Source organism: Schistocerca cancellata, chromosome 11 (assembly GCF_023864275.1).
Source record: "Schistocerca cancellata isolate TAMUIC-IGC-003103 chromosome 11, iqSchCanc2.1, whole genome shotgun sequence".
Lineage (NCBI taxonomy): Eukaryota > Metazoa > Arthropoda > Insecta > Orthoptera > Acrididae > Schistocerca > Schistocerca cancellata.
In genome coordinates this window covers 28,095,498-28,239,676 of record NC_064636.1, presented here as the reverse complement: position 1 = coordinate 28,239,676, position 144,179 = coordinate 28,095,498, and the positions used below count along the sequence as shown (strand labels likewise).

Genomic DNA, 144,179 nt, shown 5'->3' with positions numbered 1-144,179 from the left:
AATGGCTATCCAACCGACACCCCCGGGATAACAAGGCCGCACAGCAGTGTTAGTGACGTCACACTAAGCGGCCCATAGCCGACGCAGCAGTCCACGGACACCTCCGTACAGCCGCGCCTGGTGCTAACCACCTCCTGTCCGCCATACAGAAAGGAGCGAACTGTAATTCGAACCAAAGACCAAATTATATATATTCTTGTAAACAGCATAAAGGTTCATAACGAAATACCGATTACGTATAAGGGCGGGAATAAGTTTAATCGATTGAGGAACTTTGCCACCATTTTATAATTGTCAGAACACTATTTAGCTTTAAAACTCGCATACAGGTGGTGACAAATGCCAACTGACAGCAGGACTTAACATTTTCAAGCTATTACACTGAAAGTAAATTACACTGTCATACATAGCAAAACCCCCACAACTTTCGTTTACAATAAGCTAACAAGAGTTCGCTTTATCTCATAAAACACATGACTATTGTGAATTTACTCATATGTTCATGGTGACAGCTCTTTTCAAGAATTTTTACAAGTGTATCCCCAGTAATAAAGAATGGAAACAAAAGATAGGTATCAAATATTCTCCTTTTAACATAGACATCACTGAACACAAGATTCAGTCTTGCACTGTGATACTAAGGGACTGCTCTTTCCTTTAAGAAAAGCCTGACAATTTGAAGTTCACTCTGCTATTGAAGATACTCTTCTTTAAACAATATTAAAAATGTTATGAAAGGTAAGGAAATGAAAAACAACCAAGCGCATTACAGGTAAGAATGTGAGCAAAAGGCTGAGGCTCTCTTTACTTACCATTTTCAATCTCTCTACAGCTTATTTCCTTTTCCACGTAGAAATCACCAACTGCAAGTCTCATTATTGCTGTATGTTACTAACAAAGTGCTTTTCTATTTAGAAAACCTGACAATTTGATGTTCATTCTGGAACTGAAGATAAACACTTTTCAGAAGAGTTCTAGAACCTATTCCTGCCCGTATATGTAATCGGTATTTCGTTATGAACCTTTATGCTGTTTACAAGAATATATATAATTTGGTCTTTGGTTCGAATTATAGTTGGCTCCTTTCTGTATGACGGACAGAAGATCGTTAGCGTGAGGCGCGGCTGTACGGAGGTGTCCGTGGACTGCTGCGTCGGCTATGGGCCGCTTAGTGTGACGTCACTAACACTGCTGGGAGGCCCTGTTATCCCGGGGGTGTCGATCCAACTCGCCTCACTACTTGGTAATATTTACAGAATTTGAAGCGGTTTTAGCGACAGCCGCTAGAGGGCAGCACCAACTAGGCTGCTGAATGGTGTCCCCCAAATATAGCCACTGCCCTTTTGCCACAAAATGAGAAAATTGTAGGTGGTTTCAAACGGAACCACTTCCCCTGAAAGGGTTAAACTTGGGAAAGCCGCTACGAACTTATGCACCAACTCGACTGATGTGACAAATGTCTGCTCTGGGTCTCTGATGAGCTATGTTTCCGCAGTACTAGCCGGCCGGCTCGCTGCAGGTCCTGTGCGTGGGAGTGAGTACCTGCACGGACTGCTCGCCAAGACGGAGAGGCAGGCACCGCTGTCGGCTCCGCTGTCAAGCGCTGCTCGGCTGCAGCGAGCAGAGGGCAAGCACGGGTGAGAGTCCGTGTAGAGAGCAGGTGCCCGCAAGCAGGGCTATCTGCCCGATACGGCGGTTCATTACGCGCCCGCTATCATCGCGGGAGAGTTATTTACGACGGGCCTTCGAAAACTGCGTTACACATCATTATGGCGGGCCGAGTACCTTTTATTGAATGCTGCTCCACGCTACAAAGTGAGTCAGGTAGGTGAACCGTGTTTACCTCGGTCGTTGCCTCAGAGCTGTGAATGAAGGCGTGGCTCGCGTTGCTTAATAGTGTCAACTTTGTCACAGCGTGATGCGGTTATCTGTGTCCCGGCAAGTGACGGTTCAGTCCACGCAGTATTTGCACACCCTTCTCCTTTCCTGATGTCTCTGTAATGAGACGTTTTACCTCGTCCTCAACATCTCGTTAGGCCCTGTGTCCGGTTGCTCTCGTCGCTTTTCTTCGACGCGTTTTATCCGGCTTTGTAGCCTTGATAACATGACCTTTACCTACTTTTGCCGTGCTTTGCGTGGGGTCCCGAGTTTCTCTCACTATTTTCCTTGCACCTTTTGCAATTAATTTGGCTTCGTTCCATGTAGGCTTTCAGGGCCGGCGTCTTGATCAGTAAACACTTCCGGGCTAAGTTGCCGTGGTCGATCTATAGAACTTCTTCTCCCTGACGTTTCGTTCTCAACTACGGAGAACATCTTCCGAGGTGAGTCGACGACTGGCTGCTAGGATTTTTTTTTTTTTTTTTTAAGGACTTGTAGTCCGGGGTGATATGTTACAATACAGCATCACCGGTCTATTGCTGTCTAACTGTGTTGGTGAGGTAGTAAATTTCCACAGGGCAGTGACTGCGTCACTGCAATTCACTTTGGAGGTGTGGCGGTGGGACTTGTGGTCCCATACCACCCTCTCACGGTGATAGTACTACATGAGTCAGGCAGAGAATTTTGCCTAACATGGGCAGGTGAAGGTATGGCGGTGGGAGGCGAGGTTCTGGGCTGCTAGGAGCTGGGGCCGCCGCTTATATAGAGATCGTAGGGGGCGCCACCGCACGTCACGTGGCGTCGATGTGCAGCTATCTCTGGCTGTCGTCTGTTCTCTCGGTTGCAGGCAATCGATTGTCACGTGATTGATGCAACGTCGACCGCCATATATTATCCAATTTTAATCCTTCTTCTTTACGATTAAAATTGTATTGATGATGTTTGTGGATTTCAATTGCCTCTCTATACATACGTGTATAATAGTGCGACGTCCTCGCTAGCACGCTTGTTTCACCAAATTTTATTTCGTGACCTCCATCCTTAAAAACATGTTCCGCTGCTACTGCCGATTTGTCGATATGTCCCGAGCGACAGTTTCTTTCGTGCTCCGTCAACCGTGTATTGATGCTTCTTTTTGTGGTTGCTATGTAAACCCTGCCACAACTACACGGAATTTTATATACCCCTGGGGTGGCTAGGGGGTGACTAGCATCTTTTGTTGATCTTAGGCATCCACTAATTTTCTTAGTAGGTCTAAAAATGGTCTCTACCTGAAACTTGGCTAGTACTTTCCCAATGCGATCCGTGATATTATGGATGAACGGAAGAAATACTTTTCCAGCTGATGGTTGTCGCTGTCTCCTATTTTTAGGCATTTTTCTATTTGGGTGAAGTGCTCGTTTAATCTCGTTTTTCGTATAACCATTTTTCGCAAAGGCCATTCGTAAATGATTTAGTTATTCTTGTAAGTAGCCTGGTTCACAAATATTATTGGCCTTATCCACTAGTGTTTTTATGACACCCCCCCCCCCCTCTTTTGCCTAGGGTGGTGGTTTGAGTTCTTATGGAGGTAGAGATCAGTATGTGTACCTTTCCTGTAGACCTTATGGCCTAAGGTCCCATCCGCCCGTTTGATAACTGATACATCCAAGAAGTTAAGTTGTCCGTTCTTCTCCTTCTCCATAGTAAATTTAATCTTTGGGTTGATGCTATTTAAGTGTACCAGGAAATCAAATGGTTCAAATGGCTCTGAGCACTATGGGACTTAACATCTATGGTCATCAGTCCCCTAGAACTTAGAACTACTAAAACCTAACTAACCTAAGGACATCACACAACACCCAGCCATCACGAGGCAGAGAAAATCCCTGACCCCGCCGGGAATCGAACCCGGGAACCCGGGCGTGGAAAGCGAGAACGCTACCGCACGACCACGAGATGCGGGCTACCAGGAAATCATTCATGTCTTCTTCCTCATGGTTCCACATTACAAAGGTATCGTCCATATACCGATACCGCTTCGAGGGGCTTTTTTTGGCCGACTGCAGTACCTGATGTTCAAAATATTCCACGAATAAATTCGCAATTGCGGGACTTAGGGGGCTTCCCATGGCTACCCCATCGATCTGTTCATAAAATTCACCATTGTACTGAAAATAGGTATCAGTAGGGAACATATCGGCTATATGGGAGAGAGCTTCATCAACTGGAACCATCGTGAACAAAGACACTATATCAAAACTGACAAGGATGTCATTAGGACCGACAGTAATTTCCCTCAATTTCTCAATGAAGTGTAGAGAGTTTTTAATATGGCTCTCAGTTTTGCCTATGTAAGGTTGTAACAAAGAGGCGAGGTGTCTGGCTAGTTCTTGGGTAGGAGCTCCAATTGCGCTGACTATTGGTCTCAAAGGAACATCAGGTTTATGTATCTTTGGTAATCCATATAATCTCGGAGGATAAGCCTCCGTTTTACAAAGATACTTTTTCACTTCTGTAGGAAGTTCGTTTGCCGTTCGTTTGATGATGGCAATCTCTTTCTCTATTTTCACGCCGAGGTTCTTTACCTCTTCTTTTACTTCCCTATCAACTTCTGTGAGCCTGTAGTTCAGTTCCGCATTCGCAGTTTTAATTTCGGCATTAAGGTTGGCGCTCTGTTCTTTCAGCTCCGAATTCGCCTCTTTAATTTCGGCATTAAGGGCTGCGCTCTGCCCTGAGTCCACCGTTTGCATCTGTTGCAACAGGTCCATAGTGTCCAGAATGAGATTTTCACTCTGCAGCGGAGTGTGCGCTGATATGAAACTTCCTGGCAGATTAAAACTGTGTGCCCGACCGAGACTCGAACTCGGGACCTTTGCCTTTCGCGGGCAAGTGCTCTACCAACTGAGCTACCCAAGCACGACTCACGCCCGGTACTCACAGCTTTACTGGCAGAAGTAAAGCTGTGAGTACCGGGCGTGAGTCGTGCTTCGGTAGCTCAGTTGGTAGAGCACTTGCCCGCGAAAGGCAAAGGTCCCGAGTTCGAGTCTCGGTCGGGCACACAGTTTTAATCTGCCAGGAAGTTTCATATCAGCGCACACTCCGCTGCAGAGTGAAAATCTCATTCTGGAAACATCCCCCAGGCTGTGGCTAAGCCATGTCTCCGCAATATCCTTTCTTTCAGGAGTGCTAGTTCTGCAAGGTTCGCAGGAGAGCTTCTGTAAAGTTTGGAAGGTAGGAGACGAGGTACTGGCAGAAGTAAAGCTGTGAGGACCGGGCGTGAGTCGTGCTTCGGTAGCTCAGTTGGTAGAGCACTTGCCCGCGAAAGGCAAAGGTCCCGAGTTCGAGTCTCGGTCGGGCACACAGTTTTAATCTGCCAGGAAGTTTCAGGTCCATAGTGTTTTTGAGAGTAGCCGCATTTTGATCCTCGTCCTTTTGTGGTTGAAAATGCGACTCTTCTCCTCTGTTCTGAGGAAGCCTTCGATATCTAGACAAGTACCGTCTCCGCGCCGCCGTCGGATCACTTGTGAATGAATCGTTTGGTAACGGTCGGACACCGTTTTGTCAAAATGGTTCAAATGCCTCTGAGCACTACGGGACTTAACATCTACGGTCATCAGTCCCCTAGAACTTAGAACTACTTAAACCTAACTAACCTGAGGACAGCACACAACACCCAGTCATCACGAGGCAGAGAAAATCCCTGACCCCGCCGGGAATCGAACCCGGGAACCCGGGCGTGGGAAGCGAGAACGCTACCGCACGACCACGAGCTGCGGACCCCCGTTTTGTCCCAACACACTCTGGCTTCTTAGGCTGGATCTTCCACACTTGTGGATTAATCCTGTACTCCCTGCGTCCTTCGAGCCTTCAGTGTCACTGCCTGAATCAACGTCCTTGCTATTCAGCGGACTAAACCAGCCCTGAGCCGCAGTTTCAGGGAGTTGCAACTCGCGTTCGTCACACTCATCGGTAGAGCTTTCCCTGCTATCACCCATGTTCTCCCGACTAACAGTCTGATTATATTCTGCCGTTGTCTTGGCTTTTCCCCTCGTTATCATTTGCACTTTTATGTTACACGGAAACTCAAAATCCAGGTACCCCTTACACTCAATAATTAGATAACGCAAAACATACGAGGTGCATTCAAGTTATAAGGCCTCCGATTTCTTTCTAATTAACTACTCACCCGAAATCGTTGAAACTGGCGTTACTTCTCGACGTAATCGCCCTGCAGACGTACACATTTTTCACAGCGCTGACGCCATGATTCCATGGCAGCGGCGAAGGCTTCTTTAGGGGTCTGTTTTGACCACTGGAAAATCGCTGAGGCAATAGCAGCACGGCTGGTGAATGTGCGGCCACGGAGAGTGTCTTTCACTGTTGGAAAAAGCCAAAAGTCACTAGGAGCCAGGTCAGGTGAGTAGGGAGCATGACGAATCTCTTCAGAGTTGTTATCACGAAGAAACTGTTGCGTAACATTAGCTCGATGTGTGGGTGCGTTGTCTCGGTGAAACAGCACACGCGCAGCCCTTCCCAGACGTTTTTGTTGCAGTGCAGGAAGGAATTTGTTCTTCAAAACATTTTCGTAGGATGCACCTGTTACCGTAGTGCCCTTTGGAACGCAATGGGTAACGATTACGCCCTCGCTGTCCCAGAACATGGACACCATCATTTTTTCAGCACTGGCGGTTACCCGAAATTTTTTTGGTGGCGGTGAATCTGTGTGCTTCCATTGAGCTGACTGGCGCTTTGTTTCTGGATTGAAAAATGGCATCCACGTCTCATCCATTGTCACAACCGACGAAAAGAAAGTCCCACTCATGCTGTGGTTCCGCGTCAAAAAAACATGCCACACGGGCAGCCGTGTGGTCGTCCGTCAGCATTCATGGCACCCACCTGGATGACACTTTTCGCATTTTCAGGTCGTCATGCAGGGTTGTGTGCTCAGAACCCACAGAAATGCGAACTCTGGAGGCGATCTGTTCAACAGTCGTTCGGCGATCCCCCAAAACAATTCTCTCCACTTTCTCGATCGTGTCGTCAGACCGGCTCGTGCGAGCCTGAGGTTGTTTCAGTTTGTTGTCACACGATGTTCTGCCTTCATTAAACAGTCGCACCCACGATCGCACTTTCGACACATCCGTAACTCCATCACCACATGTCTCCTTCAACTGTCGATGAAGTTAAATTGGTTTCACACCAAGCAAATTCAGAAAATGAACGATTGCACGCTGTTCAAGTAAGGAAAACGTCGCCATTTTAAGTATTTAAAACAGTTTTCATTCTCGCCGCTGGCGGTAAAATTCCATCTGCCGTATGGTGCTGCCATCTCTGGGACGTATTGACAATGAACGCGGTCTCATTTTAAAACAATGCGCATGTTTCTATCTCTTTCCAGTCCGGAGAAAAAAAATCGGAGGCCTTAGAACTTGAATGCGCCTCGTATATCAGGACACAAATTGATATACTGGGTGTGAGCAGTGACCCGACAGTTCATGAAGCATTCCCCCAAAAGGGCTAGTACCAATGATAGTGTTCTGTGTGCTCAGCATCGGCTGATTATGGCACTACACATCATAAATAAAGTATTCCAACAAATCACAAACATCTCCGGCGGTACACCGAAAGGTTACCGCCCTTCGATAGTGCAATTTTCGCGCTAATCGAAGTGTTAGGGGTTACAGGTGCCAGCCAGCCAGCAGCCAGCAGCAGCAGCAGTAGCAGCAGCCGCCGCCGCCGCCGCCCCGGCCCCGTCCGCGGCAGCAGCGTCCCTGCCTCTCGCCGTCGCCGTCGCCGTCGCCGTCGCCGTCGCCGTCGCCGTCGCCGTCGCCGTCCGTCGTCTCCCAGTGTGTGTCCTGTCCTTTTAGTGCTGTGTTTTTTCTTTCTTCTTCTTGTCGTCATGTCCGCCCCCACCACCACCGTCACTACTACCACCACCGCCATCGTGTATACGTCCCCTTCCGCCGCCTCCACCACTATCACTTGGTGTGCCCAGTCCCACCCCCCTCCTTCCATCCCTCCCCTCCTCTCTATCCCTTCGCCCTCGCTCTTTGTCGCCCCCTCTCCCGCTTCTTCCTCTCGTTCTGATCCTTTCCCCCCACTCCCCCAGCCTGTCACTGCAGCCTCGGCTAGGGTGGTGGCCCGTCGGGCCACTGCCCACGCCCAGCTCTCCCCGTCGCCGTCGCCCTCACCGCCGCCTCCGCCACCGCCACCGCCGTCATCATCGTCGCCATCACCATCCCTGCCACATTCGCCTGCACCGTCACAGTCACTTTCTCCGGCGTCGACTGCTGCGTCCGTGCCGGGACCTGTCCCTTCCCACCACCTCCCCATCGTTCCCGTCCCTCTTGTCACCACCCGCCCATCTGCCGCTGTCAAACGCCCTAGTGGCGCCTCCACTTCGTCTACTCCTAAAAAGGCTCCACCCCGCCCCCCATCCCCACCCCAAAATGCCATGGACGTCTCCCCACCAGGCCCCGCTCCCTCCTCCTCCTCCTCCTCCCCACCCGGTCTCTACAAATATCTCCTGTCCCGTCCCGATCCTTCCTTCCTCGAGGCCCGGAATCTCTCCCTCCTCCTCCGCCAACATTTCCCAGGCGCCCCCATCTCTCTCCTTACTCCCAGACGGGATTCTGTTCTTATCTCCTCCCCCAGCCCGACCCTCCATACTGACATCCTCTCCCGCCTCCCCATCACCCGTTTTGGTCCTCACGCCTCCCTCACCCCTGCTCCCTCCCCATCTCCTACCCGCCAACCCCAACCCCCGCGTCGCCCGCCGACCCTCACCGCCGTGATCACTCGGCTTAGCCCGTCGATCACGGAGGAGGAGGTGCTGGCGGAGCTGAAGGCCCATCCCACCCTGGAGGTGCGGGCGGTCCGCCGCATCTTCAACGCAACCGGCCCCACCCGCCTTATGCGGGTTTTTTCTGAGGACGCCCCCTCCATTGACCGTCTCCTGAAGGAGGGTGCCCTCCTCTTCAATCAGCGGTACAAGGTCGACCCCTCCCGTTCCCCCCCTCAATCCCTGCGCTGCCAGAGATGTCTGCGCTACAATGCACATCCGACAGCAGAGTGCCGCGAGGCCCCAACCTGCCCGCATTGTCGGCAAGCGCACTTCCTCCGGCAGTGCCCCAACCTCCAATCCCCTCCCTCCTGTAATACCTGCAGCCTCCCCCACCCCACCTACTCCCAAAAGTGTAAAGCCCGACCCCCTCCCGCCACTCCTGAACTCACCGTACCTGTCCGTCCCCTGGACGCCCCCACCCCTCCTGGCAATTCCCTTCGTCCCCCCCCCACTGCTGAGGACATCATCAGGTTCCTCACCATTGTCCTCCAAAACGTCCATCCCTTTCAGCGCCCCCACACCTTACAACAGATCTCCCTCGCCGCCCGTTCCATATTCCACCTTAAAATGTACGCCACCTTTTCCAATAACCAGGCCCATTTCACCTTCTCCCGCCTTGACACCCTCGTATAAGTCCTTATCATGGCGCGACAGCATCGTATCCTTTTCAACAATATCCGCTCCCTTCCCGCCAACAAGAACCTCTTCCTGCACACCCTGGCTACCCACCGTGTGGATGCCTTCCTCCTCAATGAAACCTTCCTCCAACCCCACCACTCCATCCACACCTCCCCCTATCTCCTCCACCACTCCGATAATCCCCTCCCAGTTGCGCATGGCGGAGTTGCCATTGGCCACCACCGCCAGATCCCCGTTCGGCTCCAACCTCTCCTTCCCGACCCCACCGAACACCTGATCCTTAGTCTCTTCTTCCCCGGCCTTACCATTACCTGTGCCACCATCTATGTCCGCCCCAACGCCCCTCTTCCTTTCGACTTCCTCTCCCACATCGACCGTACCTTCTCCTCCTATGTGATCGCCGCCGACCTCAACATCCATAGTCGCTCCGCTGCCCAGTTACGGCGGTGGCATCGGTTCCTCTCCTCCCTTCAAGGCGACCTCATCCCCATCCCCCAGCACACCCGTCCCGAATCCAACTCCACTCCCGATGTTATTCTCTCCTCCCCCAACCTCCTTGGTCGCATTACGGTGGATGTCCTGGAGCCTATTGGTAGCGACCATCTCCCTGTCCTCCTCACCGTTTCAGACGGCCGTCACCCCCGCCCCGACCCTCGTCATGACCCTCCCCCTAAGTACATCCATGACTATTCCCGTGCCAACTGGAATGCCTACCGGGATACCCTCTCCACTCAGGTCGATAGCCACCCTCTCGCCTACCGCCGTCCCGATGATGTCACCCATGCCGCCTCCTTTCTCCAGCAGACCTTGTCTGAGGCCGTGGAGGCCTACGTCCCTACTGTTGCCATCCACCCCCACCGTCCTACCTTACCACCACAGGCCGTCCTCCTCCTCCGTGAATCCCGTCGTCTCTACCGTGCCTTCCTCCGCAGGCGTGACCCGGACACCCTACGACGCCACCGGCAACTACAGCGACACATTCGAAATTTGCTCGCGGCTAAGAAACGCCGGGACTGGCGACAGACATGCACCCGTTTAAATGCTACCCTCCCTATAAACTCGTCCAAGTTCTGGACCGCCTTCCATCGCCTTACTGGAACTAAACCCTCCCCCTACTATCCTCTTCTCCACGATGATCACCCCTTCCCTGACGCCCTTAGTAAGGCCAATCACTTTGCCTCCTACCTGTCCGATGTGTTTTCCATCCCTGATGATCCCCAGTTCGATTACTCCCTCTTCCCAGATATCCGCGATCGAACTGACACCTCTGTCCCTCCCCTCGCTCCTGGTTTCCAGTACTTGGACAACATTCCACACACGGACCTTAATGCCCCCATCACCACACAGGATCTCATCACTACACTCCGCACCAAACGCAACACCGCTCCTGGTCACGATCGTGTCACCTACCGTCACCTTCGTGAAGCTCCTGTCTCTTTTCTCTCCACCCTGGCCAGGCTCTACAATGTAGTCCTGTCCACCGGTTACTACCCCGACCTGTAGAAAACCTCCCGTATCCTCATGTTCCTCAAACCTGGCAAACCGCCGTCCGCCGTCTCCTCCTACCGTCCCATCAGCCTTACCTCGGTCTTCAGCAAGGTCCTGGAATCTATCCTCACCTGCCGCATCCACCAGCATCTCCGCCAGCACCGCCTCCTCTCCGTTACCCAGTGTGGCTTTCGGCCGTCCTTCTCTTCCGACGATCTTCTCCTTCACCTCACTCATCTCCTTTCCGAACAGCTCAATTCCCGTCGCTCCGCAATCTTCCTCTCTCTTGACCTCGAACGCGCATATGACCGCGTATGGCATTCCGGTCTCCTCTTCAAGCTCCAAACCTTCGCCCTTCCCATTAACTACGTTCGTCTGATTGGTTCCTTTCTCTCCCGCCGTCCTTCCCATGTCACCATCCATAACACCGATTCCTACACCTTTTTCCCCTCCGCCGGTGTGCCCCAAGGCTCCGTCCTCTCCCACTTCTGTACTTGTTGTACACGGCGGACATGCCGCCGCCGTCACCCCCCGTCCACCTTCTCCAGTTTGCCGATGACACCGCCTTCCTTGCCCTTGCCCCCACCCTGCGACGCTCCCAACACCTTCTCCAATCCCATCTTGACCGGTTCACCGCTTGGTGCAACCAGTGGTTGCTCAAGGTCAATCCTTCCAAAACCCAGGCGATCATTGTAGGCAAAACCACTCCCTCCTTCCGCCTCCTTGATTTCTATCTCACCGTTTATGGCCGTCCCATCGCTCTCACCCCCACCCTTAAGTACCTTGGCGTCACCCTCGACCGTCGCCTCTCCTGGACTCCCCATCTCCAGACAATCCAAGCCAAGGCACGTTCCCGACTCCGTCTCCTCAAGCTCCTTTCCGGCCGAACGTGGGGTCTGGACCCCTCCACCATCCTCCACACCTATAAGTCCCTCATCCGCCCTATCCTCTGTTACGCCCATCCCGCCTGGATCTCCGCCCCCCCTTCCTTTTATAAATCCCTCCAAATCCTTGAACGCCATGCTCTCCGCCTTGCCTATCGCATCCGTCTCCCTTCCCCCACGCGGATCCTGTATGACCTTATCCCCTTCCCCCACCTCCTCCTCTTCCTCGAAAGGATACGAATCCTATACACCTCCCGTAAACTCGATCCTCCTCACCCGCTCGTCTCCCCGATCCTCTCCCACCCCCGCCCGCTGCTGCGCCTGTATTCCCACATCCCACCTGGTCTCCATCTCTCCACCCTCCTTACCCTCTCCCAAGGTGGCTTCCACCAGCTCCCCCTCCCTGATGATGTCCTCCTCCCCTGCATCTACCCCTCCTATCAACTTTGATCCTTCCCCCCCACCTCCTGTGTCCTTTCCTTTAGGCACCCTCCCTCCCCCCTTTCCCTTCCCTTCTCTTTCCTTTCCCCCTCCCTCCTACCCTCTCCTCCGGGCTTCCCCTCCCCCTTCCTCCCTCCCCCTCTCTCCTTTGCCCGTGGCATCTCTGCTCTCCCCTCTCCCATCTCCCCTTCCTCCTCCTCCACCCCCCTCTTGGCAGGTCCCCGGACTCGTACACGCTCAGTGAACATTCGCGCGCCGGAGACCATCGCCACCAGTGTTCAGTGTGTGTGCATCGTTTTGTGTTTCGTGCAGTTCCGACTCAACTGTTCCCATGTGCCGTTGCCGTTCTCCGTGCTTTGTGCGCCATGTTTCCAAGTGTTCGTGTTTATTTTCGTCCAACGTGAACGGCTTCTTGTTTTCTTGTATTTTTTGTATCTCCATTTTTTTTTGCCCGCCGTTTTTTTTGTATTGTATATCTCACCTCTTTATCATGTTGTTTGTTCCACTTAAGGCTGCAGAGCGGCGAACCATGCTGCTGCCAGCCCACCTGTATAGGTGTTTAAAATTACAATAAAGGAAAAAAAAAAAAACAAATCACAAATACAATGCATAGGCAACTATAAATGTCAATTTGAAAGGACAGCACATGAAGGAGATAATGTAACTTATTGTAACTAATGCTACCCGTTTATCAATTAAAACTGGCTAAACAATGGATCACGTGGAAAAATTTCCTTTTTTACGACTACTTCCTAGCAAATCCCGAAGTATCGTATCCTGGCATGGGTCAGCCATATGTACTACCAGGTGTGTCCACAAAGTAAATGGTTCCGAAAACACACTTGATCTCTTAGCCACAAACAATCGAGAGCTAATAGAGAGCATCATGACTGCTACAGGGATTATTGATCACAAGGTCGTTGTGGCTAGACTCAATACCGTTTCTTCCAAATCCACCAGAAACAAACGCAAAATAATTTTATTTAAAAAAAAGCGGAAAAAGTGTCACTAGAAGCCTTCCTAAGAGACAATCTCCACTCCTTCCGAACTGACTATGCAAATGTGGACGAGATGTGGCTCAAATTCAAAGATATAGTAGCAACAGCAATTGAGAGATTCATACCTCATAAATTGGTAAGAGATGGAAGTGATCCCCCGTGGTACACAAGACAGGTCCTAAGGCTGTTGCAGAGGCAACGGAAAAAGCGTGCAGAAGTTCAGAAGAACGCGAAATCCCGAAGATTGGCTAAAATTTACAGACGCGCGATATTTGACACGGACTTCAATGCGAGATGCCTTTAATAGGTTTCACAACGAAACACTGTCTCGAAATTTGGTAGAAAATCCGAAGAAATTCTGGTCGTATGTAAAGTACACAAGGGGCAAGACGCAGTCAATACCTTCGCTGCGCAGTGCCGATGTAACTGTTACCGACGACTGTGCCGCTAAAGCGGAGTTATTGAACGCAGTTTTCCGAAATTCCTTCACCAGGGAAGACGAATGGAATGTTCCAGAATTTGAAACACGAACAGCTGCTAGCATGAGTTTCTCAGAAGTAGATACGTTAGGGGTTGCGAAGCAACTCAAATCGCTTGACACGGGCAAGTCTTCAGGTCCAGATTGTATACCGATTAGGTTCCTTTCAGATTACGTTGATACAATAGCTCCCTACTTAGCAATCATATACAACCGCTCGCTCACCGATAGATCTGTACCTACAGATTGGAAAATTGCGCAGGTCGCACCAGTGTTTAAGAAGGGTAGTAGGAGTAATCCATCGAACTACAGACCTATATCATTGACGTCGGTTTGCAGTAGGGTTTTGGAGCATATACTGTATTCAAACATTATGAATCACCTCGAAAGAAACGATCTATTGATACGAAATCAGCACGGTTTCAGGAAACATCGTTCTTGTGCAACGCAGCTAGCTCTTTATTCGCACGAGGTAATGGCCGCTATCGACTGGGGATCTCAAGTTGATTCCGTATTTTTAGATTTCCGGAAAGCTTTCAACACCGTTCCTCACAAGCGACTTCTAATCAAGCTGCGGGCCTATGGGGTATCGTCTCAGTTGTGCGACTGGATTCGTGATTTCCTGTCAGGAAGGTCGCAGTTCGTAGTAATAGAGGGGGATATCATCGAGTAAAACTGAAGTGATATCAGGTACTCCCCAGGGAAGCGTCCTGGGACCTCTGCTGTTCCTGATCTATATAAATGACCTGGGTGACAATCTGAGCAGTTCTCTTAGGTTGTTCGCAGACGATGCTGTAATTTACCGTCTAGTAAGGTCATCCGAAGACCAGTATCAGTTGCAAAGTGATTTAGAAAAGATTGCTGTATGGTGTGGCAGGTGGCAGTTGACGCTAAATAATGAAAAGTGTGAGGTGATCCACACGAGTTCCAAAAGCACTGGCAGGACACTTGGAAGATGCAGCAAGTCCACTAAAGAGACAGCTTACACTACACTCTTTCGTCCTCTGTTAGAATATTGCTGCGCGGTGTGGGATCCTTACCAGGTGGGATTGACGGAGGACATCGAAAGGGTGCAAAAAAGGGCAGCTCGTTTTTTATTATCGCGTAATAGGAGAGAGAGTGTGGCAGATATGATACGCGAGTTGGGATGGAAGTCATTAAAGCAAAGACGTTTTTCGTCGGGGCGGGATCTATTTACGAAATTTCAGTGACGAACTTTCTTTTCCGAATGCGAAAATATTTTGTTGAGCCCAACCTACATAGGTAGGTATGATCATCAAAATAAAATAAGAGAAATCAGAGCTCGAACAGAAAGGCTTAGGTGTTCGTTTTTCCCGCGCGAAGTTAGGGAGTGGAATGGTATAGAGATAGTATGATTGTGGTTCGATGAACCCTCTGCCAAGCACTTAAATGTGAATTGCAGAGTAATCATGTAGATGTAGGTGTAAGTTCCGCTTGGTTATACAGGGTGAAAAGTATTTAAACTGACAAACTCTGGCAGGTTGTAGGGGACACCAAAACAAATATTTTTCCCTAATGTCACTTTTTCGTATGAGGAGTATTTAAATCGGTAGAGGAAGATTTCTCTGGCGCCAAATTAATTAAACCGACAAACACTTTTCCATTTTTATGACCAAGAAACAACACATTAACACAACCTGTGAGCGTGTGGGATTGCTATTCTGTCTTTCTGCGCAACAGGTTGATCTGAGATTTACCCTTTAGCCTGTGGCTCCTGCAAGATACAATTTCCACCCCCACACTACTACAGAAGTCAGACAGACGCTCCTAACGTTCTATAGAGAAATACCTGAAAAACTTTCAGCAATAAATTTCTCCTGGAGTCATCCGCTGTAAGGAAATGACACAAAAATTCACAACATTACTTTCGTAACTAATGGGATACTTGGGTACTGGTGTAGTGCTAGTTAGTATAAAAAAAAAACATGAAACTAATAAAAGATATTATTTATTTTGCAAAAATTCTGGAATTCACAATGGCACTTTTAGTTATGAATTGAACAAGTTATATCCTGGTTCTTTTCGGAATGTGAAGGATAGGATTCGCTAATGAAATTTCTATACAAAGTTTAAGATTGTTATTGACTTGGCAGAATGTCTGTGAGGCTTGCCTACTCAACTTGAATAATTATCCGTTAGAATGTCGCTAGCTACGGTCGAGGCTGTCGCTTGTGAAATTCAGTGAAGTGTACTGTCGTGGAGGAAATATGGGGCTCGCAAGAGCTGCAGCGCACAATACCGTAAGCTGCGATGACTGCTGTCTGCGCCGCTCGCTGCTGACAAATAAGATAACTCTCGTGTATCTGGATTGACCTTCGCCAATCAAACTCTCCCTACGCCTTGATGAAGTCGAGGATTCCTATTCGCCTCTAGTCTAACTATTGGCGTGGTACACTGGTCAGATAACCAGTCCACCGCGATGGCACTCAAAAATACGCTCGCAGGCGTTTAACTATAACTCTGTCCGTTCACACTGCACAATAAGTGTGGCTGCCAACACAGTGAACAACGCTTAATCGCAAGGACTCAATGTAGAGTCGCACTTCGATTCGCTCTCGACAGAGGTGCTCTCCCAGTGAAGTACTGAGGAGAGACTTGTTCCTCGCTCTTTGAGTACACGTACGAGCGCGCACGCTCTCGTTATGTGTTCTCGCTCCGAGAGCGACAACGGAATGGCCCCTCTCCACGCCGGACGTGAAGGGGTATATCTTTCGGTCTCTTCCATTACTCCTTCAGCTCAAGGCGTCAGGAATATCGTCTGCCAATCAGCACTGCTCTTCTAAAATGGAAGAATGACGTTTCGTTTAAGGCGACCAATTCGGAAATCCGTAGCATTGGCGTTCGGCGTTTGCTGTCTCCCTGTTGAAAACCTCTGAAACTGTGTGCTATGTGTAAAGAATGCGTAGGCTGGCCGCTCCCATACAATGTAGCGGAATTTGCTTTGAAGCCGAACACGGGGTCGTTCTCCCTTTCACTCAGGCTGAAAGGGTACAGTACCGCCCGACATTGAAAATAAGTACAACATACTTCATTATTTTTGTCAGAACAACACATTTTTTTGTAAAATAACTCAATTTCAATTAATACAACGAAGCCGCATACCAGTGTGGGAAAGAATGACAATTTATTTATTTAATTGATCACATGTGCACTCCCACAAAATAAATACCTACATCCAGTTTGGTGAGATCTGTGAAATGAATGAATGTATGGTCGTCTGCTAACCGCAGATAGTGTATGTGAATATATGATCATCTTTGAGACGATCCTTTGGCCACCTTTGGTGGGACCAAAGAGATGAAACTTACCTGAGCTTTGAGCGCCTGAAATGTGGCTGACCAATACGGTAGCAAGGTGCTCCCCCACTTCAGCAGAGGTGCGAGAGAACCTGAAGAATGGCCATGTTTCAGCACTCTGCCGCTGGATCTTGTGCTGTTAAGACCTGTCTTAGTTGTGCTCCGTAAAGACAAAAGAGTGGAGACATGGTATGCATGTGGAATATTTAAGAGTAGTTTGAAATAATAATTTCTCTATTTCAGGAACTTTTGTGGGGAGAATTAAATGTCAGGCAGATAATATTAATGGGATCGTAGTAATCTTCGGAAGTGACCAATGGTCACAATGAAACCACGTGTAGCAATAAGTTGAAATACTTCCGTGTGCTTAAGTTAAGCTGAATTACTAACGCATGTACTATAAGTAGAAATATTTAAGGAATGGCGTGTGCAGGTCTTGAAATTAGAGACGAGTATTTCCACGTGGTGAGTACTGTGTGAGTCTCAATCTGTGTATGAGACAAAGGATAAAGAGAAGTACTCGTCCATGGTATAAGTTGAGGACTCGCGTGTGTGATGAATATGCTCTTAATATTACTTTGCGTGTTATGTTTCCGTGTGACGCTTGATTCAAACTATAATACTCTGAGAGAGAAACAAGGTGAGTCAGCCGTCTATCCAGCAACGCCACTTGGCTTGCATTGCACAGGAAGACGTGCATATATCTCCAGAGTTCATAGTAGGAAAGTAGAATTATGAAGTGGGGCAGTGTCGTGTGAAACTGGGATAAATACTAATTGAAGTGGGAAAGCTGAAAGTGATAGTGTTGTGACTATTTATTGTGTTGTATTCCATGTTGTAGTGTGGTGTATGTCATGTAATTTGGGTATGTGTGGTTTGCATGGGAGAGTAGCAAGGTAGTTTCAGAGGTAGTGGGTATGCATGTTCCTTTTGTACCGCTCGGTCTGGAGGAAATTTTCGTAATGATGGGTGTGAGAGCCGGAGTGTGAGATATAGCAAAAGATCCACCATCCTATCCAGAAAGTGCACTGTAGCGTTAATTAATTACGAGACCATAAGATAGAGATTCACCAATGTAAAGCCATGCCCACTGGGCGGAATTTCTCATGTGTCATTGTTGTAGGTTATAGAATTTGTGTGTTTAGGTTAGAGAATTTATCGGAATAAATAAGATAGTGAAAAGAAAAAGATTGGTGGCATTTTCCTTCGAATAGTATGTTGTCATGATATCCAGAATCTATAATGTGTGCGCCATTCATATTCAGTGCGATGGCCACGTGTTGATCAAAGCCGTTGGGTAAGAAAGAAAATGTATTGCCAGTGCGTAGTGAACAGTCAGAGTTGTGTAAATTACTAATAGTCAGATGTGCGTTTCCGTTGCGTAATATTCATCCTGGAGGATAATTTGTAACTTTATTGTGAGTACCAGAGTTCATGTTACTCGATAAATAAGGATGAATCCACTCGCTTGGCAGACCACTCATCTTGCAGGCCTGACTGCTTGATGCCACAGTATGAGCAAGGCATGTGGGTGCCTCTCAAGGCAAACGCTGTCTGCCCTACGGGCGGTCGCTGTCCGAAGTAGATAGATTGACTCGTCCTCTGAAGAGACTGGCCCCCCAATGTGCGGTCTGCCTCTCCCAAACTAAAAGCCCCTGCGACCGTCGTGTCTTGAACGTGTGTGTGTACGCCAGCCTCAAGCATCTCAATGTCGATGCGCACTTATGATTTACTAGTTATTTGCATATCGTTTACATGAATTCATACAACATTGGCTTCATCTTATCGAGTCTGGGTTCGAATGAAGTGTCTTGATGTGTGGAATATGATTGTGAGGGTGGAATATATAAGCAATGAAGGTCAGGAGACCATGACGTCTAACAAGGGTTCTTTTTGAGTCATCAGTCTTTGATTTGAACAGCTCACTACGGATTCCTCCCCTGTGCCAACCTCTTCATCTCAGAGTAGCACTCGCAACCTGCTTCTTCAATTATCTGCCGGACGTATTCCAATCTTTGCCCTCTACAGCTGCCTCCAGTATGATGGAGGATACTCTCTGATGTCTTAACAAATGTCCTACAAACCTGTCCCCTCTTCTTGTTACGTTCTTCTGTAGCACTTCATCTCGAAGTCTTCTATTCTCTTCTGTTCTAGATTTTGCATAGTCTATATTTCAATTCTATATAATGCTGTGGTTCGAACGTACATTTTCAGAAATTTCATCCTCAAATTAAAGCCAACGTTTGACACTAGTAGACTTCTCTTGTCCAAGGAAAGCCCTCTTTCCCAGTGCTAGTCTCCTTTTTACGTCCACGGGTCCTTCTTGGGTTATTGTGCTGCCTACGTACTAGCATTCCTTATCTTTGCCCACTTTGTGATTCCAATTCTGATGGTAAGTTTCTCGCTGTTCTCAGTTCTGCTGCTTCTCATTACTCTCGTTTTTTGTTTGTTTTTTTTTTTTTTTCGATTTACGCTCAGTCCACATTCTTTACTCCTTAGACTGTGTGTTCCATTCAACAGACTCTGTACTTCTTCATCACTTTCACTGAGGATAGCAATGTCATCAGCGAATCTTATCGTCGATATCCTTTACCCCTGAATTTTAATTCCGAACTTTTTTTATTTTTTGTTTTTGTACAGTTTAAACAGTAGGGGAGAAAGACTACTACCCTGCCTTACACACGTTTTAATCCGAGCACTACCTTCTTTGTCTTCCGGTCTTAATGTTACCATTTGGTTCTTGTACATACACTCCTGGAAATGGAAAAAAGAACACGTTGACACCGGTGTGTCAGACCCACCATACTTGCTCCGGACACTGCGAGAGGGCTGTACAAGCAATGATCACACGCACGGCACAGCGGACACACCAGGAACCGCGGTGTTGGCCGTCGAATGGCGCTAGCTGCGCAGCATTTGTGCACCGCCGCCGTCAGTGTCAGCCAGTTTGCCGTGGCATACGGAGCTCCATCGCAGTCTTTAACACTGGTAGCATGCCGCGACAGCGTGGACGTGAACCGTATGTGCAGTTGACGGACTTTGAGCGAGGGCGTATAGTGGGCATGCGGGAGGCCGGGTGGACGTACCGCCGAATTGCTCAACACGTGGGGCGTGAGGTCTCCACAGTACATCGATATTGTCGCCAGTGGTCGGCGGAAGGTGCACGTGCCCGTCGACCTGGGACCGGACCGCAGCGACGCACGGATGCACGCCAAGACCGTAGGATCCTACGCAGTGCCGTAGGGGACCGCACCGCCACTTCCCAGCAAATTAGGGACACTGTTGCTCCTGGGGTATCGGCGAGGACCATTCGCAACCGTCTCCATGAAGCTGGGCTACGGTCCCGCACACCGTTAGGCCGTCTTCCGCTCACGCCCCAACATCGTGCAGCCCGCCTCCAGTGGTGTCGCGACAGGCGTGAATGGAGGGACGAATGGAGACGTGTCGTCTTCAGCGATGAGAGTCGCTTCTGCCTTGGTGCCAATGATGGTCGTATGCGTGTTTGGCGCCGTGCAGGTGAGCGCCACAATCAGGACTGCATACGACCGAGGCACACAGGGCCAACACCCGGCATCATGGTGTGGGGAGCGATCTCCTACACTGGCCGTACACCACTGGTGATCGTCGAGGGGACACTGAATAGTGCACGGTACATCCAAACCGTCATCGAACCCATCGTTCTACCATTCCTAGACCGGCAAGGGAACTTGCTGTTCCAACAGGACAATGCACGTCCGCATGTATCCCGTGCCACCCAACGTGCTCTAGAAGGTGTAAGTCAACTACCCTGGCCAGCAAGATCTCCGGATCTGTCCCCCATTGAGCATGTTTGGGACTGGATGAAGCGTCGTCTCACGCGGTCTGCACGTCCAGCACGAACGCTGGTCCAACTGATGTGCCAGGTGGAAATGGCATGGCAAGCCGTTCCACAGGACTACATCCAGCATCTCTACGATCGTCTCAATGGGAGAATAGCAGCCTGCATTGCTGCGAAAGGTGGATATACACTGTACTAGTGCCGACATTGTGCATGCTCTGTTGCCTGTGTCTATGTGCCTGTGGTTCTGTCAGAGTGATCATATGATGTATCTGACCCCAGGAATGTGTCAATAAAGTTTCCCCTTCCTGGGACAATGAATTCACGGTGTTCTTAATTCAATTTCCAGGAGTGTATTATTCACTACTGGCCATTAAAATTGCTACACCACGAAGATGACGTGCTACAGACGCGAAATTTAACCGACAGGAAGAAGATGCTGTGATATGCAAATGATTAGCTTTTCAGAGCATTCACACAAGGTTGGCGCCGGTGGCGACACCTACAACGTGCTGACATGAGGAAAGTTACCAACCGATTTCTCATACACAAACAGCAGTTGACCGGCGTTGCCTGGTGAAACGTTGTTGTGATGCCTCGTGTAAGGAGGAGAAATGCGTACCACCACGTTTCCGACTTTGGTAAAGGTCGGATTGTAGCCTATCGCCATTGCGGTTTATCGTATCGCGACACTGCTGCTCGCATTGGTCGAGATCCGATGACTGTTAGCAGAATATGGAATCGGTGGGTTCAGGAGGGTAATACGGAACGCCATGCTGTATCCCAACGGCATCGTATCAGTGGCAGTCGAGATGACAGGCATCTTATCCGCACGGCTGTAACGGATCGTGCAACCACGTCTCGATCCCTGAGTCAACAGATGGGGACGTTCGCAAGACAACAACTATCTGCACGAACAGTTAGACGACGTTTACAGTAGCGTGGACCATCAGCTCGGACACCGTGGCTACGGTTACCCTTGATGCTGCGCCACAGACAGGAGCGCCTGCGATAGTGTACTCAACGACGAACCTGTGTGCACGAATGGCAAAACGTCATTATTTCGCATGAATCCAGGTTCTGTTTACAGCATCATGATGGTCGCATTCGTGTTTGCCAACACCGCGGTGAACGCAAACCCATCATTTGAACCCTGCGAAGCCCTACATTTCAGCAGGATAATGGACGACCGCATGTTGCAGGTCCTGTACGGGCCTTTCTGGATACAGAAAATGTTCGACTGCTTCCCTGGCCAGCACATTCTCCAGATCTCTCACCAACTGAAAACGTCTGGTCAATGGAGGCCGAGCAACTGGTTCGTCACAATACGCCAGTCACTACTCTCGATGAACTGTGGTATCGTGTTGAAGCTGCACGGGCAGCTGTACCTGTACAGGCCATCCAAGCTCTGTTTGACTCAATGCCCAGGCGTACCAAGACCGTTATTACGGCCAGAGGTGGTTGGTCTGGGTACTTATTTCTCAGGATCTTTGCTTCCAAATTGCGCGAAAATATAATCAGATGTCAGTTCTAGTACAATATATTTGTCCGATGAATACCGGTTCATCATCTGCATTTCTTCTTGGTGTAGCAGTTTTAATGCCAGTAGTGTATTTTTCAGAAAGTCACATAGTATGTCGCGAGACTCATACATGCTGCATACCGACTTGAAAAGTCGTCCTGTTGCCACTTGCCGCAATTACCAACTTGAATAGTCGTCCTGCCCCAATGGTTTTAGGCATTCACTAGTTTCCTTGAGAAAGGTATTCAGGTGGAAAGGGTTAGAGGATTGTGGTTAAAAAAGTTGGGAGGATCTAAATATCGGAATAAAATGTTTAAAAACCATCGGGTACGGAGAGTGACGCGAATAGTGAACTTGGCCGTGGCATAGCAGCACGGAGTAGTGGTGGGCAGGAAATCGCGTATCTGTTAGAAATCACAGTGACTGAGAAGTCACAGATATCACAGTAGCAACTTTACAGAATCTAACTGCGATTTCAGTCACAGTTAGCAGTCGCAAGTAGTATTTCATATTCAAAGACGTGAGCCATCTATTGGTCGAATTTAGCACTGCTTTCTGCGATTTCAGTGACAAGTCGCAACTAAGAGTCGCAAGTAGCAACTAAAAAGAGCGATTAACAGTGGCATCTGTTGGCCAAAGTTCGTACTACGTCCATCTCTGCGGTACGCTATGGAGTCCAACTGCGATTTCCGTGACAAGTCGCAACTAAGAGTCGCAAGTAGCAACTAGAAAGCGCGGTTAACAGTGCCATCTGTTGGCCAAAGTTCGTAATACGTCCATCTCTGCGATACGGTATCGAGTCTAACTGCGATTTCCGTGACAAGTCGCGAACTAAGAGTCGCAAGTAGCAACTAGAAAGCGCAGTTAGCACTGCCATCTGTTGAGCAAAGTTCATACTACGCTATTCGCTACCGAGTCAAACTGCAATTTCTGTGACAAATCGCAACTAAGAGTCGCAAGTAGCAACTAAAAAGCGCAGTTAACATACTTTTCCTAGTGTCATCTGTTGACCGACGTACGTACTTCGTTATGAGAGCCTTGTGCCTCACGAGATCAATGTGCTGTGTGTGCATATGAAGGGCTTATTTTAATAGTTCATTTTGAGATACAGAGTCGTAAAGTTAAATGAGCGCTGACAAATCTGCATTCGAGATACCAGAAATATTCAAGCATATGGCTTCTTGCTAGAGATGAACCTTTATTTATGTTTGTTTGGATCACTAATTTCAGAAGCATTATAGACAGAAAAGTGGAGGTAATGGACTTGTACCACTATTGAAATAAGCCCTTCATATTATATGACGACATGCACATTCAGCATCAGTTATGGTTGGTCAAATACTGCTGTGACTCTGAATGTATTATATTAATAAGAAGCAACATTGCCTTTTTCTCCTGAAAATATCAAGTAACGTAACAAATGTGTTTGATTCTGCTTCCAATATGACAGTTTTGGTTAATACTCCACATGCCTACAGGACTTTGCAATGTTAACACAGCAGAACTCAGACATCTGTATAAGTGTAGTGAAATGAAAACAGTCATATGAATGCCTCACTTTTGTTCCGACACAGTTCAAGACTCGGGAGAAAAGTTTTACACCTGGTGTTCTACATGGCGACTTCACACACAAGAACTTTTTGCCGACACTACTACCACCTACATAAGTAAGCTTTTCCTGTGTTACTTTCAAGTAATGCACTTAAGCTATTCCTGATTTAACTGGAAGATCTGTACTTCCCACTTTCATATCAACAGCCTCAAAATGCATATTGTAGACTTCGGGATATGTTACAGGTCAGTGTCACACCAAGATTGTGGAGAAAGGGGGGGGGGGCGGCATGTCACTCTCCAACAAGTGTTTACCAATAAGCAAGTGGCGGAAAATTACGGGTATTGGACGGCTTAAACATGTGGAAAATGAGATTTTTATAATTCACTCACTGTATTTGACATTTATTATTCCTTTAAAATCGCACAACAACTTCAATAAAACACAGTTTAATCATTCACACACTTATTTCACTTTTAAACTGCAAATCCTCTAAGAGCTGTCTTGAATCTTCACGAGTCTCTCTCAAAAACAGCCTTGATGTGGATAGATACGCACAGCAACCAGTAATCAGAGTCAGAACTGTGTCTGCAAAAACACAAGGATTATTAAACAATTTTTGCTGTCATTAATTACTAGCAATATAATTGACAGAGTAGATTGCTAATATTTGCTATAATGAATATCACATTTGCAAGAACGATCTCACTGAAGTAATTAAGTCCATCGAAACGCTTAGAAACTAACCTCTCGTCTGACGAAAACGGTCTAAAGACGCAGTGGCAATTTCTTCAGATCTGTTGACAATGATATTTTGAGTTATCACTTTACTGACTGACTGAAATGTAGTTCAGGTACCTGTGAACATAACAATATGTTAGAATTCATTTTCTAAATACGAACTATTACGGTACTGTACGGCTACTTACATATTAATTACACTATTAATATTTTCACAGTTGTTTCTTTAATACAAAATTAAAGCCAACGGAAGAAAAAACGTAAAACATACTTGCCAATGACAGGTTTGTTGAGATGCAATTTTCTGTGTTGACAGATGTAACTTTTTCATACGGTGGTAAGTCGCAGAAATCGCAGGAATCACAGAAATCGCAGAAGTCACAGAAATCGCAGAAGTAGCAGAAATCGCGGAAGTAGCAGAAGTCACAGAAATCGCAGAAGTAGCAGAAATTGCGGAAGTAGCAGAAATCGCAGAAATAGCAGTGGTGGAGGGATACGCGACTTAGGTTTCTTAACTGCGACTCTTAACTGCGACAAATCACAGTTAGGAATAACAGATACTGAAAAGTAGCATTCACAGAAATCACTGATATCGGAAAATCGCAGTTTAGCCCATCACTAGCACGGAGCGACGAGTCGTGTCAGCAGTGAGGTTGGAGAGGAGTGAGTTTGGTTGGGAGGGGGGGGGGGAGGGGAGGGAGGAGGGTACCGTGGGAACGCGGGCCGGCGTCGCAACGTGGGGTTCCCCGCGAGCCGCGGTCGATACTCGGCGACTGTCGACCAGCGACCACCGACTACCGCCCCGAAAACACAGGGAGACGATTCTCCGATGTGCACCACGTACCAGGGCCGCTCATCAGGTTATTAACCATCGGCACGCTAAGAAATATCAAGCTTCCAAACGTGAAGCGTGGTGACGCTGGTGCTTCCTTGTGTACGTGTGGGCGTACGCAGAAAACTATTAAGGAAAGTACACACTTTTATACAAAATCGAGCGATTTTCTATCGATATTGAAGAGGGTGTGTCCACAGACATGTAGCTATAGAGACTGTACAGGGTGTATCCCTAAGAGCGGGCGAAAAGGTAGACAGAGCATAGAGAATCCTCCTCTGAACAATTTAAGGTAGGGAAGCTGCGCTCAGAGAACCTAGCTTAAGGAGGTATGGACGTAAACTGGTCTACCGCTTTGCCCAGCATTACTGCTTTCCAGCTCATTTACAACAAACAGGCGTACAATTTTACACGCATTGTGCTCTTTATTTCCATATACATTCTTTATTTCTGCAAGGAAACACGGAGGAAGAGCCTGATTACAAGCAAGTCATAATGCAGGTTTTGTTTACTTTACTTGTTCGTAAGGTGGCTCTGTTGTATCATACACTGCTGGCCATTAAAATTGCTACACCAAGAAGAAATGCAGATGATAAACGCGTATTCATTGGACAACTATATTATACTAGAACCGAGATGTCATTAAATATTCACGCAATTTGGGTGCATAGATCCTGAGAAATCAGTACCCAGAACAACCGCCTCTGGCCGTAATAACGGCCTTGATAGACCTGGGCATTGAGTCAAACAGAGCTTGGATGGCGTGTACTGGTACAGCTGCCCCTGCAGCTTCAACACGGTACCACAGTTCATCAAGAGTAGTGACTGACGTATTGTGATGAGCCAGTTGCTCAACCACCATTGACCAGACGTTTTCAGTTGGTGAGAGATCTGGAGGATGTGCTGGCCAGGGCAGCAGCCGAACATTTTCTGTATCCAGAAAGGCGCGTACAGGACCTGCAGCATGCGGTCGTGCATTATCCTGCCGAAATGTAGGGTTTCGCAGGGATCGAATGAAGGGTAGAGCCATGAAACGTAACACATCTCAAATGTAACGTCCACTGTTCAAAGTGCAGTCAATGCGAACAAGAGGTGACCGAGACGTCTAACCAATGGCACCCCATATCCTCACGCCGGGTGATACGCCAGTATGGCAAAGACGAAAACACGCTTCCAATGTGCGTTCACCACGATGTCGCCAAACACGGATGCGACCATCATGATGCTGTAAACAGAACCTGGATTCATCCGATAAAATGACATTTTGCCATTCGTGCACGCAGGTTCGTCGTTGAGTACACCATCGCAGGCGCTCCTGTCTTTGAAGCAGCGTCAAGGGTAACCGCAGCCACGGTCTCCGAGCTGATAGTCCGTGGTGTTGCAGACGTCATCGAACTGTTCGTACAGATGGTTGTTGTCTTGCAAACGTCCCCATCTGTTGACTCAGGGATCAAGACGTGGCTGCACGATCCGTTACAGCCGTGCGGATAAGATGCCTGTGATCTCGACTGCTAGTGATACGAGGCCGTTGGGATCCAGCACGGCGTTCCGTATTACCCTGCTGAACCCACCGATTCCATATTCTGCTAACAGTCTTTGCATCTCGACCAACGCGAGCAGCAATGCCGCAATACGATAAATCGCAATCGCGATAGGCTACAATCCGACCTTTATCAAAGTCGGATACGTGATTGTACGCATTTCTGCTCCTTACACGAGGCATCACAAGAACGTTTCACCAGGCAACGCAGGTTAACTTCTGTTTGTGTATGAGAAATCGGTTGGAAACGTTCCTCATGTCAGCACGTTGTAGGTGTCGCCACCGGCGCCAACCTTGTGTGAATGCTCTGAAAGGCTAATCATTTGCATATCACAGCATCTTCTTCCTGTCGGTTAAATTTCGCGTCTGTAGCACGTCATCTTCGTGGTGTAGCAATTTTAATGGCCAGTAGTGTATTATCCTGTATTACGTTATAAATAAATATTCCCATCCTATCCTACTGCCCGTTAACTATCATAGCACTATTTAGAAAGCTGTATGATGTCGACAGATGAAAAGACTTCACGATATAGAGCGTATAAGTTGTATTCTTGGTGTGCGTTATCATCTCCGGCGGTACACCGAAAGGTTACCGCCCTTCGATAGTGCAATTTTCGCGCTAATCGAAGTGTTAGGGGTTACAGGTGCCAGCCAGCCAGCCAGCCAGCCAGCCAGCCCGCAGCAGCAGCAGCAGCAGCAGCAGCCGCCGCCCCGGCCCCGTCCGCGGCAGCAGCGTCCCTGCCTCTCGCCGTCGCCGTCGCCGTCGCCGTCGCCATCGCCGTCGCCGCCGCCGCCGTCCGTCCGCCATCCGTCCGCCGTCCGTCCGCCGTCCGTCCGCCGTCTCCCAGTGTGTGTGTCCTGTCCTTTTAGTGCTGTGTTTTTTCTTTCTTCTTCTTGTCGTCATGTCCGCCCCCACCACCACCGTCACTACTACCACCACCGCCATCGTGTATACGTCCCCTTCCGCCGCCTCCACCACAATCACTTGGTGTGCCCAGTCCCACCCCCCTCCTTCCATCCCTCCCCTCCTCTCTATCCCTTCGCCCTCGCTCTTTGTCGCCCCCTCTCCCGCTTCCTCCTCTCGTTCTGATCCCTTCCCCCCACTCCCCCAGCCTGTCACTGCAGCTCCGGCTAGGGTGGTGGCCCGTCGGGCCACTGCCCACGCCCAGCTCTCCCCGTCGCCATCGCCGTCACCGCCGCCTCCACCACCACCGCCATCTTCATCGACTTCACCGTCGCCGTCACTGCCACCTTCGCCTGCGCCGTCACAGTCATTATCTCCGGCGCCGACTGCTGCGTCCGTGCCGGGACCTGCCCCTTCCCACCACCTCCCCATTGTTCCCGTCCCTCTTATCACCACCCGCCCATCTGCCGCTGTCAAACGCCCTAGTGCCGCCCCCACTCCCTCTGCTCCTAAAAAGGCTCCACCCCGCCCCCCATCCCCACCCCAAAATGCCATGGACGTCTCCCCACCAGGCCCCGCTCCCTCCTCCTCCTCCTCCTCCTCCTCCCCACCCGGTCTCTACAAATATCTCCTGTCCCGTCCCGATCCTTCATTCCTCGAGGCCCGGAATCTCTCCCTCCTCCTCCGCCAACATTTCCCTGGCGCCCCCATCTCTCTCCTTACTCCCAGACGGGATTCCGTTCTTATCTCCTCCCCCAGCCCAACCCTCCATACTGACATCCTCTCCCGCCTCCCCATCACCCGTTTTGGCCCTAACGCCTCCCTCACCCCTGCTCCCTCCCCATCCCCTACCCGCCAACCCCAACCCCCGCGTCGCCCGCCGACCCTCACCGCCGTGATCACTCGGCTTAGCCCGTCGATCACGGAGGAGGAGGTGTTGGCGGAGCTGAAGGCCCATCCCACCCTGGAGGTGCGGGCAGTCCGCCACATTTTTAACGCGACCGGCCCCACCCGCCTTATGCGGGTGTTCTCTGAGGACGCCCCCTCCATTGACCGTCTCCTGAAGGAGGGTGCCCTCCTCTTCAATCAGCGGTACAAAGTCGACCCCTCCCGTTCCCCCCCTCAATCCCTGCGCTGCCAGAGATGTCTGCGCTACAATGCACACACGACAGCCGAGTGCCGCGAGGCCCCCACATGCCCGCATTGTCGCCAAGCGCACTTCCTCCGGCAGTGCCCCAACCTCCAATCCCCTCCCTCCTGTAATACCTGCAGCCTCCCCCACCCTACCTACTCCCAAAAGTGTAAAGCCCGGCCCCCTCCCACCACCCCTCAACTCACCGTCCCTGTCCGTCCCCTGGACGCCCCCACCCCTCCTGGCAATTCCCTTCGTCCCCCCCCCACTGCTGAGGACATCATCAGGTTCCTCACCATTGTCCTCCAAAACGTCCATCCCTTTCAGCGCCCCCACACCCTCCAACAGATCTCCCTCGCCGCCCGTTCCATATTCCACCTTAAAATGTACGCCACCTATTCCAATAACCAGGCCCATTTCACCTTCTCCCGCCTTGACACCCTCGTCTAAATCCTTATCATGGCGCGACAGCATCGTATCCTTTTCAACAATATCCGCTCCCTTCCCGCCAACAAGAACCTCTTCCTGCACACCCTTGCTACCCACCGTGTGGATGCCTTCCTCCTCAATGAAACCTTCCTCCAACCCCACCACTCCATCCACACCTCCCCCTATCTCCTCCACCGCTCCGATAATCCCCTCCCAGTTGCGCGTGGCGGAGTTGCCATTGGCCACCACCGCCAGATCCCCGTTCGGCTCCAACCTCTCCTTCCCGACCCCACCGAACACCTGATCCTTAGTCTCTTCTTCCCCAGCCTTACCGTTACCTGTGCCACCATCTATGTCCGCCCCAACGCCCCTCTTCCTTTCGACTTCCTCTCCCACATCGACCGTACCTTCTCCTCCTATGTGATCGCCGCCGACCTCAACATCCATAGTCGCTCCGCTGCCCAGTTGCGGCGGTGGCATCGGTTCCTCTCCTCCCTTCAAGGCGACCTCGTCCCCATCCCCCAGCACACCCGCCCCGAATCCAATTCCACTCCCGATGTTATTCTTTCCTCCCCCAACCTCCTTGGTCGCATTACGGTGGATGTCCTGGAGCCTATTGGTAGTGACCATCTCCCTGTCCTCCTCACCGTTTCAGACGGTCGTCGCCCCCGCCCCGACCCTCGTCATGACCCTCCCCCCAAGTACATCCATGACTATTCCCGTGCCAACTGGGATGCCTACCGGGATACCCTCTCCACTCAGGTCGACAGCCACCCTCTCGCCTACCGCCATCCCGATGATGTCTCCCATGCCGCCTCCTTTCTCCAGCAGACCTTGTCTGAGGCCGTGGAGGCCCACGTCCCTACTGTTGCCATCCACCCCCACCGTCCTACCTTACCACCACAGGCCGTCCTCCTCCTCCGTGAATCCCGTCGTCTCTACCGTGCCTTCCTCCGCACGCGTGACCCGGACACCCTACGACGCCACCGGCAACTACAGCGACACATTCGAAATTTGCTCGCGGCTAAGAAACGCCGGGACTGGCGACAGACATGCACCCGCTTAAATGCTACCCTCCCCATCAACTCGTCCAAGTTCTGGACCGCCTTCCGTCGCCTTACCGGAACTAAGCCCTCCCCCTACTATCCTCTTCTCCACGATGACCACCCCTTCCCTGACGCCCTTAGTAAGGCCAACCACTTTGCCTCCTACCTGTCCGATGTGTTTTCCATCCCTGATGATCCCCGGTTCGATTACTCCCTCTTCCCAGATATCCGCGATCGAACTGACACCTCTGTCCCTCCCCTCGCTCCTGGTTTCCAGTACTTGGACAACATTCCACACACGGAACTTAACGCCCCCATCACTACACAGGATCTCATTACTACACTCCGCACCAAACGCAACACCGCTCCTGGTCACGATCGTGTCACCTACCGTCACCTTCGTGAAGCTCCTGTCTCTTTCCTCTCCACCCTGGCCAGGCTCTACAATGTAGTCCTGTCCACTGGTTACTACCCCGCCCTGTGGAAAACCTCTCGTATCCTCATGTTCCTCAAACCTGGCAAACCGCCGTCCGCCGTCTCCTCCTACCGTCCCATCAGCCTTACCTCGGTCTTCAGCAAGGTCCTGGAATCTATCCTCACCCGCCGCGTCCACCAGCATCTCCGCCAACACCGCCTCCTCCCCGTTACCCAGTGTGGCTTTCGGCCGTCCTTCTCTTCCGACGATCTTCTCCTTCACCTCACTCATCTCCTTTCCGAACAGCTCAATTCCCGTCGCTCCGCCATCTTCCTCTCTCTTGACCTCGAACGCGCCTATGACCGCGTATGGCACTCCGGTCTCCTCTTCAAGCTCCAAACCTTCGCCCTTCCCATTAACTACGTTCGTCTGATCGGTTCCTTTCTCTCCCGCCGTCCTTCCTATGTCACCATCCATAACTCCGATTCCTACACCTTTTTCCCCTCCGCCGGTGTGCCCCAAGGCTCCGTCCTCTCCCCCCTTCTGTACTTGTTGTACACGGCGGACATGCCGCCGCCGCCACCCCCCGTCCACCTTCTCCAGTTTGCCGATGACACCGCCTTCCTTGCCCTTGCCCCCACCCTGCAACGCTCCCAACACCTTCTCCAATCCCATCTTGACCGGTTCACCGCTTGGTGCAACCAGTGGTTGCTCACGGTCAATCCTTCCAAAACCCAGGCGATCATTGTAGGCAAAACCACCCCTTCCTTCCGCCTCCTTGATTTCTATCTCACCGTTTATGGCCGTCCCATCGCTCTCACCCCCACCCTTAAGTACCTTGGCGTCACCCTCGACCGTCGCCTCTCCTGGACTCCCCATCTCCAGACAATCCAAGCCCAGGCACGTTCCCGACTCCGTCTCCTCAAGCTCCTTTCCGGCCGTACGTGGGGTCTGGACCCCTCCACCATCCTACACACCTATAAGTCCCTCATCCGCCCTATCCTCTGTTACGCCCATCCCGCCTGGATCTCCGCCCCCCCTTCATTTTATAAATCCCTCCAAATCCTTGAACGCCATGCTCTCCGCCTTGCCTATCGCATCCGTCTCCCCTCCCCCACGCGGATCCTGTATGATCTTATCCCCTTCCCTCACCTCCTCCTCTTCCTCGAAAGGATACGAATCCTCTACACCTCCCGTAAACTCGATCCTCCCCACCCGCTCGTCTCCCCGATCCTCTCCCACCCCCGCCCGCTGCCGCGCCTGTACTCTCATGTCCCACCCGGTCTCCATCTCTCCACCCTCCTTACCCTCTCCCAAGGTGGCTTCCGCCAGCTCCCCCTCCCTGATGATGCCCTCCTCCCCTCCATCTACCCCTCCTACCAACTTTGATCCTCCCGCCCTCCTCCCGTGCTTGCTCCTCCGGGCACCCTCCCTCCCTTCTCTCCCTTTTTCCCTCCCTCCTCCTTTTCTCTCCCCTTCTCCCCCGGGCCCCCCCTCCCCTGTCCCTCTCCCTCTTGCCCCCGTCTCCCCCGCCGTTGGCATCCTATTCTCCCCTCTCCCCCCACCTCCCCCCTGTTCCACTCTTGGCAGGTCCCCGGACTCGCACACGCTACGTGGACTTTCGCGCGCCGGAGATCGCCGCCATCAGTGTCTTGTGTGTGCCGTCGTGTTTCGTGTTCAGTGTTTCCCGTCACGCTCCGTTGTTCACCAGTGCCATCGTCTTCTTCAGTGTCTGTGCGTCGTCTCAACAGTTTGCAGTGTGGTTTATCGTCAAGTGTGAACGGCTCCGTGTTTGTCTCTCTGTGTCTCCTATTTTATCGCCCACCATTTTGTGACTTTTCTGTTTTTTCTCCTGTTTTTTGTGCTTCTGTCTCATTTGGCTGAAGAGCAGCGTAGTGTGCTGCTGCCAGCCTGCTTATTGTATAGGCATTAAAATGACAATAAAGTAAAAAAAAAAAAAAAAAAAAGTGCGTTATCTTTGCTACGTGCACAGGCAGTAACTTTAGTAAATGTATTGTATTTTCGGGCTACCGGACTTAGCTCCACATGTTGTCAGTGCACTTGAGCTTGTATATGTGGTAGATTATTAGAACCATGGTAACATCGATAGTTCAGTACATATTTAACAACATATTACGATGTAATAATTGTGGTACTCATCGGATGTTGTGGGACTCTCACAGTCAAAAGGCTGCGTTCTGCCTACGTGATTTGCTGCTGCCGGCCTACCTTGTATAAGGTGTCAAAATGTCAATAAAGAAAAACAAAAAGGAATGTAAGTAATGTACATTTCTCACTAATTTTTATAATTGCGCTACTATCTCAATGATATATTTGTTTCGTTGTGTATATAGACCCTGTGCTTCACTTTTGTATTTTTTGTCTTTAGGTATATTTTGCAGTGTTCATTCGAAAATGGCCATGAGGCCGAAATTGCAATCGTAATAATAAATATTTTATACAGTCAACGGCGACTATGATGTCTTTTAAGAAAAAGTTATTAAGCAGTTTATCACAATGTTTTTACTCCTCATGTTCATTTACACTCCTTCACTGCTCTGAATGATCTCATTTCTACTCCTCATATTTGTTTTTCTCATCTTCTATTCATTACCGTGACGCAATTCCATTTAAAAAGGTTGGCAATCCGAGTGTTTGATAAAATTTTACTCTCGTTTCTTACCGTGTTTTATGCTTTAAGGTTCTATTAATTGTTCCACAGATACTTCCAAATCTGTTCAGCGAAATCTGCATATCTTCTTTGTATTCTTACAATGGTTTACACGCAAGATAGTTGAAATATTTCACCTCTTCTACCGTGCCCTCATCAGCCGCTACGTTAGTTGTTGCTAAACATTTTCCACGAAAAGCCACTGATTTAGATTTACTACAAGATATCGCACCTTCATATTACTTTCTTAACATCTTTTATTGTATTCATAAATTTCATTTCGTAAATCATTTTCGCTTAAAAAAAACGTGAGGTCATCAGCATATACACTCCTGGAAATGGAAAAAAGACCACATTGACACCGGTGTGTCAGACCCACCATACTTGCTCCGGACACTGCGAGAGGGCTGTACAAGCAATGATCACACGCACGGCACAGCGGACACACCAGGAACCGCGGTGTTGGCCGTCGAATGGCGCTAGCTGCGCAGCATTTGTGCACCGCCGCCGTCAGTGTCAGCCAGTTTGCCGTGGCATACGGAGCTCCATCGCAGTCTAACACTGGTAGCATGCCGCGACAGCGTGGACGTGAACCGTATGTGCAGTTGACGGACTTTGAGCGAGGGCGTATAGTGGGCATGCGGGAGGCCGGGTGGACGTACCGCCGAATTGCTCAACACGTGGGGCGTGAGGTCTCCACAGTACATCGATGTTGTCGCCAGTGGTCGGCGGAAGGTGCACGTGCCCGTCTACCTGGGACCGGACCGCAGCGACGCACGGATGCACGCCAAGACCGTAGGATCCTACGCAGTGCCGTAGGGGACTGCACCGCCACTTCCCAGCAAATTAGGGACACTGTTGCTCCTGAGGTATCGGCGAGGACCATTCGCAACCGTCTCCGTGAAGCTGGGCTACGGTCTCGCACACCGTTAGGCCGTCTTCCGCTCACGCCCCAACATCGTGCAGCCCGCCTCCAGTGGTGTCGCGACAGGCGTGAATGGAGGGACGAATGGAGACGTGTCGTCTTCAGCGATGAGAGTCGCTTCTGCCTCGGTGCCAATGATGGTCGTATGCGTGTTTGGCGCCGTGCAGGTGAGCGCCACAATCAGGACTGCATACGACCGAGGCACACAGGGCCAACACCCGGCATCATGGTGTGGGGAGCGATCTCCTACACTGGCCGTACACCACTGGTGATCGTCGAGGGGACACTGAATAGTGCACGGTACATCCAAACCGTCATCGAACCCATCGTTCTACCATTCCTAGACCGGCAAGGGAACTTGCTGTTCCAACAGGACAATGCACGTTCGCATGTATCCCGTGCCACCCAACGTGCTCTAGAAGGTGTAAGTCAACTACCCTGGCCAGCAAGATCTCCGGATCTGTCCCCCATTGAGCATGTTTGGGACTGGATGAAGCGTCGTCTCACGCGGTCTGCACGTCCAGCACGAACGCTGGTCCAACTGAGGCGCCAGGTGGAAATGGCATGGCAAGCCGTTCCACAGGACTACATCCAGCATCTCTACGATCGTCTCCATGGGAGAATAGCAGCCTGCATTGCTGCGAAAGGTGGATATACACTGTACTAGTGCCGACATTGTGCATGCTCTGTTGCCTGTGTCTATGTGCCTGTGGTTCTGTCAGTGTGATGATGTGATGTATCTGACACCAGGAATGTGTCAATAAAGTTTCCCCTTCCTGGGACAATGAATTCACGGTGTTCTTATTTCAATTTCCAGGAGTGTAGGTGTGATTTTGTCTTCGAGAGATTGTTTAGTTGCAACCAAGTGTTTATCCATAAATTAATTCAGGAAATTCCATCCTCAATGTAAATATTAAACCGGGTACAGGACAAACTACAGTATTGGCTCACACCTTTATTCACCTATATTTGTCTTCTATAGCTAATGTTACTGATGTTTCTTGATGTACATTTTGACTGTCGGTATAAGCTGTAAACAGTAACGGCCATGTATCACTTTGGAACAACCGAAATAAAATGTTCAAACGTACCTACTTTCTGTATTTTAATTTAAAAAAACCTACCTGTTACCAACTGTTCGTCTAAAATTGTGAGCTATATGTTTGACATTATTACAGAGCCATCTATCACAAAGCGAAAAACCGTGGTCCAACTAAAACATTCATATTTCTTTACGTACTACACGAATACTATTTAAAAAAAAAAGGCAGTTGATATCCATTTGACCTGTGGCAGCGCCATCTAGCGGGCCAACCATAGCGCCATCTGGTTTCCCCCTTCAAGCTAGACGAGTTTCGTTCTTTGTAGTTTTTTCGTTTGACGCTTATTTCGTGAGATATTTGGCCCTGTCACGATCAATGGACCACCCTGTATAATAACACTGTTGTATATCAATTCACAATCTTCATAATCTTTATATAAATGAAGTTGACTTGACTTACTGAAGAATTTTCACGTCGATTGCATTTAAAGAACCGGCTAGAATTTTTAGAACGGAACCGACAGTAGAATGTGACCACTGAACTACTTCTTTCAGACACTTTGTATTCATTGTTGTTTACACTACAGTCTTGAAACTTGGTACAAATGTATTATTTAATGAATGTAATCAAGTTCTGTAATTAGAAATTTGTATCATTAATACAAATGATACCTAATCTATTATAAACAAGGACGTTTTTGTTCCAAATTTAGTTTTTAGTAAGTAAACTGAATATTATTAGAGGTCGGTTAACGGAGTCACGTAGTCATTGTTTTTACTTACAACTGAGGTCACATACGAATTTTGATCTTTCTGAGTCTAATATTTAGGGCCTTCAATTTTTCGTAAAAACATCGATTTTGACCAAAATATTGCACCGAACGAGTTGAGACTTTTTAACAGTTGATTGTGACATACATTTGCACACTCTGCCCAACTGTTAGCTTTCTAGCTGCATTATTTAGCGCCACTTATTTCTTTCTTAAGGCAGAGTATTTGGCGAAACATACTCATCTGATCATTCTGAGATTTAAAGGTTTAAACATTAATACAGTGAAGCACGTAATGACAAAGTCTGCAAAAGCTATTTCAGTTTTTAATTTCATCCTCAGATTATGGCGGAATCGTGGTACGCACAGGCGCGTTAGAGGCTAGACGCAAATTGAGACGCGTATGGCACGTGTGACGTCACACGACAATACAGCGCGCGCAACCTGTTATCTTCCTCAAACGATTCTTCAGAAACTATTCACTGAAAATATTTGATTTTTGCCTTAGTTGTGCCGTTATATGTCAGCTTCGTGGCGAAGTGCCCATCATCTCGCTAGTGACCATCCCTATTGCGATGTACACATTTTAGTAAGACTGTAACCTCCCCCTCACTTACCGACCTTAATGACAGTGAAAAATTAAACCGCGTGCACGTAATGGAAATTTGGGAAAAGCAAGCGTCACCGAAGTTAATTTGTCGGTAAAGACGGAGGAAAGGGTTACATCTAAATGAAAGGAAAAATGCTAATGAAACTGGTGGAAATTAATTCTGAAAATGGGTAAAGTTAATAAAGAAAGTAAATGTGCGGCCGTTACGTTAACAATTAACTAGCGGTAATTAGATATTTGAGATTTTGGGGGAAATTACGGTCGCCAGTCCTAAGGACAATTACTATAGTAACTGAAAAAGAAAGGTTATTACACATATAATTAGCACTAGAAGCGTGGCAACTGAAGGTTGACACGTGTAGTGTGAAAACTGAAAGTTTGTCAGAAGTAATAAATTTCGCTACACTCTGACTTAATTTAGCAAAAGAAATAATAAAAGCGGAAAATCGAAAGTTAATTTAGTGACTGAAGTTAACAGTGAGCTTTCTTTCAGAAGCACATCGAAATTCAGTAAAGTACGGTTAGTGTTGGACTACCTCAACAATCATTTCGAAAGCTACTTGAATCTACTCAATTTAGAAATAAGAGATTTAACTTTGAACTTGAATTAAATGATTCTGAACAATTAACAATAGTAAAATTTAGTACGTACCAAGCTGAGCTGCAGTCACAGGTAAGCTAAAATACAGTAACAAAACTGGCACTCTTAATTTGTGCTTGTGTAATTTGAATATTGTAGCCAGCTATGAATACCTTAACTGAACTTTGAAATTAAAGCAGTGAAATCGAATGATGCTGGCGTTTGAATTTCAACGACACTCGGGTTCATTCCGGAAAAGGAAGGGACCCTGCTTGGTGATGCAATCGGGACAATGAGCAACAAAGGTTCATGCTAAGTTGCTGTAATTTTGTGATTTGAACAGTTTGAAAAGCTGAGGTCTGCCATACAGTTCTAAAACTTTACGTGCTTCCAGTCTTCCTTGTTGGTTGATTGAAGGTTTGAAGCCGTCGATCGAGGAGGTGGCGACAGTCACTCATTGTCGGCCGTCGCTGTTGCAGAAGCTGGATGTTGGCGCGCCTTCTTCTCGACACGGTCACCAGGCGAAACGGGCTCTTGATGTGTGCCAGCTAATGCTTCCCGTCCGCGACACCGTGTCAGAAACTATCATCGCAAGTCGAGCGCAATTACATGCTGCCAAACCCCGAAAGCGCGGCAACTCGCGGGAGCGTCACACAACACACCTGCTCCACTGCACCACCCCAGCCAGACTCCCCCTCTGCCCCCGCTCCACGCGACAGAGTTAACTCTACCAAAGATCCTAAACACTTTGGTTCTCCACACGACCTATCGATGTATTCGTTCGATAGCATAGTTTTCCCTAGGCCAGACCCAGCGTAAAAATACAAATAATATTCACAAAACAAACCAATTATAAATCGACATAAATGCGTATATATACAAATAGTAAAACAATTACAATATACAAAGACACAGAAATGTTATATCTTCAGGTAACAAAATAAGGAAAAATCTATAGTACAATAGATGGAAATGGAGGATATGCATTTCCGGCGTTACAAGACACTACGCAAAACTCAAAAAGTTTCCAACGACAATTAGGGGTCGCTATGATTTTGCGTTTGGTGCGAGTTACACCATATGGTGCTGCGAATGAAATTTAGGTAACATGTTGAATTTTTGTTTAGCCTTGGGAGGCCATCTCTATCTGCCTCCGACCTCGAGAAAATCGATCCCATGTAGCGCGCTCACTTCCGATATCACGACCGCGAGAATGAAATACTCGCAACATCTCTCGTATCCCCAAACAGCTCGAGACATCGAAACGGAAGTTTGGCGAATGATAGAACACAAGGAGGAGAGTGTGTTGCCAATTCTTAAACACACGGAACTTTCTTCAAAAATGGTTCAAATGGCTCTGACCACTATGGGACTTAACATATTAGGTCATCAGTCCCCTAGAACTTAGAACTACATAAACCTAACTAACCTAAGGACATCACACACATCCATGCCCGAGGCAGGATTCGAACCTGCGACCGTAGCGGTCGCGCGGTTCCAGACTGTAGCGCCTTTAACCGCTTGGCCACCACGCCCGGCGGAACTTTCTTATCTATGGCAATATATCAGTACTTATACTTCTCTTTTTATTTATTTCACTCCAGCGACTGTAATTTTTTAAGAGTTATCGACAGCTAGCGAAACAAGAGCTTCCTAGTATGAAAGTAAACATGACGTTTCTTCTTTTATGTTGCTGCAAACCGAGACTGTGAGGTTTTTAGTAAGCTATTGAGCTCTGTGATTGCCAGTTACTTGTTTAATGAGGCCCTCCGTTCCGGAATTCCGTCGCAATAGCTGCTGTGAGATGAGTTTGGCAAATTACACTGTGACAAAGGAAGTACAATTAAACCTGTCACCGAGAGAACTGTGGCCTTTACTCATAAATGGTGATGCTTCTTCGAATGAGAAAAGGTTAACAACTTACACAAAAATAGATTGCCAATTGTGTTGGAATTTTGGTGGAATCCCCGTAATCCATCGTATTTTTAACAATGGGCGAATGGAATGGAACCTTACCGAAGGATTTTACTACTTCTCTTGATCTGAGCAGTATTAAAATAATGACGCGCGTTTCTTCAGGTGGAATGATAGGCACATGCCAGATACTGGTTACTCACCTACGGCTTGCCAAACTGACAATGTGAGATCGCGAATGAAATAATTGTTATTGAGGAAAAATAAGCAATTGATCTGTCGCACAACACAATGGTCAGTGTATTGTCAGCAGCGGAGTATAATACGCACGACAGGAATGCACAAGCTAACCATGTGGGCCCTGTGTGTTAGAGTTCGAAAAACATTGTCACGAAAGTAGATCTGCCTTTGTCAGCAGTGCATTTCAACAAATTAAATATATCAATTCAGACACTCTTTTAGGATATTCCTATTTTTCGTAATAATACCGACCGTTTTTACATTTGTGTTACGTGTTCTAAAATTAGCTTATTAATGCTGATAATGAGCATACAACAATTGAAATGCTTTTACTCATGATGGTGAGCCAATTAAAACATTGTTATTTGTGACTGCTTTTCGACTGTTACTAGCTTGCAGTGGAAATGTGATGTTCACATGCATGTAGTACAGTGTGTCATATTTCACTAGTGCCCATTAAAATTGCTACACCACGAAGATGACGTGCTACAGACGCGAAATTTAACCGACAGGAAGATGATGCTGTGATATGCAAATGATCAGCTTTTCAGAGCATTCACACAAGGTTGAGCGCCGGTGACGTCACCTACAACGTGCTGACATGAGGAAAGTTTCCAACCGATTTCTCATACACAAACAGCAGTCGACCGGCGCTGCCTGGTGAAACGTTCTTGTGATGCCTCGTGTAAGGAGGAGAAATGCGTACCACCACGTTTCCGACTTTGATAAAGCTAGGATTGCAGCCTATCGCGATTGCGGTTTACCGTATCGTGACATTGCTGCTCGCGTAGGTCGAGATCCAATGACTGTTAGCAGAATATGGAATCGGCGGGTTCAGCAGGGTAATACGGAACGCCGTGCTGGATGCCAACGGCCTCGTATCACTAGCAGTCGAGATGACAGGCGTCTTATCCGCACGGCTGTAACGGATCGTGCAGCCACGTCTCGATCCCTGAGTCAACAGATGGGGACGTTTGCAAGACGACAACCATCTGCACGAACAGTTCGACGACGTCTACAGCAGCACGGACTATCAGATCGGAGACCGTGGTTGCTGTTACCCTTGACGCTGCATCACAGACAGGAGCGCCTGCGATGGTGTACTCGACGACGAACCTGGGAGCACGAATGGCAAAACGTCATTTTTTCGGATGACTGCAGGTTCTGTTTACAGCATCACGATGGTCACATCCGTGTTTGGCGTCATCGCGGTGAACGCACATTGTAAGCGTCTATTCGTCATCGGCATACTGGCGTATCACCCGGTGTGATGGTATGGTTACACGTCTCGGTCACCTCTTGTTCGCATTGATGGGACTTTGAACAGTGGACGTTACATTTCAGATGTGTTACGACCCGAGGCTCTACTCTTCATTCGATCCCTGCAAAACCCTACATTTCAGCAGGATAATGCACGACCGCATGTTGAGGGTCCTGAACGGGCCTTTCCGGATACAGAAAATGTTCGACTGCTGCCCTGGTCAGCACATTCTCCAGATCTCTCACCAATTGAAAACGTCTGGTCAATGGTAACCGAGCAACTGGCTCGTCACAATACGCCAGTCACTACTCTTGATGAACTGTGGTATCGTGTTGAAGCTGCATGGGCAGCTGTACCTGTACACGCCATCCGAGCTCTGTACGCCCAGGCGTACCAAGGCCGTCATTACGGCCAGAGGCGGTTGTTCTGGGTACTGATTTCCCAGGATCTATGCACCCAAGTTGCGTGAAAATGTAATCAGAAGTCAGTTCTAGTATAATATATTTGTCCAATGAATACCCGTTTATCATCTGCATTTCTTCTTGGTGTAGCAATTTTAATGGCCAGTAGTGTAAATTTTTACATCGATATGCAAGTAATCACAGTGAGACTTCTATACTTCAGATCTTGGACGCTTTTCACTACAAGAACAAAGGGATAACACCTGTGGAGATTATCCCTTTCTAAATTTTAGTAACAGATCGTACAGATACGCTAGCTTTCTCGGCAGCGAGAATATAACCTTGCTTTACTTTCCTGCCTTGATTCTTAATCACATGATTTTTTAATATTCCTGGCTTCCTTATTCACTACCCCCTGTCCTTTCTTGTGATCTGAAAACATCGTGGTCCTTTCTTGCGATACGAAAACATCGCGGAGGCATATGATACAATTCCAGCGGCCAATACCTCACCAGTTACTGAAGTATGCATTTTTCTTGATAGAAGAAAAACAAAACAAAACAAAACTATACAGATATAAATAACATGACAAAAGTATAATGGACTAACGAAGAAAGCTGGAGCGTTTGAATGGCGAAAAACGAAACACTACCCAAAGGCAATAAAATTTAGTGGAGACTAAGGCAAAATTTATCGTATGGGCAATACTACCACTGCTCATATGCGCCGTGCGATGTGAGCATACGGCCGGGCTACTTTTCCGCTCCCCTCCTCAAATTTCCCACGGTGTTAGCGAGGAATGCGCGACGCGCGGCGCGAGAAACTGTGACGCAACCACAACGCCGCGCGCGTCGCGTCCCAGTCGCGTCGCGTCGCAATTTCCGCGGTTCCATTTGATCCTGTGCAGTTACAAAAATGCGCGCTGCGCTGCGTCGCCCCACACGCGCTATACGCGTCTCAATTTTTAGGCTAGGCCTTCGACCATAAATATAATAGACTGGCGCTGACGTCATTTTCGTGGCTCCAACATCTCTGGGCTAAAGTCACGTGAATGTTGGTTGTTTCGTGTTGCGCTTATGGCTGTACTCAGCGTTTTGTCGGGGGAAATGGCATTACATTTCACGTATGTTTCTATGATAATGCAGATGCGTTTATTGAAATCTGCTGAAGTGACTTTTATATGTTTTTTACACTTGAAATAGAGTATCACGTAAATTAAAGCGTTGAAAGTGATGCCTGTAAAGTCTGACTCATATTACATTTTGGAAAGTATCTGTGATAATTCGGTTACAGAAGTAAGTATAAGTGTTTCTCGTTCCTACTCATAGGTTCCCTAAGGATGAAAACCGAAGGCAGCTTTGGATACAGGTCCTGAAACGGAAAAACTTTAAGCCATCTGCACATAGGCGCCTTTTTGTATATACAAGTGAGATTATAATAAGGTAAGAGCACCTATAGTCGACACATGAAGAGCATTTTTTTCTACCTTCTAATACTATTAAATAAATGTAGGTTCCAAAATTATTTTCTGAAACTTCAGAGTCTCACCTTTCATCTAAAATATCATTTTTTTAAAAACGATAGTTTAAACTTTTGTAAAAATAGTAGGAACTGAACCTTTGAAGTGCACCTAAAATTGATACTCTAAAATGGACCTGCTCCTAAAGTCGACAATTTTGGGACCTATAGTTGACGTAATTCCCATATCCCATTTTCTTTTATAAGTGACTAGACCTCAAAACGCGGCGAATCCAATATTTAAAGTTTTCACACGAGCCCACTCTTATTGTTTAAAAGAATTTTAACGACGTTTTACTTTAACTGATAGTTTATAGTAATTTAGTCCCGCTGCCCACCAGAGGGGCCTTCGATACATTTTTTAGATTTTATAAATGGTACTGTGAACAAATCCAGGTCAAATGTAGTTCTGACATAATTTTTCGCAAATAAAAAGGTAATTTTTGTTGGAAGCGTTGGGCAGTCAATTGAGAAATGTGGGTAAAATACAATACAAACACAGGATGGCAGACCGCTCGTTTGAAATCCCGCCACGTTTTGCCAACAGTCACGTGGTTTATGTTGGAGCCACACCAGCCCTATAGCTTCTGCACAGCAAGGCCAGTCTACTAGTATCTATGGTCGAAGGGCTAGGCGTGTTTTTGTAACATCACAGGTTCAAATGGGACCGCGCAAATGGCGACGCAACGCAACTGGGACGCGACACGCATCTGCGCCAGGTCGCGCGGCGTTGCGGTTGAGGCACAGTTTCTCCTAGCACCGCGGGAAATTTGAGGCGGGGAGCAGAAAGCTAGTCCGGCCGTATACTCACATTGGAACGGCGCATATGAGCAGTGGCAGTATTGCCCATACGATAAATTTTGCGTTACTGTGTACTAAATTTTATTGCCTTTGGGTAGCGTTTCGTTTTTCGCCAATTAAACGCTCCAGCTTTTTTCGTTCTTACATTATACTTTTCTGTTATTTATATCTATTTAGGTTTGTTTTGTTTTTCTTCTGTCAAGAAAAATGCATACTTCAGTAACTGATGAGGTATTGGCCGCTGGAATTGTATCTTATGCCTCCGCGATGTTTTCAGATCGCAAGAAGGGACAGACGGTAGTGAATAAGGAAGCAAGGAATATTATAAAATCATGTGATTAGGAAACAAGGCAGGAAACTAAAACAAAGTTATTTTCTCGTTGCCGAGCATGGTGGCGTATCTGTACGATCTGTTACAAAAATTTAGAAATGGAAAATCTTCACAGGTGTGACCCTTTTGTGCTCCTGGTATAAAGCGTCCAAGATCTGAAGTATAGAAGTCTCACTGTGATTACTTGGAAATGGATGTAATAATGTAATGCGACACACACTGTACTAGATGCATGTGAACATGATATTACCACTGCAAGCTAGAAACAGTCGAAAAGCAGTCACAAATAACAATGTTTTAATTGGTTCGCCGTGATGAGAAAAAGCATTTCAATTGTTGCAGCACATTATCAGCATTAATAAACTAATTATACAACAGGCTACACAAATGAAAATGGTCGGTATTATTACGAAAAATAGGAATATCCTAAAAGAGTGTCATGATTTAGATATATTTAATTTGTTGAAATGTGCTGCTGACAAAGGCAGATCTACTTTCATGACAATATTTTTCGAACTCCATCGCACAAGGCACACACGGCTAGCTTGTGCATTCCTGTCGCGCGCATTATCCTTCGCTGCTGACATTACACTCACCATTGTGTTGTACGACAGATCAATTGTTTATTTTTCTCAATAACAACTATTTTATTCGTGATCACACATTGTCAGTTTGGCAAGCCGTAGGTGAGTAACCAGTATCTGGCATGTGCCTATCACTCCACCTGAAGGAACGCTCGTCATTATTTTAATACTGCTCAGATCAAGGGAAGGAATAAAATGCTTTGGTAAGTTTCCATTCCAGTTGTCCAGTGTTAAAAATACGATGGGTTACGGGGATTCCACCAAAATTCCAACAGAATTCCCAGTCTGTTTTTGTGTGAGTTGTTAACCTGTTCTCATTCGAAGAAGCATCACCATTTATTAGTAAAGGCCACATTTCTCTTGGTGACAGGTTTAATTGTACTTCTTCTGTCACAATGTAATTTGCCAAACTCATCTCACAGCAGCTATTGCGACGGAATTCCGAAACGGAGTGCCTCATTAAACAAATAACTGGCAATCACAGAGCTCAATAGCTTACTAAAAACCTCACAGTCTCGGTTTGCAGCACACATAAAAGAAGAAATTTCATGTTTACTTTCATACTAGCAAGCTCTTGTTTCGCTAGCTGTCGATAACTCTTAAAATATTACAGTCACTGGAGTGAAATAAATAAAAAGAGAAGTACTGATACATCGCCATAGATAAGAAAGTGCCGTGTGTTTAAGAATTGGCAAAACACTCTCCTCCTTGTGTGCTATCATTCCCCAAACTTTCGTTTCGATGTCTCGAGCGGTTTAGGAGATACGAGAGATGTCGCGAGTATTTCATTCTCGCGGGCGTGAGATCGGAAGTGAGCGCGCTACACGGGATCCATTTTCTCGAGATCGGAGGCAAATAGAGATGGCCTCCCAAGGCTAAACAAAAATTCAGCATGTTAGCTAAATTTCATACGCAGCAACGTATGGTATAATACGCACCGAACGAAAAATCGTAGCGACCTCTAATTTTCGTTGGAAACTTTTTGGGTTTTGCGTAGTGTCTTATTAAAATGTGTACATCACAATAGGAACGGTCATTAGCGAGGTGATGAGCATTTCGCCACGAAGTTGACATATAACGCTACAGGTAAGGCGAAAATCAAATATTTTCAGTGAATAGTTTGTGTAAAATCGTTTGAGAAAGATAGGAGGTTGCGCCCGTGCGGCACAAGCGTGTCGCGCTGTATTGTCGTGTCACGTCACACGTACTGTACGCGTCTATATATATATATATATATATATATATATATATATATATATATATATATATATATATTCTGAATTCCTCTCGTAGATAAACGAAAAAGATTACAAAAATCAGATAATGTTAAATGTAGGCTACTGTAATAACGAGCAAATATAACAAGAGAACTACCGTATCCCTTCTACCCCACAGTAAGTAGGCCTATTAAAAACTGTCTTCAAGAGTACCTACAATTATTTACTACGAATAATGTTTCAGCAACCACGACAACAACTGTGGAAAACGTGCTTACAAAAAAATGTTTCAAATGGCTCTGAGCACTATGGGACTTCTGTGATCATCAGTCCCCTAGAACTTAGAACTACTTAAACCTAAGTAACCTAAGGACATCACACACATCCATGCCCGAGGCATCCATGCCCGTAGCAGTCCCACGGTTCCGGACTGCAGCGCCTAGAACCGCACGGCCACCGCGGCCGGCACGTGCTTACAAATTGCCTGCGTCAACAGTCAGGCAATAATACCGAAACCAAATTAATGCCTAGTGTTCTGATTCGGAACGAAATAAAGTTTGACGCTATAAAGTCGAATGAGCATGGCACAACAATTACAGGAACTTTCCGTTTCCAGCAAGGACTGTCGGATATTGGTTTCAGAAAAGCTTGTGATGGTACCAGTATGCACGAACTGTCAAAGAAATAAGAGCTTAAAAATGCAGTAAGTTGTAATAGGCCTACCTGTTTTGCGTGACTAAAAATATTTTTAAAAAAACTGCTCACTGCTTTCGTCTTTCTTCATTGCGTGGAAATGCTAACATGCGAAATCCACCTTCGCCTCTATTAGAACAACCAAATGCGGCACAACCTGGCATCGTTTACGAACGTCTGCAGAACGAATTACATATGTCAAAAACAATACTGTACAATTACCAACGTGTTTACTTCAAACACGTAGGCCTACCGACTTCAAAACGCTTCATTATTTCAACTCGTATTTAAGATCCCAAACGCTAATTACGTACTAAAAACGATATACAACTTAATCGTTTCCAAAAGTCCTCTGAACTTCAATTCAACTCAAAAGCACGGTGAACATAGGAAGACGTTTGGCACAAAAATGGCGCCAAAGCTAATCAACTAATCACGGGCAACTTCACCTATGGGCACTCTCTCTGTATACAGGGTGTTACAAAAAGGTACGGCCAAACTTCCAGGAAACATTCCTCACACGCAAATAAAGAAAAGATGTTATTTGGACATATGTCCGGAAACGCTTAATTTCCATGTTAGAGCTCTTTTTAGTTTCGTCAGTGTGTACTGTACTTCCTCGATTCACCGCCAGTTGGCCCAATTGAAGGAAGGTAATGTTGACTTCGGTCTTTGTGTTGACACGCGACTCATTGCTCTACAGTACTAGCATCGAGCACATCAGTACGTAGCATCAACAGGTTAGTGTTCATCACGAACGTGGTTTTGCAGTCAGTGCAATGTTTACAAATGCGGAGTTGGCAGACGCTTATTTGATGTACGCATTAGCACGGGGTAATAGCCGTGGCGCGGTACGTTTGTATCGAGACAGATCTCCAGAACGAAGGTGTCCCGACAGGAAGACGTTCGAAGCAATTGATCGGCGTCTTAGGGAGCACGGAACATTCCAGCCTATGACTCGCGACTGGGGAGGACCTAGAACGACGAGGACACCTGCAGTGGACGAGGCAATTCTTCGTGCAGTTGACGATAACCCTAATGTCAGCGTCAGAGAAGTTGCTGCTGTACAAGGTAACGTCGACCACGTCACTGTATGGAGAGTGCTACGGCAGAACCAGATGTTTCCGTACCGTGTACAGCGTGTGCAGGCACTATCAGCAGCTGATTGGCCTCCACGGGTACACTTCTGCGAATGGTTCATACGACAATCTGTCGATCCTCATTTCAGTGCAAATGTTCTCTTTACGGATGAGGCTTTATTCCGACGTGATCAAATTGTAAATTTTCACAATCAACATGTGTGGGCTGACGAGAATCCACATGCAATTGTGCAATCACGCCATCAACACAGATTTTCTGTGAACGTTTGGGCAGGCACTGTTAGTGATGTCTCGATTGGGCCCCATGTTCTTCCACCTACGCTCAATAGAGCATGTTATCACGATTTCATACGGGATACTCTACCTGTGCTGCTAGAAGATGTGCCTTTACAAGTACGACACAACATGTGGTTCGTGCACGATGGAGCTCCTGCACATTTCAGTCGAAGTGTTGGTACGCTTCTCAACAACAGATTCGGTGACCGACGGATTGGTAGAGGCGGACCAATTCCATGGCCTCCACGCTCCCCTGATCTCAACCCTCTCGAGTTTCATTTGCGGGGGCATTTGAAAGCTCTTGTCTACGCAACCCCGGTACCAAATGTAGAGACTCTTCGTGCTCGTATTGTGGACGGCTGTGATACAATACGCCAGTTCTCCAGGGCTGCATCAGCGCATCAGGGATTCCGTGCGACGGAGGGTGGATGCACGTATCCTCGCTAACGGAGGACATTTTGAACATTCCCTGTAACAAAGTGTTTGAAGTCACGCTGGTACGTTCTGTTGCTGTGTGTTTCCATTCCACGATTAATGTGGTTTCAAGAGAAGCAATAAAATGAGCTGTAACATGGAAAGTAAGCGTTTCCGGACACGTGTCCACATAACATATTTTCTTTCTTTGCGTGTGAGGAATGTTTCCCGAAAGTTTGGCCGTACCTTTTTTGTAACACCCTGTATAGGCTCTCTACTGCAGGCTGGAGCTTCACAAACGTTCGCTCCCGAGTGCTGTGAAGTCCGCTCGGCCGTGTGGGACCCTGCCAGTGTTTACCGCAGATTCTCACCGACAGGGGTTCACGGGACGACGGCTTAATGAAGTGCCGCGTGGTAATCGCGAAGCGTTTGAAGTGCGTAGCAGTCGCGGCTCATCGCTCCCCCCCCACCCCCACCCTCTGCCACTGTATCCTACTGCAGAACTCGCACCCTCTTCCCCACACCCTCACGGCCGTCAAAGCGCGGAACTAATGTTCGGACACGCGCTGTGGCCGCCAACACTGCAGCATATGTCGTGCGCCGCACGCAACGCCTCACATGAGACGATCGGTACAGCGGGCCGCTATCCATCAATCAGACACGGCCATTATGTCGCAGGGAGGCCGTGCCCAATCAGACGATGCGGTTGTTGTGTCAGAACAGGAGGCGGCGGCCCTAGCGGCGAATGTTCCCAACGACTAGTGCAAAGGCCGACCTCACAGGCATAAGACGTACACAGTAGAGGTGGGCAAAACTGTTCTTTTCAGAGATCGGATCAGAACTGTTCACTCCCTGAAATCAATTAGCTCTTTTTCACGACTCACCACTCATTCACAATAGAAAATAAATGGAAGGCACATTGCCCTTTAAACTTGGTTTATTCCAGTACTATACCTGTATTTTGAACATATTTGATCCTATTTTGAAGTAACACAGATAATGAGTAAGAATTTTGTATCGTTTATTGAAATTTCCACGATATGACAAAGTTTTTGATTATTTTTGGGTGATCGGAAAATGTTGTAACTTGAGATTTACATTAACAATATATTTGGCTACAATGTATTAAAATCTCATTAACCTCGTACAAATACATCGGAAGCCATGTATTTTTAAAGCGAACGTTTCCTTCCGAAGACGCCTAAAATCGCAAAATCCGTGCCAGAATAAGAAAAAAAGATATATAAATTTGACTGTAAGACTAAAGTGCAGCATATAGCCTTACGCAGAATAAAACAAGGAAAATATTGGTGTATCACATTTTGCGATACGTTTATCGGTTCGCTCGTAATTAAAGCGTAAATTCGAGTGTCCATAATAAAAATCCTATAGTAACAGGAGTCGTCAGGGACCTAATCTGATCAGTTTAAACAAATAAAAACAAATGACGTATACATAACATAATAATGTAATATACATAGCGGTATTACTACGAAGAACAATATCCAGTAGGGACGATCTCCGATGCAGAGGCGCTGAGTGGAGCAGGTCGAGCCGCGAGCTGTATTACTGCGTGAGCTGAGACCGCAGAGTCCAGAGTGACACCTGAGTTGCTTTGCTCGACGCTCTGGCTAGAGTCGAGAACGGTGGGGTGAGCGTCGAGCGGGCGAGTTCCGAGGGTGGGGGGAGCGGTGAACGGCCACCAGTCACCCGCTCCGAGACAAATCGTCCCGTTCCCTTGCGAGCAGGTTGTTGCAAGTAGTTCTTATGTTCTCCGCTAGGAGGCTCTCTGTCCTGTTGCTCGCATCAACTGCCCAGAGGGCAGGATGTGCGACTGAAACGATCGCCGACAGAGTGCGTTGCTAAGTTAAGCTGCGCCAGACACTGCACGTGGCAGAGGAAGCACAGGGACGGCACGGCATATGTGAAACACAAAATCCAATGCTCCGTCTCTCTCTCTCTCTCTCTCTGCTGTGGGAAACGTTTGGAGCTACCGTTATTTTTTTATGAATCACTGATTGTTCACTCCTTTGAAAGATTCAACTCTATGAATCAGTTCATGAGCGGATCCCCCATCTCTAGTACACAGTAGAGTTGGGCAACACGATTCTTTTTCCCGATTCCATTCCTACGATTCGGTCTCACATTGCGAATCGATTCCATAGAGTAGAAATATCTCTGGAGTGAGCATTCAGAAGTGCAGAATTGATTTTGTGTTGTCAACATACCTTGCCACAATGGTCACGTGATCTCGGGATGCCGTAGTTTTGTCCGACATTTGTCCTATAAATTTTGAATGTTGTCATATCGCTAGTAAAGACAGATTCCCTTCGTAAGTGCTGTGGATTTAGTATAGACGTTTTGTAGGCACCACAGCAGTTTACGCCAGATATTTGAAATAAATTGGGCTCTTAGCTTTGAAGAGCAAAATGAACGAGCATGACATCACAGAAGCTTCACGTCACCATGTATTTACAATGTCTTTCATGTCACATCTCGTCAAGTCGCTTAACACAGTACCGAACGGCGAAATTGGGGTTTTGAGTCACCGTCCCTAATATGCATAAAATGTTATAGTATCAGAACTGAGGAGCTAACAACGACAAAATTTGTCAGTCGCCGAAGCAAACTCTATAACCTGTGTTCTTGATCAGTTATGTTTGGTAAATTACTGAGAAGTGAGACAACGTTTCAAAACATCGACGATTATTTACTAGGGAAAATATGTACGTTCATACACTTCAAAGAAAGCTTCAAACGAATTAATGAAGCCTGTTAAACTTATCCATTATGTTTTTTTTTGCGCAATTAATAACGTCATAAACAACTGTATTTTACTCCTTCATTAAAGCTGACTTTTTTTGTTTAAAATGTCATATGGTGGAATTTGCTTCGTCTACTTATGTTCTTATACATATACATTGTGGGCGTCAGCACCGTTGTGTTATCGTAAAACCTAAACAACTTTTCGTCTTCAGATATACGACCTCGGTTGTGTGAGAAAGCGGAAAAAATATCCCAGCCGTCATGGAACATCTCCAGCTTGTCACTAAAACAAAGCGCTATTATAAAATAAAGATTATGAAGATACAACAGTACAAAATCCACTATTATAAGGAGAATGAGCGCGGCGAAAACAGGTTAACTTAAGATGTGAACAGATTGGTACCGTCAAAATTTTCTTCCCGAGAAACCTTCACGTACCGTGCAACGCCGTGACCTTCCGTTGACGACCTGCGCGAATGCCTCCATTCGAAAGGTATTGTAGAATGTTTTGGTGTTATGTGACGAGACGTGACGTCACCTGATGGCGGACGCGAATTGGCGCTAAACAATCGACATAGTCCCTAGATCACGTGACAATTCCAGTTTAATGTTGACAACATGCGCAGGACGCAATACTCACTCCAGAGATATTTCCACTCTATGATCGATTCCTACGATTGGTTCGCCATTCTTTCACGATTCATTCTAGTCACTGAGTAAATATCTCTGGAGCGAGCATTGCGTTCTGCGCATGTTGTCAACATTAAACCAGGATTGCCACGTGTTTTCAGACTTCGCTGCGCGCGTGTGCTTTCCGCAGCGTTTGAAGTTTATAATATCAAGAGTTTTTTTTTTTTTTTGTATTTCTCCATTTGTTGATTGTGTAATACCGATGATGAATTACTGTTGTTGCTACGGATTCAAAGAAAAATATGTGAAAGGAGGGATAGTAACTTTTCATGGGTACATACCATGTAGCTCTAGTTGTTGTTGTTGTGGTCTTCAGTCCTGAGACTGGTTTGATGCAGCTCTCCATGCTATTCTATCCTGTGCAAGCTTCTTCATCTCCCAGTATCTACTGCAACCTACATCCTTCTGAATCTGCTTAGTGTATTCATCTCTTGGTCTCCCTCTACGATTTTTATCCTCCACGCTGCCCTCCAATACTAAATTGGTGATCCCTTGATGCCTCAGAACATGTCCTACCAACCGATCCCTTCTTCTAGTTAAGTTGTGCCACAAAGTTCTCTTCTCCCCAATCCTATTCAATACCTCCTCATTAGTTATGTGATCTACCCATCTAATCTTCAGCATTCTCCTGTAGCACCACATTTCGAAATCTTCTATTCTCTTCTTGTCCAAACTATTTATCGTCCATGTTTCACTTCCATACATGGCTACGCTCCATACAAATACTTTCAGAAACGACTTCCTGACACTTAAATCTATACTCGATGTTAACAAATTTCTCTTCTTCAGAAACGCTTTCCTTCCCATTGCCAATCTACATTTTATATCCTCTCTACTTCGAACATCATCAGTTATTTTGCTCCCCAAATAGCAAAACTCCTTTACTATTTTAAGTGTCTCATTTCCTAATCTAATACCCTCAGCATCACCCGAGTTAACTCGACTACATTCCATTATCCTCGTTTTGCTTTTGTTGATGTTCATCTTATATCCTCCTTTCATGACACTGTCCATTCCGTTCAACTGCTCTTCCAAGTCCTTTGCTGTCTCTGACAGAATTACAATGTCATCGGCGAACCTCAAAGTTTTTATTTCTTCTCCATGGACTTTAATACCTACTCCGAATTTTTCTTTTGTTTCCTTTACTGCTTGCTCAATATACAGACTGAATAACATCGTGAATAGGCTACAACCCTGTCTCACTCCCTTCCCAACCACTGCTTCCCTTTCGTGTCCCTCGACTCTTATAACTGCCATCTGCTTTCTGTACAAATTGTAAATAGCCTTTCTCTCCCTGTATTTTACCCCTGCCACCTTCAGAATTTGAGAGAGAGTATTCCACTCAACACTGTCAAAAGCTTTAAGTCTACAAATGCTAGAAATGTAGGTTTGCCTTTCCTTAATCCTTCTTCTAAGATAAGTCGTAGGGTCAGTATTTCTACGGAATCCAAACTGATCTTCCCCGAGGTCAGCTTCTACCAGTTTTTCCATTCGTCTGTAGAGAATACGCGTGACTTATTAAACTGATTGTTCGGTAATTCTCACATGTGTCAGCACCTGCTTTCCTTGGGATTGCAATTATTATATTCTTCTTGAAGTCTGAGGGTATTTCGCCTGTCTCATACATCTTGCTGACCAGATGGTAGAGTTTTGTCAGGACTGGCTCTCCCAAGGCCGTCAGTAGTTCTAATGAAATGTTGTCTCCTCCCGGGGCCTTGTTTCGACTCAGGTCTTTCAGTGCTCTGTCAAACTCTTCACGCAGTATCGTATCTCCCATTTCATCTACATCCTCTTCCATTTCCATAGTATTGTCCTCAAGTACATTGCCCTTGTATAGGTCCTCTATATACTCCCTTCACCTTTCTGCTTTCCCTTCTTTGCTTAGAACTGGGTTTCCATCTGAGCTCTTGATATTCATGCAAGTGGTTCTCTTTTCTCCAAACGTCTCTTTAATTTTCCTGTAGGCAGTATCTATCTTACCCCTCGTGAGATAAGCCTCTACATCCTTACATTTCTCCTCTAGCCATCCCTGCTTAGCCATTTTGCACTTCCTGTCGATCTCGTTTTTGAGACGTTTGTATTCCTTTTTGCCTGCTTCATTTAGTGCATTTTTATATTTTCTCCGTAGCTCTAATTATAGTAATGCCCCGTCACCCCTCTATTGAACCCAAACAGAAGAGTATGTTGGAAATGATCCCATTTCTCCACATGACGATCCATTTTCTAGCGGCCACAGCCCCACTCACTGTCCCCAAATGACAAAAGGAGAATATGAAAACTCAAATAGCAACAGTGAACTGCAAATAAGAGATAACAACCGATAAATAAACCCACTACAACGGGGATACCAACTTGCAAAAGAAAAACGCTACAAACTTATTGAGCCGTGGCTGGCTCATGTTATGCATTGGATTAAACCTTGTGATACGTGTTACAAACCGGACACAATGGGAGGGACCACGCCCCTTTGCTTTTTTTAAATCTCTCGTTTATTACATCAGAGAAATACACATTTTAAGAGAAAATTTAACTACATGAAATATTGCTCCCAGTAAAGGTTAACATAAGCAGTGACAAAACTTAGTTGTCTTAAGGGTTTCCTCTGGCTACAAATTTTAAGGAGGCAATGTAAGGTTTATATCATTTTAGCTCAAACACGTAGCTAGTGACTGAATCACGACACAGACACTTCAACAATTTCGGTAACAGATAAATAGCGTGAATTTGTAGTCACAGTAACCAACTAATCAACAGTCTTGCCATTGAATAAGTAGCAGGCCATTTGGAACGAATTAGCAACACCCCCTGCAACTAGAGTGTTAATACCAACAGTCTTTAAATGTCTTGCTCCCCATTAAATAAACAGACTAACAGTAATTAAATGAATAACAAATCAAACACACTACGCTCCACTCAAACTCTTCAGTGAAAGCCAAGCCAAAATGAAGATTCCATTAACTGACCAGCACTGAAGTCGCACTAAAGCACATCTCTGTGTTCCCAGATACACACGGGGCAAACTTATACAAGACAAGATTTTGAAGGGGGCACATCAGTAAAACCGGTAGTGGAGCTAACTCGTGCCACTGAAAAGTAAGGTACTAGACCGGGGCACAAGGTGGTATACACTGAGGTTGCCTTACTGCTATACTGCGCTCCAAAGTATTAATTCAAATGGCCAATTCAAAATGGTTGTTGTTGTTGCGGTCTTCAGTCCTGAGACTGGTTTGATGCAGCTCTCCATGCTACTCTATCCTGTGCAAGCTTCTTCATCTTCCAGTACCTACTGCAACCTACATCCTTCTGAATCTGCTTAGTGTACTCATCTCTTGGTCTCCCTCTACTATTTTTACCTTCTACGCTGCCCTCCAATACTAAATTGGTGATCCCTTGATGCCTCAGAACATGTCCTACCAACCGATCCCTTCTTCTAGTCAAGTTGTACCAGAAACTTCTCTTCTCCCCAATTCTATTCAATACCTCCTCATTAGCTATGTGATCTACCCATCTAATCTTCAGCATTCTTCTGTAGCACCACATTTCGAAAGCTTCTCTTCTCTTCTTGTCTAAACTATTTATCGTCCATGTTTCACTTCCATGCACACAAATACTTTCAGAAACGACTTCCTGACACTTAAATCTATACTCGATATTAACAAATTTCTCTTCTTCAGAAATGCTTTTCTTCCCATTGCCAGTGTACATTTTATATCCTCTCTACTTCGACCATCATCAGTTATTTTGCTCCCCAAATAGCAAAACTCCTTTACTACTTTAAGTCTCTCATTACCTAATCTAATTCCCTCAGCACCACCCGACTTAATTCGACAACATTCCATAACCCTCGTTTTGCTTTTGTTGATGTTTATCTTATATCCTCCCTTCAACACACTGTCCATCCCGTTCAACTGCTCTTCCAAGTCCCTTGCTGTCTCTGACAGAATTACAATGTCATCGCCGAATCTCAACGTTTTTATTTGTTCTCCATGGACTTTAATACCTACTCCGAATTTTTCTTTTGTTTCCTTTACTGCTTGCTCAATATACAGATTGAATAACATCGGGGAGAGGCTACAACCCTGTCTCAGTCCCCTCCCAACCGCTGCTTCCCTTTCATGCCCCTCGACTCTTATAACTACCATCTGGTTTCTGTACAAATTATAAATAGCCTTTCGCTCCCTGTATTTTACCCCCGCCACCTTAATTCAAAATTAAGTACCCATAAACCAGCATTAATTAACGAGGAGTGACACCAGGTCGCTCGAAGGGATGACAACACTTCATTGAAAAGACGAATGCCGGAGGCGGCAGTAACATGAAACACCTTCTCCGAGTTTTAACCAGGAGTCACTTCCCGCTATACAAGTGAAGATTTAACCAAGCACAAGGAAGGAACCCCAAAGAGAAAATTCAAATAAAACCCCCAGAAGATTATAAAGGACAGGGATCACCAACTATATAAATTTAAAAGAATTAGTTCTGCCCAAAGGCAGTGTAAACACGAAGGCCACACTTAAGAGGCCACCAAAATTGGTTACAAAAAGGTCTTATACATTTGCTCCTTTTCTTTAAAGACCAATTGTGTGATTGGATTGAAGAGTTCCTAGATAACAGAACGCAGCATGTCATTGTCAATGGAGAGAAGTCTTCAGAAGTAAGAGTGATTTCAGGTGTGCCGCAGGGGAGTGTCGTAGGACCGTTGCCATTCACAATATACATAAATGACCTTGTGGATGACATCGGAAGTTCACTGAGGCTTTTTGCGGATGGTGCTGTGGTGTATCGAGAGGTCGTAACAATGGAAAATTGTACTGAAATGCAGGAGGATCTGCAGCGAATTGACGCATGGTGCAGGGAATGGCAGTTGAATTCAATGTAGACAAGTGTAATGTGCTGCGAATACATAGAAAGAAAGATCCCTTATCATTTAGCTACAATATAGCAGGTCAGCAACTAGAAGCAGTTAATTCCATAAATTATCTGGGAGTACACATTAGGAGTGATTTAAAATGGAATGATCATATAAATTTGATCGTCGGTAAAGCAGATGCCAGACTTTTTTGATAAACCCTGATGCAAAAGGTACAATAAATAAAATCTACTTTAAAAATTTTAAAATAATATTTCATAAAACATTTACATTACCAATACACTATAATTTAAAAAATGAATTCTGTAAAATATACTAAGACAAAATCTAACAATATTATTTATATTAAATAATTAAATAAACAAAAAATAAATATAATAAAATAAATAATCAAAGACTTATATTATGTATTCGTGCGAATGCTATATCTGGTGCACCAATTATTAATGGTACAAGTCAATTACGAAATCCACCAATTATAATAAGAGTTTCTTCGCAAGAATCCTAAGGAAATGCAATCCGAAAACAAAGGAAGTAGGTTACAGTACGCTTGTTCGCCCACTGCTCGAATACTGCTCAGCAGTGTGGGATCCGTACCAGATAGGGTTGATAGAAGAGATAGAGAAGATCCAACGGAGAGCAGCGCGCTTCGTTACAGGATCGTTTAGTAATCGCGAAAGCGTTAAGGAGATGGTAGATAAACTCCAGTGGAAGATTCTGCAGGAGAGACGCTCGGTACGGGATTTTGTTGAAGTTTCGAGAACATACCTTCACCGAGGAGTCAAGCAGTATATTGCTCCCTCCTACGTATATCTCGCGAAGAGACCGTGAGGATAAAATCGGAGAGATTAGAGCCCACACAGAGGCATACAGACAATCCTTCTTTCCACGAACAATACGAGACTGGAACAGAAGGGAGAACCGATAGAGGTACTCAAGGTACCCTCCGCCACACACCGTCAGGTGGCTTGCGGAGTATGGACGTAGATGTAGATGTAGAATACACGGCAGCTTAACTTCTGCTGGACGTCGGGTACGGCTCGTGTGGGATACACCGGGCAGCAACCCGAGCTAGGCGGTCGCAAGGCACGGCGTGCAAAATCAGGAGAGCAGACAGGCAGGCAGCCAACACACATCCTCCATGCTGAACTGGCAGACCGCGTACAACCAACTCCACATGTACGCGGTTGCTTCCGACCTCGTACCTCGCAGCGCCTCAGCAGGTGGTGGTGGTGGTTAGTGTTTAACGTCCCGTCGACAACGAGGTCATTAGCGACGGAGCGCAAGCTCGGGTTAGGGAAGGATTGGGAAGGAAATTCGGCCGCGCCCTTTCAAAGGAACCATCCCAGCATTTGCCTGAAACGATTTAGGGAAATCACGGAAAACCTAAATCAGGATGGCCGGAGACGGGATTGAACCGTCGTCCTCCCGAATCTCAGCAGGTAGCCCGAGCAAACGTCAAGTGCCACTCGCCCCGCGAATGCGGAAAACAACAAGGCGAGCAAAGACAAGAAACATGGAAGGATCGATAATGGACATCCAAGAGACTGGCGCGCCAGTAACGAGCGCCACAGCTCACCTTGGTTGCTATTCTGCTGGTTCAAATGGCTCTGAGCACTATGGGACTCAACTGCTGAGGTCATTAGTCCCCTAGAACTTAGAACTAGTTAAACCTAACTAACCTAAGGACATCACAAATATCCATGCCCGAGGCAGGATTCGAACCTGCGACCGTAGCGGTCTTGCGGTTCCAGACTGCAGCACCTTTGTAAGTAGGCTGTTTATGTTTTACTCGGTCTTGTGTAGCTTGAGACCAATACGCTGAGAGGAAGGCATGATAAAATTCTCCTTCACTGTGACAATCGTGAATGACCGATCGCATTCTTACAGCTGGTTCATTCTCCAAGTAGCCACACATAAAATCTAATCTGTGCTCCAATGACCAGTTGGGAGGAAAACAATGAGAGAATTGATGGAGCCATGCTTGTGGATGAAAGTCGTTGCCAGAATTCTTAAACGTTTTGAATTTACGTGTAGTAATGAACAGCTTATAGTCAAAATCATCATGTCGGCGAGTCACATATCGGTCATTGTTACGTCGTGTCGGCGGTTCCATCTCAAAATTCGGCGCACCTTGCCAATTCCTTTCATAATTACCGAAATGCTCTGTGTTATTATATTGTGGCTTTTCCGTATTTCTATGTCCCTCTTCCAGTATTGGGGCGCGAGTGTCCTCTGAAATACGTAATTCTTGTATTACCTGTGTCAACTGATCTTGTACTTCCCGGATTTCTCTTTTGTACTGTGTATTGATTTGATTTTGATTTTGTTTGAATTTTCTTATTTGTTCATACTCTTCTGTGTCAGTGAAGGCTACGGGTCTTGTGTCATTCAGATCATCATCTACCTTTGTAGATAAGTTAGTGACCTGATCCGAAAGTTCGGCTACTTTCTCCGATAGTGAACACATTTCCTCAGTGTGTTTTTCTGAACCAAGTTTCAGAGTGTCCATTTGTGTTGAAATCGAATCTACTGTGTTCTTTAAGTTGTCCTGAGTTTTTGCCAGTTGCGTAACCGAATCGGTAGATGCAACTGAGTCAATTTTAGCCCACAAGGTCTCATGATTTTCATGAACAATGGTTTGCAGCTCTTTTATGGCTACTTCGTGACTCTGTAATGCATTTTCATGCCGCGAAAAAATAGGCTGAAAATGCTCACAAATTAGTGTTTTTACGTCATTACAGACCTTTTAACAATTCGATTCAATGTTATGTAACTCAGTAGTTAAATCTTCACGTGTTTGTTCAAGTGTGGTGTCTAACTTCCGAAGATTTTGTTCCATTGTGTCTAACTTTTGCAGCTTTTGCTGTGTTTGTCTCTGATTCTGTTCCATTGTGTCTAACTTTTGAAGATTTTGTCCCATTTGTTGCATTAATTGTAATAACAATGCATTAGTGTCTGGAAAAGTCATAATATATATATATATCAGTTCATGACAAATTACAAAACTCCGCCATCTCTCTCCCCACATCCACCACTGCTGGCTAGAGTTGTGGCGATTCGTGAATGAGTCGTTCATTTGAACGACTCTAAATAAAGAATCGTAAGAATCGAATCGTGATACGGACGAATCGTCGTTCAAAAGAATCGTAAGAACGATTGCGTGTTTCCGAGTCGTGACGATTCCAAGTTCCAACGATTCATCGATTCTTAGTACGCTATGCTTCGAAGGCATCTTCCGGAATCATGCCGAGTCGTGCCTAATGATTACGACCGCCAGATGGCAGTCAAGTGGAGGATGCGTGTGAACAAAGGAAGCTCGGAAGGAACAAACGAAGTTCGTGGGCCGTAATATTACTCGACATGAAAACCAAGCCGACACTTGGCGGTGGCTGATGGGAACGAGCGTAAAGGCATTTCCCATTTACTGTCCCTATATAGTGCACATACGCGGATTCGTATCATCCTACGTTTTTCTGTGCTCTTTCCAATTCCACAGCACCTTATATTTCACAATAAAGCAACTGTCAGCCCTCACACACTGCAAATATAGCTTAACTTTCATTTCTTCTAAATACAAAGCATAGGTATTTTGCTTTTAATTTGTCTGAGAACTTGCTTCTGCCACTACTATTTACGTGAGAAGACGACATACTTCTAAAGTGTAGGACACAATCGTATACAGCGACATTACTTCACTGCTAATTTGCTAATTCTGTTAGTTCCACCAGTCCCGCCACTAAATGGCTGTCGCACAAGACCAATATTACAGAGCCTACATACCGTCTTTAAACTAAAGCTTTTTAAGTAATAATTTCCAGTTCGAGTTTTAAAATGTTATCCTGTTCACATTCATATTAAATTTTAGTGAAGTAATGTCGACGTATACGACTGAATCCTATTGTGTAGATGTATGTCGTCTTCTCACGTAAACAGTAGTGACGGCGGCAAGTTCTCAGACAAATTAAAAGCCAAATACCTATGCTTTGAATTTAGAAGAAATGAAAGGTAAGCTAAATTTCCTGTGTGGGAGGGCTGTCAGCTGCGTTATGAATTAGAAGGGTGGTGTGGACTTGGAAAGACATCTTAGCACAGGAAAACTTAGAATGATATGAGCCAAACCACGTCTGCCTCACTGCTAGATTTTGTTATTATAAATCAGACGTCTGCAGTTAGGCGCGTTCAAGCCACACAACCAAACTGGCATACCACGTAATTTTGCACCACCTTCCGCACAAATCGACTCCTCTCTCCTGGCATACTGAAATAAAACAATAGATGCAATCAAATCAAACGTGACCTTTCAACAATTAAGGCATTACACGTATAAATCGAGAATCGCACTTGTAACGTCATATGCATGTTTACTCATAAATAAACTATTTCTGGCATATCTTATCAATTCGATTCTAACCCCTTTGACAATTTTAGACCTGTCCTGCCATCTGTGAGTAAGATGTAGAACTTTTTGCATTCCGTAAGAATCGTGCCATCGCAGACTAGAATGAATCGTGAAAGAATCGTGAACGAATCATAGGAATCGATTCGCAATGTGAGATTGAATCGTAGGAATCGAATCAGGAAAAAGAATCGTGTTGCCCAACTCTACTGCTGGCGGCTCACCTCCAACTGCGCAACGCTACGCGCTGTTCACATTCAGCTATAGCAGTTCATGACAACAATGGCAGGCAACAATGCAAACTAGCCACATACTGCACACAGCACAGCCAGTGATTTTCATACAGAGAGCTACGTAACGTTGCCAATAAGAAAACATAAACAGCCTACTTACACCTTTAACCGCACGGCCACTTCGGCCGGCTATGCTATTCTGTATTCAGTCTCCCACGGTTATGGCGATTATGCTGTTATCGTCTCTCTCTCCCTGAGTGGCAGCAGCGGTGAGTATCGACATTCACCCCTTGTACTACCTTTCCACTGGCTGTGCTGTGTGCGACCAGTTGCTCAGTTGGCGTGGAACAGGGAGGAAATCTTGGCCGGGACTGCTGGCGGTGCCGGAGTGTGTGGTGCTGTTCCCATTGCTACGACGTCCGCGGCTCACCGATCCTGGACACGAAAGTTGAGTTTCGACGTAATCTACCGGCAAGTCACGACTGTTCACATTGTGTCGTTCGGAATCCGTTGTCGGATGTTGGCACATTCCCGCGAGCAACAATGTGGTTTTCAAGTTGGCAAATTTAGGCACCCTTTGGTGGAGTTTAACTGTACTTGGTAATATCTAAATCTACATCTACAGGGTTATTACAAATGATTGAAGCGATTTCACAGCTCTACAATAACTTTATTATTTGAGATATTTTCACAATGCTTTGCACACAGATACAAAAACTCAAAAAGTTTTTTTAGGCATTCACAAATGTTCGATATGTGCCCCTTTAGTGATTCGGCGGACATCAAGCCGATAATCAAGTTCCTCCCACACTCGGCGCAGCATGTCCCCATCAATGAGTTCGAAAGCATCGTCGATGCGAGCTCGCAGTTCTGGCCCGTTTCTTGGTAGAGGAGGTTTAAACACTGAATCTTTCACATAACCCCACAGAAAGAAATCGCATGGGGTTAAGTCGGGAGAGCGTGGAGGCCGTGACATGAATTGCTGATCGTGATCTCTACCACGACCGATCCATCCGTTTTCCAATCTCCTGTTTAAGAAATGCCGAACATCGTGATGGAAGTGCGGTGGAACACCATCCTGTTGAAAGATGAAGTCGGCGCTGTCGGTCTCCAGTTATGGCACGAGCCAATTTTCCAGCATGTCCAGATACACGTGTCATGTAACGTTTTTTTCGCAGAAGAAAAAGGGGCCGTAAACTTTAAACCGTGAGATTGCACAAAACATGTTACTTTTGGTGAATTGCGAATTTGCTGCACGAATGCGTGAGGATTCTCTACCGCCCAGGTTCGCACATTGTGTATGTTCACTTCACCGTTAAGAAAACATGTTGCTTCATCACTGAAAACAAGTTTCGCACTGAACGCATCCTCTTCCACGAGCTGTTGCAACCGCACCGAAAATTCAAAGCGTTTGACTTTGTCATCGGGTGTCAGGGCTTGTAGCAATTGTAAACGGTAAGGCTTCTGCTTTAGCCTTTTCTGTAAGATTTTCCAAACCGTCGGCTGTGGTACGTTTAGCTCCCTGCTCGCTTTATTCGTCGACTTCCGCGGGCTACGCGTGAAACTTGCCCGCACGCGTTCAACCGTTTCTTCGCTCACTGCAGGCCGACCCGTTGATTTCCCCTTACAGAGGCATCCAGAAGCTTTAAACTGCGCATACCATCGCCGAATGGAGTTAGCAGTTGGTGGATCTTTGTTGAACTTCGTCCTGAAGTGTCGTCGCACTGTTATGACTGACTGATGTGACTGCATTTCAAGCACGACATACGCTTTCTCGGCTCCCGTCGCCATTTTGTCTCACTGCGCTCTGGCGGCAGAAACCTGAAGTGCGGCTTCAGCCGAACAAAACTTTATGAGTTTTTCTACGTATCTGTAGTGTGTGGGGACCATATGTCAATCAATGGAGCTACAGTAAATTTATGAAATCGCTTCAGTCATTTGTAATAGCCCTGTACATGACTACTCTGCAATTCACATTTATTTGCCGCCAACGCCGAGCCATACGGGTTGCGTAACCACCCGGCTAGGCAACAGGCGGGCAGTGCGGAACTATGGTTTATAATTTTTTTCCAAACTGTTGCATCCTTGAGCCCCCGGTTCGACATGTACCCTTGTCCGGTTAATGGCTGACGCTACAGATCTTTATTTATGAAAATATACAGTACAATCGGGTACAAATTTTACATATTCACATACACCTTTACCTTTAATCCAAATAAATACAGATTCATTAGGATTGAGTTTTCTATTGTTACGTGTATACAATACAAGTGGAGTCGTATAGTCATAAGCAGATTTACCAAAGTCTTTATTAGCAATTTCAAACATATGGTACGTACGATAGGCAATTACATCTCTATCATTAAAACTTTCAAGTCCAGGTACACTAGACACTCCACTACCACCTCTCACTATGGCGACGGTGAACCATCCATTTCCACGTGAGAATGTGTCGTTTATGTGGTGTCACCGCCAGACACCACACTTGCTAGGTGGTAGCCTTTAAATCGGCCGCGGTCCGTTAGTATACGTCGGACCCGCGTGTCGCCACTGTCGGTGATTGCAGACCGAGCGCCGCCACACGGCAGGTCTAGAGAGACTTCCTAGCACTCGTCCCCAGTTGTACAGCCGACTTTGCTAGCGATGGTTCACTGACAAAATACGCTCTCATTTGCCGATACGATACTTAGCATAGCCTTCAGCTACGTCATTTGCTACGACCTAGCAAGGCGCCATTACCAGTTACTATTGATACTGTGAATCATGTACCGTCAAGAGCGACATTCACCATTTGTGGATTAAAGTTAAGTATTCCACCTGCTACGTCAGTTTTTTCTGCCGACTAATTTCCTTGTCCTGTTCCAGACCTCACGCCAGCCTGCGTGAGCTAAAACGCGTCCCTTTCGGCTTCCTCTCATACCGGTGTTGGCTCTCCTGCCAACCCACAACAGTTTATATCCAAGCTAAAATTAAGTGAACATCCAAGAAATACACGGGGTCCATCGAGGAGGGCGTGGGCTGCAACACTCTTAACTGGACTGCGGTTTTTCTTGTCTCCTGATGTTGTAGTAAGGTCAATGTTTTCTATATTTTTGTAAACCGCATTCCAGTTAAGAGTGTTGCAGCCCACGCCCTCCTCGATGGACCCTGTGTATTTCTTGGATGTTCGCTTAATTTTAGCTTGGATATAAACGACACATTCTCACGTGGAAATGGATGGTTCACCGTCGCCATAGTGAGAGGTGGTAGTGCAGTGTCTAGTGTATCTGAACTTGAAAGTTTTAATAATAGAGATATAATTGCCTATCATACATACCATATGTTTGAAATTGCTAATAAAGACTTTGGTAAATCTGCTTATGACCCTACCTCTCCACTTGTATTGTACACTCCTGGAAATTGAAATAAGAACACCGTGAATTCATTGTCCCAGGAAGGGGAAACTTTATTGACACATTCCTGGGGTCAGATACATCACATGATCACACTGACAGAACCACAGGCACATAGACACAGGCAACAGAGCATGCACAATGTCGGCACTAGTACAGTGTATATCCACCTTTCGCAGCAATGCAGGCTGCTATTCTCCCATGGAGACGATCGTAGAGATGCTGGATGTAGTCCTGTGGAACGGCTTGCCATGCCATTTCCACCTGGCGCCTCAGTTGGACCAGCGTTCGTGCTGGATGTGCAGACCGCGTGAGACGACGCTTCATCCAGTCCCAAACATGCTCAATGGGGGACAGATCCGGAGATCTTGCTGGCCAGGGTAGTTGACTTACACCTTCTAGAGCACGTTGGGTGGCACGGGATACATGCAGACGTGCATTGTCCTGTTGGAACAGCAAGTTCCCTTGCCGGTCTAGGAATGGTAGAACGATGGGTTCGATGACGGTTTGGATGTACCGTGCACTATTCAGTGTCCCCTCGACGATCACCAGTGGTGTACGGCCAATGTAGGAGATCGCTCCCCACACCATGATGCCGGGTGTTGGCCCTGTGTGCCTCGGTCGTATGCAGTCCTGATTGTGGCGCTCACCTGCATGGCGCCAAACACGCATACGACCATCATTGGCACCAAGGCAGAAGCGACTCTCATCGCTGAAGACGACACGTCTCCATTCGTCCCTCCATTCACGCCTGTCGCGACACCACTGGAGGCGGGCTGCACGATGTTGGGGCGTGAGCGGAAGACGGCCTAACGGTGTGCGGGACCGTAGCCCAGCTTCACGGAGACGGTTGCGAATGGTCCTCGCCGATACCCCAGGAGCAACAGTGTCCCTAATTTGCTGGGAAGTGGCGGTGCGGTCCCCTACGGCACTGCGTAGGATCCTACGGTCTTGGCGTGCATCCGTGCGTCGCTGCGGTCCGGTCCCAGGTCGACGGGCACGTGCACCTTCCGCCGACCACTGGCGACAACATCGATTTACTGTGGAGACCTCACGCCCCACGTGTTGAGCAATTCGGCGGTACGTCCACCCGGCCTCCCGCATGCCTACTATACGCCCTCGCTCAAAGTCCGTCAACTGCACATACGGTTCACGTCCACGCTGTCGCGGCATGCTACCAGTGTTAAAGACTGCGATGGAGCTCCGTATGCCACGGCAAACTGGCTGACACTGAAGGCGGCGGTGCACAAATGCTGCGCAGCTAGCGCCATTCGACGGCCAACACCGCGGTTCCTGGTGTGTCCGCTGTGCCGTGCGTGTGATCATTGCTTGTACAGCCCTCTCGCAGTGTCCGGAGCAAGTGTGGTGGGTCTGACACACCGGTGTCAATGTGTTCTTTTTTCCATTTCCAGGAGTGTATTTTCCTCATCATGTTGTCGCCGTCCCGCACAGCTCAAAGTGTAATTGGTTGTGGGCGCCAGTACCTTCTACGTTGTTCCATTGAACTCCCTGTTGTGTGCCGGTCGGGTGGAGCGGAAGCTATCCTGTCGCTTGGTCCGTTGACTGTCTGTCGGTTGGGTTGTCGTAGGATGGAAAATGGTTGTGCCGACTGCCTGTCTCACCTAAGCGAGCGTTAGTGTTTGAATTCCAGTCCGACACTTGGAAACTACTGAGTGTCGTTGGGCGTACTGCCTTTTCTTATCTGTTCTTGTTGTTTGCATTTGTATGCATTCTAGGCGATTTTAAAATTAAGGTTATTTTGCTCTTAAGGCATAAGATTGTTTGGGCCTTCAGCCTAATTTAAAGATCTGTGTTAAGATAAGGCCTGTTGCATTTTTAAAGTCCGCAGCTCGTGGTCGTGCGGTAGCGTTCTCGCTTCCCACGCCCGGGTTCCCGGGTTCGAAACCCGGCGGGGTCAGGTATTTTCTGTGCCTCGTGATGACCGGCTGTTGTGTGATGTCCTTAAGTTAGCTAGGTTTAACTAGTTCTAAGTTCTAGGGGATTGATGGCCATAGATGTTAAGTCCCATAGTGCTCAGAGCCATTTGAACCATTTTTTTTTGCCTTTTAAAAATTCTGATTTTGTTTTCAGTCTTAAAGTGCCGATTCTATTGTAGTCTCACCCTTAAGGCAGTCGGTTGTTAAGTTCAAAAAATTGATGCTGTTCTATTTTTTAACTTTCTTGGCTCTTCTAATGTTTGACCAAATAAATAAAGTTGTATGTCCGAGTGTAACTGACAGCCGCTTATTTTGGCCCCTTTCCACAACTTGAACTACACTACTGGCCATTAAAATAGCTACACCACGAAGACGACGTGCTACAGACGCGAAAATTAACCGGCAGGAAGAAGATGCTGTGATATGCAAATGATTAGCTTTTCAGAGCATTCACACGAGGTTGACGCCGGTGGCGACACCTACAACGTACTGACACTAGCAAAGTTTGCCCGCAGCTCGTGGTCGTGCGGTAGCGTTCTCGCTTCCCACGCCCGGGTTCCCGGGTTCGAAACCCGGCGGGGTCAGGTATTTTCTGTGCCTCGTGATGACCGGCTGTTGTGTGATGTCCTTAAGTTAGCTAGGTTTAACTAGTTCTAAGTTCTAGGGGATTGATGGCCATAGATGTTAAGTCCCATAGTGCTCAGAGCCATTTGAACCATTTTTTTTTGCCTTTTAAAAATTCTGATTTTGTTTTCAGTCTTAAAGTGCCGATTCTATTGTAGTCTCACCCTTAAGGCAGTCGGTTGTTAAGTTCAAAAAATTGATGCTGTTCTATTTTTTAACTTTCTTGGCTCTTTTAATGTTTCACCAAATAAATAAAGTTGTATGTCCGAGTGTAACTGACAGCCGCTTATTTTGGCCCCTTTCCACAACTTGAACTACACTACTGGCCATTAAAATAGCTACACCACGAAGACGACGTGCTACAGACGCGAAAATTAACCGGCAGGAAGAAGATGCTGTGATATGCAAATGATTAGCTTTTCAGAGCATTCACACGAGGTTGACGCCGGTGGCGACACCTACAACGTACTGACACTAGCAAAGTTTGCCCGCAGCTCGTGGTCGTGCGGTAGCGTTCTCGCTTCCCACGCCCGGGTTCCCGGGTTCGAAACCCGGCGGGGTCAGGTATTTTCTGTGCCTCGTGATGACCGGCTGTTGTGTGATGTCCTTAAGTTAGCTAGGTTTAACTAGTTCTAAGTTCTAGGGGATTGATGGCCATAGATGTTAAGTCCCATAGTGCTCAGAGCCATTTGAACCATTTTTTTTTGCCTTTTAAAAATTCTGATTTTGTTTTCAGTCTTAAAGTGCCGATTCTATTGTAGTCTCACCCTTAAGGCAGTCGGTTGTTAAGTTCAAAAAATTGATGCTGTTCTATTTTTTAACTTTCTTGGCTCTTCTAATGTTTGACCAAATAAATAAAGTTGTATGTCCGAGTGTAACTGACAGCCGCTTATTTTGGCCCCTTTCCACAACTTGAACTACACTACTGGCCATTAAAATAGCTACACCACGAAGACGACGTGCTACAGACGCGAAAATTAACCGGCAGGAAGAAGATGCTGTGATATGCAAATGATTAGCTTTTCAGAGCATTCACACGAGGTTGACGCCGGTGGCGACACCTACAACGTACTGACACTAGCAAAGTTTGCCCGCATCTCGTGGTCGTGCGGTAGCGTTCTCGCTTCCCACGCCCGGGTTCCCGGGTTCGATTCCCGGCGGGGTCAGGGATTTTCTCTGCCTCGTGATGGCTGGGTGTTGTGTGCTGTCCTTAGGTTAGTTAGGTTTAAGTAGTTCTAAGTTCTAGGGGACTTATGACCACAGCAGTTGAGTCCCATAGTGCTCAGAGCCATTTGAACCATTTAGCAAAGTTTCCAAACGATTTCTCATACGCAAACAGTAGTTGACCGGCGTTGCCTGGTGAAACGTTGCTGTGATGCCTCGTGTAACGAGGAGAAATGCGTACCATCACGTTTCCGACTTTGATAAGGGTCGGGTTGTAGCCTATCGCGATTGCGGATTATCGTATCGCGACATTGCTGCTCGTGTTGGTCGAGATCCAATGAGTGTTAGCAGAATATGGAATCGGTGGGTTCAGGAGGGTAATACGGAACGCCGTGCTGGGTCCCAACGGCCTCGTATCACTAGCAGTCGAGATGACAGGCATCTTATCCGCACGACTGTAACGGATCGTGCAGCCACGTCTCGATCCCTGAGTCAACAGATGGGGACAACAACCATCAGCACGAACAGTTCGACGACGTCTAGAGCAGCACGGACTATCAGCTCGGAGACCGTGGCTGCGGTTACCCTTGACGCTGCATCACAGACAGGAGCGCCTGCGATAGTGTACTCCACGACGAACCTGGGTGCACGAATGGCAAAACGTCATTTTTTCGGACGAATCGAGGTTCTGTTTACAGCATCACGATGGTGCCATCCGTGTTTGGTGACATCGCGTTGAACTCACATTTGAAGCGTGTATTCGTCATACCTGGCGTGATGGTATGGGCTGCCATTGGTTACACGTTTCCGTCACCTCTTGTTCGCACTGGCGGCAATTTGAACAGTGGACGTTTCATTTCAGATGTGTTACGACCCGTGGCTCTACCCTTTATTCGATCCCTGCGAAACCCTACATTTCAGCAGGATAATGCAAGATCGCATGTTGCAGGTCCTGTGCGGGCCTTTCAGGATACAGAAAATGTTCGACTACTGCCCTGGCCAGCACATTCTCCAGATCTCTCACCAACTGAAAACGTCTGGTCACTGGTGGCCGAGCAACTGTCTCGTGACAATACGCCAGTCACTACTCTTGACGAAGTGTGTTATCGTGTTGACGCTGCATGGGCAGCTGTACCTGTACACGCCATCCAAGCTCTGACTCAATGCCCAGGCGTATGAAGGCCGTTATTACGGCCAAAGGTGGTTGTTCTGGGTACTGATTTCTCAGGATGTATGCAACCAAATTGCTTGAAGATGTAATCACATGTCAGTTCTAGTATAATGTAATTGTCCACTGAATACCCGTCTATCATCTGCATTTCTTCTTCGTGTGGCAACTTTAATGGGCAGTAGTGTACCTGTCCTGACCTTCGGGTTTAGTAGGGCGTGTCACTTATATGCACCAACCCAATAGGTTTCCGTTTACATTTGCTGAAGTAGCTTAGGTTTAATTGTAACCACCCTGTACGTTCGGCCTTGAGGTTTCACTGGTTTATTCTTCTTCTTTTTTCTCGCCCAAAAACTGGCGTTTCTGCGTACGTCTCACATTTCAGTCCACCCGCTGTGACGTAGCAGCAGGTGGATCAGTCTCTGTGGCAGTATTGAGCCAGCGCAGGCGCCGTGTATGAAGGCACGCAGGTGGTTCTGTTCCCACGGTACGCAGTGCGTGACGTGGCGTGCCACAGCCCGCTAGAAGGCTAGCACGCAGCGAGCCGCTAAATCATACGGCGAGAGCTGTGATTGCCGACTCCATCCGTTCCTCTGAACCAGTGTTAGGGTGTCCATTCGTCCCGTTTTTCCCAGGACAGTCCCGTTTTTTAACAAAATGTCCCGCTGTCCCGAAAGTTTTTTTGGCGACGCTCAATTGTCGTACTGAAACAAAGGATGACAGACTAAAGGCCGAAATACTAAATGTCTTTTTCCAGAGCTGTTTCACAGAGGAAGGCTGCATTGTAGTTCTAGATTGTCGCAGAGATCACAAAGTGGTAGATATCGAAATAGACGACAGAGGGATACAGAAACAATTAAAATCGATCAAAAGAGGAAAGGCCGCTGGACCTGATGGGATACCAGTTCGATTTTTCGCAGAGTACGCGAAGGAACTTGCCCCCCCTTCTTGCAGCGGTGTACCGTAGGTCTCTAGAGGATCGTAGCGTTCCAAAGGATTGGAAAAGGGCACAGGTCATCTCCGTTTTCAAGAAGGGATGTCGAACAGATGTGCAGAACTATAGACCTATATCTCTAACGTCGATCAGTTGTAGAATTTTGGAACACGTATTATGTTCGAGTGTAATGACTTTTCTGGAGATTAGAAATCTACTCTGTAGGAGTCAGCACGGGTTTCGAAAAAGACGATCGTGTGAAACCCAGCTCGCGCTATTCGTCCACGAGACTCAGAGGGCCGTAGACACGGGTTCACAGGTAGATGCCGTGTTTCTTGACTTCGGCAAGGCGTCCGATACAGTTCCCCACAGTCGTTTAATGAACAAAGTAAGACCATATGGACTATCAGACCAATTGTGTGATTGGATTGTCATTCTCAATGGAGAGAAGTCTTCCGAAGTAAGAGTGATTTCAGGTGTGCCGCAGGGGAGTGTCGTAGGACCGTTGCTATTCACAATATACATAAATGACCTTCTGGATGACATCGGAAGTTCACTGAGGCTTTTTGTAGATGATGCTGTGGTGTATCGAGAGGTTGTAACAATGGAGAATTGTACTGAAATGCAGGAGGATCTGCAGCGAATTGACGCATGGTGCAGGGAATGGCAATTGAATCTCAATGTAGACAAGTGTAATGTGCTGCGAATACATAGAAATATAGATCCCTTATCATTTGGCTACAAAATAGAAGGTCAGCAACTGGAAGCAGTTAATACCATAAATTATCTGGGAGTACGCATTAGGAGTGATTTAAAATGGAATGATCATATAAATTTGATCGTCGGTAAAGCAGATGCCAGACTGAGATTCATTGGAAGAATCCTAAGGAAATGCAATCCGAAAACAAAGGAAGTAGGATACAATACGCTTGTTCGCCCACTGCTTGAATACTGCTCAGCAGTGTGGGATCCGTACCAGATAGGGTTGACAGAAGAGATAGAGAAGATCCAACGGAGGGCAGCTCGCTTCGTTACAGGATCATTTAGTAATCGCGAAAGCGTTACGGAGATGATAGATAAACTGCAGTGGAAGACTCTGCAGGAGAGACGCTCAGCAGCTCGATACGGGCTTTTGTTAAAGTTTCGAGAACTTACCTTCACCGAAGAGTCAAGCAGTATATTGCTCCCTCCTACGTATATCTCGCGAAGAGACCGTGAGGATAAAATCAGAGAGATTAGAGCCCACACAGAAGCATACCGACAATCCTTCTTTCCACGAACAATACGAGACTGGAATAGAAGGGAGAACCGTTAGAGGTACTCAAGGTAACCTCCGCCACACACCGCCAGGTGGCTTGCGGAGTATGGATGCAGATGTAGAAATGTCCCGTTTTTTATGATTCCTCTTGGAGACAGTATTTTATGCTACTGGTTGTTTGACTTGCTATTAACTGCGCAATTATTTACGCTAGGAAGGGTGTGATGACTTTCAGCATACCGCAAACAAGTACCGAACTGTCAAAAAACGCAAGTAATTTTACACGCACTATAGGTTACGAATAACAACGAAGTTTCTTCTTTTCTAAATCTATCTACTGAATCCGTCCTTTCGGTCCAGAGATACTCTACACCACTAACACTTGCTATCTGGCTTTCGTCACCACACTGTTAATGTTTAGCACTGTGCGATCACTGTTTCATTATGCCAAAACGAAAGTGTAATTTTAACAGCAATATAAAAAGCGAGTTTCCTTTTATGACTGGTAGTGGAGAAACTGTAAAATGTACGTTGTGCAGATCAAAATTTGCTATTGGTCGTGGTGGAAGGTCTGACATTGCGAATCACATTAAGAGGAAGAAACATCGCATGAGTGAAAACGAAAAGAGCAATTAAATGCATGAGTGTCTACTATGTAAACTTAAAATCAGTAACAGAAATGGATAGGCAGTTGGCAGCAGAAGAAGCTACGTTTGCATACCGCAGTGCAATGCATAACCGTAGCTTTAAGTCAGTGGACTGTACTACAGCAGTTGTTAAAATAATTTTCAATCGTAAATTCATATGCGGACACACAAAACGTAATGCAATCATTTCAAATGTTATTGCACCGTATGCAGCTCAGCAGGTTTTAAATAAACTGAAAAGTGCTCGATTCATTTCTGTAATGATTGATACATCGAATCATCTGGATTTGAAGTTGGTTCCTCTCCTTGTCGGGTATTTTCACCCTGAAAATGGCATCACGGTGAAAGTGCTCGAATTGGTTAATTTAGCTGGGTAAACTTCAGATTTACTTCAGAAATATGTGCTGGAGGTTTTAAAGAAATATGATCTTGAGGGAAAGGTGATTGCAGTTTCTGCAGACAACACTAACACCAATTTTGTTGGGAAGCAGAGGAAAGGAAAAAACAATTTGTTCTATAAACTGCAACAGAACACAGTGAATAATATAGTAGGTGTTGGCTGTCCAGCACATGTGGTGCACAATTCCTTACAAACTGGCTGTAAAATATTTGCTTATTTCAAAAGTAAAAACATTAACAAGAAAAACATGATTCATTTGGTGGAGTTTTGTCTGGCAATTCCTGGGTCAAACGCTGCTGCGGAACTTGTGTTTTAGTTAGCGAACTCTTTGTGGTCATATGAAAAAAAAAACAACCAGAATGAAAGTTGAAACAGTGAGGGCCTTGCTCATTGTCAAAACACACTTTAATGGTGTATCGTGTACTGACTTTTATTACACAATTTCAAACGAAAATGCACCTCTTGATAAAGCACATAAAAGTGAAAAGTACGGTGATAGTGTGGCAGAATAATTGTAAAAAGTGATTTGAGATCTTCTGAGTGCACGTTGTACGGGTAAACTTGTATGTGTTTTAAATTTACTCAATAGAATATTTAAGTCCCGTTTTTTTTCTTCATTGTCCCAGGTTTTTCTCTAATCTATTTTAAATGTCCCCTTTTTCAATGAAAATGAAATGGACATCCTAACCAGTGTTAATGAAGTGTTGCGCTACACAGTCAATAAAGTCGCCATGACACAACACTCGATAATTCGGCAGACCCAGTAGTCCGGAACGCATTTGAAATTTTTTTTTCCGTTACTTTCAGCTCGGCGCATTTCGAAGCGCAGTCGGACATCTCGGAGAAACATCGGGATCGACACTGACAAATATTTAGCTACCGAAGAATCGCTCACTCACAGCGTGATAATACAAGGTGTTTTCAACCCATAGCGAAACGCTCCCTTTGAAAACTTAATGAATTACTGTGCTGGTAAACCCCTTACATTATTTGATGTTCAAACAGCTGAGTAAAACTGAACGTACTCAGACATTTCTCTCTTTACCTATTCTGATCAACACTAAACTGACACACAATATTTTTTAGCGCAACGCAATCTGACTTTCAGCAATCCCTACAAAACAATGGCCCTGACTAACAATAACCTATACCTTTCATGAATCACTTACCTCACAAAAATCTTCATTACTCGAACTACTGCAATACAGCGAGCGCCAATACTGCCAGCTAAATAAAAGATTCTAACTATTGAAGGCACTAACTACTGATAGCCATAGTTAGCAAAAAAAAAAAAAAGGCTCAAATGGCTCTAAGCACTATGGGACTTAACATCTGAGGTCATCAGTCCCCTAGAACTTAGAACTAGTTAAACCTAAATAACCTAAGGACATCACACACATCCATGCTCGAGGCAGGATTCGAACCTGCGACCATAGCGTTCGCGCGGTTCCAGGCTGTAGCGACTAGAAACGCTCGGCCACTCCGGCCGGCCATAGTTAGCAAATGAAAGATTTTGATAGAGAACATACAATGTATTTACCTTAATAGTGTTCAAAAGTCATAATACATATATCAGTGCATCACATCCAGTCTTACAAATTTACTGTCTCTGATGGAGACACGTCCAGATCATCCGCTCTCAAAACTCCGCCATCTCTCTCCCCACATCTACCACTGCTGGCGGCTCACCTCCAACTCCGCAACGCTGCGCGCTGTTCACACCCAACTGCCCAACACTACAATGGCGAATATTCCAACAATGAGTCCAACCAGCCACAGACTGCCCACAGCAAAGTCGGTGATTTTCATACAGTGCACTACGTGGCGTTACCAACATAAAAACTTAAACAGCCTACTTACAATAGGACGCTCCATACCTCGGACCAAAAGAAACGCCTGCACCTCACGTGTCATGGGCTGAGGTTTCAGAAGCTTTACACACTTTCGTGAAAATCGCCACGAGTACTCAGCAATACATCTGAAGTTGTCTTCTGGTAAACCTTCCGGGATGTAAGGTCATGGTCCATGAAACTCTTCAGCTCCTAACGTTTCGTCCAGAGCTGCGCTGGACATCTTCAGAGGGGTGTTTCTTCTCCGGTGAGTCTTGCCGACAGACGGGTCGGACGTCTGAGAGCGACTTATATATCGTAGAAAGTGGGCGTGGCCAGAGTTACACGTGATATTGCGAGGTGCTGGGGCTAGCAGTGTATTTAACACTAAATTCTTCTAGGATCTACATATGTAAATGATCCTCTAAGCCCCCCCTATTCTAACTCCGACTTTTGCTGTTGCACAAGGATAAAAAAAATACGCGAACTAACTCTAATCAACCCCGCCAGTGGAGTAGAAGAGAGTTTGGCACCTGCAATAATTTAATTTGATAAATAAGTTAAATAAACGAAGGTTTCATTAACATAGTGGGGAATGATAGGGTTGCTCTACCGATTAACAGAACGAAAGTTCTGTCCAAAATAACAATATGATTTATTAAGACTAAACACAAAATAATAAACAAAAACACATGAAACATTTACAATACATCAAATTGGCTCAAATTGGATACTCAAACAAACGCTGTGAATGTGAAATTGTCCCTAAACTAGATTGTGAGGATTATGACGAAGTGGTATGTGCAGCCAATTCCTTGTAACTCAAATCTTAGAGAAAACACATAGCCAACCCAACATTAATTGCTGCTACCCAAGACAGAACAAAGTTAGAAAAAGACGAACAGGCGCGCTCTGCTGAGCTGTGATTATCACCTAGGAAAATCCCTATCTGCCGGTGCTGCGGACATACATTACCAAACTGTCTTCTTAACTGCCAGAACACGGTCTGGCGTACCGGAGGCGATGGCTGGTTGCTTCGACGTCCTCGACCGAAAGGCGAGAGCCGACTACCCCGAGCACCCGTACAGGCCGAACACACAACATTCCCGCCCCCACGACAGTGGCCGTGGTTAAACTTTCCAATCAGCAACTCGAAAACCGGCGGAAAATTCCACTCTATTGCTGGAGCACTACCATTCCACCAATGGAGATTCTTGGCGCCAATTTCTGCGCCGATTTTGCTGCGTCACGGAGCTATGCCCTGAGCAAGCCAATCACAGTTACAATTTTGCAGAAAGCGCGGGAATTTTCCCGCCACAACTGCCTGGGTACACAAGTCATTCCCACACCTCGCTGGTAGCCCGCCAGAAAGTGTTTTCGCTAAGTTTCTGCGAAGTAACGGAACCTCTAGCCCAGCCGCTACTTCAGACCCCTCCGGGCGTGTCTTTTGACAATGTCGGCGTCTCCAAATCATTCACTCGACTTCCTCACACCCGTCGGCTTAACGCTTTCCAGATCAGCCGAGCCCGCCTGTCACCGGACCACCCGGGTGACGAGAGATGCTGCGTGGGAAGTCCGCGTGTGAAGGAATAGCAACTTTCCACCGCATGCAATTACAGAGGAAAATCGTAAGATAGAAATATGAGAGGGGGCTCATGCCACCTCTCAATATGCAGAGATAATCTTTGTCAGAGATAAAACTTGACTATCGATCGTAATCTCGTCACGGATAAAACTGTCTAGCAATTCTGTAGTGCTACTGTCCAAATATCACTAAGTTTCATGGTCCCTTCTTCTCACCTCTCTGAAGATGTCCAGCGCAGCTCTGGACGAAACGTTAGGAGCTGAAGAGTTTCATGGACCACGACCTCACATCCCGGAAGGTTTACCAGAAGATATGTCATCCGATCGTGAAAGCCTTCATACTACCATCTGAAGTTGTGACTCAGCACATCATAGAAAGCAATTTTTATCAAAAAACAGCTCAATCCAAGAAACACTTAACATTTCCACAGTGTTGCAGAGGGGCTATGTGTTCTTTTCGTAACGACAGTGATTCCAGTTAAGTGTACCAAATTCTTGGTAACATTTTTTTATTAATCAGTTTGTTATCGATCTTTTCAAATCAGTGGTAATTATTTTGTATCTTAACTGGCGAAAAAAAGTATTTGTATGTATTGAACTTTTCTAAAACTTGGAGCCTTAAAATTATTTAATAGAGCATTATAGTATTCGACTTTTAATTTAATTTTTTTGTTACATGGAAGTAATACGTACTTTTAATTTTTTGATACTGGATGCTGCAATCTCTCCTGTTGTATTTAATAAATAACAGTCGCTCGTTTTTGTGCGTTAAAACTACAGGATTTCCTTACATTCCATTTTTAAATCGACATTTTTAAAAATAACCTTCATAAAATGGCATATTCGATAGCGTGGAACTGAGAGATCCCCGATTATATCTGATTAGCAAGATACCACTGTATATAAAAGTGTGAATTTGCTGTACAAATTTCAAGTAAATAACTTGTATAGACATGGCCAAACAGTTAAAAAATTTGGAGAAGGAAAAAAGAAGAATAACTCGAAAAACGTTGGGTCCGAAGTATGGTATTTGGAAATTTAGAAGCAAGAAGGGAGTGTATCAAAACATTGAGTATATAGTGCACACACCTAAAAAAGTTTTGCATCACCTTGGTTTCGAGAGTTCCGGAACCTGTACAGAAAATTGGAATAGAGATCAAAATAAACATCATTTACACCCTTTTTATTGCTCATGAAAACCACACATTGCAGGTTGCACCACCATACAGAGAGAGCTTCAGAGGTGGTGGTTTAGATTGCTGTACGCACCGGTAACTGTAATACCCAATAGCGCATCCTCCTGCACTGACGCATGCCTGTATTCGCCGTGGTATACAATCCACAAGTTCATCAAGTTACTGTTGGTCCAGATTGTCCCACTCCTGAATGGCGATTTGGCGTAGATCCCTCAGAGTGGTTGGTGGGTCACGTAGTCCATAAACAGCCCCTTTCAATCTATCCCAGACATACAAAATTGTTAACGCTTTACCGCTACGGTCCCAGGTTCGAATCCTGCCTCAGTCATGAATGTGTGTGATGTCCTTAGGTTAGTTAGGTTTAAGTAGTTCTAAGTTCTAGGGGACTGATGACCACATATGTTACGTCCTGTAGTGCTCAGAGCCATTTTTTTGTTAACGCTTTCGTGGCCACTTGTCAACAAAGTGCCTATTGGGTTCTGTCTCGGGTTCTTCGGCCGAAATTCATCTAATGATTTCCCTAACGTTTCCCCAGCTCCACCGGCTATGGAGGGTGAAGCTTTGACAATGCCAGCCACTCGTGCTGGGGAAACGTTAGTGAGATCATTAGAGATGAATGTCGACCGAAGAACCCGAGACAGAAGCCATAGGCAGATTAAAACTGTGTGGTGGGCGAGACTCGAACTCGGGACCTTTGCCTTTCGCGGGCAAGTGCTCTACCAACTGAGCCACCCAAGCACGACTCACGCCCCGTCCTCACAGCTTCACTTCTGCCAGTACCTCGTCTCCTACCTTCCAAACTTTACAGAAGCTCTCCTGCCAACCTTGCATAACTAGCATTCCTGAAAGAAAGGATATTGCGGAGACATGGCTTAGCCACAGCCTGGGGGATGTTTCCAGAATGAGATTTTCACTCTGCAGCGGAGTGTGCGCTGGTATGAAACTTCCTGGCAGATTAAAACTGTGTGCCGGACCGAGACTCGAACTCGGGACCTTTGCCTTTGCCTTTGCAAAGGTCCCGAGTTCGAGTCTCGGCCCGGCACACAGTTTTAATCTGCCAGGAAGTCTCACACCAGCGCGCACTCCACTGCAGAGTGAAAATCTCATTCTGGAAGCCATAGGCAGTTTGTTATCCCAGACATGTTCGATAGGGTTCATGTCTGGAGAGCATGCTGGCCAATGTAGTAGAGCGATATCGTTATCCTGATGGAAATAATTCACAAATGTGCACGACGGGAGCACGAATTGTCGTGCATGAAGACGAATACCTCGCCAATATGCTACCGATATGGTACCTATCGGTCTGAGGATGGCATTCACGTATCGTACAGCAGTTACGGCGCCTTCGATGACCACCAGCGGCGTACGTCGGCCGCACATAATGCCACCCCAAAACAGCAGGGAACCTCCACCTTGCTGCACTCGCTGGACAGTGTGTCTGAGGCGTTGAGCCTGACCGGGTTGCCTCCAAACACGTCTCTGACGATTGTCTGGTTGAAGGCATATGCGACACTCATCGGTGAAGAGAACGTGATGCCAATCCTGAGCGGTCCATTGGGCATGTTGTTGGGCCCATCTGTACTGCGCTGCATGGTGTCGCGGTTGCAAAGATGGACATCGCCACGGACGTCGGGAGTGAAGTTGCGCATCGTGCATCCTACTGCGCACAGTTCGAGTCGTAACACGACGTCCTGTGGCTGCGCGAAAAACATTATTCATCATGTTGGCGTTGCTGTCAGGGTTCCTCCGAACCATAATCCGTAGGTAGCGGTCATCCACTGCAGTAGTAGCCCTTTGGCGGCCTGAGCGAGGCATGTCATCCACAGTTCCCGTGTCTCTGTATCTGCTCCATGTCCGACGAACAACATCGCTTTGGTTCACTCCGAGACGCCTGGACACTTCCCTTGTTGAGAGCCCTTCCTGGCGCAGAGTAACAATGCGGACGCGATCGAACCGCGGTACTGACCGTCTAGGCACGGTTGAACTACAGACAACACGAGCCGTGTACCTCCTTCATGGTGGAATGACTGGAACTGATCGGCTGTTGGACCCCCTCCGTCTAATAGGCGCTGCTCATGCATGGTTGTTTACATCTTTGGGCGGGTTTACTGACATCTAATGGCTCTGAGCACTATGGGACTTAACATCTGTGGTCATCAGTCCCCTAGAACTTAGAACTACTTAAACCTAACTAAGCTAAGGACGTCACACACATCCATACCCGAGACAGGGTTCAAACCTGCGACCGGAGCGGTCACGCGGTTCCAGACTGAAGCGCCTAGAACCGCTCGGCCACACCGGCCGGATTTAGTGACATCTCTCAACAGTCAAAGGGACTGCGTCTGTGATACAATATCCACAGTCAACGTCTACCTTCAGGAGTTGTGGGAACCGGGGAGTTGCAAAATATTAATTCTAGCTGGAACAAACATAAGCTGCCTTTACCAATATCCCCGATCACTCTAATGTTAGAATAAAAATAAGTCAACAGTTAAAGAATCTTTTGTTCATGATTTTTAAAATATTAAATGTGCAGCCATTCAAACAGCTTTAATCCATTACAAACACTTTAACTCTTATACATATACCTTTAGCTAAAATAAACAAAATCTGCTCTTGATAATACTCCAGATCACGTTAACGTAACAACAGAAATAAGCCAACATTTCATCTGAAGATTTGTTATTAATTTAAGTATACAGGTCCTAGTCATACAGACAACTGCACCTCACTGCAGAACCAATAACTCTGTCTTATTGTTTCCTAGGGATTCATGTAAAAAAAAAAAACTGCCTGTAACATACAAATAGAAATAACATAACAGATCACCTGAAATTTATTCTTGTAGTAGTTTACTATTATTTTCTCTAGTGCTCTCATGTTATCAACATTCTAATGAAAAAACTTGCCCTTTATCGACTTTAACACATGTAAAGAACAACAAATTACATCTCTGTACAAAGTAGGCTTATGCCATATCTCTCTGTCAAGATCTTTGTTATAAGAAACAGTTGTAAAGCGCATGCTGGATGCTGGTAAAGTATCACTATTAAAGTGTGAACTAATATAGTTCGTGTAAAAGTGTTCTGGACATCAAAATGGAGCCAGACAGATACGAAAAAAGCCGCCTATACTGTCGCAGTAAGTAAAAACTAAATTTACATCTATATCGAAAGATAAGATATAGTCATGGCGATACATTGAAGTGTGACCATCTTTCTGCCATAGAACCAGCACCCAGCATTATGCTACTACCAGTAATGATGTAACTTGCCGGATTCTGCCGAAATCATCTGAAGATGAACCTGAAAGGGTTCAAAAACCGGTTAATGTAATAAAGCATTATTAATGAAAAAGTGACTGGTTGCAGTTGTGTATAATTTATTTACATTAATATACAGTCACGGTTCTAATATATCCGTAATGGATAAGCATAATCTGATAGCTTTTATCCCAGAAAACATGGCAGTTCAGTTTGCTTTAAACATGGCGGACGAATAGCCACTCTATGAAATTTAAACTCTATGGTAGAAGCATATATACGATGTTTCTAACTTTAGTGCTTGAACTATTGCGTTTAACCTTCAAAGTGTCCGCCTCCTTAGCTGACTGCCACGCCGCGGTCGCGGGTTCGATTCCCGGCCGCTGTAGTGTCCCTTTCGCAATATTCACCATTACCGAGGTGAAACATAAATAAAAATGACTGTATGTGACTCAAAATGAACTGCAAACATCGATTTATCTGCGAAAGGTAATAACACCAACTGTAACAATATACAATATAGATCGATAGATGCAGAAAAGACATTATTTTTATTGTATGAGATTATAATGTGTAAGTAATTAAAGGAAGTATTATTATCTTTGTAAGAGTATAAAACACAATGCAATGCTCATTCTTCTGTCTAATCTGTTTTGTTCTGTTCGTTCCGGTGTTAGCTGCAATAAGGTACACAGGCTATTGTGCTGCGCTAGCATTTGTTTCTGTCGTAACGTAATTGCAAATATTTAATGGTGTAAACTGTGTCCTAGTAAGAATATATTAGTATAAAGTGATCTCCGTGTGTTATTTCAAGAACCTACGCCACATTTATCTAATGGAAAGAATATTTAATGAAAATTATTTACCATGTTTTCAGCTGCTGCGGAGCGAGTAACAGTGATCTCTGACTGTTAACAATTAGCCGCCATTACGCGGTACATTTAAAAATATTTTTTCACAGCATAATGTCTGATAGCCGGAGCGGAAAAAATTATGTAAAAATATTCAGTGAGATTAATTGAAGGAATCCAGTGAAATAATTTTATTAAAACTTGTCTATTTTCTGTGATATTAATAATTTCAGATCAGTGAACTGTAATACTACGCTATTGCATTTACAGTAATTTGTAGGGAGCCTCCATAAAACCAGATATAATACGTAATTGGCAACCTACGAAATTCATTATTTTGCTTATTATATCTCTTTCGTAATTTTTTGAAAGCTAAACGTAAAAACTAACTTCACTAAAAATCAGTAACAGATCACGATAAATCAAAGGACAAACAAATTTACCAGCAGAGTGTTTCCTCTAAATAAATACACTCCTGGAAATGGAAAAAAGAACACATTGACACCGGTGTGTCAGACCCACCATACTTGCTCCGGACACTGCGAGAGGGCTGTACAAGCAATGATCACACGCACGGCACAGCGGACACACCAGGAACCGCGGTGTTGGCCGTCGAATGGCGCTAGCTGCACAGCATTTGTGCACCGCCGCCGTCAGTGTCAGCCAGTTTGCCGTGGCATACGGAGCTCCATCGCAGTCTTTAACACTGGTAGCATGCCGCGACAGCGTGGACGTGAACCGTATGTGCAGTTGACGGACTTTCAGCGAGGGCGTATAGTGGGCATGCGGGAGGCTGGGTGGACGTACCGCCGAATTGCTCAACACGTGGGGCGTGAGGTCTCCACAGTACATCGATGTTGTCGCCAGTGGTCGGCGGAAGGTGCACGTGCCCGTCGACCTGGGACCGGAACGCAGCGACGCACGGATGCACGCCAAGACCGTAGGATCCTACGCAGTGCCGTAGGGGACCGCACCGCCACTTCCCAGCAAATTAGGGACACTGTTGCCCCTGGGGTATCGGCGAGGACCATTCGCAACCGTCTCCATGAAGCTGGGCTACGGTCCCGCACACCGTTAGGCCGTCTTCCGCTCACGCCCCAACATCGTGCAGCCCGCCTCCAGTGGTGTCGCGACAGGCGTGAATGGAGGGACGAATGGAGACGTGTCGTCTTCAGCGATGAGAGTCGCTTCTGCCTTGGTGCCAATGATGGTCGTATGCGTGTTTGGCGCCGTGCAGGTGAGCGCCACAATCAGGACTGCATACAACCGAGGCACACAGGGCCAACACCCGGCATCATGGTGTGGGGAGCGATCTCCTACACTGGCCGTACACCACTGGTGATCGTCGAGGGGACACTGAATAGTGCACGGTACATCCAAACCGTCATCGAACCCATCGTTCTACCATTCCTAGACCGGCAAGGGAACTTGCTGTTCCAACAGGACGATGCACGTCCGCATGTATCCCGTGCCACCCAACATGCTCTAGAAGGTGTAAGTCAACTACCCTGGCCAGCAAGATCTCCGGATCTGTCCCCCATTGAGCATGTTTGGGACTGGATGAAGCGTCGTCTCACGCGGTCTGCACGTCCAGCACGAACGCTGGTCCAACTGAGGCGCCAGGTGGAAATGGCATGGCAAGCCGTTCCACAGGACTACATCCAGCATCTCTACGATCGTCTCCATGGGAGAATAGCAGCCTGCATTGCTGCGAAAGGTGGATATACACTGTACTAGTGCCGACATTGTGCATGCTCTGTTGCCTGTGTCTATGTGCCTGTGGTTCTGTCAGTGTGATCATGTGATGTATCTGACCCCAGGAATGTGTCAATAAAGTTTCCCCTTCCTGGGACAATGAATTCACGGTGTTCTTATTTCAGTTTCCAGGAGTGTAGTTACATTATTTTTTTTAAGAGATATAATACCGCGTCGGAAATATTTTCCTCTCCGGGTCTCGGGGTCGAGTTGTCCTCATCATGACTGCATCATCACCGACATGCAAGTCGCCCAATGTGGCGTCGACTGAAAAGACCTGCAAGTCGGCGGCCGAACTTCCCCAGGTGGGCACTCCCGACTATCATTGCCATTTCGCCTTCAAACTAAGATTATACCAATTAATCAGTAGATGAGTTTTAGTAGAATTTATTCGAACTGGCCATGAAGAATATAAAATCACGAATTCCCCTTTTAAGGGGCTCCGGAACGCCCTATACTTGCAATGTTAAAATAACGCTTATAAATTACATCTTTCCTCACAAAGTATTTGAGGTAGGAAGTTGAACTTTTTACAGATTATTTATTGGAATATGCGCTACAACTTAACACAGGGATTTTACAAAATTTTAGTTCAGTTATTAAAGATGATTTTTTTTCAATTGTAATGAAAATTCACAACATTTTTTTGCAATTTTTTATTTATATATTCAGAAATATACAGTTTTTTGGAAAAAGGCTGTGTTAAATTATGCAGAAGGTACTGTGTAACATTTACTGAAAGTTTGAAACAAATATGTTTGGAAGATCCTTAGAAAACATGTAATTAGTATGAGAAAATAAAAGTTTTGGGAATCGAGCGACAAAGATTGGATTAACTTTTTAGTGCATTCCAGGTCCATACGATGGATTATCTTCATCCTCTGCAAACTCCTCCTCCAGCTTCCTCTTGTTCCTCCTCCTGTTTACTCTTGCTTGTATTTCTGGACTCTTTACAGCCGTGTCTGCAGCCCGAAGGCGTTCCTTGTCTAAAGCAAGCATCGCTCGTACCATGTTAGAACCTATCTTCATTCCCATATTTCTAAATACCTTGCACCTTACAATGTTGCCATCATTGAAAGTCGCAACAGCATCATACACACCAAAGTGAAGTGTTTCTATTCCAACAAATACAGTCTTGGGGATTCTCGACCATATAACACTATTTACACTTTCATTGGGGTTTTGAGTTTTTCCGTGAATACACTTTTTCAACAGTTCAGGTGCTGCTAAGTCTCTGAAAATAGGTTTAGCCACAACACATACTTTATCTCACATCACTAAAATGTACCTGATGAACACGGACGTTAATAATAACACCATTTGACAGCAGTTTAACAGCACCACAGTGGGTCACGCCCATGTAGAACACATTAAAAAAAAAATTTAAAAATAGTTGTAGTCTTCGGAATTGAATAAATTATATATCTATTAAGAGGTAATAGTCTGCAGATTCAGAAAACGCAAAAAAATAAAAATTGAACTTTCATGATTTTGAGCCTTTCCAGAGCCCCTTAAAATAGAGAAAATTAAGTAAACGAATAATAAAAGCTAATTACACTGAAGAGCCAAAGAAACGAGCACACTTGGCTAATATTACATAGCGCACCCGTTAGCACGCAGAAGTGTCGCAACATGACGTGGCACGGACTCGACTCATACAATGAAGGCTTTCACGACCGGATGGGACTGTTGTTGATAATTCTTCCGGGTTATATGGCCGTGGTCCATGGAATTCTTCTATTCCTAACGTTTCGTCCAATACTACGTTGGACATCCTCAGAGGTATGGCTGGTCCTGTTGAGTCCTGCCCACTGACGAGTTGGGGGTCGGAGAGCGACCTAAATACCGACGAAAGTGGGCGGTTGATTCCCCTACTTGTCAAATATCTAGGTAGCTAGCTAATCTTCTACAACCATACATTGGTAAGACTGACTCTTATGTGAGGGATTCACGTCATTTTATTGAGAAAATTGAAGGTCTAGCCTTGGCGCCTGAAGACATTCTGGTCAGTTTTGATATATTGTATCTCTGTTTACTATGATTCTAGTCAATGAAGTTATAGTTTACATAACGGAAGTTTTCCCTGAAGATTTGACCGCTCTGTTTAGACACTGTCTCACATCTAGCCAGTTTCAGTGGGATGAGGAGTTTTATGACCAAGTGGATGGTGTTGCCATGGGTAACCCGTTGAGCCCAGCGATTGCCAATTTTTACATTTGAACAACTAGCATTGAATAAAGCAAATAAGAATCCATGTTGTTGGTATCGTTATGTAGACGACACGTTCGTGGTTTGGACACACGCTAAAAAAGCCTCAGACGAATGTTTTGACTATCTTAATAGTATAAACCCTAAAATTCAGTTCACTATTGAAGTGGAAAAAGACCAGGCTATTTCGTTTCTCGATGTGTTGGTCGTGAGACAGACCGATGGCAGTCTAAAACATAAAGTGTTTCGGGAGAGCATACATACTGGTAGATACTTACATAAGAACTCCACTCATCACCCACAACAAAAAGAGGTGTAATCAAAAGTTTAGTGGACAGGGGTAAACGGATTTGAACGCCGGAACATCTGGATACGGAACTGAATTATCTGAAACAGGCCTTCGAAAAGAATGGGTACTCAAACAAAGAAATTAATAGAGTTTTAAGACCTAATTACAGCAGGCCAAAGGACATGGATGATACACAGCAGTGGAAGACCGCGTTGTCTTTACCTTTCATTAGTAAGGTTACAGATCGAATCGGCAAAATCTTGCTGAAACACAAAGTGAAACCGGTATTCAAATCTACCAGAAAAATAGGGCAAGTGCTTCGTTCTGTTAAAGATAAAAGACCAGCATTATCATCTAGCGGTGTGTATAAAATTCCGTGTACTTGTGGCAAGGTCTATATTGGTACTACGAAAAGAAGTGTGAATACGAGGGTAAAGGAGCATAAAAGTCTTTGCCGACTGGGAAAAGTAGGTAAGTCGGCCGTTGCGGAACATGCACTTCAGTCAGGTGACCGTGTAGTTACGTTTTCTGAAACTACAGTTTTAAGTGCGACCACGAACTATTCTCCACGACTGTATAGGGAGGATATTGAAATTTATAAACATGAAGATAATTTGAATAGAAAAGAAGAGGCCTTGAAATTAAGAGAGATGTGGACAGTGGCGTTACAGAATCGATAAGTGATTTTTATCTATGACGGACTATTATCGATATTTACATTTTATCTTTGACTAGTTTTCTCTCTGATACTATGTGCAAGCTAGACAACGCCCACTTTCCTCGGCTTTTCGACTCTCTAAGCGCAGAACAGGGAATCAGTGATCACAAGGCCGTTGCAGCATCCCTGAATATGGAAGTAAATAGGAATATAACAAAAAGGGAGGAAGGTTTGTCTGTTTAGCAAGAGTAATAGAAGGCAGATTTCTGACTACATAACAGATCAAAGCAAAAATTTCTGTTCTGACTCTGACAATGTTCAGTGTTTATGGAAAAAGTTCAAGGCAATCGTAAAATGCGTTTTAGACAGGTACGTGCCGAGTAAAACTGTGAGGGACGGGAAAAACTCACCGTGGTTCAACAACCAAGTTAGGAAACAGTTGCGAAAGCAAAGTGAGCTTCACTGCAAGTTTAAACGCAACCAAAACCTCTCAGACAAACAAATGCTAAACGATGTCAAAGTTAGCGTAAGGAGGGCTATGCGTGAAGCGTTCAGTGAATTCGAAAGTAAAATTCTATGCACCGACTTGACAGAACATCCTAGCAAGTTCTGGTCTTACGTTAAATCAGTAAGTGGCTCGAAACAGCATATCCAGACACTCCGGTATGATGATGGCATTGAAACAGAGGATGACACGCGTAAAGCTGAAATACTAAACACCTTTTTCCAAAGCTGTTTCACAGAGGAAGACCGCACTGCAGTTCCTTCTCTAAATCCTCGCACAAACGAAAAAATGGCTGACATCGAAATAAGTGTCCAAGGAATAGAAAAGCAACTGGAATCACTCAACAGAGGAAAGTCCACTGGACCTGACGGGATACCAATACACAGAGTACGCGAAAGAACTTGCCCCCCTTCTAACAGCCGTGTACCGCAAGTCTCTAGAGGAACGGAAGGTTCCAAATGATTGGAAAAGAGCACAGGTAGTCCCAGTCTTCAAGAAGGGTCGTCGACCAGATGCGCAAAACTATAGACCTATATCTCTGACGTCGATCTGTTGTAGAATTTTAGATCATGTTTTTTGCTCGAGTATCATGTCGTTTTTGGAAACCGAGAATCTACTATGTAGGAATCAACATGGATTCCGGAAACAGCGATCGTGTGGGACCCAACTCGCTTTATTTGTTCATGAGACCCAGAAAATATTAGATACACGCTCCCAGGTAGATGCTATTTTTCTTGACTTCCGGAAGGCGTTCGATACAGTTCCGCTGATAAACAAAGTAAGAGAAAATGTGATATCAGACCAACTGTGTGGCTGGATTGAACAGTTTTTAGCAAACAGAACACAGCATGTTGTTCTCAATGGAGAGACGTGTACAGAAGTTAAAGTAACCTCTGGCGTACCACAGGGGAGTGTTATGGGACCATTGCTTTTCACAATATATATAAATGACCTAGTAGATAGTGTCGGAAGTTCCATGCGGCTTTTCGCGGATGATGCTGTAGTACACAGAGAAGTTGCAGCATTAGAAAATTGCAGCGAAATGCAGGAAGATCTGCAGCGGATAGGCACTTGGTGCAGGGAGTGACAACTGACCCTTAACATAGGCAAATGTAATGTACTGCGAATACATTGAAAGAAGGATCCTTTACTGTACGATTATATGATAGCGGAACAAACACTGGTAGCAGTTACTTCTGTAAAATATCTTGGAGTATGCGTGCGGAACGATTTGAAGTGGAATGATCATATAAAATCAATTGTCGGTAAGGCGGGTGCCAGGTTGAGATTCATTGGGAGACTCCTTAGAAAATGTAGTCCATCAACAAAGGAGGTGGCTTACAAAACACTCGTTCGACCTATACTTGAGTATTGCTCATCAGTGTGGGATCCGTACCAGATCGGGTTGACGGAGGAGATAGAGAAGATCCAAAGAAGAGCGGCGCGTTTCGTCACAGGGTTATTTGGTAAGCGTGATAGCGTTACGGAGATGTTTAACAAACTCAAGTGGCAGACTCTGCAAGAGAGGCGCTCTGCATCGCGGTGTAGCTTGCTCGCCAGGTTTCGAGAGGGTGCGCTTCTGGATGAGGTATCGAATATATTGCTTCCCCCTACTTATACCTCCCGAGGAGATCACGAATGTAAAATTAGAGAGATTCGAGCGCGCACGGAGGCTTTCCGGCAGTCTTTCTTCCCGCGAACCGTACGCGACTGGAACAGGAAAGGGAGGTAATGACAGTGGCACGTAAAGTGCCCTCCGCCACAAACCGTTGGGTGGCTTCCGGAGTATAAATGTAGATGTAGATGTAGATGTACTCTTACAGGATCTTGTTTAGGCCGCAGCGATGTCGGAAATTTGATGTTTTACGAGATTCCTGAAATTAGCGATGCACTCGTGAAATGGTCGTACGGAAAAATCCCCACTTCATCGCTACCTCGGAGACTGTGTGTCCCATCGCTCGTGCGGCGACTGTAACACCGCGTTCAAACTGACTTAAATATTGAGTACCTGCCGTTGTAGCAGCTGCAACAGATGTAACAACTGCACCAGACACTTGTCTTATATAGGCGTTGCCGACTGCATCGCCTTATTCTGCCTGCTTAGATATCTCTCTATTGGAATACGCATGCCTGTACCAGTTTCTTTGGTGCTTCAGTCTATGCGCAAAGTAGAAAGCTGCTTTATTCAAAGAGTTTCTGACGAACGTCCCTTTTGTTTGACAACTACTCTACACAACCGATACACGTATTGTTGACATCTCTATCGTCTGTGAGTCTTTAGCGTGTGGCAGTCTTTGTGCTCGTGATTATAGTGTCCGAGCTTTTAGCGTTTGGGTCGTGAGCATTCGCGTCTCCTAAGTTCACGCGTCGCTCTGTAAAATAGTTAACTTTATTGTAAGCCAGGCTGAAACGTCCCCTTAGAACAAATTATACACGACTGTGCTTAACCTGACACACAATATTATTTAGCGCAACGCAATCTGACTTTCAAAAATCCCTACAAAAGAATGGCCCTGACTAACATTAACCTATACCTTTCACAAATCACTTACCTCACAAAAATCTTCGTTACTCGAACTACTGCAATACAGCGAGCGCCACTACTGCCAGATAAATAAAAGATTCAAACTACGGAAGGCACTAACTACTGATAGGGATAGTTAGCAAATGAAAGATTTTAATAGAGAACAAACACTGTATTTACCTTAATAGTCATAATATATATATCAGTTCATGACAAATTACAAAACTCCGCCATCTCTCTCCCCACATCCACCACTGCTGGCGGCTCACCTCCAACTGCGCAACGCTACGCGCTGTTCACATCCAGCTGCCGCTGCCCAACACTACAATGGCAGACAACAATTCAAACTGACCACAGATTGCACACAGCACAGCCAGTGATTTTCATACAGAGCGCTACGTAACGTTGCCAATAAGAAAACATAAACAGCCTACTTACATAAAGAAAACATAAACAGCCTACTTACATAGCCCCCATGCTCCCCACAAAAAATTTTACAAAATATTTTTGGGCAGTAGCCAATAATGATTTGAAAAAATTTTTCATAATTACAATAACAAAGATATCAAATGCACACAGTTATTTATACAATGTTGGTCAAAAGCTAAAATTTTCTCACAGTCCATAAAGACAGTCCTGATCATTCATCACAGTAAAACTGCCGTTTCTTTTATCAAAGTCTGAGCAGTAAAAGACAATGCACACCGAAGTAGTGGATGTCCATGCAGTCTTGAAGAAGTAGTGTTGTTCTTCCAACAGAAAGACATTGCTGACTCTTGACATGCTGACAGGTAATGGGCCACAACAGAGCAAACCCACAGCAGAGTCAGTCGAAGTTGATGAATATTGGTAGGTAGGTCATCACAGAGTAGACCCACTGTAGTCCTGGTAGAGATTGTGGTTTTGGTGGGCCACCAGAGGTGCAGACCCACTGCAGTCCTTGTAGAAATAATGGTATTGGTGAGTCAGCAAAGGTGTAGACCCACTGTAGTCCTTGTAGAGATAATGGTATTGGTGAGTCATCAAAGATGCAGACCCACTGTAGTCCTTGTAGAGACGGCCAGCAGCCATATGTTGCAACTGTGCAGGTGCACAATCACCATCGAAGAGTCTTGCGGAGAATATAGCAAGTCCAAAAACCACCACTTGTGCACTCACAAAGTTTTTGGAATTGTCCTTAGAACCAGCAATGCTGTTAACCAGTCCCTTGCTGAATTATTAACACATGTGCAAACACTAACAGTCCCTACTTCTGACATATTGTCCATATACTATGACCAACAGAAACGTGTGCAGTGAAATGTAACGTACAAGTTACTTAATTAGATGAACTGGTGTCAATTACAATATTATAACATAAGAATACAATTACAAAGGTACAAAATACATCATCCGCAACGCTACGCACTGTTCACATCCAGCTGCCGCTGCCCAACACTACAATGGCAGACAACAATGCAAACTAGCCACAGACTGCACACAGCACAGCCAGTGATTTTCATACAGAGCGCTACGTAGCGTTGCCAATAAGAAAACATAAACAGCCTACTTACATAAAGAAAACATAAACAGCCTACTTACAAGGCTAATTAAAAGTAAATTTCTGTTCGTTTAATTTATTGTCAAAAGTACTGACAGAACTCAGATAAAGCTAACATCCGGAGAACATCTCCATCGATAAAAGAATGATATCATTAATTTCAGTTACAGAACTTCAGTTATTGCTGGACTTACTACTAATACATCACGTCGCAACTTGATTTTTCGATCATAAACCCTGTCTGAAGATTTATTATGGCGGTAAGGTGTGACCACTCACAGTAGTGAATCATATCAAAGACACTGTGTTAACAAAGACCGAGTTAACGTAACACGACAGCATCCTACGATTCCGAAGAGAGTATTACGAGAAGTGAAGAACGTATTGGATTATCTCTGGACAATACTAATAATTACAATCGTTGTGACTTGGAAAGACAGCCAAGCCACTATGATTGGTAGCCGAAAGGCACGCGTTAAGCTCACGCAGGCTGGCGTGAAGTCTGGAACAGTTAAGGAAGTTAGGCTTTAGCAAAAAGGGTCTTAGCTGTTGGAATAGTTAACTTTAAATCACAATTGGTGAACATCGGTCCGACGGCACATGCATCACAAGATAAATAGCAAATGATACTGGCGCCTTGCTAGGTCGTAGCAAATGACGTAGCTGAAGGCTATGCTAACTATCGTCTCGGCAAATGAGAGCGTAATTCGTCAGTGAACCATCTCTAGCAAAGTCGGCTGTACAACTGGGGACGAGTGCTAGGAAGTCTCTCTAGACCTGCCGTGTGGCGGCGCTCGGTCTGCAATCACTGACAGTGGCGACACGCGGGTCCGACGTATACTAACGGACCGCGGCCGATTTAAAGGCTACCACCTAGCAAGTGTGGTGTCTGGCGGTGACACCACAATAATAATAACACAACCACACATCGATCAAGACGCATCCAACACATGGCTAAGAAAAGGCAATATATACAGTGAGACGGAAGGATTCATGATTGCTATACAGGATCAAACAATGAACACCAGATATTACAGCAAGCATATTATTAAAGATCCCAATACCACAACAGATAAATGCAGACTTTGCAAACAACAAATAGAAACAGTAGATCACATCACAAGCGGATGTACAATACTACCAAATACAGAATACACCAGAAGACATGACAATGTAGCAAAAATAATACATCAACAACTTGCCATACAACATAAACTAATAAAACAACACGTTCCCACATACAAGTATGCACCACAAAATGTACTGGAGAATGATGAATACAAATTATACTGGAACAGAACCATTATAACAGATAAAACAACACCACATAACAAACCTGACATCATACTCACCAATAAAAAGAAGAAATTAACACAACTAATCGAAATATCCGTACCCAATACAACAAATATACGGAAGAAAACAGGAGAAAAAATTGAAAAATACATCCGACTGGCTGAGGAAGTCAAGGACCTGTGGCATCAGGATAAATTTGACATTATACCAATTATACTATCAACTACAGGAGTCATACCACACAATATCCACCAGTACATCAACGCAACACAGCTACATCCAAACGTATATATATAACTACAGAAATCTGTAATTATTGATACATGTTCAATCACCCGAAAGTTCCTAAATACAATGTAACATGTACCGTACAGTTAAAAGGAAGTCACGCTTGATCAAGGTCCGCGTCACTTTCCATTTTTAACCAGACTTAACGTCTGAGAAAGGAAAGATAATGATAATAATACGATCTGGCACTACTCACAGATATCGAAACCACAGCAGTAAGACAGCTAGAAGTATTCAAAGACTGCACGGAAAAAGTAGGGCTACCAATCTCCTCTGAAAAAACTGAAGTCTTCTGCACGAAACTAACCATACCAAATTTGAACACAAAGTATGGCAAGATGAACAGGGTCACACACTTTAAGTACCTAGGTGAAGTGCTCGAACCGACAGGAATGGAGAAAATTGCCCAGAACCCTAGGTTGGCCGGCCACAGTGACCGAGCGGTTCTAGGCGCGTCAGTCTGGAATCGCGTGACCGCTACGGTCGCAGGTTCGAGTCCTGCCTCCGGCATGCATGTGTGTGATGTCCTTAGATTAGTTAGGTTTAAGTAGTTCTAAGTTCTAGGGGACTGATGACCTCACATGTTAAGTCCCATAGTACTCAGAGCCATTTTAACTACACTCCTGGAAATTGAAATAAGAACACCGTGAATTCATTGTCCCAGGAAGGGGAAACTTTATTGACACATTCCTGGAGTCAGATACATCACATGATCACACTGACAGAACCACAGGCACATAGACACAGGCAACAGAGCATGCACAATGTCGGCGCTAGTACAGTGTATATCCACCTTTCGCAGCAATGCAGGCTGCTATTCTCCCATGGAGACGATCGTAGAGATGCTGGATGTAGTCCTGTGGAACGGCTTGCCATGCCATTTCCACCTGGCGCCTCAGTTGGACCAGCGTTCGTGCTGGACGTGCAGACCGCGTGAGACGACGCTTCATCCAGTCCCAAACATGCTCAATGGGGGACAGATCCGGAGATCTTGCTGGCCAGGGTAGTTGACTTACACCTTCTAGAGCACGTTGGGTGGCACGGGATACATGCGGACGTGCATTGTCCTGTTGGAACAGCAAGTTCCCTTGCCGGTCTAGGAATGGTAGAACGATGGGTTCGATGACGGTTTGGATGTACCGTGCACTATTCAGTGTCCCCTCGACGATCACCAGTGGTGTACGGCCACTGTAGGAGATCGCTCCCCACACCATGATGCCGGGTGTTGGCCCTGTGTGCCTCGGTCGTATGCAGTCCTGATTGTGGCGCTCACCTGCACGGCGCCAAACACGCATACGACCATCATTGGCACCAAGGCAGAAGCGACTCTCATCGCTGAAGACGACACGTCTCCATTCGGCCCTCCATTCACGCCTGTCGCGACACCACTGGAGGCGGGCTGCACGATGTTGGGGCGTGAGCGGAAGACGGCCTAACGGTGTGCGGGATCGTAGCCCAGCTTCACGGAGACGGTTGCGAATGGTCCTCGCCGATACCCCAGGAGCAACAGTGTCCCTAATTTGCTGGGAAGTGGCGGTGCGGTCCCCTACGGCACTGCGTAGGATCCTACGGTCTTGGCGTGCATCCGTGCGTCGCTGCGGTCCGGTCCCAGGTCGACGGGCGCGTGCACCTTCCGCCGACCACTGGCGACAACATCGATGTACTGTGGAGACCTCACGCCCCACGTGTTGAGCAATTCGGCGGTACGTCCACCCGGCCTCCCGCATGCCCACTATACGCCCTCGCTCAAAGTCCGTCAACTGCACATACGGTTCACGTCCACGCTGTCGCGGCATGCTACCAGTGTTAAAGACTGCGATGGAGCTCCGTATGCCACGGCAAACTGGCTGACACTGACGGCGGCGGTGCACAAATGCTGCGCAGCTAGCGCCATTCGACGGCCAACACCGCGGTTCCTGGTGTGTCCGCTGTGCCGTGCGTGTGATCATTGCTTGTACAGCCCTCTCGCAGTGTCCGGAGCAAGTATGGTGGGTCTGACACACTGGTGTCAATGTGTTCTTTTTTCCATTTCCAGGAGTGTATTTTTTGAACACTAGGTCATTGAAAATGAAGAGAGCCCTATACAAAACACAGGGTATTTGCAACAAGAAATGTCTGTCCACCTGCACCAAAATTCGTCACTGCAACACTGTAGTCAAACCTGAGGTGTTATGCGCCAGTGAGACACTAATGTTACACACAGGAAAGAAAAATTACTAGTAAAATTATTGGACCAAAACTCACGGAGGAAGGATATAGGCTTCACTCCACGGACACCGCAGAGGTTCTCCAACATCGCAGCGGACATTAGAAAGAGGCGACTAGAATTTTGTGGGCACGTCATCAGACTGCCAGAGACCAGACTCACGAACAGAATCCTCAGATACATCCAGGGAGTCAAGACCACTACATCTTGGATGACGCAAGTCAAAATTGTGCTGGGACGAGCTCAGATAGATCCAGCGAACGTCATAGACAGAGGCGTCTATATACACAAGGTGTACAAGAGGGAAGTGATGTCGGAGAAAAAGCACCTAAAACACAAAGGCGAAAGTGGAGTGAAGAAAGGAAGGAGCCTTTAGAGAACGAATGTAGGAGTACTGGAGGAACAGGAAAAACAAGTAGTCATGAATGTTTCGCGTGGTTTGATAAAAGGCATGTAACGTGTGTAATAATAATAATAATACACTACTGGCCATTAAAACTGCTACACCACGAAGATGACGTGCTACAGACGCGAAATTTAACCGACAGGAAAAAGATGCTGTGATGTGCAAATGATTAGCTTTTCAGAGCGTTCACACAAGGTTGGCACCGGTGGCGACACCTACAACGTGCTGACATGAGCAAAGTTTCCAGCCGATTTCTCTTACACAAATAGCAGTTGACCGCCGTTGCCTGGTGAAACGTTGTTGTGATGCCTCGTGTAAGGAGGAGAAATGCCTACCATCACGTTTCAGACTTTGAAAAAGGTCGGATTGCAGCCTATCGCGATTGCGGTTTATCGTATCGCGACATTGCTGCTCGCGTTGGTCGAGATCCAATGACTGTTAGCAGAATATATGGAATCGGAGGGTTCAGGAGGGTAATACGGAACGCCGTGCTGGATCCCAACGGCCTCGTATCACTAGCAGTCGAGATGACAGGCATCTTATCCGCACGGCTGTAACGGATCGTGCAGCCACGTCTCGATCCCTGCGTCAACAGATGGGGACGTTTGCAAGACAACAACCATCTGCACGAACAGTTCGACGACGTCTACAGCAGCACGGACTATCAGCTCGGAGACCGTGGCTGCGGTTACCCTTGACGCTGCATCACAGACAGGAGCGCCTGCGATGGTGTACTCGACGACGAACCTGGTTGCACCAATGGCAAAACGTCATTTTTTTATCAAATAAATCCAGGTTATGTTTACAGCATCGTGATCGTCGCATCCGTGTTTGGCGACATCGCGGTGAACGCACATTGGAAGCGTGTATTCGTCACCGCCATACAGGCGTATCACCCGGCGTGATGGTATGGGGTGCCATAGGTTACACGTCTCGGTCACCTCTTGTTCGCATTGACGGCACTTTGAACAGTGGACGTTACATTTCAGATGTGTTACGACCCGTGGCTGTACCCTTCATTCGATCCTTGCGAAACCCTACATTTCAGCAGGATAATGCATGACCGCATGTTGCAGGTCCTGTACGGGCCTTTTTGTATACTGAAAATGTTCCGACTGCTGCCCTGGCCAGCACATTCTCCAGATCTCTCACCAGTTCTCCAGATCTCTCACCAGTTCTCCAGATCTCTCACCAATTGAACACGTCTGATCAATGGTGACCGAGCAACAGGCTCGTCACAATACGCCAGTCACTTCTCTTGATGAACTGTGGTATCGTGTTGAAGCTGCATGGGCAGCTGTACCTGAGCTCAGTTTGACTCAATGCCCAGGCGTATCGAGGCCGTTATTACGGCCAGAGGAGGTTGTTCTGAGTACTGATTTCTCAGGATCTATGCACCCAAATAGCGTGGAAATGTGATCACACGTCAGCTCTCGTATAATATATTTGTCCAATGAATACCCGTTTATCATCTGCATTTCTTCTTGGTGTAGCATTTTTAATGGCCAGTAGTGGATTAATAGTAGTAGTAGTAATAGATTACTCGACATTAACATTAAAGAGAATAATGTTCAACGGAAAAACAATAGTGCCGTGTTAAGTGAACTCTGTGACTTTTGAAGGAATTATTTCGGTGTACATGACCTACGCAAGGCAAAGATATCAATTTATTTTGAAACGCGACTCGGCCGCCTAGTAACTGTGTCACCAGCTTATTTGGCGCAACCGCTAAAGAATGCAGGTAACCCATAATAATAATTTGAGTCTAAACTTATTAACACGAGAGTCTGACTCATATTAGTACAAAAAGCAGATATTATAAATGAATATTGACTGTAATAACAGACAGTGCGATGTCGCTTGGCTTTCACGTATCTGTACCGGTTGAATACTGGCTGGGCATAGAATAAGGACATTGAACTTTCGCTGATGATGAATGTTCCAGTAGAGAGCAATAGGAAACCTCACATTGGGTACACTACTGGCCATTAAAATTGCTACACAAAGAAGAAATGCAGATGATAAATGGGTATTCATTGGACAAATATATTATACTAGAACTGACATGTGATTACATTTCCACGCAGTTTGGGGGCATAGATCCTGAGAAACCAGTACCCAGAACAACCACCTCTGGTCGTAATAACGGCCTGGATACGCCTGGGCATTGAGTCAAACAGAGCTTGGATGGCGTGTACAGGTACAGCTGCCCGTGCAGCTTCAACACGATACCACAGTTCATGGAGAGTAGTGACTGGCGTATTGTGACGAGCCAGCTGCTCGGCCACCATTGACCAGACTTTTTAATTACCGAGAAATCTGGAGAATGTGCTGTCCAGGGCAGCAGTCGAACATTTTCTGTATCCAGAAAGGCCCGTACAGGACCTGCAACACGCGGTCGTGCATTATCCTGCTGAAATGTAGGGTTTCGCAGGGATCGAATGAAGGGTAGAGCCACGGGTCGTAACACATCTGAAATGTAATGTCCACTGTTGAAAGTGCCGTCAATGCGAACAAGAAGTGACCGAGACGTGTAACCAATGGCACCCCGTACCATCAAATGGTTCAAATGGCTCTGAGCACTATGGGACTCAACATCTTAGGTCATAAGTCCCCTAGAACTTAGAACTACTTAAACCTAACTAACCTAAGGACATCACACACACCCATGCCCGAGGCAGGATTCGAACCTGCGACCGTAGCAGTCCCGCCGTTCCGGACTGCAGCGCCAGAACCGCACGGCCACCGCGGCCGGCCCCATACCATCACGCCGGGTGATACGCCTGTATGGCGATGAGGTATACTCGTTTCCAATGTACATTCACCGTGATGTCGGCAAAGACGGATGCGACCATCATGATAATGTAAACAGAAACTGGATTCATTCGAAAAAATGACGTTTTGCCATTTGTGCACCAGGTTCGTCGTCGAGTACACCATCGCAGGCGCTCCTGTCTGTGATGCAGCGTCAAGGGTAACAGCAACCACGGTTTCCGAGCTGATAGTCCGTGCTGCTGCAAACGTCGTCTAACTGTTCGTGCAGATGGTTGTTGCCTTGCAAACGTCCCCATCTGTTGACTCAGGGATCGAGACGTGGATGCACGAACCGTTACAGCCACACGGATAAGATGCCTGTCATCTCGACTGCTAGTGATACGAGGCCGTTGGGATCCAGCACGGCGTTCCGTATTACCCTCCTGAACCCACCGATTCCATATTCTGCTGACAGTCATTGGATCTCGACCAACGCGAGCACCAATGTCGCGATACGATAAACCGCCATCGCGATAGGCTACAATCCGACGTTTATCAAAGTCAGAAACGTGATGGTGCGCATTTCTCCTCCTTACACGAGGCATCACAACAACGTTTCACAAGGCAACGCCGGTCAACTGCCGTTTGTGTATGAGAAATCTGTTGGAAACTTTCCTCGTGTCAGCACGTTGTAGGTGTCGCCACCGGCGCCAACCTTGTGTGAATGCTCTGAAAAGCTAATCATTTGCATATCACAGCATCTTCTTCCTGTCGGCTAAATTTCGTGTCTGTAGCACGTCATCTTCGTGGCGTAGCAATTTTAATGGCCAGTAGATATGTTCACTGCAGCCAACCACACGTAGCTGTCCGAGAAACGACAGGGCGGTATGACCCTGCGACTTCCGGAACTGTCATTTGCAATCGGTCTTCCTTGGTCGCTTTGTGATTTACGTGCGCTAGACTGCAGATGTAGGTGACGATTACATCGGGACCCCGACCTAGAGGGGCGATTACGTGTCTGTGTGTGTGTGTGTGTGTGTAGGTGAGGGCAGCGGAGCGGCGCCGGAAGTGGAGCGTGGCGGAGGGTGGTTTGTGCGGTGCAGGTGTGTTCCGTGTTGCGGTGGGGTCGGCAGGCCATCTGCCGTTATCTGCGAGGCGTGACCCCTGACCCCCGGCCGCACGCGACACACGCCAGGGGGAGCGCCGGCGGGATACACGTGGGCCTATATCCACTGTCACTATCCACTGGCAGTTGTAAGAGTCGAGGGACATGAAAGGAAAGCAGTGGTTGGGAAGGGAGTGAGACAGGGTTGTAGCTTGTCCCCGATGTTATTCAATCTGTATATTGAGCAAGCAGTGAAGGAAACAAAATAAAAATTCGGAGTAGGTATTAAAATCGATGGAGAAGAAATAAAAACGTTGAGATTTGCCGATGACACTGTAATTCTGTCAGAGACAGCAAAAGAGTTGGAAGAGCAGTTGAACGGAATGGACAGTGCCTTGAAAGGAGGGTATAAGATGAACATCAATAAAAGCAAAACGAGGATAATGGAATGTAGTCGAATTAAGCCGGGTGATGCTGCGGGAATTAGATTAGGAAATTAGACACTTAAAGGAGTTTTGCTATTTGGGGAGCAAAATAACTGATGATCGTCGAAGTAGAGAGAATATAAAATGTAGACTGGCAATGGCAATGAAAGCGTTTCAGAAGAAGAGAAATTTGTTGACATCGAGTACAGATTGAAGTGCCAGGAAGTCATTTCTGAAAGTATTTGTATCGAGTGTAGCCATGTATGGAAGTCAAACATGGACGATAAATAGTTTGGACAAGAAGAGAATAGAAGCTTTCGAAATGTGGTGCTACAGAAGAATGCTGAAGATTAGATGGGTAGATCACATAACTAATGAGGAAATGTTGGATAGAATTGGGGAGAAGAGGAGTTTGTGGCACAACTTGACTAGAAGAAGGGATCGGTTGGTAGGACATGTTCTGAGGCATCAAGGGATCACCAATTTAGTATTGGAGGGCAGCGTGGAGGGTAAAAATCGTATAGGGAGACCAAGAAATGAATACACTAAGCAGATTCAGAAGGATGTAGGTTACAGTAGGTACTGGGAGACGAAGAAGCTTGCACAGGATAGGGTAGCAGGGAGAGCTGCATCAAACCAGTCTCAGGACTGAAGACCACAACAACAACATATCCAGTGTCCGGTATCCAACCAGACCAGCGGCACCCAGAGCCCAGTGGTCGCAGGTTCACACCGTGGAGTTCATTAAAGTCGTCTGCATACAGAAACTGCAGAACATCTGTAGCTACGCAATGAAAGGTCCCTGTTGGATTCCTTTCATGTTAATTTCTTAAATCTGTTGTCACTTACAGCATACATTCCACTCCTAAATTTACTGTGGTGTTTCTGACTCTACCTGGGAGGAGACATCTACATCTACATCTACATCTACATCTACATCCATACTCCGCAAGCCACCTGACGGTGTGTGGCGGAGGGTACCTTCAGTACCTCTATCGGTTCTCCCTTCTATTCCAGTCGCGTATTGTTCGTGGAAAGAAGGATTGTCGGTATGCCTCTGTGTGGGCTCTAATCTCTCTGATTTTATCCTCATGGTCTCTTCGCGAGATATGCGTAGGAGGGAGCAATATACTGCTTGACTCTTCGGTGAAGGTATGTTCTCGAAACTTTGACAAAAGCCCGTACCGAGCTACTGAGCGTCTCTCCTGCAGAGTCTTCCACTGGAGTTTATCTATCATCTCCGTAACGCTCTCGCGATAACTAAATGATCCTGTAACGAAGCGCGCTGCTCTCCGTTGGATCTTCTCTATGTCTTGTATCAACCCTATCTGGTACGGATCCCACACTGCTGAGCAGTATTCGAGCAGTGGGCGAACAAGCGTACTGTAACCTACTTCCTTTGTTTTCGGATTGCATTTCCTTAGGATTCTTCCAATGAATCTCAGTCTGGCATCTGCTTTACCGACAATCAACATTATATGATCATTCCATTTTAAATCACTCCTAATGCGTACTCCCAGATAATTTATGGTATCAACTGCTTCCAGTTGCTGACCTGCTATTTTGTAGCTAAATGATAAAGTATCTATCTTTCTGTGTATTCGCAGCACATTACACTTGTCTACATTGAGATTCAGTTGCCATTCCCTGCACCATGCGTCAATTCGCTGCAGATCCTCCTGCATTTCAGTACAATCTTCCATTGTTACAACCTCTCGATACACCACAGCATCATCTGCAAAAAGCCTCAGTGAACTTCCGATGTCATCCACCAGGTCATTTATGTATATTGTGAATAGCAACGGTCCTATGACACTCCCCTGCGGCACACCTGAAATTACTCTTACTTCGGAACACTTCTCTCCATTGAGAATAACATGCTGCGTCCTGTTATCTAGGAACTCCTCAAGCAAGCAGTGTAACGTGTTACTTTTACACATAAACAAGAACGATCTGTCACACTACTACACTTTAAAACACAGCTTATATGTAATTCATGTCACACAATCTGATGCGGAACCTACATCCGCTTACGTTTATACAGGGTGTTGCAAAAAGGTACGGCCAAACTTTCAGGAAACATTCCTCACACACAAATAAAGAAAAGATGTTATGTGGACATGTGTCCGGAAACGCTTGATTTTCATGTTAGAGCTCATTTTAATTTCGTCAGTATATACTGTACTTCCTCGATTCACCGTCAGTTGGCCCAATTGAAGGAAGGAAATGTTGACTTCAGTGCTTGTGTTGACATTGCTCTAGAGTACTAGCATCGAGCACATCAGTACGTAGCATCAACAGGTTAGTCTTCATCACGAACGTGGTTTTGCAGTCAGTGCAATGTTTACAAATGCGGAGTTGGCAGATGCCCATTTGATGTACGGATTAGCACGGGGCAATAGCCGTGGCGTGGTACGTTTGTATCGAGACAGATTTCCAGAACGAAGGAAGACGTTCGAAGCAATTGATCGGCGTCTTAGGGAGCGCGGAACATTCCGCGACTGGGGAAGACCTAGAACGATGAGGACACCTGCAATGGACGAGGCAATTCTTCGTGCAGTTGACGATAACCGTAATGTCAGCGTCAGAGAAGTTGCTTCTGTACAAGGTAACGTTGACCACGTCACTGTATGGAGAGTGCTACGGGAGAACCAGTTGTTTCCGTACCGTGTACAGCGTGTGCAGGCACTATCAGCAGCTGATTGGCCTCCACGGGTACACTTCTGCGAATGGTTCATCTGACAATGTGTCAATCCTCATTTCAGTGCAAATGTTCTCTTTACGGATGAGGCTTCATTCCGATGTGATCAAATTGTAAATTATCACAATCGACATGTGTGGGCTGACGAAAATCCGCTCGCAATTGTGCAATCACGTCATCGACACAGATTTTCTGTGAACGTTTGGGCAGGCATTGTTGGTGATGTCTGGATTGGACCCCACATTCTTCCACCTACGCTCAATGGAGCACGTTATCATGATTTCATACGGGATACTCTACCTGTGCTGCTAGAACATGTTCCTTTACAAGTACGACACAACATGTGGTTCATGCGCGATGGAGCTCCTGCACGTTTCAGTCGACGTGTTCGTACGCTTGTCAACAACAGATTCGGTGACCGATGGATTGGTAGAAGCGGACCAATTCCGTGGCCTCCACGCTCTCCTGACCTCAACCCTCTTGACATTCATTTATGGGGGCATTTGAAAGCTCTTGTCTACGCAACCCCGGTACCAAATGTAGAGACTCTTCGTGCTCGTATTGTAGACGGCTGTGATACAATACGCCATTCTCTAGGGCTGCATCAGCGCATGAGGGATTCCGTGCAACGGAGGGTGGATGCATGTATCCTCGCTAACGGAGGACATTTTGAACATTTCCTGTAACAAAGTGTTTGAAGTCACGCTGGTACGTTCTCTTGCTGTGTGTTTCCATTCCAAGGTTAATGTAATCTGAAGAGAAGTAATAAAATGAGCTGTAACATGGAAAGTAAGCGTTTCCGGACACATGTCCACATAACATCTTCTCTTTCTCTATGTGTGAGCAATGTTTCCTGAAAGTTTGGCCTTACCTTTTTGTAACACCCTGTACACTGCACATGATAAGATACTGTCATCCCCCTTCCCTTCTGTGTGGGAGGATGAATGAGCAAATGTATCTCTAGTTGCATGCTGGATGGTAACAGACAAGCTTGTGTGATAGAGAACAGTTGGACCAACGTTGGAACAGGTAGCTACGCTTTCTAAAAGCAAAGAGTTGTCTATTCTTAGTATGGTCCTGTCTGTCCCTTGTCATGTTGGTATAGGAAGCTACCTCTCTGGTCACGTCCGTTTATATCTGTGAGCCACCCTCAGGAAGGGACCACGTCAGTCTGTCCGTGGCGAGCGCCTGAAGTGGTAAGATCTCCGGCTAAGCGCGTCTCTGCTAAGTCCGTAGGACAATGGATTTCTCAAGTTCAGCCTAACTGAAAATTTAGTCACCTTTATTTCAGGTTTAGATCTAAAAACCTTATGTTATCTTAAATTGCAATGCATTGTAATTCGAGTGTGAAGTTCAGAATATCTTCCAGTAGTTGCTTTGTCACTACTTTGTGAGTAAAGTGGAACCACGAGTTGATGATCCGTAACTCTAACTAAGATCAGCAATCTTAAATGCGAATGTGCGTGAGATTATAACGTCTCGTCTTGACAATATTTTTCAGTATAGCAACTTTTCTTTATGTCCAATGGAGAATTCGAAACATTGTAGAATACGTTTGGCAGCTACGTATCCGATTATTTCCTGTCGTGCTGCCGAATTATCCTACTAAATTTACTCGCTAATAACAGTATTTTGTTTATTCCATAAAAATCCCGAATGATTGTCACATAAGCGGTGACATAAAAGTGGAAAATTCTTATTTTTGAGTCCCGAAAGCTCTATTCAACAGAAAGTGCAGATCATTTTGCCATTTTCATTGCGAAATTTGCCGGCTTATTCATGTCTTGTAATAATAGAGGACTGTTTGCTTGGGTTGTCTGCTAGCGTTGTGAAAGGTGTTTGCTACTGCAAGAGAAATCTGGTTTGTTTTCGGTTCTAATCTCGATGGAGGCATATAGACTATCAGCAAAGCAATTTAAAAAATTCGCGCGCCCCCAATTCTTTTTATTGTTACCTTTATTCTGTACTGGCAACCTGTGGATGAAACATGAAGATCTTGTAGAATTTCATACTTGTTACTGCCAACTTTTTCCGCTTCTGTCAACAATTGAATTGACTTACGCGTGGCACTCAATGATTTTTAACTGAATTTCGTTATGAATCTTCACACATCGCTATATTTGCACTCTTTCATGGTAGGTCAGCAACGGTAATCCAGTATGACTGGTCTGAAAGTTGACATAGTCTGTTTCGCAGCCGAATGCGCGTAATATTTTGCTAATTCGTAACGATCTGCGGTACTTTGTCTTACTGAAACAGTTATCTTATCTCGATAAGCTGAAATTCATTTTTATTAGTACAGTTCATACTAATTAAAGTTTCTTCTTTCATTTATTTTTTGTATTTAAGTGTTGTGTTTAACGTAATAATCAGCACTAATATAGTCTTAGACATGATGAAAACAGTCTGACAAAGTTCGGATAGTTTGTCAATTTCACGCCTGTGCAAAGTATGTTGGTAGCACTTGGTCGCCTTGCCTGTTATGCTGTGTAGCAGACTTTGAAGCTGTGCGGATCACCATAACGAAAAGGGGAGGGGTCTCGCTCGTACGTCTTAAGATGTGCATTTAGAGCCCCTGTTTACTTTCCTTTTTCTCTTGTTTTGGCCTATGCTGGCACCTCTCAAAACATGGAACACTTGCTTTTAACAGCCTGTATACTTTTTAACAGCCTGCCTCTGCTGCCTCATATAAATAACTTCCTAGCAGTCTTTCAAGCAATACCCATAGTAACTGCTGGAGATCCGGTGCAATTATAAACGGGTCAGTCATTATAAACCGATCAGTCATGAATGAATAAATACAAAGACTATCTTTTCGTGTCATACGTGTTTGCTGTTTTTTGTAAACAAGCGCTGGTGGGATAGTACTCGTTAGACAGTTTAGAGGCCGGCCGGAGTGGCCGAGCGGTTCTAGGCGCTACAGTCTGGAACCGCGCGACCGCTACGGTCGCAGGTTCGCATCCTGCCTCGGGCATGCATGTGTGTGATGTGCTTAGGTTAGTTAGGTTTAAGCAATTCTAAGTTCTAGGGGACTGATGACCTCAGCAGTTAAGTCCCATAGTGCTCCGAGCCATTTGAACCATTTTGAACAGTTTAGAGCCGCGTTTCTCAACCTTTTATGCTCTGGGGCACATCAAAGCATGTTTCAAATTTTCTGCCATCTCTATATGTACCAAGATGCTAAAAAAGTAAAACAGTACATACATTTTTTAAATTATGTATGCGTTACAAATTTTACAAGACTCTGACGAAAGACTCTTGAATCGCTATGTTTGCGACAGCAAGCGTACCTGATATGTTCCAAAAGGCCGAGCAAAAGAACGGATTTTCCGGTGCTCGTACCTCGGGTTCTGTTGAATCAAAGGTGGGGACAGGTGTTTTGGATTGTCGTTGCGATAGGCTCCATTTGTATACCCAACACAACGATCGTTTTAGTGTCACTATGCTGCAGTACAGGGTCAGAGTTTGAATATTACACACTTCTCCTCCAAATGGAGCAAATCGGTTGGCTCTTTAGGCATTTGATGTGGTCTACGAGGGACTTGATGGAAATTACGGAGGAATCATTAGTTCGTGGGCGGTTCCTCGGAAAACGCCAAGAAAGAGTTTTCTTTTTTTTTTACTATGTTTTCGTCGTCACCAGCGGACCAAAACCCATCTGAGGTTCCAAAGAAGGCTGAAATTTTTACGATATTTTTCTAATATCCTGAGCTCGAATGACGTTGACAGTTTTCTTGATATCTTTATCCGATTCCAACGTGCAGATGTTCAAAGTTGCACTACTTCCACACGTGAAATCTAAGTAATAAATAACTGAAGCAAATAGCTCAAATTTTAAGGGTACGTTCTCTAGGCATTTATCTAGAACAACCACCTCCAGTTTGTGGCGCGGCTGGTGGAAATTATGCTGTTATTTATAATGTTTGGTTTGTAATGTAGAAAAGATGCATTTCCGGCCGATGCACCAATTGTGGGGCGGCTGGTGGATTTAATTGTTATATAAATGTTCCTATTATTTATGCTGTCTTTTGCCATTCTCAACACTGGCTCTCTAACTACAATATTGGCAACCCGAAAGTGATTAGCAAAACGTGAAGCCTGTAATTAGAATTCCTAGTGCCCACTTCATCTGAGAAATACACTTATAGCTACAGCTTATAGCTCTGAGGAATTAGGAGATTGTCTGGGATTCATAATCAAAAAACGATCCTGTAAAATCGTTCGCTATATTCTGAAAGTCACAGACGAAAAAAAAAAAAAAAGGAATCCACACAATCCAACTACCAGAGCAGTTCAGAGTCTAATGCGCTGATGCAACTATAACTGTGCAAATTAAATGTTTAAGTCAATGCTCGCCATAATTTGATGATAATGTTCATCAAACGCCACGCTAAATAGTGGTAGAATGTCTGTCCCGCGGCGGCACGTGAAAATACGACATACGCAAACTGAAGATGGGTCATTAAAGTCATCCCAGAATTAACACTTTACTCGAAAATGATTTCATGGTTACGCGTATCCCGAGTAACTTATTACGGCATCCGAGGCTGTTTGTAGCATCGATACCGACGCGACGCGACTCCCGGCGCAGGTGGTGCGCTAATCAGCGTCTGGAGAGAGCTGGGGCCTTCTGTCGCGCCGCGTTCTTATATATAAAGCCGCGGTGCGGACGGCTAAGGGAACGCCTGATCAAATCGGCTCTCCCGACTAGCCGCTGGGCTAGTAATGCACCAATTTAAGTTATTGAATAAATCATCGCTTCCTTTGCTGATGGCCGTGAAGCTCTCAATTTAAATGTGCATTCAGCACACAGGTAAGTAATCATAATAAAAGTCTGACGTGGCTAAGTAAAATATTTTGGGCGAGAGAATTAATTTAATTACACTACACGCAGCAGACGAGCTCTGAACTTGCCCTTTGGAGATACGCTATCGCTATAGTTTTATAGTTATTCAATTGAAACTTCTCACATCTTTGTGATTATAGCGGATCTCCCTTCTACTTAAATTTAAACATCCTAGCCTTATTTATTCGCCTACTAAATCTATCTTGCTTCCTTAATTTTTTAAGACAAAAACCAGAAAATATTGAATTTGAACTAAAATTTTAATTTGTGACATCCAAAATACTGTTTCTACTAAATTATTATGAAAAAGGAATCTAAATATAAATTTTTAAGTCTCTAGCTCTTTTCTGTTGCGCCAATGATTTTTACAGAAAAACGTCCAAATTCCGAAAATGATTAAAGTTATTGAACTGATATTCAACACATATTGATCCAGTATTATTCCTGACATGCTAGCACCGTTTCAGGTTATTTACTTGATTTTTAAAGTATTGCGCAACATTTATGACGTCAGAGCTAGTTACAGCGGACTAGGCTGGCACACAATGGAAAGACTGATGTGAAATTACTACGGCGTGAGTAGGCTGCTTCCCTGCAAGTTTTCAAAAATATCCGTCTTCGAGAAATATTCCAAAAAATTGTTTGTTCGGTATCAAAACCCATACGAAGATTATAAGACGGCTATGCACAGAAAGGGGCCATAATTCTTTTTACAATGTATTCCTAAGACCCCGAACTCGAAAAACTTAGAAATGTTTTTTTCATATTTTTATTCATTTGCGAGATACAGAGGTTCAAAGTTACCCCACTTGTACACGTGAAATACGTACGTAAAATCACTGTGAGGAAATAAAACGTAGTTTATAAAGTGATGTAAACAAAACTCCTCCCGAACAGGCCCTAGGAGGCCCAATGGGCCGACCGGCCGCCGTGTCACCCTCAGCCCACAGGCGTCACTGGATGCGGACATGGAGGGACACGTGGTCAGCACACCGCTCTCCCGGCCGTATGTCAGTTTAGGGGACCGGAGCCGCTACTCCTCAGCCGAGTAGCTCCTCAGTTTGCCTCACAAGGGCTGAGTGCACCCCGCTTGCCAACAGCGCTCGGCAGACCGGATGGTCACCCATCCAACTGCTTGCCCAACCCGACAGCGCTTAACTTTGGTAATCTGACGGCAACCGGTGTTACCACTGCCGCAAGGCCGTTATAAAGTGACATTCTAGGAGAAATAGGCTGTGAAGTTTCTCCGTTATCATCTGGGAACTCCATGTTGTAGTACCGAACCACATGCAATTTTTTTTTAACGTAAAATTCAGTCTGAGGTGTGACATTAGTTTTGCGTAATTTCAATTTCACATACGTAAACTATCAATAATCTTACTGACCCATAAACTTCTATTCATGTGAGCGACGTTCTGTAGCAGGAAACAGAAGGAAACCATCGCAAAAATGCTCCTAGCTGAGTAGGGAAGGAAAGACGAATATGCTCCTGTTTATTTAAAAGAGTCTGATAGTAAAACGGGGTACCATCTGCCTCGTTCTACCTTCTTCAGCACCTTCAAAGATTTTTCCCAAAGCTTTGGCATGAGAACATAGGCGCGCTTTTTTATGCTAAGAGAGAAGAATACAGTGACAGTGGGACATAAAACTAATAAATGCTGGAAGACAGTAGAGAGTGGTTGCGCTGTGCACTGCTCAAAACAATTAGGGGATCAGGTGAGATATCATACACAGTAGACATATGGTAACGTGTTTTATTCAACTATCTACATCTTCATCTACATCGATACTCTGCAAATCACATTTAAGTGCCTTGCGGAGTATTCATCGAACCACCTTCACAACAATTCCCTATTATTCCAATCTCGTAAAGAGCGCGGAAAGAACGAGCGCCTAAATCTTTCCGTACGAGCTCTGATTTCCCTTATTTTATCTTTCTGATCGTTCCTCCCTATGTAGGTTGTTGTTGTTGTTGTTGTGGTCTTCAGTCCTGAGACTGGTTTGATGCAGCTCTCCATGCTACTCTATCCTGTGCAAGCTTCTTCATCTCCCAGTACCTACTGCAGCCTACATCCTTCTGAATCTGCCTAGTGTATTCATCTCTTGGTCTCCCTCTACGATTTTTACCCTCCACGCTGCCCTCCAATGCTAAATTTGTGATTCCTCGATGTCTCAGAAAGTGTCGTACCAACCGACCTCTTTTTCTAGTCAAGTTGTGCCACAAACTCCTCTTCTCCCCGATTCTATTCAATACCTCCTCATTAGTTATGTGATCTACCCATCTAATCTTCACCATTCATCTGTAGCACCACATTTCGAAAATTTCTATTCTCTTCTTGTCTAAACTAGTTATCCTCCATGTTTCACTTCCATACATGGCTACACTCCATACAAATACTTTCAGAAACTACTTCCTGACACTTAAATCTATACTCGATGTTAACAAATTTCTCTTCTTCAGAAACGCTTTCCTTGCCATTGCCAGTCTACATTTTATATCCTCTCTACGTCGACCATCATCAGTTATTTTGCTCCCCAAATAGCAAAACTCATTTACTACTTTAAGTGTCTCATTTCCTAATCTGATTCCCTCAGCATCTCCCGACTTAATTCGACTACATTCCATTATCCTCGTTTTGCTTTTGTTGACGTTCATCTTATACCCCCCTTTCATAACACTGTCCATTCCATTCAACTGCTCTTCCAAGTCCTTTGCTGTCTCTGACAGAATTACGTCATCGGCAAACCTGAAAGTTTTTATTTCTTCTCCATGGATTTTAATACCTACTCCGAACTTTTCTTTTGTTTCCTTCACTGCTTGCTCAATAAACAGATTGAATAACATCGGGGATAGGCTACAACCCTGTCTCACTCCCTTCCCAACCATTGCTTCCCTTTCATGCCCCTCGATTCTTATAACTGCCATCTGGTTTCTGTACAGATTGTAAATAGCCTTTCGCTCCTTGTATTTTACCCCTGCCACCTTCTGAATTTGAAAGAGGTAGGTGTCAACAAATCGGAGGACAAAGTTAGTGATTGGAATTTCGTGAGAAGATTCCGTCGCATCGAAAAACGCCTTTCTTTTAACGATTTCCAGCCCAAATCCTGTATCATTTCTGTGACACTCTCTCCCATATTTCGCGATAATACAAAACGTGCTGCCTTTCTTTGAACTTTTTCGATGTACTCCGGCGGTCCTGTCTGGTAAGGATCTGACACCGAGCAACAGTATACTAAAAGGGGACGGACAAGCGTAGTGTAGGCAGTCTCCTTAGTAGGTCTGTTACATTTTCCAAGTGTCCTGCCAATAAAACGGAGTCTTTGGTTAGCCTTTCCCACAACATTTTGTATGTGTTCCTTCCAATTTTTGCTGCTCTCATAGTAGAACTAAAATGATCAAAATCGCAATATCGGGGGCTTCGTAATAGAATAGCTGTGATTTATTTCTGCCTTATAAATTGCCATATCAAGCTATGCTCAAATGTTAGTCCGCCTAAGTCAGATATTTCTATTACTGAATGCAGTGCTGAGGTAAAATTGTAGGTTAACACAAATGGATATTATCAAAAGTTTGTCTGCTAAAAATGTTCGCACTTAATTTAATTTATAAGTGGGGCTACAATGGCACTTATGGCCAAAGTACGTACAAACAAAAGTTTACCAATGATGATGGAAGCAAATCAGATGCTAATTTTTTTTTTTACCTCAATCGCTCCACTGCAGACGACCAAGATACAAACGCAAGGATAGTTGTATGGAAAAATCCCAGGCCGTCACCTTCTAGTTTAGAATCCAATTTTTTTCACGAGAGTCCTGAACTACTCGTGAAGAAATGGAATACATTGAGTAGCAAGAGAAAAAATCTTGTCCCTTTCGAAAATATAGTCGATGGATAAGAATTACGAGTTTCTGTCCGACTTGCTTTCACCATGATGGACGGTAAAGTTTGTAATGCCATCACGCATAATATGTCTACCCAACGATGCTATTTATGCACTGCAACTTCAAAAGAATTTAGCAATATCGACACAATTTTAGAAAAGGATGTCTCTGAAGAACATCTGAAATGTCCCCTTTGAAAGATTAATGAATGATTGTGCTGATAAACCCCTTACGTTATTTGATTTTCAAACAGCTGAGCAAAACTGAACGTGCACAGACATTTCGCTCTTTACTTATTCTGATCATCAATAAACTGACACACAATACTTTTAGCACAACGCAATCTGACTTTCAATAATCCCTACAAAAGAATGGCCGTGACTAACAATAACCTATACCTTTCATGAATCACTTACCTCACAAAAATCTTCATTACTCGAACTACTGCAATACAGCGAGCTCCAATACTGCCGGCTAAATAAAAGATTCTAACTACTGAAGGTACTAACTACTGATAGGTATAGGCAGCAAATGAAAGATTTTGATAGAGAACAAACAACGTAATTACCTTAATAGTGTTCAAAAGTCATAATATACAGGATTATTACAAATGATTGAAGCGATTTCACAGCTCTACAATAACTTTATTATTTGAGATATTTTCACAGTGCACACACATACAAAAACTCAAAAAGCTTTTTAGGCATTCACAAATGTTCGATATGTGCCCCTTTAGTGATTCGGCAGACATCGAGCCGATAATCAAGTTCCTCCTACACTCGGCGCAGCATGTCCCCATCAATGAGTTCGAAAGCATCGTTGATGCGAGCTCGCAGTTCTGGCACATTTCTTGGTAGAGAAGGTTTAAACACTGAATCTTTCACATAACCCCACAGAAAGAAATCGCATGTGGTTAATTCGGGAGAGCGTGGAGGCCATGACACGAATTGTTGATCGTGATCTCCACCAAACCGATCCATCGGTTTTCCAATCTCCTGTTTAAGAAATGCGGAACATCATGATGGAAGTGCGGTGGAGCACCATCCTGTTGAAAGATGAAGTTGGCGCTGTCGGTCTCCAGTTGTGGCATGAGCCAATTTTCCAGCATGTCCAGATACACGTGTTCAAGCGTTTCTTCGCTCACTGCAGGCCGAGCCGTCGATTTCCCCTTACAGAGGCATCCAGAAGCTTTAAACTGCGCATACCATCGCCGAATGGAGTTAGCAGTTGGTGGATCTTTGTTGAACTTCGTCCTGAAGTGTCGTTGCACTGTTATGACTGACTGATGTGAGTGCATTTCAAGCACGACATACGCTTTCTCGGGTCCTGTCGCCATTTTGTCTCACTGCGCTCTCGAGCGCACTGGCGGCAGAAACCTGAAGTGCGGCTTCAGCCGAACAAAACTTTACGAGTTTTTCTACGTATCTGTAGTGTGTCGTGACCATATGTCACTCAATGGAGCTACAGTGAATTTATGAAATCGCTTCAATCATTTGTAATAGCCCTGTATATATATATATATATATATATATATATATATATATATATATATATATCAGTTCATGATAGCCAGTATTACAAATTTACTCTTTCTGATGGACACACGTCCAGATAGTCCGCTCTCAAAACTCCGCCATCTCTCTCCTCACATCCACCACTGCTGGCGGCTCACCTCCAACTGCGCAACGCTACGCGCTGTTAACATGCAGCTGCCCAATACTACAATAGTGAATATTCCAGCAATGCAAACCAGCCACAGACTTCACACAGCGCAGCCAGTGATTTTCATACAGAGTGCTACGTGGCGTTACCAACATAAAAACCTATACAGCCTACTTACAAATTACGAGTTTCTTTCCGTCTTGCTTATACCATGATAGATGGTAAAGTTTGTATTGCTATCACGTATAATATGTCTACTCAACGACGCTATTTATGTAATGCAACTTCAAAAGAATTTAGCAATATCGACACAATTTTAGAAAAGGATGTCTCTGAAGGACATGTACAGTTCGGATTGTCAACTTTCCGAGCGTGGATACGGTTTGTCGAATGCTGTTTGCGTTTAGCATACAAGCTTGGAATCAAAAACTGGCAAGCGCGTAGTGAGAAAGGAAAGGAACAAGTAACGACAGGATAAACTAGTATACAGAAGGGTTTCCTTATGGAATTAGGTCTGATATGATCGGCCAAAGCCTGGTTTCGATAGTTCGAATGATGGGAATACCGCTCGAAGAGTTTTCCAAAACTCAAGCATTTCTGCTGCTGTAACAGGGGTACTTGAGGACTTGGTTAAGCGCTTCCGTGTGATATTGCAAACAATCTCGAGAGGTCATGAAATCGATTTCATAAAATTTCAAGATCATGCCTTACTCCATGAAGTGTGCCAAAAGTTAGCCGGCCAGAGTGGCCGAGCGGTTCTAGGCGCTACAGTCTGGAACCGCGCGACCGCTACGATCGGAGGTTCGAATCCTGCTTCGGGCATGGATGTGTGTGATGTCCTTAGGTTAGTTAGGTTTAAGTAGTTCTAAGTTCTAGGGGACTGATGACCTTAGAAGTTAAGTCCCATAGTGCTCAGAGCCATTTGAACCCGTTTTCGAAGACCCCAGTAAAATGTTTCCGACAATCCCTGTAGCGGACCACCGGCGTCCGTCGTCAGCGACGAAAACATTCAGAAAGTGAGGGTATTAATCATGAGCGAGCGTCGGTTAACTCTTCGTACGATAGCGGATGAAATACAGATGAACCGTGAATCCGTGCAATAAATCCTTAGGCAGGAGTTAGAGAAGAGGAAAACGTGTTGTCGTCTTGTGCCACTTCACTTGACTGACGGTCAGAAGCAGCCACGTTTAGAGGCTGCAAGGATTTTGTTGCAAACGGAATATGCGACACCCTTTTTCTTCAACCATATTGTCACTGAGGATGAAACCCGGTGTCTTCGGCCCTGAAACGTTCAAAAAATGTTCAGATGTGTGTGAAATGTTATGGGACTTAACTGCTAAGGTCATCAGTCCCTAAAGCTTACACACTACCTAACCTAAATTATCCTAAGGACAAACACACACACCCATGCCCGAGGGAGGACTCGAACCTCCGCCGGGACCAGCCGCACAGTCCATGACTGCAGCGCCTGACACCGCTACGGCCCGGAAACGAAACAGCAAAACATTGAATAGCGTTCCCCGACATCACCTCGTCGGAAAAAGGTCAGGGCCGAAAAACCACGCATCAGAAGGAAGCTCGTCACCTCACCTTTTGCCATAGTCAACGGGTTATCCACAAGGAATTTCTACCTGAGGGAACGACGCTAAACGCTGCACGGTACGTTGAAATTTTCACCCGTTTCACGCAACTTGTGCGCAGGACATGACCCCAGTACGAAAAACAAGGTTCCTGCTTTTTTTTTTCGACAACGCTCGCCCACACACAGCCTACATCGTCAGAAATGGGCCGGTGCAACTTGCGACATCCACCATACCCGCCGGATCTCAATCCTCCAGACTTCTGCCTCGACTCTAACTCGCTTTGAAAGGACAGAGATTTGAAGATATTCCTGACATACGACGAAACGTGACGCGGCTTTTGAACGCCATCCCAAAGGAAGACTTCCTGCAAAGTTTCCAGGACACGTATCGCAGAGCGCATCTACATCTAGACCTACATCCATACTCCGCAAGCCACCTGACGGTGTGTGGCGGAGGGTAACTTGAGTACCTCTATCGGTTCTCCCTTCTATTCCAGTCTCGTATTGTTCGTGGAAAGAAGGATTGTCGGTATGCCTCTGTGTGCGCTCTAATCTCTCTGATTTAATCCTCACGGTCTCTTCGCGAGATATACGTAGGAGGGAGCAATAGACTGCTTGACTCTTCGGTGAAGGTACGTCCTCGAAACCAACAAAAGCTCGTACCGAGCTACTGAGCGTCTCTCCTGCAGAGTCTTCCACTGGAGTTTATCTATCATCTCCGTAACGCTTTCGCGATTACTAAATTTATTATTTTTTGAGCTTTTCCTCATTACAGAGGCTTATCTCCATCATAATAATTTACTTGGAAAATACAATACAAACAATAAACGTTCTTAAACTATACTCTCAAAATATTTCTCCAGGTGTTTCGATCTTGCGTGTCCTCTTCCTCTGCGCCCATTCTCCTCATTGTGTGCTGTACATTTTGGAGCCAGGTGGTCACAGGTCGTCCTCTTCTCCCCTCCGGTTCCCACTCCAGTATCAGTTTTGGTATTCTGGCTTCCTCCATTCGTCGTACATGCCCGTACCACTGTAATTTCTTCCTATCCATTACGTCATATATTCTTTCTTTTATTTCCATTCTCCTTATTACTTCGGTGTTCCTTATCTTTTCTTTCCTGGAGATTCTTGCCGATCTTCTCCAAAAGTCCAACTCTAGAGCTTGTAATTTTTTAATGTGCTTCATGTTAATTGTCCAGGTCTCCGTTCCATACAGAACCACACTCTCTAATATGGATTTGTATATTAATTTTTTAGTTCTGCTCATTACATTCCTGCTCCATAAGACTGAGTTAAGCATCCCAATGACCCTCCGTCCGCTACTAATTCTTTTATTGATTTCTGACTCTGATTTTCCCTCGATTTCTAAAATGGATCCCAAGTAACAGAAAGTGTTTACCTTTTTGATTTTCTTTCCTTCAATGTATAGCTCATCTGAATCATTAGTCAAGTATTCTGTTTTTTGGTAATTAATCTTCAAACCCCAAGTTTTGTATGCTACTGCTAGTTGATTGCACATATAGTTAGCATCCTCCCCATCTTGTGCTACGAGTACTTGATCATCAGCAAATAATAAATGATGTAGGTAAACTCCATCTCTTATTTCTAATCCCATACTATTACATTTACGAGACCATGTTCTAAGGCTAATATCTATATAGATTTTAAATAATGATGGTGACATGGGACAGCCCTGTAAAAGGCCTTTGCTTGTTCTAAATTTCTGTGAAAGTTTATTACCAACTTTCACTTGGCAAATGTTATCTTTATACATTTGTTGTATTATTTTAATCAATGAAGGGTTTATGTTTGCCATATGTAGTGCTCTCCAAAGTAATTTTCTTGGAACAGTATCATACGCTTTTTCTAGATCTATGAAAATTAATCCTATACTTTTTGATTTTTCCCTATGTTTCTCCAAAATCTGTCGTAATGTGAAAATATGGTCTACACATGATCTCCCAGCCGTGAATCCACATTGTTCTTCTTGGGTTCTAAAATTTTTTTCCAGTTTGTTTTTAATTACTTTCGCAAAAATTCTCATTAATGTGTTTATAACACAAATTCCTCGATAGTTTGAACAAAATTTGCGATCCCCTTTCTTAAATATTGTATTAATGTAACCTAGCTTCATCTCGTTGGGTATTGAATCTCCATGTATCATTTTGTTGAAGAGCTGTGTTATCAGTTTCACAATTTTGTCACCACCATATTTCAGACACTCCAGATTGATATTGCCTGGTCCAGGTGATTTACCATTCTTTCCTGTTCTCAACGCCTGAAGTACTTCACTTTCTAAAATATGGATCTCATCATCTTCATGTCCTTTATCTTCCTTTGTTCCTTCTTCTAGATATTCTTCTCTGTCCTCATTTAATAATTTTTGGAAATACTCTTCCCATTCTTTTTGTGTTATCAGTTGGAGATTAGTTTTGCTTTTTGTATCCTGTCGAAGCCCTTTCAATACTGACCATGCTTCTTTTGCTCTCCCAAATCCTAATTTGCTATCCACCTTGGCACATGTTCTTTCCCATGCTTCATTTTTTGCCATCCTTATTTTTTTCATCACTTCATTCTTCTTTTCCTTGTATATTGACCTTGTTTCTTCTGATTTATCATTCAACCACTGAAGGAACGCATTTCGTTTTTCTCTAACGAGGACCTCTAGTTCCTCTGACCACCACTCAGCTGCACGGTTGTGGTTGCTATCTTTTTTACCCAACACCTCTGTTGCTATGATTTTCACATTAGCTTTTATATAGTCATATATTTCCTCTGTACTTCCTTCAAATGATTCAACCAGTTTCCTTTCCATCCTGGCCGCAAAGAGTGTTCTGATACTTTCGTCTTGTAGGCTGTCAATATTAAAAGGTAAATTTTCATCCTTCTCAGTCTGGTTTGTTTCATTTATGTTACTTGTATCACTCCTTGCATTCTTCCATGGCCAGAAAGACTTCATTTTAACTAGATAGTGGTCTGAATGTATCTGATTACTAAATGATCCTGTAAAAAAGCGCACCGCTCTCCGTTGGATCTTCTCTATATTTTCTATCAACCCTGTCTGGTACGGATCCCACACTGCTGAGCAGTATTCAAGCAGTGGGCGAACAAGCGTACTGTAACCTACTTCCTTTGTTTTCGGACTGCATTTCCTTAGGATTCTTCCAATGAATCTCAGTCTGGCATCTGCTTTACCGACGATCAACTTTATATGATCATTCCATTTTAAATCACTCCTAACGCGTACTCCCAGATAATTTATGGAATTGACTGCTTCCGGTTGCTGTATTGCTATATTGATGCTAAATGATAAGGGATCTTTCTTTCTATAGCATAGCAGCCGTGCATAGTTATGGAAGGTGACTATTTCAAAGGACAGCAAGGTAACTGTACTTCATAGTTCATCAACGTTAATGTTATGGGACTATTCACCGAACTTTATTGTCAAACGTTGTATTTTCTGCTTTTATAGCAGTTTAATGGGGAACTGCAGGGCAACGGATGAAACTTTTGCTGAAATTCAGTTTTTTTTTTGTTTTTTCTCCGTATTGGAATGTAGTCGACAAATGGGGTTTCCTGCAGTTAACGAAGCATACACTGAAGTTTTCATTGATGTCTTTATTGAAAAATATTAGTATCTTCAGTGTGTATTTCGGATTTTCGGCCGACCGGTGTGGCCGTGCGGTTCTAGGCGCTTCAGTCTGGAACCGCGTGACCGCTACGGTCGCAGGTTCGAATCCTGACTCGGGCATGGATGTGTGTGATGTCCTTAGGTTAGTTAGGTTTAATTAGTTCTAAGTACTAGGGGACTTATGACCTCAGAAGTTAAGTCGCATAGTGCTAGGAGCCATTTGAACCATTTGAAATCGGATTTTCGCGAGCCAGCTCTGAAAGGAGGTAGACCGACGGTTATCTCTGTAACTCCGACTGTGGTCATCTTAACATATGACTTTGATCCTTACAGTAGTAATAATTATAGTTCATCGCTGGGATTTGCAAAAAAAAAAATTTTTGGCGAAATTATATATATTTTTTAAAATATGGCCGTTTTTGGATCCTTCTTTTGTGGCCGAAAAAAATACTTAATATCAACATAAAAACATAGATCACGATGAACTAAACGGAATTTGATTCAAGGGAAACCAAACATCGTTACAATCGGATGAAAACTGTAGCGTGGGCGACGACAACCGTACCGAAAAATTTGGTTTAAAGAAAAACGCGTTTAAAGTTGTAAGTAGGCTGTTTAGGTTTTTACGTTGGTAACGCCACGTAGCGCTCTGCATGAAATTCACTGGCTGTGCTGTGTGCAGTCTATGGCTGGGTGGCATTGTTGTAATATTCGCTATTGTAGTGTTGGGCAGTCGGATGTGAACAGCGCGTAGCGTTGCGCAGTTGGAGGTGAGCCGCCAGCAGTGGTGGATGTGGGGAGAGAGATGGCGGAGTTTTGAGAGCGGATGATCTGGACGTGTGTCCATCAGAGACAGTAAATTTGTAAGACTGGATGTCATGAACTGATATACTGGGTGATCAAAAAGTCAGTACAAATTTGAAAACTGAATAAATCACGGAATAATGTAGATAGAGAGGTACAAATTGATACAAATGCTTGGAATGACATGGGGTTTTATTAGAACAAAAAAAAAAAAAAAAGTTCAAAAACTGTCCGACAGATGGCGCTTCATTTGATCAGAATAGTAATAATGAGCATAACAAAGACAAAGCAAAGACGATGTTCTTTACAGGAAATGCTCAATATGTCCACCATCATTCCTCAACAATACCTGTAGTCGAGGAATAATGTTATGAACAGCACTGTAAAGCACGTCCACAGTTATGGCGAGGCATTGGCGTCGGATGTTGTCTTTCAGCATCCCTAGAGATGTCAGTCGATCACGATACACTGGTGACTTCAGGTAACCCCAAAGCCAATAATCGCTGGGGACCTGGGAGGCCAAGCGTGACGAAAGTGGCGGCTGAGCACACGATCATCACCAAACGACGCGCGCAAGAGATCTTTCACGCGTCTAGCAATACTTTTTTTTGTTCTAATAAAACCCCATGTCATTCCAAGCATGTGTGTCAATTTTTCTCTCTCTGTCTACATCGTTCCGTGGTTTATTAAGTTTTCAAATTTATACTGACTTTTTCCCCCCATGAACCATGGACCTTGCCGTTGGTGGGGAGGCTTGCGTGCCTCAGCGATACAGATGGCCGTACCGTAGGTGCAACCACAACGGGGGGGGGGGGGGGGGGGGGGCTATCTGTTGAGAGGCCAGACAAACATGTGGTTCCTGAAGAGGGGCAGCAGCCATTTCAGTAGTTGCAGGGGCAACAGTCTGGATGATTGACTGATCTGGCCTTGTAACACCAACCAAAACGGCCTTGCTGTGCTGGTACTGCGAACGGCTGAAAGCAAGGGGAAACTACAGCCGTAATTTTTCCCGAGGACATGCAGCTCTACTGTATGATTAAATGATGATGGCGTCCTCTTGGGTAAAATATTCCGGAGGTAAAATAGTCCCCCATTCGGATCTCCGGGCGGGGACTACTCAGGAGGACGTCGTTATCAGGAGAAAGAAAACTGGTGTTCTACGGATCGGAGCGTGGAATGTCAGATCCCTTAATCGGGCAGGTAGGTTAGAAAATTTAAAAAGGGAAATGGATAGGTTAAAGTTAGATATAGTGGGAATTAGTGAAGTTCGGTGGCAGGAGGAACAAGACTTTTGGTCAGGTGATTACAGGGTTATAAATACAAAATCAAATAGGGGTAATGCAGGAGTAGGTTTAATAATGAATAAAAAAGTAGGAGTGCGGGTTAGCTACTACAAACAGCATAGTGAACGCATTATTGTGGCCAAGATAGACACAAAGCCCATGCCTACTACAGTAGTACAAGTTTATATGCCAACTACCTCTGCAGATGATGAAGAAATAGATGAAATGTATGACGAGATAAAAGAAATTATTCAGATAGTGAAGGGAGACGAAAATTTAATAGTCATGGGTGACTGGAATTCGTCAGTAGGAAAAGGGAGAGAAGGAAACATAGTAGGTGAATATGGATTGGGGGGAAGGAATGAAAGAGGAAGCCGCCTTGTAGAATTTTGCACAGAGCATAACTTAATCATAGCCAACACTTGGTTCAAGAATCATAAAAGAAGGTTGTATACCTGGAAGAATCCTGGAGATACTAGTAGGTATCAGATAGATTATATAATGGTAAGACAGAGATTTAGGAATCAGGTTTTAAATTGTAAGACATTTCCTGGGGCAGATGTGGATTCTGACCACAATCTATTGGTTATGAACTGCAGATTGAAACTGAAGAAACTGCAAAAAGGTGGGAATTTAAGGAGATGGGACCTGGATAAACTGAAAGAACCAGAGGTTGTAGAGAGTTTCAGGGAGAGCATAAGGGAACAATTGACAGGAATGGGGGAAAGAAATACAGTAGAAGAAGAATGGGTAGCTCTGAGGGATGAAGTAGTGAAGGCAGCAGAGGATCAAGTAGGTAAAAAGACGAGGGCTAATAGAAATCCTTGGGTAACAGAAGAAATATTGACTTTAATTGATGAAAGGAGAAAATATAAAACTGCAGTAAATGAAGCAGGCAAAAAGGAATACAAACGTCTCAAAAATTATATCGACAGGAAGTGCAAAATGGCTAAGCAGGGATGGCTAGAGGACAAATGTAAGGATGTAGAGGCTTGTCTCACTAGGGGTAAGATAGATACTGCCTACATGAAAATTAAAGAGACCTTTGGAGAGAAGAGAACCACTTGTATGAATATCAAGAGCTCAGATGGAAACCCAGTTCTAAGCAAAGAAGGGAAGGCAGAAAGGTGGAAGGAGTATATAGAGGGTTTATACAAGGGCGATGTACTTGAGGACAATATTATGGAAATGGAAGAGGATGTAGATGAAGACGAAATGGGAGATAAGATACTGCGTGAAGAGTTTGACAGAGCACTGAAAGACCTGAGTCGAAACAAGGCCCCGGGAGTAGACAACATTCCATTTGAACTACTGATGGCCTCGGGAGAGCCAGTCATGACAAAACTCTACCATCTGGTGAGCACGATGTATGAGACAGGCGAAATACCCTCAGACTTTAAGAAGAATATAATAATTCCAATCCCAAAGAAAGCAGGTGTTGACAGATGTGAAAATTACGGAACTATCAGTTTAATAAGTCACAGCTACAAAATACCAACGCGAATTCTTTACAGACGAATGGAAAAACTGGTAGAAGCCGACCTCGGGGAAGATCAGTTTGGATTCCGTAGAAATGTTGGAACACGTGAGGCAATACTGACCTTACGACTTATCTTAGAAAAAACTTTAAAAAAAGGCAAACCTACGTTTCTAGCATTTGTAGACTTAGAGAAAGCTTTTGACAATGTTAACTGCAATACTCTCTTTCAAATTCTGAAGGTGGCAGGGGTAAATACAGGGAGCGAAAGGCTATTTACAGTTTGTACAGAAACCAGATGGCAGTTATAAGAGTCGAGGGGCATGAAAGGGAAGCAGTGGTTGGGAAAGGAGTAAGACAGGGTTGTAGCCTCTCCCCGATGTTATTCAATCTGTATATTGAGCGAGCAGTAAAGGAAACAAAAGAAAAATTCGGAGTAGGTATTAAAATCCATGGAGAAGAAATAAAAACTTTGAGGTTCGCCGATGACATTGTAATTCTGTCAGAGACAGCAAAGGACTTGGAAGAGCAGTTGAACGGAATGGACAGTGTCTTGAAAGGAGGATATAAGATGAACATCAACAAAAGCAAGACGAGGATAATGGAATGTAGTCGAATTAAGTCGGGTGATGCTGAGGGAATTAGATTAGGAAATGAGACACTTAAAGTAGTAAAGGAGTATTGCTATTTGGGGAGCGAAGTAACTGATGATGGTCGAAGTAGAGACGATATAAAATGGAGACTGGCAATGGCAAGGAAAGCGTTTCTGAAGAAGAGAAATTTGTTAACATCGAGTATAGATTTGAGCGTCAGGAAGTCGTTCCTGAAAGTATTTGTATGGAGTGTAGCCATGTATGGAAGTGAAACATGGACGATAACTAGTTTGGACAAGAAGAGAATAGAAGCTTTCGAAATGTGGTGCTACAGAAGAATGCTGAAGATAAGGTGGGTAGATCACGTAACTAATGAGGAGGTATTGAATAGGATTGGGGAGAAGAGAAGTTTGTGGCACAACTTGACTAGAAGAAGGGATCGGTTGGTAGGACATGTTTTGAGGCATCAAGGGATCACAAATTTAGCATTGGAGGGCAGTGTGGGGGGTAAAAATCGTAGAGGGAGACCAAGAGATGACTACAGTAAGCAGATTCAGAAGGATGTAGGTTGCAGTAGATACTAGGAGATGAAGAAGCTTGCACAGGATAGAGTAGCATGGAGAGCTGCATCAAACCAGTCTCAGGACTGAAGACCACAACAACAGCAACAACTGACTTTTTGATCATCTGGTATATATATTATGACTTTTGAACACTATTAAAGTAAATAGATTGTTTGTTCTCCATCAAAATCTTTCATTTGCTAACTATGCCTATCAGTAGTTAGTAGCTTCAGTAGTTAGAATCTTTTATTCAGCTGGCAGTATTGGCGCTAGCTATATTGCAGTAGTTCGAGTAACAAAGATTTTTGTGAGGTAAGTGATCATGAAAAGTATAGGTTATTGTTAGTCAGGGCCATTCTCTTGTGGGGATTATTAAAAGTCAGATTGCGTTGCGCTAAAAATATTGTGTGTCAGTTTAGTGATGATCAGAATAGGTAAAGAGAGAAATGTCTGAGTACGTTCAGTTTTGCTCAGCTGTTTGAAAAGCAAATAACGTAAGCGGTTTTCCAGCACAGTAATTCATAAATTTTTCCAAGGGGACGTTTCAATGTTTGACAAGTATCTATCGTATAAGGAAAACGGACAAAGCTCTAAAATTATGGAGTATCATTGATGCCCGGTCCAAAGTAACGATGGCCCCGGGAAGTGTGGATGACTGCTTCTGTTACTTCGTCCTCAAAGCCCTTTTCGTCGCTGGTCGCTTCGCCACTGGCGTCTCTGTCTTCACAGAATCGGCTCATTTGATCGCCGATTTTGATATGAAGGGCACTTGCCACGTGCATCAATGCAGTATGGGGTACAGTGAATAGACATACGGGAAACTCTGAAGCAATGTTGACAATTCCGCTTCGGCTTGATGTTATTTTTGGATCGTATCTCCACCCAATGAGATTATTGACACAGTCGTTCACATTTTGAATGAGACCGCCCAGACAGCGCTCCAGCAAATCAAGTTTACTCAGAGCGTTATAAACAGGGGTGTCGGCATCGATAACGACTTTAAGTTCGGTTTTCAAACGCTCACAGACTTGGTACTTTTTGGAGCTCGCGTATATTATTTTGGGAAACAATTCTTCAATTTATATACATTCGAATCCTGTAACCATCATCATCATCATCATCATCATTTAAGACTGAGTATGCCTTTCAGCGTTCAGTCTGGAGCATAGACCCCCTTATACAGTTCCTCCATGATCCCCTATTCAGTGCTAACATTGGTGCCTCTTCTGATGTTAAACCTATTACTTCAAAATCATTCTTAACCGAATCCAGGTACCTTCTCCTCGGTCTGCCCCGACTTCTCCTACCCTCTACTGCTGAATCCACGAGTCTCTTGGGTAACCTTGCTTCTCCCACGCGTGTAACATGACCCCACCATCTAAGCCTGTTCGCCCTGACTGCTACATCTATAGAGTTCATTCCCAGTTTTTCTTTGATTTCCTCATTGTGGACACCCTCCTGCCGTTGTTCCCATCTACTAGTACCTGCAATCATCCTAGCTACTTTCATATCCGTAACCTCAACCTTGTTGATAAGGTAACCTGAATCCACCCAGCTTTCGCTCCCATACAACAAAGTTGGTCGAAAGATTGAATGGTGCACAGATAACTTAGTCTTGGTACTGACTTCCTTCTTGCAGAAGAGAGTACATCGTAGTTGAGCGCTCACTGCGATCTTGTAAAAAAAAAAAAAATTTACAGGTTTTTCGACCGTCACCCTGCGTTTCCCCTTAAGAGCCTAGGTCTTATTATGTACACTCAATGTGACTGTTTTAATAAGACCCACTTGATGGCTAACGCTTAACAATTTATGCCAGTAAAAATTATAAAATCGTAACTTCCCATTTATCCCCCTAACAGAGAAATAAATTCACTTTCTAATATAGTAAATAGCATTTCCCTAAACCTCAAAATTAAAAATAAGAATGGGCCTTAATTGATACACGTACCTTATTGGTGACCGCCTTCCCTTCGCGCAATTACAGCGAAAATTTTTTCTGGAACTTGATTTGTCGTGTAAAATCTTCTTCTTGGACGGGGGGGGGGGCACAAACAACGGACTCTGTTGACGATTCAGTTTCGTGTCGTAAAAGATAGACATACAAATTGTTCCAGTTCTGTTGATTGTAATACATCTGATTACATCTACTTAACTTTTCAGAATTACGCAGATTCGGTTCATTCGGGAGTACATGAAGCTATAGAAAGGAAGAGAAACTTTTGAATGTAGCTGTCAGAAATCGTCATTATCTCACGAGTACTGGCCGTTGTCCTAACAACCGCCGGTAATATTGGAGCCAGAGATTCTACACTATGTTGTCAAAAGTATCTGGACACCCCCAGAAACATGAAACTTCCTGGCAGATTAAAACTGCGTGCCCGACCGAGACTCGAACTCGGGACCTTTGCCTTTCGCGGGCAAGTGCTAGTTCTGCAAGGTTCGCAGAAGAGCTTCTGTAAAGTTTGGAAGGTAGGAGACGAGATACTGGCAGAAGTAAAGCTGCGAGACCGGGCGTGAGTCGTGCTTCGGTAGCTCAGTTGGTAGAGCACTTGCCCGCGAAAGGCAAAGGTCCCGAGTTCGAGTCTCGGTCGGGCACGCAGTTTTAATCTGCCAGGAAGTTTCATATCAGCGCACACTCCGCTGCAGAGTGAAAATCTCATTCTGGAAACATCCCCCAGGCTGTGGCTAAGCCATGTCTCCGCAATATCCTTTCTTTCAGGAGTGCTAGTTCTGCAAGGTTCGCAGAAGAGCTTCTGTAAAGTTTGGAAGGTAGGAGACGAGATACTGGCAGAAGTACAGCTGTGAGACCGGGCGTGAGTCGTGCTTCGGTAGCTCAGTTGGTAGAGCACTTGCCCGCGAAAGGCAAAGGTCCCGAGTTCGAGTCTCGGTCGGGCACGCAGTTTTAATCTGCCAGGAAGTTTCATATCAGCGCACACTCCGCTGCAGAGTGAAAATCTCATTCTGGACCCCCAGAAACATGTTTTTAATATTAGCCGCATTGTGCTGCCACCTACTAGCAGGTACTGGATATCAGGGACCTCGGCAGTCATTAGATGTGGTATCACCGCCAGACACCACACTTGCTAGGTGGTAGCTTTAAATCGGTTTGGCGACGAGGATGGGATTCAAACTGTTGTGGCGTAGCAAGACAGCCACGCCACTGGGAAGTAGCCGAAAGGCACGCGTACACACACGCCGGCTGGCGTGAAGTCTGGAACAGGATACTTTGTAAACGCTATAGAGAAAAGTATGCAGTTCCTCGGATACTTAACTTTACTTCATCCTTGTGGTACATCGCTCTTGACGATACAAATGAGACTTTAATTACAAGCACTGTAAGGCTAATGGCGCCTTGCTAGGTCGTAGCCATGGACTTAGCTGAAGGCTATTCGAACTGTCTCTCGGCAAATGAGAGAAAGGCTTCGTCAGTGTAGTCGCTAGCAAAGTCGTCGTACATCTGGGGCGACTGCTAGTCTGTCATTCTAGACCTGCCATGTGGTGGCGCTAGGTCTGCAATTACCGACAGTGGCGACACGCGGGTCCGACATGTACTAATGGACCGCGGCCGATTTAAAGCTACCACCTAGCAAGTGTGGTGTCTGGCGGTGACACCACATCAGACATCGAGAGAGAGCAGAATGGGGCGCTCCGCAGAACTCACGGACTTCGAACGTCGTCAGGTGATTGGGTTTCACTTGCGTCATACGTCTGTACGCGAGATTTACACACTCCTGAACATCCCTAGGTCCACTGTTTCCGATGTGACAGTGAAGTGGAAACGTGAAGGGACACGTGCAGCACAAAAGCGTACAGGCCGACCTCGTCTGTTGACTGACAGACACCGCGGACAGTTGAAGAGGGTCGTAATGTGTAATAGGCAGACATCTACCCAGACCATCACACAGGAATGCCAAACTGCATCAGAATCCACTGCAAGTACTATGACAGTTAGGCGGGAGGTGAGAAAACTTGGATTTCATGGTCGAGCGGCTGCTCATAAGCCACACATCACGCCGGTAAATGCCAAACGACGCGTCCTTTGGTGTAAGGAGCGTAAACATTGGTCCGTTGATCAGTGGAAAAACGTTGTGTGGAGTGACGAATCACGGTACACAATCAGGCAATCCGATGGCAGGGTGTGGGTGTGGTGTCGTGGGGTTCGCTACCGTGTGGTTTCCTACGAGCAGTGGCACACTGAACCTGTCAGAGGCCCGGACTGGCAAAAGAAATCGAGTCTCCCCTCGCTGCCCCCCCCCCCCCCACCCTCCTCAGCACACAGGATTTCTCCGAGAGTTTCAAAATGCAGACGGAAGGAAGTCCCACATTGCTTATCATCTTCATTTTGTGTCGTGATAATTTACAAGGTATACTTGAAAAAAGAGACAGCATTGGTCGTATACTTTTTACTATCGCAAAATCGATTTCCTGTCACTGAGTGACCATCTTCAGTGCTACATTGTGTAACTTAAATTAGGATGCACTGTTGTCACTAAGCTTACGGCATCCTAATTTAAGTTACACAATGTAGCACTGAAGATGGTCACTCATTGACAGGAAATCGATTTTGCGATAGTAAAAAATATACGACCAATGCTGTCTCTTTTTTCAAGTATACCTGTTATCTGGTCGTAGTGCACAAGACAACATGGAGTCACCAATCAATTTACAATGTATAACGTTATTTTACGTAACACTGAAAGTGACTGCTCTCATAACCTCGTTAGTATTATTTAATAGCTATGTTGCCCCTCATACGACAGAAATCATTACATGATTTCTGTTGTTCGAATCTGTCTAGCGGTTCTGGCGCTGCAGTCCGGAACCGCGGGACTGCTACGGTCGCAGGTTCGAATCCTGCCTCGGGCATGGGTGTGTGTGATGCCCTTAGGATAGTTAGGTTTAAGTAGTTCTAAGTTCTAGGGGACTTATGACCTAAGATGTTGAGTCCCATAGTGCTCAGAGCCATTTGAACCCTTTTTTTTTTTTTTTTTGTTCGAAACTATTATTTATGTTTCGCTACTAAGTCGGCATAGGGCGAGCAGGGTGTATAAAAATTAATTCCTATTTCCCAAACCAAGAGGAAGGTCACTGTCTACATAAAACTTCGTTCAGTGCATGGTGGAGGGTACTTTACTTACGGATTTCAACAAAAGCCACAGTGTTGCTCCGATCTTGATGAAATTTTGTACGTTTGATCTTCAAAACAAGGGGAACCTCACCGTCTACGTGAAGTTTCATACGGTATATGGTGGAGGGTGCCTTACAACAGAATTACACACCATTTGACTGATCAGCTTGGGAGTTGTTGGCTCATGTATGTATGTTTTCGTGGTGAAGGCATTTACACAAGCCAACGTATGCTGGATGGCGTATGGTTGGCCTACCTTTAAATAAATTCAACATCGTCTCGTCAATCAGCATGAAAGTTGGCAGATATACGTATTTTTTCATAGACAGGGGAAGAGGAGATGGGAGGCGGAGGAGGAGATATACGGAGAGAGGAGGACGTGATGGGGGCGGGGAGGGGGGGAGTAGTTGCATCCAGAGAAGTGAGAGAAACAGATCAAAAGAGAGAGCGAGCAGCAGGTAAACAGAGAAAGGGGGAAGGTGACGAATGACTTATGGATCACTGTAATAAATACATAAATTAGGGGTGTTATTGTGAATTTGATGTACTATTAGAAAAAGCGCAGGAGTAGATGAACAGAGACGGGAAGATGGATGGAGAAGGAGAGGAGGAGGAAGTGTTGTGAGAGAGGGGGCAGATGGAGGAGATGGAAAGAGAGACGGATGGGCGGAAGCAGAAGGTGGATAGAGAGACGAGATACGACTAAATGGACAAGAGAGATGGGGGAAGAGGGGATGAACTGGCATAAAACTGGGATGAATAAATATGCGGGCAACGCCGGGTTTACTGTTAGTAATTAGATAAAGATTTACGCGACAATGGGCGTGTTCATCTGAAAGAAATTACAGAATATTTTCCTGTGGTTAGATGCGGCGTATAAACTCTCGATAACTAGAGTGTTGTTCTTGATGTCTACAGATGGTAAAATTCGTTGCTTAATATACACTCCTGGAAATTGAAATAAGAACACCGTGAATTCATTGTCCCAGGAAGGGGAAACTTTATTGACACATTCCTGGGGTCAGATACATCACATGATCACACTGACAGAACCACAGGCATATAGACACAGGCAACAGAGCATGCACAATGTCGGCACTAGTACAGTGTATATCCACCTTTCGCAGCAATGCAGGCTGCTATTCTCCCATGGAGACGATCGTAGAGATGCTGGATGTAGTCCTGTGGAACGGCTTGCCATGCCATTTCCACCTGGCGCCTCAGTTGGACCAGCGTTCGTGCTGGACGTGCAGACCGCGTGAGACGACGCTTCATCCAGTCCCAAACATGCTCAATGGGGGACAGATCCGGAGATCTTGCTGGAAAGGGTAGTTGACTTACACCTTCTAGAGCACGTTGGGTGGCACGGGATACATGCGGACGTGCATTGTCCTGTTGGAACAGCAAGTTCCCTTGCCGGTCTAGGAATGGTAGAACGATGGGTTCGATGACGGTTTGGATGTACCGTGCACTATTCAGTGTCCCCTCGACGATCACCAGTGGTGTACGGCCAGTGTAGGAGATCGCTCCCCACACCATGATGCCAGGTGTTGGCCCTGTGTGCCTCAGTCGTATGCAGTCCTGACTGTGGCGCTCACCTGCACGGCGCCAAACACGCATACGACCATCATTGGGACCGAGGCAGAAGCGACTGTCATCGCTGAAGTCGACACGTCTCCATTCGTCCCTCCATTCACGCCTGTCGCGACACCACTGGAGGCGGGCTGCACGATGTTGGAGCGTGAGCGGAAGACGGCCTAACGGTGTGCGGGACCGTAGCCCAGCTTCATGGAGACGGTTGCGAATGGTCCTCGCCGATACGCCAGGAGCAACAGTGTCCCTAATTTGCTGCGGTCTTGGCGTGCATCCGTGCGTCGCTGCGGTCCGGTCCCAGGTCGACGGGCACGTGCACCTTCCGCCGACCACTGGCGACAACATCGATGTACTGTGGAGACCTCACGCCCCACGTGTTGAGCAATTCGGCGGTACGTCCACCCGGCCTCCCGCATGCCCACTATACGCCCTCGCTCAAAGTCCGTCAACTGCACATACGGTTCACGTCCACGCTGTCGCGGCATGCTACCAGTGTTAAAGACTGCGATGGAGCTCCGTATGCCACGGCAAACTGGCTGACACTGACGGCGGCGGTGCACAAATGCTGCGCAGCTAGCGCCATTCGACGGCCAACACCGCGGTTCCTGGTGTGTCCGCTGTGCCGTGCGTGTGATCATTGCTTGTACAGCCCTCTCGCAGTGTCCGGAGCAAGTATGGTGGGTCTGACACACCGGTGTCAATGTGTTCTTTTTTCCATTTCCAGGAGTGTAGATGACTCCACCAAAGTTCATCTAGTCGGAATTTCATCTTTATAAAATGAACTACGTGATAATCAGCTGGAAAATGCTCCTGCTGGAGCACAGTAAAGGCAAATATGATCGTGTTTAAAAGTCTGTGACAGAAATGTGGGCTACCAGCTGTCTGAGTCCTCATTCCGCCTTCCTCACCAAACATTCTGGAAGTTTCACAGGACGAGTGACCATTTTATGTAAGAAGTTTACCAAGTAAAATTTCAGTTTTGTTGAGATAAAAATTCGCCGGCCGGAGTGGCCGTGCGGTTCTAGACGCTACAGTCTGGAACCGAGCGACCGCTACGGTCGCAGGTTCTAATCCTGCCTCTGGCATGGATGTGTGCGATGTCCTTAGGTTAGTTAAGTTTAATTAGTTCTAATTTCTAGGCGACTGATGACCTCAGAAGTTAAGTCGCATAGTGCTCAGAGCCATTTTTGAGATAAAAATTCAATAAATAGCAGATTGTGTATTTGAACTTTAGAAATACCGTTAAAAGCGTACTTTTGTGAATGGGATCAGCCAAATACAAATAATTAGTTTCGTATGATATGTATGACGAAACTCCAGAATCGGCAAGTTAACTTTGCGAAATTTTTGGTGCTGACCGACGACGACACTGTCTGGGAAACGGTGACAACTCCTGCACTGGGGGTGAGCGACTGGGGTAGACACGCAGTGGGGGTGGCTCACAAGGGGAGGCCGCCAATTGTGAAATTCAGATTCGATTCATACTGCGCATAATAAAACCTCATGGCCAGAGGTGTAATGTGGCAAAGCACCAAGATGCGCTTCTCAGCCGTTGTCGAGAAAATCGACAGTTAAAAGAAACCGTTCGGTGAAATACTCTCTACGATTAATAATTTTCTACAGTGTGGTGGCGCAGCGGTAAGCGCTCGGGTTCGCAATCCGAAGCCGGATCGAATCCCGCGGCATGCAACTTTTTTTTATTATTAGTTTTTTGTAATTCAAATAATATATATATATATATATATATATATATATATATATATATATATATATATAAACTATTAATGAATTGCTTATGCATGTTGGTGAAGGCGGATCGCTCTCCAATTGTACCGCCTCCATTTTTCCGTCTGTTGAACAGGGTGTACCAAAGCTGTCCCGTCCGCACTGATTTTCGACGATGTTATGAGTTGCGCTAGGGACCGCACCTACCTTCTTTCGAAGTTAACAGGCAACTACGCTGTTATGCGGCGGCTCGTTTCGGCCCATTCAACATCTGTCCATCAAGTGTAGCGTGCGAGTAACGGAGTTTATATTTCATACCTGCCACATTAAATTTGTGTTCGTGGGGTCTCTATTCTAATTCGAACGTTTGACTTACGCTATACGTATTCGTTTCGGAATATCGTTTCTACGTCTTAGCCGGCCGCGGTGGTCTAGCGGTTCTGGCGCTGCAGTCCGGAACCGCGGGACTGCTACGGTCGCAGGTTCGAATCCTGCCTCGGGCATGGGTGTGTGTGATGTCCTTAGGTTAGTTAGGTTTAAGTAGTTCTAAGTTCTAGGGGACTTATGACCTAAGATGTTGAGTCCCATAGTGCTCAGAGCCATTTTTTTTCTACGTCTTCCGTTAACTATACGTGGTAAACATTATGAAGACAGTTAATAACATTTGTGAAATACAACTTTGTTTGCGGGAAACATAATGGTGTTCGAAGTCGCCAGTTTTTCCACGACAAACGACTTTCAACAACTTATTATTTGCGTAATTGTTGCAACTGAGTATATATATATATATATATATATATATACTTATTTGCGTAATTGTTGCAACTGATTGCCGGGAATTATATATATATATATATATATATATATATATATATATATATATATATATATATATATACTCAGTTGCAACAATTACAATATATATATATAATTGCAACTGATTGCCGGGAATTTTATATATATATATATATATATATATATATATATATATATATATATATATTTCCCGGCAATCAGTTGCAATTATATATATATATATATATATATATATAATTCCCGGCAATTATATATATATATATATATATATATATACTCAGTTGCAACAATTACAATATATATATATAATTGCAACTGATTGCCGGGAATTTTATATATATATATATATATATATATATATATATATATATATATTTCCCGGCAATCAGTTGCAATTATATATATATATATATATATATATATATATATATATATATATATATATATATATAATTCCCGGCAATCAGTTGCAATTATATATATATATATATATATAATTCCCGGCAATCAGTTGCAACAATTACGCAGATAATAAGTATATATATATATATATATAAGTATATATATATATATATATATATATATATATACATTTGAATTACAAAAAACAAATACCAAAAAGAAAAGGTTGCATGGCGCGAGATTCGATCCGGCGACCTTCAGATTACGAACCCTAGCGCTTACCGCTGCGCCAGGACGCTCTGGAAAATTATTAATCGTAGAGAGTATTTCACCGCAACGGTTTCTTTTAACTGTCGGTATTCTCGACAACGGCTGAGAAGTGCCTCTTGGTGCTTTGCCACATTACACCTCTGGCCATGAGCTTTTATTATGCGCAGTATGAATCGAATCTGAATTTCACAATTGGCGGCCTCCCCTTGTCAGTTCGCAAACACATCGTTATGGAACCGGTTGCTCTGGACAGCTTCGCTACCTGCTGCATCCTTGTAGGAAACCCCACGTAGCCGTGGGTATGGCGAATGCCCAGTGAACGTCATCTGCTAGCGTGTGTAGTGCCAAACGTAAAATTCGAAGGCGGTGGTGTTATGGTGTGGTCGTGTTTTTCATGGCGCTATCACACGTTTTAAGCACCTTCTTGCTCTCCACTGTCGATGAGCAATTCGGGGATAGCGATTGGATGTTTCAACACGATCGAGCACCTGTTCATAATGCACGGCAAGTGGCGGAGTGGTTACACGACAATAACATCGCTGTAATGGACTGGCCTGCACAGAGTTCTGACCTCTAGAACACCTTTGGGATGTTTTGGAACGCCGACTTCGTGCCAGGCCTCACCGACCGACATCGATACCTCTCCTCAGTGCAGCACTCCGTGAAGAATGGGCTGCCATTCCCCCAAGAAACCTTCCAGCTCCTGATTGAACGTACGCCTACGAGAGTAGAAGCTGTCATGAAGGCTAAGGGTGGTCCAACACCATACCGAATTGCAGCATTACCGATGGAGGGCGCCACGAACTTGTAAGTAATTTTCAGCCAGGTGTCCGGATACTTTTGATCACATAATGTAACTCACGGCGGCCCCTTCCAACACTGCTCCGCGTTTCACGTTACCAGCATTTGTGAAGTGACGCGGCGTGTTTACGTTTCGCCTGTAACCGAGCAGTATGCGACAGCCGATGTAACGCCAAGTGACATACACCAGCGATCGAGTAATTTCGCTCGAACTATACAGGGTGAGTCACCTAACGTTACCGCTCGATATATATTTCGTAAACCACATCAAATACTGAAGAACCGATTTCACAGACCGAACGTGAGGAGAGGGGCTAGTGTAATTGTTTAATACAAACTATACAAAAATGCACGGAAGTATGGTTTTTAACACAAACCTACGTTTTTTTAAATGGAACCACGTTAGTTTTCTTACGACATCTGAACATATAAACAAATACGTAATCAGTGCCGTTTGTTGCATTGTAAAATGTTAATTACGTCCGGAGATATTGTAACCTAAAGTTGACGCTTGAAACATTGTCCTCACGTCATTGCAGGGGCCCAAACAGCTGCAACATACATCGCGTTTCTACAGAATGATCTGGCAACGTTGCTCGAAAATGTCCCACTGGAAACGCGTCGGCGTATGTGGTATCAGCATGATGGTGCACCTGCACATTCCACAATTAACACTAGGCTGACCCTTGACAGGATGTTCGACGGGCGTTTCATAGGACGTGGAGGACGCATAAATTGGCCAGCCCGTTCTCCTGATCTTATACCTCCAGACTTCTTTTTGTGGGGTACGTTAAAGGAGAATGTGTACCGTGATGTGCCTACAACCCCAGAGGATATGAAACAACGTATTGTGGCAGCCTGCGGCGACATTACACCAGATGTACCGCGGCGTGTATGACATTCATTACGCCAGAGATTGCAATTGTGTGCAGCAAATGATGGCCACCACATTGAACATCTATTGGTCTGACATGTCGGGACACACTCTATTCCACTCCGTAATTGAAAACGGAAACCACGTGTGTACGTGTACCTCACCCCTCATGGTAATGTACATGTGCGTCAGTGAAAAAGACCAATAAAAAGGTGTTAGCATGTGGACGTAATGTGCTGTTCCACTCTCTTCTGTACCTAAGGTCCATCACTGTTCCCTTTGGATCCCTACGTAATTCGGTGCTCTCCGATACACACGATCGAACAGCGGAGGAGTGGTACTCAAGCGTCAACTTTAGGTTACAATATCTCCAGATGTAATTAACATTTTAAAATGCAGCAAACGGCACTGATTACGTATTTGTTTATATGTTCAGATGTGCTAACAAAACTAACGGGTTTCCATTTAAAAGAAACGTAGGTTTGTGTTAAGAAACATATATCCGTGCATTTTTTTGTGGTTTCTAGTAACCAATTACACTAGCCCCTCTCCTCACGTTCGGTCTGTGGAATCGATTCGTCAGTATTTGATGTGGTTTACAAAATATATCCAACGGAAACGTTAGGTGACTCACCCTGTATAGTACCGTCAGAGTCGAGAATGGAACTTGTGAGAGTGGCAAAAAGTGATACCAAATGAGGCCCAACATCGGAGAGGGAAACTAAATTAGCAATGTGCAGCGTCTCTCGCGACTGGAGTGGAAGTTGTGAAAGGCTTCTTATTTTGTTAAAAGTAGATGCGAAAATTTGCATTTGATCGTAAGGAATCAAAAAGTGTGAGGTGAACCACACGAGTGCTAAAAGGAATCCGTTAAAGATTCGATTAGATTTACTTTCATTCCAATTGGTGCGTAGTGGGGAGGTCCTCCAGGATGTAGAACATCTTAGAAAAACAATAATACATGACAAATATTTACAACTGAAACAAATAAGCTAATGTACCTTCCACAGGTCCCGAGTGGAATGATAGTCATTTTTTCCAATGAACACTATATTAAAGGATTATTTCAGAAACTCATTTACTAAGATCGCATTTATGAACTGAATTGAAAATTTAAAAAAAAATGTTTTTACTAAGGCAATAAACATATAATAGAACTCCTACAATATTTATTTACAATGAATATGTTAACTTCACTGAAATGGTGCGGAAGTTAGATTGTTCTTATATACAGGGTGTTACAAAAAGGTACGGCCAAACTTTCAGGAAACATTCCTCACACGCAAATAAAGAAAATATGTTATGTGGACATGTGTCCGGAAACCCTTAATTTCCATGTTAGAGCTCATTTTAGTTTCGTCAGTATGTACTGTACTTCCTCGATTCACAGCCAATTGGCCCAATTGAAGGAAGGTAATGTTGACTTCGGTGCTTGTGTTGACATGCGACTCATTGCTCTACAGTACTAGCATCAAGCACATCAGTACGTAGCATCAACAGGTTAGTGTTCATCACGAACGTGGTTTTGCAGTCAGTGCAATGTTTACAAATGGGCAGATGCCCATTTGATGTACGGACTAGCACGGGGCAATAGGCGTGGCGCGGTACGTTTGTATCGAGACAGATTTCCAGAACGAAGGTGTCCCGACAGGAAGACGTTCGAAGCAATTGATCGGCGTCTTAGGGAGCACGGAACATTCCAGCCTATGACTCGCGACTGGGGAAGACCTAGAACGACGAGGACACCTGCAATGGACGAGGCAATTCTTCGTGCAGTTGACGGTAACCCTAATGTCAGCGTCAGAGACGTTGCTGGTGTACAAGGTAACGTTGACCACGTCACGGTATGGAGAGTGCTACGGGAGAACCAGTTGTTTCCGTACCGTGTACAGCGTGTGCAGGCACTATCAGCAGCTGATTGGCCTCCACGGGTACACTTCTGCGAATGGTTCATCCGACAATGTGTCAATCCTCATTTCAGTGCAAATGTTCTCTTTACGGATGAGGCTTCATTCCAACGTGATCAAATTTTAAATTTTCACAATCGACATGTGTGGGATGACGAGAATCCGCACGCAATTGTGCAATCACGTCATCGACACAGATTTTCTGTGAACGTTTGGGCAGGCATTGTTGGTGATGTCTCGATTGGGCTCCATGTTCTTCCACCTACGCTCAATGGAGCACGTTATCATCATTTCATACGGGATACTCTACCTGTGCTGCTAGAACATGTGCCTTTACAAGTACGACACAACATGTGGTTCGTGCACGATGGAGCTCCTGCATATTTCAGTCGACGTGTTCGTACGCTTCTCAACAACAGATTCGGTGGCCGACGCATTGGTAGAGGCGGACCAATTCCGTGGCCTCCACGCTCTCCTGACCTCAACCCTCTTGATTTTCATTTATGGGGGCATTTGAAAGCTCTCGTCTACGCAACCCCGGTACCAAATGTAGAGACTCTTCGTGCTCGTATTGTGGACGGCTGTGATACAATACGCCATTCTCCAGGGCTGCATCAGCGTGGGATTCCGTGCGACGGAGGGTGGATGCACGTATCCTCGCTAACGGAGGACATTTTGAACATTTCCTGTAACAAAGTATTTGAAGTCACGCTGGTACGTTCTGTTGCTGTGTGTTTCCATTCCATGGTTAATGTGATTTGAAGAGAAGTAATAAAATGAGATCTAACATCGAAAGTAAGCGTTCCCGGACGCATGTCCACATAACATATTTTCTTTCTTTGTGTGTGAGGAATGTTTCCTGAACGTTTGGCCGTACCTTTTTGTAACATCCTGTATACACACACAAAATCAGTTCGCTCCACTGAGAAATTCATCAGTGGAGTAGAAGCAGTTGACCACCAATAAATACTTCAGTTATCTCGTAAACTCAATTTCATTGGTTGTTAAGCTTTTTATGGCTGCTGGCAAGTTATTGAAAATGTGTGCTCCTGAATAATGCACACCTTTTTGTACAAGACTAAGTGACTTTAAATGCTTGTGAAGATTATTCTTATTTCTAGTATTGATTCCATGAATTGAGCTGTTGGTTTGAAAAAGTGATATATTTTTAATGACAAATTTCATCTACATCTACATCTATACTCCGCGAGCCACCTTACGGTGTGTGGCGGAGGGTACTTATTGTACCACTATCTGATCCCCCCTTCCCTGTTCCATTCACGAATTGTGCGTGGGAAGAACGACTGCTTGTAAGTCTCCGTATTTGCTCTAATTTCTCGGATCTTTTCGTTGTGATCATTACGCGAGATATATGTGGGCGGTAGTAATATGTTGCCCATCTCTTCCCGGAATGTGCTCTCTCGTAATTTCGATAATAAACCTCTCCGTATTGCGTAACGCCTTTCTTGAAGTGTCCGCCACTGGAGCTTGTTCAGCATCTCCGTAACGCTCTCGCGCTGACTAAATGTCCCCATGACGAATCGCGCTGCTTTTCGCTGGATCATGTCTATCTCTTCTATTAATCCAACCTGGTAAGGGTCCCATACTGATGAGCAATAGTCAAGAATCGGACGAACAAGCGGTTTGTAAGCTACTTCTTTCGTCGATGAGTCACATTTTCTTAGAATTCTTCCTATGAATCTCAACCTGGCGCCTGCTTTTCCCACTATTTGTTTTATGTGATCATTCCACTTCAGATCGCTCCGGATAGTAACTCCTAAGTATTTTACGGTCGTTACCGCTTCCAATGATTTACCACCTATGGCATAATCGTACTGGAATGGATTTCTGCCCCTATGTATGCGCATTATATTACATTTATCTACGTTTAGGGAAAGCTGCCAGCTGTCGCACCATGCATTAATCCTCTGCAGGTCTTCCTGGAGTACGTACGAGTCTTCTGATGTTGCTACTTTCTTGTAGACAACCGTGTCATCTGCAAATAGCCTCACGGAGTTGTCAACTAAGTCATTTATGTATATTGTAAACAATAAAGGTCCTATCACGCTTCCTTGCGGTACTCCCGAAATTACCTCTACATCTGCAGATTTTGAACCGTTAAGAATGACATGTTGTGTTCTTTCTTCTAGGAAATCCTGAATCCAATCACTAACCTGGTCCGATATTCCGTAAGCTCGTATTTTTTTCACTAAACGTAAGTGCGGAACCGTATCAAATGCCTTCCTGAAGTCCAGGAATACGGCATCAATCTGCTCGCCAGTGTCTACGGCACTGTGAATTTCTTGGGCAAATAGGGCGAGCTGAGTTTCACATTAAGGAATAAATATATTGGGAAGCTGTAGTTAGTATCCCTAGTTCCCTAAACAGGCTTCTGCGGGATGTTCTTGAGTTCACACCACATATAACTGTTATTGCACGTTTCTGTGCTCGGAAAAGTTTAGCTTGGCTTGATGAATTACCCCAAAAAATAATCCCATGTGACATTATCGAGTGAAAGTAAGCATAGTATGTCAGCTTTTTCATTTTTATACCCCCTACGTCTAACAGAATTCGCATTGCAAATAGAGATTTGTTTAGACGTTTCAGCAGTTCTGTGGTGTGTGCCCCTCCCTTCGGTTACGTGATAAATCAGTCAAATCTAAAGGCCGTAAATTCAAATAGATACGTAAGAATTACAATTACGGACAACCTCAGTTGGGAAGAACACGTGGAAAATTTTGTGAGAAGGCGAAGCAAAGACAGCGAATTATTGGCAGGACGCTCAGAAGATGCAACAGATCTACTAAAGATCCTGCCTACACTACGTTTATCCGTCCTCTTTTGGAGTAAGCCTACTGCTTCACGGTGTGGGATCCTTACCAGAAAGGATTAACGGCGTACATCGAGAAAGTTCAAAGCAGGGCAGCACGTTTTGTATTATTGAGAATTAGCGGAAAATGTGTCGTTGACATGATACAGAATTTGGGATGGACGTATCGAAAACATCGGCGTTTTTCGACGCAGCGGAATTTTCTCACGAAATTTCCATTACCGACTTTCTCCTCCGAATGCGAAATATTTTTTTGATGCCTACCTACGTAGTGAGAAACGATCTTCATAACAAAATAAGGGAAATCAGAACTCGCCCGAAAAGACGTACGGTTTCGTTTCTTCTGCGCGCTGTTCGAGAGTGGAATAAGAGACAATTATTGTGAAGGTATTACGACAAACCCTCTGCCAGGGACTTAAGGGGCTCCGGAACGCCCTATACTTGCAATGTTAAAATAACGCTTATAAATTACATCTTTCCTCACAAAATATTTGAGGTAGGAAGTTGAACTTTTTACAGATTATTTACTGGAATATGGGCTACAACTTAACACAGGGATTTTACACAATATTAGTTCAGTTATTAAAGATGATTTTTTTTCAATTGTAATGAAAATTCACAACATTTTTTTGCAATGTTTTATTTATATATTCAAAAATATACAGTTTTTTGGAAAAAGGCTCTGTTAAATTATGCAGAAGGTACTGTGTAACATTTACTGAAAGTTTGAAACAAATATGTTTGGAAGATCCTTAGAAAACATGTAATTAGTATGAGAAAATAAAAGTTTTGGGAATCGAGCGACAAAGATTGGATTAACTTTTTAGTGCATTCCAGGTCCATAGGATGGATTATCTTCATCCTCTGCAAACTCCTCCTCCAGCTTCCTCTTGTTCCTCCTCCTGTTTACTCTTGCTTGTATTTCTAGACTCTTTACAGCCCTGTCTGCAGCCCGAAGGCGTTCCTTGTCTAAAGCAAGCATCGCTCGTACCATGTTAGAACCTATCTTCATTCCCATATTTCTAAATACCTTGCACCTTACACTGTTGCCATCATTGAAAGCCGCAACAGCAACTTTACTTTTACTCATTATTATACTTCAACAAAAACAGAGACTCAAGAAACAGAATTAATTACGAATATTTTCGAGATAACGACAGAGTAAATAAACGTGAAACAATCGACAATCACACCAGCGATATATATTGAACCATCACAGGTTAGCCACAACACATACTTTATCTCACATCACTAAAATGTACCTGATGAACACGGACGTTAATAATAACACCATCTGACAGCAGTTTAACAGCGCCACAGTGGGTCACGCCCATGTAGAACACATTTCAAAAAAAATTTAAAAATAGTTGTAGTCTTCGGAATTGAATAAATTATATATCTATTAAAAGGTAATAGTCTGCAGATTCAGAAAACGCAAAAAAGTAAAAATTGAACTTTTCATGATTTTGAGCGTTTCCGGAGCCCCGTAAGTGTGAGTTGCAGAGCAGCCATGTAGATATTTCTTAGTTGATTCTGCAGTTAAGAAATGTATTGATATGTTGTTCTTGTTGTTGTTGTTGTGGTTTTCAGTCCAGATGGTTCAAATGGCTCTGAGCACTATGGGACTTAACATCTGTGGTCATCAGTCCCCTATAACTTAGAATTCCTTAAACCTAACTAACCTAAGGACATCACACACATCCATGCCCGAGGCACGATTCGAACCTGCGACCGTAGCAGTCGCGCGCTTCCGGACTGAGCGCTTAGAACCGCTAGACCACCGCGGCCGGCTTCAGTCCTGAGACTGGTTTGATGCAGCTCCCCATGCTACCGTATCCTGTGCAAGCTTCTTCGTCTCCCAGATCCTTCTGAATCTGCTTAGTGTACTCATCTCTTGGTCTCCCTCTACGATTTTTACCCTCCACGCTGTCCTCCAGTACTAGATTGGTAATCCCTTGATGCCACAGAACATGTCCTACCAACCGATCCCTTCCTCTAGCCAAGCTGCTCCACAAATTCCTCTTCTCCCCAATTCTGTTCAATACCTCCTCATTAGTTACGTAATCTACCCATCTGATCTTCAACATTCTGCTGTAGCCCCACATTTACAAAGCTTCTATTCTCTTCTTGTCCAAACTATGTATCGTCCATGTTTCGCTTCCATACATGGTTACACTCTAAACAAATACTCCCAGAAAAGTCTTTCTAACGAATAAATCTATACTAGATGCTAACGAATTTCTCTCCTTCAGAAATACTTTCCTTGCCATTGCCAGTCTACATTTTACATCCCCTCCACTTCGACCATCATCAGTTATTTTTCTCCCCAAATAGCAAAACTCCTTTACTACTTTAAGTGTCTCATTTCCTAATCTAATTCCCTCAGCATCCCCCGACTTAATTCGACTACATTCCATTATCCTCGTTTTGCTTTTGTTGATGTTGATCTTATACCCTCCTTTCAAGACACTGTCCAATCCGTTCAACTGCTCATCCAGGTCCTTTGCTGTCTCTGACAGAATTACAATGTCATCGGCAAACCTCAAAAAATGGTTCTAACAAGGGAACCACCCCATCGCACCCCCCTCAGATTTAGTTATAAGTTGGCACAGTGGATAGACATTGAAAAACTGAACACAGATCAATCGAGAAAACAGGAAGAAGTTGTGTGCAACTATGAAAAAAATAAGCAAAATATACAAACTGAGTAGTCCATGCGCAAGATAGGCAAAACATCAAGGATGATGCCGTGGTCCCGTGGTTAGCGTGAGCAGCTGCAGAATGAGAAGTCCTTGGTTCAAGTCTTCCCTCGAGTGAAAAGCTTTATACTTTCTTTTCAGACAATTATCAAAGTTCAGGCACTCACACATAATCAACTTCGCTCTCCAAAATTCCAGGACATGTTCAGATTTGCTTGGACATATGCAGGATTTGACGATCTACACACGGAAAAATTTGAAAACGTTAAAGACATATGTTTTGACAGAGCACAGGGAAAACTGTGCGACTGTGAAACTGTTGCATTTATTTGTTGCAGTTTATGTAACAAACTCTTATGTTTTCATCACTTTTTTGGGAGTGATTATCAAATACACAAGAAAACCTAAATCGGGCAAGGTAGAAGAATCTTTTTACCCATTCCCCAAGTGTACAAGTTAGGTGGGTCGACAACATATTCCTGTCATGTGACGCACATGCCGTCACCAGTGTCGTATAGAATATATCAGACGTGTTTTCCTGTGGAGGAATCGGTTGACCTATGACCTTACGATCAAATGTTTTCGGTTCCCATTGGAGAGGCACGTCCTTTCGTCTACTAATCGCACGGTTTTGCGGTGCGGTCGCAAAACACAGCCACTAAACTTATTACAGTGAACAGAGACGTCAATGAACGAACGGACATATCAAAAGTTTGCAAAAATGAAGAAAGTAAACTTTTCACTCGAGGGAAGACTTGAACAAAGGACTTCCCATGCCGCAGCTGTTCACGTTAACCACGGGACCACGGCGCTCCTGAGCTCACAGTATCCTTGATGTTACCTATGTTGCGCATGGACTACTCCGTTTGTATATTTTGCTTTTTTTTTTTTCGTACTTCCACACAACTTCGCCCTGTTTTCTCGATTGATCTGTGTTCAGTTTTTCAAGGCCTATCGACTGTGGCAACTTGTAACCAAATCTGAGGGGGGTGCGATGGGGAGGTTCCCTTGGTAGTTGATCCCGCAGTTAAGAAAAGTATTGATATGTTGTTGTTGTTGTCTTCAGTCCAGAGACTGGTTCGATGCAGCTTTCCATGCTACTCTATCCTGTGCAATCTCCGAATAAGTATTACAACCTACATCCTTCTGAATCTGCTTAGTGTATTCATCTCTTGGTCTCCGTCTACGATTTTTACCCTCCACGGTGCCCTCCAGTATTAGACTGGTAATCCCTTGATGCCTCAGAACATGTCCTACCAACCGATCCCTTCTTCTAGTCAAGTTGTGCCACAAACTCCTCTTCTCCACAATTCTATTCAATACCTCCTCATTAGTTACGTGATCTACCCATCTATTCTTCTGTAGCACCATATTTCGAAAGCTTCTATTCTCTTCTTGTCTATACTGTTTATCGTCCATGTTTCACTTCCGTACATGGCTACACTCCACACGAATACTTTCAGAAAAGTCTTCCTGACGCTTAAATCTATACTCGATGTTAACCAGTTTCTGTGCTTCAGAACCGCTCTCTTTGCCATAGCTCGTTTACATTTTATATCCTATCTACTTCGACCAGCATCAGTTATTTTGCTCCCCAAATAGCAAAACTCCTTTACTACTTTAATGTCTCATTTCCTAATCTAATTCCCTCAGCATCACCCGTCTTAATTCGATCACATTCCATTATCCTCGTTTTGCTTTTGTTGATGTTGATCTTATATCCTCCTTTCAAGAGACTGTCCATTCCGTTCAGGTGTTCTTCTAGGTCCTTTGCTGTCTCTGACAGAATTGCAATGTCGTCAGCAAACGTCAAAGTTTTTATTTCTTCTCCATGGATTTTAATACCTACTCCAAATTTTTTTGTATGGTTTCCTTTACTGGTTGGCCGGCCAGGGTGGCCCAGCGGTTCTAGGTGCTACAGTCTGGAACCGCGCGACCGCTACGGTCGCAGGTTCGAATCCTGCCTCGGGCATAGATGTGTGTGATGTCCTTGGGTTAGTTAGGTTTAAGTAGTTCTAAGTTCTAGGGTACTGATGACCTCAGAAGTTAAGTCCCATAGAGCTGAGAGCCATTTGAACCTTTACTGCTGGCTCTCAATACACAGTTTGAATAACATGGGGGATTGATACAGGCTAAAAATAATGCTACCAATTTCTTGCGAAATTTTTTTGCGAGGATTAGGACCACACACCGAGGTGGGCGTGGCCATCGAGACGATGTGGTGGGGACAGCCAGCACAGAGACGTCACCCGCGGCCGATCAATATTGGGTGCAGTGCCGCTTGGAGCGACGCTATTGGCCAGCGGGCGTACCAATGGCAGGCCAGCGGCTCTAACCCTCACCGCCCCCCTCTCACTTTTAGGGAAATTAGCGTACGACGCATGCGCATCCGGCATTTCACTGCCTGCGGGGCTAGACGTGAATCTGGCGTTCAGTGCGGTCGTGGGTCGCGGGTCGTAAGCAAGGCGCGCTGCGCGGTCGTGGGTCGTGACGGCGCGAGCACCTTTCTCTCCGTCCCCAGGGCAATCTGCGTCCTCCATCTGGCGGAACTGGAGGGGGCTGTTCCAGCGGCACGTTCTCCAGCGCTGCTGTGGGAAGACCGCCTCGGATACTGGTCCGTGAGGTGAGTGTCGGCCGTGATAACGCTGGTCTCCGTTCATCTACATCCATACTCCGCAAGCCACCTGACGGTGTGTGGCGGAGGGCACCTTGAACACCTC

The 144,179-nt window shown here is 45.3% G+C and overlaps 2 non-coding genes across 2 annotated transcripts; both read left to right on the top strand.

Annotated features, from left to right (window-relative positions):
• The first annotated feature begins 124,936 nt into the window (after positions 1–124,936).
• On the top strand, positions 124,937–125,013 carry Trnas-cga (transfer RNA serine (anticodon CGA)). Its single transcript has one exon. It is a non-coding gene; the product is annotated as a tRNA-Ser (tRNA).
• A 223-nt stretch (positions 125,014–125,236) lies between these two features.
• Positions 125,237–125,313, top strand: Trnas-cga (transfer RNA serine (anticodon CGA)). Its single transcript has one exon. It is a non-coding gene; the product is annotated as a tRNA-Ser (tRNA).
• Positions 125,314–144,179: the final 18,866 nt, after the last annotated feature.